Here is a 144,179-nt window from a genome sequence, read left to right on the forward strand (position 1 = left end):
ATTGTTGGGGTGCCTGTCCATGGGCAGCTCCCTCACGTTGACATGTCTCCATTTAATGCATGTATAGGTCCTGTTTGTGCATGTGTGTGTATTTCCGGCCTGTGTATATGACAACAGAGTGAACAAAAATTAAATTTCCTCTCAGAGATTATCTTCTTCAACTTCTATAACGTTCTGGTTTCCAAGGTAAATTATTTGGTTTTGTCCAATCAACAGTCCAAAATCTTTGGTTATTCATCATGCATGACAAAAAATAACAGCAAATCCTCATATTTTAACAACTAAAACCAGTAAATGTTGCACATTTTTGTTTAACGACTGAAACAATATCATAATAGTTGCCGATTAAGTTTCTGTTGATCTAATCCTTTCAGCTTTACTCAAAAGCACAATCATCACGTTACATGCATGTGATCAACAGGATGAAAAAGATATTTTAATGCTGGATTTTCAACTTCATGTCGGTCAGAACACCAGAGAAGTTTCATGGTTAAATTATAGATTTAGTTAATGTGCCTAATTTTCGTAGAAGTTAAGTTTCTGATTCCATACAAGAATAGAGTTGTTCTTTTACATATAACTCTATGACTTCCAGTTCCTCTATATCAGTGGCTCCCAACTGGTGGGTCGTGGATCCACTCTGAATGGACCACACGTGACGTGAGAATGTGTCAAATTTTGTAAAAAACACACTTTACTTTTAAGAACAGTGAATTCCTGGCACAGAGCTTATCTTTCTTTACGTTTCGTGCTGTTAAGTGAGTGAATAATGGACAGCTACTTAACAGAAATAGCAAACTAACTCAATGGCATGGCCAAACACAAGTATGACGCTGAATGTATTAAACTGTGTGGACCTTGAACTAATGACTAAAGAGAAATCTGGACCCCGTGGCTGAACCAGGTGGGAACTACCGCTCTATACGATGTCAAGATCTCTACATTTAGGAGTTGCCAAAATGTGCAATGATCAATATCATTAACATGTTTTATTCTGCTTTTATTGAATCAACACATCTTGCATCTGACCCACCACGAACCTCTCAGCAGACACAACAATGCCTCAGACAGACATAACAACCCAGTGAAGCCAACACACATTAGCCCTGTTAAACTGAATTAACCTGAGCTGATTTAAGGGAGCGTATGCTTAATTTTTCCTTCTCTGTCTGTGGAAGAGAAACGCAGCTAAAAAGGTCGACAACCCTCTTGACCCTCAGCTGCTGTGTGGTCTGGCTCCCTCCGCCACTGCACTAGCAGCTATGGATTAGCTTTCTGGTTCAAATGTAATTTCATCCTTTGGGAAAACAAACTGACCAAAGGAACTCATGTTTGGGGGTTCTGACCCTTTGTCTCCATGGCAAGTGAGAGGGATTCTGAGGTTAGCTTGCCTCGGTCTCAGTTTCTCCTCAAACAAACTCTCTGAAGGGCGGAGGATTTTGATGTGCAAATTTCAAATCTACATACAAAAGCTTAAAGGCAACAAATACGATGGTTGCTTTTATTATGGTTCTGTGGAGTCATGTTCTGCCTCATCAGAACAACATGACCGAATGTCGTGAATTTAAAATGTTATTATCTGTCTTTCAACATTTACAATCTAATTTCCAGATTTCTGCCTTCCCAGAATTTCCCCTCAGCCACTATGAGAGCATGTGGGGTTTAATAATATAAGAAACAATCTGCATGAGATGAACTCACTTTTAAAGTCCTGTGAACACAAATTCCTCACAGTCTGGTGTAATCAATGGGAGTTGAGCACTCACAAACCTTAGGCTGAGTTGATACAAATAGTTAACCTGTTCCTTCTGGAGCACAGAGAGGAAACGCAGGCAAAAAAAAAAGACGTCAAAGCTGATAAGAAGCAGGTTAGGAGTCCTTGAGGAGTACAATGGGATTTGCATCATCTGGAAACGTGAGGTGCACGCAGGCCGTTAAAAGTCCCGAAAGATTAGCGTGAGGAGGAGCAGTATAGGAAAGGGGGGGGGCGCCTTTATCTGCCAAAGCAGTCGAGACAGATCACAAGAAGAGGAAAATACTGGAAATGTCTTATCAGCACGCGAATGGCCATCTTTTTTTCCATCATGCGTTTCAGCTTATTTACTTCATGACTGCCCCTCATGGCTTTGCAAGAAACTGTGCTGCTAGAGTGTGTTAACAGTGTTTCAAGACTTATTTTTGTTACTTCAGTATCAGAGATGCCTCCAGAAATTCTTTCCTTCGTGTTTGCTTAGTTTTGGGTATCATGTTGATATAATAGACAATAAACAAAAGGAGGTGTGCAAGAACGTTGACTGAAAAAATGTCTAAAATTGGCTTTCAAAAAAAAACGTAAAAAAAAAAAAAAAATCATGTTTCTGTTATTGTCAACAAATCTCATGAAAAGACCAGAATGAAAAGTCTTTACTACTTTCTGGCTTTACCACCCTGTCTGACTTATTTGTTCTCACTGAAGATCTTTGTAGAAACACTTCACACATATGAACCTTGACTGCTTAAAAAAGACTTAATTGTTTCCTTATTCAAACACAAGTAAAAGTGCATTTGTCTGGGACTATTTTCAGCTGTGGAATGATACACATTTTGTGGTCTTGTGAGTATTTGCAGCAGCAGGATGTATGTATGGGATTTTCTCAAAATTAACACAGTGCCAGTGTTTATTGTAATGAAGGAACCTGCCATATCAACCCAGTTTCACTCCTAACTCGTCAAATATCAGCATTTGGTGAGTGGCCCTTGGCGTCACAAACAGATGCACAGAGGCAACATTAAGCGGCAGTATGAGACACACCAGGTAGCAGCATTTTTTGACGCTCCAGACAACTACAAACAGTCCGGACTTCGTTTGACCCATCTTCCCTCCCGCCCACTCCATGCATGTGTCAAACATAGTCCAGACTGCTAACCTGCTAACTGCTGTTCGTTACCTGTGTTAAATGGAGCTGTTTTATTAGCAATAAAGTGTGCTAGTGTGTTTAGCATACTATGCTACTGACGTATGTGATGTTACATCGCATTAGTAACAAACGTAATCATTTTAGGCCAAACCATGATGCTTTTTTTTCTAAACCTAACAATGTACTTTTGTTGCCTGAACCTCAGGAAGTAAACGTAAAAATGAAGTTTTTATTTTTACCTACATTCTAAGTGCGTGCATTTAACGAGCAGAAACTATACATTCCCTTGGAGAATGAAGGTTTATTTTGAAAAGACACGATGCATGTAACGAGCATAAATTATTACACTGTTTGTGAACGTCCAGAGCTGATGCTGGAAGAGTACCCATCTTGACATATTTTGACCAGTAGAGCCACTGATCAAGCATTTTTATTTGACGAGTTGGGAGTGAGATTTTAATAGTCTCTGGGAAACAATGAAGGTCTTTGGCTGAAAGAAGGCTGTATCAGGACTTGGCTACACAAAAAATACTTGTTACTTCGTTAGTATTTCACAGGATTTGTTGACAATAAGAAAAAAATTGAATACAACCCAACTTTTCCTTAAAATAAACAAGATTATGAATCTGCCAAGAGATTCGACATTCTCGCTTATCTAAACTCGCTTTGTTTAAAAAATGCTGTTGAGGTTCAATACCTAAACAACAAACAAAATACCTATGCTGGTGCTGTCTAGACCACAAAGTTTGACAAGTCAAATGTAGGTCTTTGACCTCCTGAAGAAATACACCCACAAGCTGTGTTGTACATGCTCGCACACTTCCAAGAATGCTGAAAGCTGTTGTGCTGATTGCCTGAGCAGCGAGCGAGCCGACCCGTCTCTCACAGGAAAGGGGAGTTTCCTGAAAGGTCACGGTTGCTCTGGCAGACCAAACACTGGCTAATTGCTTTGTTGTTTATCGGCGTCGGTGCCTGCTTTTTGTGTTGCACTTTTCCTTTGTTTAGCATTCCCAAGTATATTACCTGAGCCTGTGGCCAAAAGATGTGGAATGATGGAGAGGGAAGTTTGAAGAGTGGGAGACAAAGGAGGGGGAGCGTTGAGAATATGAAGGCTGCGGTTGGTTGCACGGTGGATGCCGTGATTAGGCCGTGAAGGAGCCCCCCTCTTCTCTTAAGCTAAAAATAGAAGGAGCAGGAAGGTGCTTATGGGACCGGGGGGAGGACTGGAGGGGACAGGACGAGCAGGGACCGCAGTAATTGGCGAGAGGCAAACAGCTGGGGGAGTGTGCATGTGTTTGAGCGTGTGTTTGTGTATGTGAGGGGGCTCTGCTCCATGCAGCTGTACTCTGTCTTTCAGGCTCTATATCCCTCTCAAATTGTTACATTGCTTCTTTCTCTCTCTCTCACACACACACAGCAGGAAGGAGAGTAATGGGTCCCTGACAGCCAGAGCCCTGAAGAATGAAAGAATGTGCAACATGAGGCAAGGCAACAGCTGTATAGAGGGGGGGAAACAGGACGGTGGGAGGCGGTTGATTCACAGAAGAGGGGCGAGGTACAGCCGCAAAAGGGATGATGAAAAAAAAGGGGGGAAAAACTTACTTGAGAGTTACAGTATGTGAAAAGGGTGGACGTTTCTGGAAGTGGAATCAACAAATTTATCGGTTTATGTCAAACGTTAGTCTAAATCAACCCCAGAACGTCCTGGCTGGGACTGAGGGCCCAGCAGATGTTTTGCTCAGCTGTTGCAGAGACGCTCCGCTGTTGGGTGGATGTGCCTCCGATTAAGTGGGCTCTCTGTAATGAAACAGCCTTGGGAACTTGAGGCTGAATGAACAAGACCAATGCAGGGACGACAAACTGCATGTGTGAGAGTGTGTGTGTGTGTGTGTGTGTGTGTGGGAGGTGGTGGAAATAACATGAAGTCACCCAGGCTAAGAGGGTACCGGCCATTTGGTTTTGAATCTGTGCTACATTCTCATATGTTAGCACTGGATGACGGAAAAAACGAGTTGATGCTGGTGTGTTAATTTGTTACACATGAATTTGCACCTCAGCAATTTTACGAGCTGTTAACCACCTATTTGAGGGCAGACCTGGCCAAGATAAACATCTGTACGTTACGTCTCTGTGTCTTTGTCCCTGTCTGTATTTTTATGCTAGAAAGCATCTGCATGTGGTTTGTTGTGCCACTCCCATTTTTCAGAAGACGAGCTACATTTTTGTTCGGCGTACGCACAGCGAGGGGAGAGAAAATAGCATGAAGAAGAAGAAAAAAAAAAACAGCATGGCAAAACCACAAACGATCGTGAGATACAGCCAGAAGACCGCACTGCCACACATGTAATGTAGATACAAACATGCACAATCATGCATGCACACAGGGACACATGCAGACACACAGCACAGATGTGCAGAAGCACTCTGCTCAGATTTAGACATTACTCAATATTTATTTCCTCCCTTTATGTCGTCCCAGAAGTGTTCGACACGCGCTATCATCGACACACACCTGGATCACACTTTGTTTAGAGAGCTTTTACCTCTGAGGCTTCACTTCTTGTGAAATTCCCTCCTCCTCGTATCTCTACTGAAAATACCACCGTCGCCGTGGTTGTAGATGACACTTATCTCAGCATCTGAATTGTGTGTGTCGGTGTGTGTGTATGAGATCAAGGTTGTGCAGGGGCTACGTTTTACGATGCACCTGTGTGCTGGCGGAAATGCAACCCCCCCCCTCCTATCACCACAATACAAACACACACACACACACACACACACACTAACATGCGCACACATTGGCCACCTGTACTGTCTCTTGCCTTGTAACCCTAATACTGGAGTTGTTGAACACGTTCTCACTGCGATTGTGTCATTTGTCACAACCGCATGTTGGCTTTCTTTTTTTTCTTTCGTCTTTATGTGAAAGTCAGTAAAACTAAATATTAGGCCTAGACTTTTAAAACTTTTAACAGGCACTTTAAAGGTGGTTTTATTTAAGAGTGGATTCAGACACAGATCTTTTTAAATGGCTGTTTTTGCAAAGAAAATCAGATGTGTGTCAGTTTGTTTCATAAATCTAACCTTTAATCGTGCATGATTTTAAGTGTAACAGGATATCTGAGAGTATTTCAGTTGGCGTTTACAACTGTGAACATTTGTACAAAAGGCATGAGTAGTTATTGTTCTTTTAAGATATACTATGCAGGGTTTACCTCAAAAACAATGTACAGACTCACACAGGAAAAATCCCCCTCAAACACCACTTATGACCCACTTAAAGTGTGTGGCGGTGTATTTTCTAAGTTCTCTCATGGTGATGAAGCCACAGAGAAACATCACCTCTTTAGTGTCTTTTAAAGGTCCAGTGTGTAGGATTTAGGCCTGATCATACAGAAAGCATTTTAGCAGCTGGAGACGCCTTTTGGTTATTGCTTTTAATGAGAATGAAGCGTTTTGCTCACGTTTTTTGGGTTGTGACGTGCCTCCCATTTCTGCGCTCTAGGCGCCCTGTGTTTTTGCTGGAGCACTCTGAACTCCTCACATTGAAAAAACTTCAACTCAGAGTGGAAAAGTGCCCCATATCATCTCTTTTTGTCATCTTTTTTCCCATTGTCTAATTGGATGATTTAAGAGGCAGGCCTTCTGTGGTGGTCACGACAAGAAGTTTATAGCTGGTAAACAATGGAGGAGACACTGGTGGTAGTGGTTGCTGGATACCCAGAGCTTTATGTCCTGACGATAGACAGCAGGTTGTCAAACTGCCCGAGTCATCCTAAAATATGCCTGGAAATGGCCATCATGGAGGTGAAGCTCCTGGACCAACTGGTGGTGCGCCCCATGATCCCCCCTCCTTTTTAGGGTCTGATGTACCCACACAGATCTCCGTTTCCCTGTGCTCAACAATCTATTTGCTGACAGCTTCTCATCCTCAACCAGAGCTACAGCAAGTACCCTCTGCCTGAACGTTTAAGGGACTAGATACTAACTGCTGGGGGAAAAATGGTAGATTGTTTACACGGTTAGTGTAAATACGTGATTGGATGGTTGTCTTGCATTTTGCAACCTGCAAAACACTTTCTGTGTGATCAGGGCCATAGTAGCATCTAGTGATGAGGTAGCAGATAGGAGAACTGGCCGATACAAAACATGAATGATCCCATCTAGAGCCAGAGTTTGATTTGTCCGTTCTGGGCTACTGTAGAACCAACATGGCAGACTCTGTGGAAAAGGACCCACTCCATATATAAACAGCTCATTCTAAGGTAGCTAATGAAAACACAACACTTCTCATTTTTAGTTGATTATACACTAATGAAAACATGGTTATGAATATTATATTTCGCTTATTCCAATATATCCCCTTAAATCCTACACTGGACCTTTAACAGATAGTTTTGTTTTTCTGGCTCGCACCTTCAGTGTTTTGGTTCACTCCCATGGCTCTCACCAGCGTAATTTTTGGAGTTAGTGGAGACTAAAGGAAAGTGAATATTGGACCTACACTCATTATGTGCTCTAAATGGTTGATCATGATGCTCTGCATGTTTTGGATGTTGCCAACAGGTTTACCATATCAAGTTAATGGTGACAAAATGTCAATGTGTTTATAGCTTATATATCGTTTATTGCAGGTTTAAGAATTTAAAAGAAATGATGATAAGAAGTAGTTTGCGCTCTGTGTTGTTGTGCCAGCTCAGCTTTAGGTACAAAAATGAATTGTCAAGCCTGAAGACCTACTTTACAACGCAGCTCCTCTCCCCTAAATGACTTTTATAAAAAAGAAAAATGACCCAGTCAGATTTTATCAATAATACTGACTTTAAAAGCCAGTATATTCTCCCCCCTCTCTGTCTGCATCACTCTGTAAGCTGTGTTTTCTGTCAGTCTCTGTCGTATGTAGGACAGGGTGACCACAGGGCTGATGAGGAGGTCGACAGGTGTCCCCCTGCCTCCAGCTGTGATCAGAAACACTTTCTGTGGTTTTTACTGAGAAAATGCCTCGCTGCAGAGGTGCGAATGCACAGCCTCAAAAGCTGCTCACACACACACACACACACACCTGACACAACATGATCACAGCACATAATACACAATGTAATGTTGTGGTATACATTTGTCAGCATCACATTATACACTCAGACGACACACATCCAACCCACAGATGCATTAGCACTGTCAGTGTGACCTGGTTTGGTCAGACACTGTCCCACTGCAGAAAAACCCAGAAGCACAAACACACCCAGTAGCACACTTTAATATGAAACCTATACATTGGTTTATCCACAGAACGTTTTTTCTGACATGTGGCTCATCTTACGGCAATGTTGTCTGTGCGCTACACGTCTCTGTTCAGTGCCTCAGTCAAGCCTGAGATGTTGAATGTTCAGGAAACCACAGATACACTCGACTCGAGCACCACACAGTGACATTTAACACACACACACACACACACACACACACACACACACATTCTAGTCAGGTTGCTACCTTTCTCCCCAGCATTTAAGCTTTTATATTAGTCTACTGTACTCATAGTGAGACAATGTGATGCATGGTGAAAATTTTCGGTGTTTGTTTTTTAACACCAGACGGGTTCATTTCAACTGTTGCGTGACCAGTGTTTTCTCACACCATATGTTCTTGTCTATTTTATGCAAATTATTTACTGTAATATAAAGGCTGCTAACAGTGCTAACTCAATAAACATGCTAACAACGGCAACAGTGCTGACAAAACTAACATTGTTACCTTGGGAGAAACCAGAGGGTGGGTGCTAGGCGTCTGCACACCCATACCAGCAGTAATCACCGTAGAAGAACAGTTCTGAGCGGCAGTGATTAGCTAGGGACTCATGTCCGCACAGCGAGACTGTCCAGCACAACAACAAACAAAGAAGCCTGGATTACAACACACACAACAAGAGTGTGGCACCATTCTCTTCATGCCATTACTCAACGATTTCTTTACATAGCAAATAGTAGTTTGCTGCTATATTAATGCTCACATAGGTGCAGATGTCACCTTCTGTGTGGAGTTTGCATGTTCTCTTTGTGTCAGCGTGGGTTTTCTGTGGGTACTCCAGCTTCCTCCCACAGTCCAAAGACGTGCAGGTTAACTGGTGACTCTAAATTGTCCGTAGGTGTGAATGTGAGTGTGAATGGTTGTCTGTCTCTATGTGTCAGCCCTGTGATAGTCTGGCGACCTGTCCAGGGTGTACCCCACCTCTCGCCCAGTGTCAGCTGGGGTAGGCTCCAGCCCCTCCGCGACCCTCAAGAGGATAAGCAGTTACGAAAATTGATGGATGGATAGATGGATGCTATATTAATGCTTCGAATGTCACATAGGACGGCACGGTGGTTCAGTGGTTAGCATTGTCCCCTCACAACAAGAGGGTTCTTGGTTTGCAGAGTTTGCATGTTTTCTCTGTGTCAGCATGGGTTTTCTCCAGGTACTCCGGCTTCCTCCCAAGACATGCAGGTTAACTGGTGACTTTAAATAAGCTGTAGGTGTGAATGTGAGTGTGAATGGGAGTGGGACGGGAATATCAGTAGATTTGCTGGGATTTGGACAAACTTTTTGACTTGATTATGGCACTAGATGATTGGTCAGGAGATCAAAGTTAATACAATGCAACCTGAAGGGAGCATGAATGTCTGTACAAAACTTTGTGCCAATGCGTTGACTATATTTTGAAATATTTGTCCTGCTGGCCACTGGTGGTTCACCAAAGCCAGTGGGATTTATCCCCTAATTTCAAGGCAGTCTATCCAATAACGATATTTCAGGCTCGACCAAAGTGGTGGACCGACTGACATGTCACCCAATCATGTTTCTAAAACACAGTGTATAATCAATGTAAACAGTGATCAAGTAAAGACAAATTCATTATATTTATATAGCTGAAAATCACAAACTTGCCTCAAAGCACCATCCATCATTAGACTTGCGGTTCAGATAAGAAAAAGTCCCAGACAATGCAACAGATGTATGATCAGCCCAGGCCGAAACAACAGGAGTAAATTCTTGTTGTACATTTAAGGACAAAGTCTGTACAGTTTGGTTATGGGGAAAGACAGGTAATTATTGTAAGACAACTGTCCACACACTTACTGTATGTTGAGATCTGGGTTAAATATAATGTGGTAAATCAGCGGTGGAAACTGTTTGACTCATGAAGCTGGTTAACTTTGTTTACAGACTCTTGTTCTCAGTTTCATAAGTCAACACTGAAAACTTTCACTTCTTTCCTGAACATTAAATAGGTGCAAGACTTGCTCTGGTTCTCAGACTATGTGTCAACTCATTTTGGTACTACAGGGATTTTCAACCTTGGGGTACAATTAAAAGATAAGATTGTCAAAATAAGGCAGTTCTGTCCCTCCATTTCCATAATTCTGCTCAAGAAAAATCAACCGAAACTTCTCAGTGCGTCACTACAAGCTGTTCTCACCTAAACTCAGAGATGTAAATCAGGCTGCTGATTCTCTTCTGATTACTGTAGATCCTTTTTCTTACCATTATTATCCACACATTTAAATCTGGTTCAGTATGAGGTCACACTGGTGTCAGACTTCCCCAGTTCTTCTGTAGAATGAAACCAGTGACCTTTCATTTGTATGCAAATGTACAGTTTTAGGACTTGAGCTGGAAAATGCAATAAAATGGCTTTGAAGTCCAACTTGACAAAAATCAGCTGTTAGTTGAATAAATCTAATGAGAGGAACCACATTTGTATAAACAAAGAGATTTAGAACAATTAAGAAGGAAAGTAAAGAGACTCTTCTTTAGCGTTTCGCCTCGATATATTGGCTTTTCACAGTCTCTCTTCCAGCTATATCTCCGATATCCTAGTACTGTACACACCAGGACATACTGTGAGGTCCTCGGGCAGAGGTCTTTTGTATGTTCCAGAGGTTCGGCACAGGGCTGCCCCTGACCAAATTGGGGCCCTAAGCGAAATTTTATTTGGAGGCCCCCATCCCAAATGTATCATAGGTACAAAATGACCGTACAACAACTTGCCATTTAACTTGACAACCTTTACTGGCAATAACAAATGTACTGTAGATACAGTAGTTTGGCTGTATGAGTCAAATAAAATAAAAAATTCAACCTGAAATAAAGAAATAAATATTAAATAAAAATAACTTCAAACTGAAATAAATAAATAAACAAATCTGAGTCACAAATAGTCATCAATTACTCATCAAAAGAAGATAACTTCCACCCACCTCATTCCCCCACCCTTGATTAAACACTGAAAATAAAATAAAAGAAGGAGACAAGTTTTTCCTATTTAATCTTATTTTGTTATATTTCTCCCTCTCCCCTCTCTGGAGGCGTCCGATCTCCCTCAGCCCTCCGCCTCTCCCACCTTAATTAAACACTGAAAACAGAAATAAAATACAGAGACATTCTTTTCTATTTTCATCTTATTTAGCTAAATTTCTCCCTCTCCCTCTCTGGGAGCATCTGACCTCCCGGCCCCGCACATACCCCGGAGGCTCGGATCTCCCCCTCCGTGGAGCCCGCCCGCCGTCCCTTGCGGGCACATACTTCTGAGGCTCTTTTGGACAACATGTCGACAACTCTTCACCTGCTGCAGCTCTGCAAGTGCCTGCCAGCGCACCCCTCTTATTGTTCAGATGTCGAGTGCTGTCAATCATTGCAGCGAGGCATGGGCGGTCAGGTTTGGCTGAAAACTAAAGGGGAAAGAATATGTGCTGTCAGGGCCCCGAGGCTCTGGAACAATCTGCCCGAGGAAATCATGTCGGCCAAGTCGGTGATCTCTTTTAAATCCCTTCTTTTATCGGAGAGCCTTTCCTGATCTTACTTGAGTTTTTAGTTCATTTAAACTGTCTTTTATTTCCTCAATGTTTATATACTAAAGTGCTTTTATCAGTGCTTTTAAAAGTTGTTGTTTTCCTGTCTTGTCTGTCTTATTTTTTGACATGTAAAGCACTTTGTAACTCTGTTTTGTGCTTTATAATTAAAGATTATTTTATTATCATCATTTTTTAGCACTGTGTCTCTTGGATGCTTGCTGCCTATGGTCTGGCACCGGGTTGCTACCTTTTAATTAAGTCCCAACCTCAGCTAAGCGCTGTGAGGGTACACGCTCACAAACATCCCGAACACAGAAAATAAGACAACACAGGCAGAGGGCAGAGTCTCTGAAGAAAAATACACTGCCACACACTTCTAGTCGCTATGTGTCAGCAACTAGAAGTGTCATCTGACTTCTAGATTACTTTTGTGAGTCACTGCATTGTCCTTTCAGAAAATCCTGCATGGTATATCTTTAACTTATAAATATGTAAATGAAGGGAAACTGCAGTTTAAGTTAAATCTTTGTTTACTGAGCACACCTCAGAAATAAATCAGCAGCTCGTCCAACTTTCCGTCTAAACTCCATGTATAATGAAATCAGGGCCGTTATAGAAACCACATGACTGAAGTGGTTACGAAGTGAATAAACACAGTGGCATGCTGTGTGTGTGTGTGTGTGTGTGTGTGTGTGTGTGTGTGTGTGTGTGTGTGTGTGTGTGAGCGCTGAACTTAGAGTATAAATATAGGGCACGGGAAAACACGGAGGAAATGTTTGGCTGTTAATGTGACTCTGCAGCCATTATTTTCCAAGGAGCACACTTCCTTACACACACACACACACACACACACACACACACACACACACACACACACACACACACACACACACACACTGCCCTCTTCCTTTTCCCTGGAAAGTAAGAATGGCACAAGAACAACATAAATGGAAAAAAAGTTTTCCTCTCCACTTTAGAACAATTACATAAAGTGTAATTTACATTTTTCTCCTTTAAAAATGTATAAAATGTGATGTTCCTCCTGCTCCACATAAATCACCCAGCTTCGTAATAACAAACAAAAAGACTGTTCACACTGTGGCTCCTGCACCGAGTGGATCCTTGCATGCGATGCTACTGTTAACAGTGAAGCGGTGACTTATGGCTCCTGACTGCTACGTCTCAGAGTCTCTCATAAAACGCAGGTTTATTGATGTTCTGTATATATGTATTTTCTCTCCGTCTCCACCTTCAGCTCTGTGAGAGCAGAGAATGTTATTTCGCCCCATGGAGGGCCTGAGAGTAGAGAAACATCCACGAGCCATGCATGCGTTCCTCACATTCTGAACCGAAACCACATGGTGGGTTTAACCCTAATGATATTTGGATGACTTGCATAAAGGGCATCCAACATCCAATCTAGATAAGTGGGCACAGAATCAATAGAAGAGAAGGGGAAAAGGGTCCTCTCTCTTTTGCCCTGTAGGCTCACACACACACACACAGACAGTCAATGCATAGCATGAGCTTCGCATTACTGATCTGACTACTTTTTTTTTCTTTGTCTTCTCATCGTGACTGTTTAGTATGAAATAAAACTCTCTCTCTGTCTGTGTCTCACACACAGACGTACCAGAGATATGCACACAGAAAACAACACGCCCTTGTTATTACTGGAAAGTCACAACTGACATCCCCCTGCAGGCGGCCATGTGCCAACTCAACGGCCATACCCCAAGCTGGGGCGCAAAAATAAAACACTCCTTATTATGCCAGGGGCATTCTTAGTAAAACATACAGTTAGATTTCATACAGACGCAGCGGTCTATCAGTGCGCACATGTGTTGCTCAGAGCTGCAGTATCAGCCTCTGATAATACCAGGGCACCACCCGTTTGTATTTATACCCTCATCGTCAGAAATAAATGCTTTTGAGGACCACCCTCTTGTGCCTGCACACTGGGGACACTCTGTGTGTGTGTGTGTGTGTGTGTGTGTGTGTGTGTGGACGTCTTTATCTGATATTCATGACCAGACTCTGCCTCACCCAAAAACCGAACAAAGTCACAGAGTGTCATTCCAAGAAACTGTCCTGGTGTGACCCTGGTCACAAACACACAGCCAGAGATGAAATTATATTTTCAATCACACTTTTTGTCACCTTATTTAGACTGTAGTTGTATTTCAGAGAACAAACTAACACCCTTGACACATATAATTCTACAATCTGGAATCTTTGAGTGAAGTATTTATTTAGCGAGAACTTTAATATCCCCGACACACCAAGCTGACGGTCGGTGAGCAACCTAGTTTTTGCAGTGTGTCCCGCATTGTTGGCACTCCTCGGCTGTTTTCTAGCGAATTCAGCATGTTGATTCGACGTCAGAGGCTGCAGAGCCTGTTGGTGAATGAAATCACTCTGATTGGCAGTGCACGAGAAGAGAAACAGAAGTAAGGATAACCAACAAATAGTTAAAGTCAAGAGGGCGTGATATTGAAACAAGCTTCTTATATAAGGCAAGATTATGTATTTTAGCCATTGAGCTCTTTGGCAGAAATACTTCAGAAGTGTTTGTGTAACTGTTCACTAGCATGCGGTAAATATCATTTGGGTTGTGTTGTTCATGTGCTAACTGGCTAACTAGCATCTTGAATCCGTCCTGTCCGTCTTTAGGTTTCCCTTTTTGAAAAATGGATACAGACTACCGCTGATATGGGGAGTTATTTCGTCTCATGCAGGCGCAGAATGTACGTGCTGGTTGGTTGTTGGCTGTAGTCTTTGCAGTGTGTTCATGTGCAACTTTGTGGCCGAGACACAGGTGACGTAAGGTGAAGTGTCGCTGCTAGTTCTTGCATCTTCTTCAAGTTGCACTTGGAAGTGGCCAAACACACTGTGAACCAAACACAGACATATTAGGTTTCAAGTTTTTAAAGACTTTTTTGGCATTTCTGCTGTATTGATAGAGGGAGAGAAGGGATGACATGTAGTGAAGGACCCAGGCCAGACTCAAGCTCGGCCCGCTGCGGTAAGGACTCAGCCTTTACAGTACACGCTATACCTAGTGAGATACCACGGCACCCCAGTTTCAAGGTTTTTATTTGTCGCATACTCAGCATGCATACAGTAAAAATACATATACAACAAAGAAAAGGCCATTGTTCATATGGCTCGAACCCTTCATGATTCTGCCAGCCCACACCTGGTGTAAATGTCCTGTAGGCTGGGCAGTGCACCCCCCATGGTACGTTCAGCCTTAGCTGCCTTACGAGACAGTGATGTTCCCTGACAACATGCTCCCCACAGTACCCTTGGAGAAAGTTTTGAGTGTTTGTAGTGACATATTCAGTTTATAAAGTTGCTGTGGCAAACGTGTTAACCAACAGTTGCTGTTGTTTACACATCTGGCAGACACGGAGCGACATTAGCATTCATTTGGAGTCATATTTGTGTCCACCTGGAGAACAGAATGTCCAATATACAAACTTGGATGATAATTACCAGCTGTGCCGACGATGCAACGTCTGGTATTGTTTTCACCATGCGAGTCTGTGCGTGTCATCCAGAGGTATTATAGTTTTGTCTTGTTATCTTGTTTGTAAAATTTTTTAAGGCAGAACGGTGGTGCAGTGGTTAGCAGTGTCGCCTCACAGGTTTGAACCCTGGGGAGAGGGAGCCCTTCTGTGTGGAGTTTGCATGTTCTCTTTGTTTTCTCCAGGTACTCCAGCTTCCTCCCACAGTCCAAAGACATGCAGGTTAACTGGTGACTCTAAATTGTCCGTAGGTGTGAATGTGAGTGTGAAGGGTTGTCTGTCTCCATGTGTCAGCCCTGTGATAGTCTGGTGACCTGTCCAGGGTGTATCCCACCTCTCGCCCAATGTCAGCTGGGGTAGGCTCCAGCCCCCCTTAGTTTGAGTTAAATATAATCATCTCGAAGTCATTTTGTCGAATTGTGGTCTATGTGACACAGATTGTAGCGGGAACTACCACAGAAGCAGTTTTTTTAGTATTTTGCCAGGTGTTTATTTGTCTTTCTGTCTGTGGACGGGCTTTGTCAACGTGATAACATTGCAATTGTGCAATATGCAGTTACGAAACTTACAGATGTGTTGTTATTAATGCTTATTATCTGTAGAAGGTAATGTACAGCTAGAGGTACTGTACGTCCCCTGTGGAAAAGTACACGGTGTTCAGTTTCTCGTTGCTCTGTATTTGAGATAAAATACAGAGAGCCCTCACCTAAGGGATGTTGCTGCAACCAGAGCCTCTCTTTTCCTTCATCTAACCTCGTGCACAGACACAACGGCTCAACAGACCGCACAAGCGCAACCTTATCAGCAGGCAAAAGAAGTGCCTCTGCTTCGTACCAGGGCTGACAATTAACTGTCGTGCAATGACTGGATTTCTCTGATAACCTTTTATTTGTTCCTCCTGCACCATCACCACTCACGCAATCTCGCTCCATACGTGACCAGCCGCAGAGATGTGAGCTGAGGTGAGCTCAAATCTCTTCCAACATATTGTACATACTGTTCTGTGTGTCAGATATATCTTCACACAGGCCTGCTATGTGTGGTCACCAGCACTGTTACAGTTCTCTCTATACACACACAGACACAAACACACACACACACACACACACACACACACACACACACACCCACCCCACCAGCACTTTGTGTTGAGGTTGTCCAGTATGACCTTAATGATCCTGTTTCTGGCTGTCAGTGCTGAATCAGAAAGGTCATTGGGTCGGGAGGGGTGTACAGGCACATGTAATGAGAGACAGTGCCCTCTGGTGGCCAAATCAGAACATGAAACTATGTAAAGTATGTAAAAAGAAATAGACCAACATCCAAATAAATAAAACTTTACAAGTGGAAAATTTTAGGGACAAGAGAATTGTATTTGTGCATAAAAGAGAGACAGAGAGTTTACTAAGCATATGTCCAAAAACAGAATGTGGAATAAATATCTAAAGAACTGTGCTTGGGTGTCCTGCAGGGGGTTACGGCACTAACTAAGAACTGCAATATGTTCATGTCTGTGCAGGGGACCTTTGTCGTATGTCATTACCCATCCCTTTACTTTTAGTGATCAAATAAAGGCATGAAATTCCATGAAAATATTAAGAAAATTATAAGAAAAAGAGGCCATAGAGCATGTATATATACAGTATTCATACTCAGACTTCTTATCTCTCCACAAATTTGCATTCTGTTTTTATTTACTCCAATACCAAGGTTTTTTTTTAGTGAAAACGCATGTGTTTGGGAAGTACTGAGCACACAACTGGATAAATGAGACTTGGATTATACTGCAAGAGTTGTATGACTTTGTAAACAGATGTTTTCATGTAGTTTTGCTGTTATTATATGTGGTCTCCAATCAATAAATGTGTTCACTGTTTTCTTTTTCTTCATGAATTCAAGGCAACAATGCATGACTTTGATTTACAAATGGTCATTTTTTAAATAAAGTATTCCTCATGAAGAGGTCAGGGTGAGACTCAGTACCTCCAAATCTGAGGCCATGGTTCTCTGCCGGAAACCAGTCGATAGCCCCCTCTGGGTTGAGAGTTACTGCCCCAAGTAAGGCAGTTGAAGTATCTCAGGGTCTTATTCAAGAGGGGGTTTGGTGCGGTTTCTGCAGTGATGCAGGCGCTGTGCCGGACCGTTGTGGTGAAGAGGGAGCTGAGCCAGAAGGCAAAGCTTTTGATTTACTGATCCATCTATGTCCCAACCCTTACCTATGGTCATGAGCTCTGGGTAGTGACTGAAAGAATGAGGTCACGGATACAAGCGGCTGAAATGAGTTTCCTCCATGGGGTGGCTGGGCTCAGCCTTAGAGATAGGGTGAGAAGCTCGGACCAGTGGAGAAAGCTCAGAATAGAGCTGCTGCTTGTTCGCATCTAAAGGGGTCAATTGAGGTGGTTCGGGCATCTGATCAGGATGCCTCCTGGGCGCCTCCTGCTGGAGGTGTTCTGGGCACGTCCCACTGGTAGGAGGCCCAGAGGTAGACCCAGAACACGCTGGAGGGATTACATATTTCATCAGGCCTGGGAATGCCTTGGGGTCCCCCAGGAGGAGCTGGAAAGTGTTGCTGAGGAGAGGGATGTCTGGGATGCTTTGCTTGGCCTGCTGCCCCCACGATCCGGCCCCGAATAAGCGGATGAAAATTGATTGATGGATGGATGGATGGATGGATATTCCTTTATGGGTGTGGTACCCTCTCATTTTTATTTTTATTTTTGTTTTGTTTTTTCTACTTACTGTTGCTACACCACCTAGTGCAACAGTTTTAAACCAGGGGTCCTTGAGGGAGGTCTAAAAATGGAGGTAGAAATATGGGAGTGGTTCATTTTCACGGTTTAATTCACAAGTGAGCCCACTGTGAGTAAGAGTTTTATGAGTGTTTATTCTGATCTCAGGTTTCACTTCCTCCATGATTATCTGCCCAACTGTAGTTGAAAGCTCTAGATTTCTGGTCTGAATCATTTTTAACATTTGAAGTCTTTGATGAAGATGAAGCTCCCTGAAGCAAATCTTACCAAATGGGGGTCCATGACGTGATGTTTATCAATTTAGAGGTCCATGACACAAAATGTTGAGAACCAGTGGTCTAGTGGGAGTCAAACCCTTTGTCCAATTTCATCACAAAAAGTTGAGACGCCTTCAGAAAGTGTTAACATGGCTCTGCCCAGGGAGGAATCGACATGCTACAGCACACTTTATCATAAATCCCCTGTAACTGGTACCATGGGTGCACTTGGAAATGTTCTTGTGTGAAGTTGGTGCATCATTTCTTTGAACAATATATACTTGTTTCTAAATAACTGTTAAAAGACAATAAGCTCTGTTCATAGTGCATTAAAGTGATAGAGTGGTGATGTATAGGAATCACACAGAAGCCCACTGCTATGTACAACTGTTTATTTTTGATTTGCAAAACATCTGACAAAAATAACATTACATAAACACCAATTTATAATAGAAAAAAGATCTTTGAAAAAAAAAAGAGACAAAAGATGAATTGCAATTACATTAAAATTTAGGTGACCTAACTTTATTTTGCTAATTGGAGCCATATCATGCTGACCTACACAGGCAGTTTATGGCTAATAGATTCATCAGTATGCATGTGTTACAAACATTACATTAAGTGCTTTTTGTTGGTTCGGGCAATTTTTTAATTCAATGTGGCATGATTTGGGTTGCACAATGCAGGGTGACAATTCAATGCCAAATTCAAATTTACTCCTCATAGAAGATCAATACACATGGCTGAATAAGTACTAAGTAGGAGGCCAATCTCACACTCAGGCAACCTTCTGGTTGGAATTAAGCTGGGGAACATCTGAAGCCAGCTTCATTAACACCCTCCCCTGCATTAAAAGGGACACGTTATGGCACACAGCTCAGGGTAGATGTGACCATGGCGACATTGTTCCTCAGTATTCACTGATCAATAAAAACTCTCTTATTTCATTCAGTGTTTACCTGAAGCAGTTTGACATGAATACAAAATAAACTTGGTTTAAATTCACCAAAGTGAGTAGTTGCTCTGTTAATATGATACTACGATCTGAAAGGATTTTTATTTTTTTTCCCAATGAGCACCACTAAGTTGTGTGCGTTTCAAGACACAATCCAACGAGGCGCCGCTGGGGGTGGGGGTGGCATTTTGGATGTTGCCTGCATTGTGTGGTGTCAGAAGCGCACAACTTGGTGATGCTCGAGATAAAAGCAGCATTGCATGGATACTGAGGATTTCACTTCTCCTAATTCCCTTGTTAGACCAAACATCGGCAGGGAATGATGAAGGTGCGGGAGTAGACTTTAGGACAGAAGGAGAGGTGAAGACACGGGGAGGGTATGAAGGGGATGGCGGGGCAAATAAGAGGGACAAGGTAAGGATGGCGTACTACAGAGCAAAGACCATGCTAACAGTACCAAGTGGAGCGCAAACACACCTCCCGCTTCTCCTACTGCCACAAAGTCTTTCAGGTTGTTCCTTCTTTACAGCTGGATAAACTCCACAAAGTTCTCCTCAGTTTGTCCTGAGGAAATATTAAGATAAGGTAGATATCAGCCACATGGCAACCGGATTAATTGCATCAGTGGCTGAAAATCACCCACACATCCAAAGGGACAAAGATGTGGATAAGAATGTGGAGTAAATGCAGCCTCACCCTAGCCAGTCTGAGCCTTGTTGGTCAGAGTGCAGGCACTATATTAAAAACACTCCTGGTATTTTGTGCGTTAAAAAAAAGGCAATGCTGAGTCTGAGAAGAAAAAAAAACTGTACAAGAAAAAAAAAAATAATATATGAATGACTTCATTAGCTGGACTCTCCCAAATCTGTGAGATATCTCTGAGGTAATCATTGAAGTATGACTCATTAGACAGCAATAAATACCAACATGAATACAAATATTACAAAAGTAAAAACAGAGGCAAATGCTTAATGCTAAAGCAAAATCTGAGCTAAAAGAGGTAGGTTTTTTAGGTAGATTATGGTGTACATCCATTGTGGACACTCCTTTTTGTAAGAACTAAATTAAGTTGATTCCATTACAATCCCTGTCCTAATGGGAGGAACAAAAAAAATATAAAAAAAATAAAATAAAATAAAAGACTTGAAAGCCTTTGTGTGGGAGATGGCTGACTGTTTTCTATGAATGGTATCATACATGTTTTTACAGACAGGATTTGTAATGGCAACAGTTATACAAAAAACTTCACTACTAACATGATAAACTGTAAAGCTTGCTGGTGATAGTGTACCATGAGTTGTATATTGCAGGCATTGTTACTATGTTATGTTGCCAATCTCGAGGAAATCTCACCAAAGATGGAGCCATCTAATTCGAGGCGGATTTCCATTGACGCATGGTTTTTTTTTTTCCAAGTTCCAGTATTTTCAACAACCGCAATGCAGAGTTAAAAACTTACGGATTCTGAGCAGCCTACTGTGGTAAAACCAAACCGGAGACTCTGGGGATGCACCATATTTACATTTAAGTGTATTTGCATATTATGTACAGTATGTTGGGTGGGGAATTAAATGGGGAAAAAGGTCCCATAAACAGCATTTAATCACATATTTAGTCATAAAATGGAAAAAGGGGGTTTCCCTGCTTATGATAAGTAAGAATTCCCCTGATGCTATGCAGTACTGACTGAAATCTACTTGTTCAAATAACAGCGATATGATACATCCACAAGACTCTTCCTGTTTGGTTTGTCAAATCCCCAAGAGCAACTCCTCTTTTACCCTGTTCTTGTGTGGAGGGAACTCTCCCCGTGGCACTTACTTGTTCACCAAACCTCCCGCTGTATTGAACATACACAAATCAACACTGCATCTCTATCTCAAAAACAATATAGAACTAAATCAAAACCCATATCTACATACGGAAGTATGTATTCAGAGAAAATCAATGTGGAGACTTTTCAAAAACTTCAAAAGTCAGTGTTCAGTAACCAAGCACATCATACCCCTCATCAAACTGACATACTATACATATGAGTGGTACTGCCTAAAGACACTCGAGCCTCAACTCCTTAAAGTTCAGTCACGGTAGTGAGATTTGTGGGTCACATGGAATTTTATATATATATATATATATATATATATATATATATATATATATATATATATATATATATATATACACACTGTATATACACACACTACATAATCCCAATGATTTTCATGAAGAAAACCCAACTTATCATGATTACATCAATATGCAAACATCCAAAAACGATTTCACTATCTCTGCTACGCAGATCATCTCCACATCCAGCCCCAACTGCCAGCTTGCAGAGTGTCACAGTGACTGATGAAGAGTCGGAATAAAGCCACAGTGACGGAGAATGGACTTAAAGGAGCAGTGTGTAGGATTTAGTGGCATCTAGTGGTGAGGACTGCAGATTGCAACCTGCTGAAACTTCTCCAATGTTCCGAGAATGAACTCCCAGGTGGGGATTTTTATCAGCGTTCATTGTTCAGAAGGTTATTACCGTGAGCAAAATTATCCTACAGAAGTCTTCTCTCCCTATCCCCCAAGAAAAAAAACAGACCAGGTGATTTAAACTGGTAAAAACACTGAAAAAAGCAGTTTCACGTTAAAAATCAGGGTTTTTTTTACGGTGCTGTTCAGCTCATTACGAAGGGGCGGCAAACTACTGTGGCCAATGTAAAAAAGTGAATGGACCTATCTAAAGCCGATGTTTGGTTTGTCCATTCTGGGCTACTGTAGACACATGGCGGTGCAACATTTCATGGAAGAGGACCCACTCCCTATGTAGATATAAAGGACTCATTACAGGATACCAAAAAGACACAACGATTCTTATTTTCAGTTGACTTAAGACAAAAAAAGAAAAGGTTATCATATAATACTCAGTTTCTGCCGATATATCCCCCTAAATCCTACACACTGGACCTTTAAAATTCTACGGTAGGTTTAAAAACCATGTGGGTGGAACAAATTAAAGCAACAACAACTTCTCACAGCGCAATTGTGAGAACACATCCAGCTCGACGACAAACACATGCTCTCTCTCTCACCATTTTCCTCAAAGATCACAGAGTAACTCCAGCCTGCTCTCGGTCTGACACAGGAGGCCCGTATGGCCAGTCACAGGAACCATTTAAACTAATGTCTTCTGTCACACAGCAAATCGAAGACAAGAAAAGTACGAGACTTGTGTCATCTCTGCAAATGACTTCTTTTATGCTTTAAGTGAACTCAGCTGCAAAAATTTGATTTTACACTTCTTTGGGGAATTGTCTTGATATTAAAAAAACAAAAAAAACCCACATCATCTCATGTAATTTTACCATAATCCAACATGCAGCAAGCCATACATTACTGGCCTCTAAACCTAAGCGTTGAAATTCTCTTGGCAGTTTGGTTTATAAGCCATTAGATGCTGTCTGATGAAGCATAAGCCAAAGATGACTGACAGCAGAGAGAAGGCATATGAGTTCCTATCATATACAAGCTTATCTTCCAAGAGCCGTGGATACATAGCATATGAGTTTAGACGATTATATAATGAGGATATCCAAGGCTCTGGAGTCATCCTTTTGATGCACTGTAATGTATCAGGTGTATAACTAGCTTAGTGATCTATATGGCTTATATTAGAGAGCAGCACAGTATGTTTAGCTCGTCCTCTGTCTGAAAATGAACCTTGGAAATTAGGCAAATACATCAACCCACCACTAAACAAATAATAATTTGACTGAGTCAAATACACAAGCAATCCCTGTTTAAGCCATTTTCTAACTCATTCTTACCAATAAAAACATGATCAAAGTCAAAACAAAAGAGCATAGTGTCTCAGAACGTAGTGATAATGAATCAAAAACAAAACAAAAAAAGGGTCAATATTGTATTTGCATATATATTTCTGGAAAAATTAGCCTTGAGAAATATCTATGTAGCCCTATGTACAGCGGCGGACATATTATATATTTATATTTATATATATATGTGTATATATATATATATATATATATATATATATACACATATATACCTGGTATTTACACGATGCAGCCACTAGAGGGCTGCGCAGCATACATCATCAAACAGGAGGGCCTGGGTGTAGAGGTGCACACCGCCGCCACAGCCAGGCCCTCAGACATTCTAGAAAATCCACTTCCCTGTCAGAAACGAAAGGGGTGTGATATCTGTGGAGGTCTGAAGCAGCTTCCCAAGCTCTCCGCCCACCGAGCTCACTGTATACTGAGGAGGAACAATTCATGGAATTGTTTTTAGAGGTGAAATGACGTATAAAACAAAACAAACATCCATTGCAATTACATCAGTATATATGCCAATTCCAAGTATGGTTTGCAGCTATATATTAACAAGACAGGCCCCTTGCTTTGGCCTCGATTTACTATTCCAGTTAGATTTGGCATCTTAGCCCTTTAAAATCTGTGATAACATATACTGTATATCAATACATAGGCTTGAGTAAAAGGTGGTGGTATAACAGTGCTTAGGATACATGTGGTAGTAATTAACTATTTACAGGGAAACAATTAAACAAAAGCCAAGAAGAAGGAAAAACAATTTCAAAAGAGAGCAACAAGCCATAATGCAGGCTCGTTCTGATTGACAAGTTAGCAGTGTAAAAGTAGCTAACACATTTAGTGGCTAATTCTCACCTCAAAACCAGGCACCCCAAAGTCCTATCAAAACCTCACTAAATTACAGACTATGCTCTGTACTCTGCAGTATAAACCTAAATAACGAAAGTTTTCTTCTTTCATAGGCTGTGAGGCTAGTCAGACAACTTGCTAGCATGTTGAAAGGCTGCACACGTGAAACGAGCTGTGGAGCAGCGCGGTTATTTTTAGGTACTGGAAGCTTTTTGAGAAAGTAGTTGACCATACCTTTGGTGAAAGGCGAAAGGCATGTGTTTGAATTGTATACACAGTCATATACATACGCTGCCTTGGAGAGAAGCAGATGAACAACAAAATAAAAAAAAGTTCTGGAACACCAAAAACTCAAAAGGTAATGTGCAGGCACTGCGTTTGCACCGATGAACTGAAATGTCCTCCGTACTGTATCTAAATTGTTCTGTGTAAAAGTTACTGTTTCACGTAGGTGATGTAAAACAACCCCAGTAAAACAAAGAGGTAGCTCAACTGAATGGCTAAATGAATAACTGAGTGTGTTTGTTGTGTGGGTGTGTGTACGTCACGTACACACACAAAATGTCCAGGCATTTGAAGCAGCGGTTTGTTGATTTAAATACAGACAAAAACACTGTATATAGGCAGAAGTTGTATGTGTAGCTCAATTTGTATTAAATGACGTTTCCTTGTTTACTGCGTCTCCTAACATCTGCTTTCTCTCCATACAACCTTGGTCTGTATGCCAAGATAGACTTCTTTAGACGAGACAACACACTTATACACACACACACACACACGCACATTCGCACACACTTAAAACACAAACTTTTTCTCTTCCACTTGCTTCATACCCAACATCTCCATTTAGTCCATCCAGCACATCCTCAGCTCCCTCCCTCCATTTTTACCCCCAGGTGGGGGTCTCGTCTCCAGCTTCCTCTCCGCCACCGAGGCTCAGAGGTTCTAGGACACTTCGCTGCCGAACACCTCCAACACCAGCGGGGTGAGCTGCATGCTGTGCTCCGGCTGGAAGGACAGCGAGCGGTACTGTTTGGAGTGCTCCTCGTTGAGGCTGCGGAGGTCGGCTAGCTTCTGGATCATCTTGGCGTAGAGCAGCCGTCCTCCTGGGTGGTGGAGCTGGATGTAGGCCTGCAGGGTCTCTGACAGCCGGTCCTGGAGGGCTTCGATCCGTGCGTGATCCTGCACACCTGGGCGGTCTGCAGGAGGGGAGGGAAGAGTCTTAAGATATTTATAGCTGTTACACAGCTAAAAGGCAACCAAGATTAGCTGTTACATCTGAAATGTTTTGGAAAAGTAAGGATTACAGTGCGAGTGTTTACTACAGGGTAACACTTGTCTCACAGAACAATCAGTCCGGTTGTAAATTACCATCAACGTGCACGATCTTTGTGTTTACTTCTACTGTTCTGGTCAGGTGACTTGCTAATTTTAGATCAGGGGAGCACATCCAATGAATAATGAGGTGCCTTGTATACACACAGGAATGCAAATATCCACTCAGTTACACACGCCTGCTTGCATAACTATACATGTATAATACATGCACTGCATCTACAGTGAATGCATACCGTACGCGAGTGTGCATTCAAATAAAGGCTAATGCTCGTGAGAGACACGAAACTCTTCAAGTGATCTGCACGTCAATGTGATTTATGTTGACTGACAGATGCAAACAATGCTTCGGATAATCTCCAAAATATACATATCAATAAAATATTTAAGTTGATCTTGTGCCAAAACTAAAGCTGTAATGAATACATTCTCTACTGGAATAAAAAAAAAGCAAAGAAGATCACTCATAAACAATTCATCATGACCCTCTATACGTTCCCTCCTCCGCACAGTCAGACCCACGGTACCTGGAGAAAGCAAGCAGATGGCCATCAGCAGCACATGTTCCTCCTCCCGCAGGTTGAGCTTCTTCAAGCCCACCTGGAACTTCACCAGTGGCTCCAGCAGCTCCAGAGTGTGGCCCGCTAAAGAGGATGCAGCACATCATTACTGTCTGTGCAGCACATAGAATCAGCTCCACACTATATCACAGAAGAGAGGCCCCCCAGGGAACGTTACCATCCCGCTAACTTATTAATATTTCATTTTGCCTGTTGGAATCATCTCTGGTGAGGAGTTTTTTTCTTGAATGCTGTGCGTTCCCACGTTTATTTTAACGGAGAACTGCCGGCTGAGAATTTCTTTTAATTAGAAAATTTGAATTGGATCGGTGTATATGCCATCTCTGGGTGTGTGTGTGTGTGTGTGTGTGTGTGTGTTTATGGAGATGCATAAATGAGAAGCCATACAAAATACTGATCAAAAGGTTTCACTGATTAATATGACTACACCTCCATTTCCTATTTCTGTGGCAGGGGCTGTGTACTGAGCCTGAATGCTTTCTGAGTGCAGACTAAATTGTGCCTCTAGCATTAAATATGTTAGCATCAAATTATTTTTTAGATTAGGGATGCAATGATTAATTAGCCAAACATCAGTATTGGCCGATATTCAACTTGTTGACTGGCATTGACCTAGGTTTTTCTGTTGTGTCGCAACAATTTTGTGCAGACGGACAGATCATGACGTCCCAGAGACATCCGAAATCTGTTTGAGACAGACAGGGATCTTCCCTGGGACGCCGTCAGGACAAAAGGACGCAGGAAAGTCACTATCAACACATCAGGGAACGTATCTTATTGTTTCCCTGATAATGCTAACAAATCCGTGTAAAACTCGGCAGGAGGGGAGATATTTATCGTTAGCTGTTAGCGGTCGGGGGCGAGACTCACATCTAAAGAAGATAAATTATGTTACCATGATGTGTTCAAATGCAATCTTGCAAAGTTTAGTTTAGGGTGAGAGAACTGAATAAATACAGCTGTTTAAAGGAGAGATTTACAGATGTTTTCACGACAATATAAAAAAGATATTAAGAGAGGGAATTAGGGTTTATTATATATATATTAAAAGGGCTTTTCATGCGGTTTTTAAAAGACGGTTTTCATGTGAAAGAAGGTTATATTAAAGGCTGTTTCATAAATGTGTCTGATTGAATTTGTGGTCATTTAAAGTCTGCATCATTGAAAAACAGTTAAGTTATTCTTCATAATGAAGATTTCTTAGTTTCCCTGGCACAAAAGAGCCAAAAAAACAAAACAAAAACACAAATAATATCTGCCCAGAATTTCAGTGCATCCCTATTTCAGATAAATTAATCCTTGTAATTAATAAATCAATTGAAGTTGGATAATTACTTACTTTATACTGTGTCTCACTAAGAAACGGTCTTGGACATCTGTTTGTGTTAACACAATATTAATAACTGGTGGATTGTAAAGTTGAGTTTAACAACTTTTTTCTGGAAAAAGTATTAAAAAATGTCACTTCGATTGAATAGAAACTCAGGTATCGGACATTTTCATGATGTACAGCAGTAACTATAACTTCAATGTTGCATTCAAAATCTTACTAACGAGCTGCCACTATGAAACAAGAGGCAGAATTAATTTGAACTTTGTTTTGACATATTTGTATACTACCGATTACTGTATGAGAAAACATCTGCATTCCATTTATGTTCATGTCAACTCCTCAGGGATATTTTAAGAAGAGCACAACAGAGCAGCTTCTCCTCATCCAGACAGTGGTTGTTTTGTGTGGTGAGCAGGTCAGGAGTGACATTCTTTGGTTGATCCCTGAGAGAGGAGTCTTGTTTGAAAGGTAAATGAAAGCCTTGCCCACAGGGGCCTCTGCGGATATGTTAGACTGGTTTAGCAGAAAAACGTGTATTAGCGTCCTTTTCCTATGGGCGTGCACACAGGCGACTGCCAGTAACCTTTCTGTACTCCCACACTAATGATCCGGTCACTTCCTTAACTCCAGGCTGCTTCTGTTGCGCTCTGAATAGAAAGAGCTGATGTGTAACAAGTGCTTCTTTTCTTCAGCTATCAGCTGAACAAAATGAGTTGACGAGCGTGCATATGCATAGTCCTGAGCATTAGCTTGTCTTCACTGCAGACTGTACACGTGGCAGAGTTTACACTGACCTTTGGTGACATCGCTGATCTGGTATTTAAAGTCAGGCCCACCGCAGCTCCAGGACATGTCTTCCAGGTTGAAGCTCTGATTTGAGCGCAGCATGATCACCTCGATGGCGCTGGACTTGAGCAAAGCAATCTGGTCCTCTGCAGTCAGCTCCCTGCAGGGAGAGGAGATGTCACCTGCTAAGTTAGTGAACCACAAATAGCAAATTATTAAACTAATAGTCCTCAGAAAACCTTAATCGTGCTGTGCTGGTCATGTTTAATTTTACAGCAAAGTGATCCAGCAAAAGGTTAACAACATATCTGCAATATGTCAGCTGTATGGTATATCTCAGAGGATTTTGCTTATCAGTGGTTTACTGACAACAGGTTTAAGGTCAGTCAAAGTCTTCCAAGTTTATCAGATAGATGCTCTGCAGGACGACAAAACATCTAAAATATTTCTCTCTGTTTGCTTCCTCCTGCCGTAGTCGGTCTCACTGTACAGAAAATTCATTTGATAAAATCAAAGTCATGCTGTCATGCTAAAATCCTGCATCTAGTAATGTTATGAAGTTTTTTAAATGTTTATAGAATGACACTACTGAACTAGCAGGAGACATAAGCCGATCCCTGCATTTCTCCAGGGGAGGTCTGGAGTATTTTTCAGGGCTTTAGGGAGCAGATCATAAGTGGACAAACATTCCAAAGGTAATCCGAGCACGTCCATCACTCGCTGCAAACGGGAACGACAACTTTCAGGAAATACAGGCCCCGACTTGTTTTAGCCTCAACTTTGGGGTGACCCCCCCCGAGACAGTGAGTGTTCTGTCCCTGTCAACACACTGAGAGACAAACACACTGAAAGGCAGCAGTAGCCATGTGAGGAAGGCACAATGAAAAGGCCTCGGCCAGCCATTGTGATTTTGCCTTTACAGTCACAAATAATGTGCTGGCTTGTGTTTTCCACACGTATGCATATTCCATTTACTCAGCTCTATTTTCAAGGTTAAGATATTGCATTCTCCCTCGTATCTCTTAAGAATCGACCTTGGGCCATTCAACCTCTAACACAAAAGGACAGCTTCCTGCGATCGGTCAATCACATGTTCTTCAAAAATGTGTGATCATCAGATAGACAATCTCAGGGTGTGCATGCGAGACAGACAGGCCGTTGCCATCAGAATGTCTTCCTCTAAAGTTTAGACAATCACCTACTAACACACTGTGTTAGTAGGTGATTGTCACACAAAGGGCTGAACTTCACACTCACAACATAACTGTGGCAAATGTATAACCTCATGCAGTGAAGGAACAACCCAACATAAGATTTTCCACAATGTGTCAGCTATCTGTTATATACAGTATCAGTAATCTGTGGCCTTTAGACCATAGCCATCACTGTGGCACAATATCGACTAATGGGGCAGAAAAACAAGTAGGTGTACAAAGTCTTCGATGCACAATTGGGTAAAGAGTCACTCCACGACATGTAAACACCTCTATGTAACAGTGATATCCAAAACAGCACAGCCTGAGACTGAAATAGCAGCATGATATTATCAGAGACCTGTTTCTGTTAACGAACAAATTTTCTTGCCATCTTGTATTGTAACTGTGAATTTGATAAGACAGTAAGTGTGTTTAGACATGAATAACTGGTTTATAACTGTGTTTTAAAAGTATCCTATTAATGTGTTTGAGCATGCAAACACCACATCCTGTTTTCAGAAACCCAGATACACATTATCTTCTTTATTAAAAACCACAGTATGCTGCTTGGAGTACTACAAAGAAAACCCCACCAGAATAGTGACGTGTATTACACCTTGCCCCAGTTATTGAGAACTGCCGACTGCCTCTGCAGGCGCAACTTTGGCCAAATGACGTAACAGAAATACAAACAATGGTGGCAGCAAAAGCATCTTACTTCTGGGGTGATCAGAAAACACAGTTTTTGTCTTCTGGTAATGAAAGCTGCTGCATATTTTAATTCACCGCTCGCCTGTCCCACATGGCGGTTGTGACAGTGACAGGCTGGAATCAGCGTAGCTGCTATCAGGAATAACATTAGCTCAGCACGTAGTGTGTGTGTGTGTGTGTGTGTGTGTGTGTGCTTTGAGACAGAGAGAAGGAAGAGATGGTGGTCGGTGTTCAGAGCAGACAGCTATTGGCGATCAGAGCGGAGAGGAAATTGACAGCAAAGTTGTCAAGCAGTAGTAAATGCACAGTAGGTTGGGTTGTTTTTATAAACATCACACGCGCCTGCCCATATAGAGTGCAGTAATCAGTATTTTACGTGTATACCGGGAATATGAATAACCCCATTTTTCTATTCTCATGTAAACACCATATCCAGAATCTGACTACATCCAGGAATAAGCCTCATAAATGGGTTATTCATGTCCATGTAAACACAATCAATCTTCTTCATCAGCTTTGGAGTCAAATACTGTCAGTAAGGCATGTTTTTTTCTGGCTACACGCACACAGAGCAGACAGACACAGACACACACCTGAACCCAGGGATCATCTTGGCAAAGCCAATAACTTTCTGGATACTATAGGAGACCAGGTCAGCCAGGTGGGGCAGCATGGAGAAGCTGGAGACCTCCTCCTCGCTGGAGTCAGGGCTGCTGCCCTGCTCGTGGTACATCATCAGCAGGTTGTTGAAGTTCATTTTGGTGTCTACTGACTCTGCAATGAGCAGGATGAAGACAGCAGAACAGAGAGGAGGCAAGAAGAGAAAAAAGGGGGGGAAGAAAGGAGACCGTATTAAAGAGGGGAGAGAAAAGCATTCTTACACAAAGCATCACAATGTCACACTATTCCTCCGTGAATAGACACGCTCTGTGCTGAGAGGACAGAGAGAAATCATGGAACAGAGGGGGCTTGTTGATGGAAAGGATCATCTGAAAATACACGAGTGTCAGGTCAGTAGGAGTGAGATGAAAGCTTGGATGACAGCTACGACAACATGTGAAGCATGCAGAGCTGGCCGGGGTTGTTTTGAGTCATTTGTCTCCGCTGAGTGTTGGCGGTAAGCCACGTGACCGTGTCCCTCGCTGTGTTCACTCCATTAGTGACGGATGCGTTAATGAACTGATGTTTACTAGTAGGAGTCAGGTGTCTGGGGGGAGAAGCAGGTTATTCACAGAATTTCCGCTGGATTCTCAGAAAGCAGCATAACAGATGCGCCAGCAGCAAACAGCTGAACTGGAAAACACGGCTGTCTTAAAGGGATGGTTTGGACTTCCTGAAGTGGGGTTGTATGAGGTAGTTATTAATCGTTAGTGGAATAAGTAGTTTTACTGCACAGAACATGGGAGTTGCTGGTCTACCGCTGCCTCAATCAGTTAGATTGTGAATCCAAACTAACCTTTAAAAACAGTGAAGTAAAAAAAAAAAGTATCCCCTTAAGGTAGGCATTAACTTTCATGACAATATTCTCTCAAAACCTGGTGTGTGAGATAGCATTACTTTCTAGTGAAGGTTAAGTTGATTTCCTTTCAGTCAGTTATAATTCCAGCGAGGTGATACTTATCCTTCCTTCTTTAAGTAAAATTTGTTTCTAGATGATTCCTATGACAGGAATGTGCAGGTTTTTTCTGTAACCTTGAACAGTCACTCTTTTCACCTCATTTTGAGGAAAGTCTCCACCGTGTCTCTTACCTGGAGAGTGACTGAAGGAGTCAGAGGACGCATCAGACAGAGAGTGGAGAGAGGCAGCTCTACTGGCGCTACGCGTCACTGGGCCCTCGCGCACAGGAGGCTGGGCAGGAGAAAAGGACACACATAAAGACACTGGAGGATTTTCAAGTAAGTCCAGTCACCAAAAATAAAAACCATTTCATGTAATCTTGGAATATTTTACATTTATGCATTAAAATAAAAGCGTTTCACAATCTCACACACAGCTGGTCAATTTGTGTTCAGAATTCTGAAAAATACAGAATGTACAGGTTTGTTAAATATCTGCTGAAACAATGGGATGGAGTTACTCAACTTGAGCATGGCTGAGATGGAAATCTGATATAGAATAGTCAGCACCACTACAGGTTAGATGACTGAAAAGATAGAGGTGTTTTGGATGATCACACATAGTTTCGGAGGAAAAATGGGCCACTGGCTTTTGTACGTAAACATTACAAAACATAACTGTTGTTGATGAGCAGTGGGACAAAACTGAAGCAGGGGGAAATTCCGATGTGTGTAAACAACACTGATGTGGTGTGAGTGTGCTGATAAGGTAATTACCTCTGTGAAAGTGACAAACTGCCAGTCTAAGACCCAATCCCATTTTTAAGTTATTAACCCTACCCCATGTTTTCGAGTTCCATCTTGCCTTTCAGAACAAGATTACAAGGGGTAGTGGGTCAAATCTCCCCCTAAGAAATAGAACAACCCTTCAAGACCCTGAAACATCATCAGTAGTTGACAATTCAGGCATTCATGTAAACAGACGGGACGATCCTTTTGTGGTTGTCAGGATGCTAACAATTAGTTCACACTATCAGTTGCTCATCATCATATAAAAAAGCACAATGCTTCATTACTAGGCCAGCAGTGGTGATCTGTAGGCTAATGCTAGCAACCCGTGCTCCTACCGTGCCAGTCTGCACTGATATTAGAGGAGCGGTAAAAAGCATAGCAACTTAGCTGCTGGACTTGAGTTAAATTTCGGTTGTCAAACGCCATCAAGGGGGAGAGATGCCACATAGAAATATTACAAAATGTGGGACCATTGTGCACAAATGTGCAATAACAATATAGTGTTAGCTAGCTGGCTAGTTAGCTACTGAAACATCCGCATAATGGCAACTACCGTTGTTATAAATAAAAGGACCATTAAACACTGAAACAACATTAAACTGAGATAATACAATGCTTATCGTCATTTTAAAATCTTTATTAATTTTGTTGGTGTCTTTTGTTGCCATCTTTCCATCGATTTCTCACAACACTGATGTGTGCCTCTGAGGTAACTGTATTAGAGGGCCATGTAGCCCTGACACATCAACCAAACCCCTCTATCCCAGCAAGGATCCAGACACCCTACCCCTATAAGTGTACGCACAAAACCGAGGGGTGAGGCTAAGTTGCAGGGGCAAGGAGTATATTGGGATTGGCTGTAAGCAGTATAATTGCTAATATTACTCTAACAGAGCTGAAACTGCATCACAACAATATCAGCTGTACTTCTATTTTGTTATTAAGTCCCATGAAATTTATGAATAGAAATAAATCTGGATAACTATATAAAGACACAAACCCTGAAGCGGCAGAAGTCAGAGTAGGAGTCGTCATATGTTTTGTGGTGCGCCTCCACCAGCGTGGCGATGACCTGACTCTGTTCCTCACTGAGCCGGGGCCGCCGCGCCTCCTTCTCTGCTTCACGCTGCGCTTCCTCGTCCTTCCTCCGTTGAATCAGGTCCTTCTTCCTCTGCACTTCCTCATCTGTCAGAATGACTGAGGGTGCGATTATAATGAGACAAAGAGGGAACGAGAGTGTTAGAACTGTAAACACACATGGGAAAATACAACTTTAAAAAAAAAACATGCTTGGAGAACACAGTTTTCACATAAGCAAAAAAACAGGTGGTGTACTTGTGTTGTACATTGTGATGACAGCTATGTCAATGTGGTGTTGGGTGGTGGTGGGGGGGTTGTTATTCTCTGGAGGAAGAGAATGGGAGGGGACGGACCATATGGAGACCCCTGCTGCAATGAACAAGTGAACGCATTGTCTTTGTTCTGTTCGCTCCTTGTTGTTCTAACCACTGAATTAGCTCACAGACAGAGAGAGGGAGCGAGAGCCGGTGAGAGAGAGAGTGAGCCAGTGAGAGAGAGAGAGAGAGAGAGAGCTGGTGAGAGAGAGCCGGAGAGAGAGAGAGAGCCGGAGAGAGAGAGAGAGAGAGAGAGAGAGAGAGAGAGAGAGAGAGAGAGAGAGAGAGAGAGAGAGAGAGAGCTGGGTCTCAACAACATGCTGCTGTTTTTGCAACAGCAACGCCACTGGCTCCTCTCCGCGTACAGTAAATCGCAGTGTCGGTGCCACCGCTCTTGTGGTGTTCCCAGAAACACTGAGGGGAAAGAACATTCAGCTGGAAGTGAGAGAGGCCTTTGCTTAAAAGAGGCCTGGGGACAATATCCGGATATATCAGGAGAAAACAAGAAAAAAAAGAATGTACCTGCTATTTGCAGACCGTGAAAATAAACAAGACTGTGAGGAAAGAAGAGGCCTCACTAGATTGTACATAACAGCAGGTGTTTAAACTTCAGATGGAGTATACTTACTCCATACAATGTGAGGAGGCTCCACTCGTTCAAACAGAACATGTCAACATGCTAATGGGGGCAAAGACCCAGAGATACTTGACCTCAGTCCAAATATTACATAATATATACAAGAGGGACAGTAGGCCCCCAAATCTACAAACAGCAGTTGTGTAAATCTTACTATCCATCCAAAAAAAGAAACAAGAACTGTGGACTAAATGTAATTTATACGCAGTATATCACTGTCTAATTTGTGTAAGTGGGAGGGTGGTGTTGGATGAGTCCAGGACATAGTTTTGATCCACGTTCAACAGTGCTGGGCAACCACAAACACAGAAACTTACATAACATAATGCTTTGTACAATCTAACATGATCATTTATTGCAAGCACAACGCATCTAACCCAAAAGAGTTACTCCACATTTAGCTACATGCCCTAAATCACTAGGTGTAGCGTTAAGAGTGTTGCTCTGAAGACATATGGGTCACCTGTCATACTTACACTCTTTCATCATGCCAATGTCCACACAGCGTTTGAGCCTGCATGCCTGGCAGTGGCGCCTGTTGTCCTTGGTGATGGTGCAACTGCCGTTAAAGGGACACGTGAAGGTGGCCTTGCGCTTCATACTGCGCCTAAATAAATTGTATACATTTTACAGTCTGTTAAAATACACACACGTGTAGCAGCTTATAAACACACCAAAGTATAATTCAAAAATAAATCACTGAAGTTATTAAGAAAAGAGTGTGTGTGTATGTGTGTGTCTGAACATGTTTGTCACTACGTTGATATGTGAGCTCTGGGCATACAATCTGAATGATTTTTATAAAAAAAAAAAAAAAAAAAAAAAAAAAGGGCACTGTCAGTGCCGTGCACAAATAATAATCATGGTGGAACTGGATAAATATTTTTGTGCTTCAAGCCCGGGACTGTGAGTGAACAGCATAAATATGGATGTGTGCCAAGGAATCCAGGGGTAAAAGATGAGTCTTGCCAAACAGTGACGCAAAGCATAGTGATTTAGTCAATGAGGGACAGTATGTCTGATCATTTATACACAGATGTGAGCAAAAACACACAGTGAAGCATGCATGGGGAGAGTTCAAACACGGGCCAGCTGAGAGACGAGGAAGAAGATTATTAAACATCCGTCTTTTTCATCCTCTCCCTTTAAACACCAACGCTGCCTAAAGGAACAGACGTAAATGGGCGGATACATCAAACACAAACAAGCTCGCACAATCATGACTCGCTCTAGTTTTGTCTTTGGTCAAATTGGAAACTCGTGTGTATCAACAGCCGTCTTTACACAGCCTGTTCAAGGTGGGAATGTTGTGCTGTTATTCCACTGCCTATGGCTGCAACTAACTCTTATTTACATTGTCGATTAAATGGTGATCAGAGTTTTCCACAGCCCAAGATGATGTCCTCAAATGTCTTTTTTTTGTCCTCAACCCAAAGACACTCAGTTCACTGTCACAGACGAGTAATGAAACCAGAAAATATTCATATTTAAGAGGCTGGAAATAGACATATTTGTTTTGTTTTTCACCTAAAAAATATTACTCAAACTGCTTTATCATTCATTCATTCATTCATTCATCTTCAAACCGCTTCATCCTCTTGAGGGTCGCGGGGGGGCTGGAGCCTATCCCAGCTGACATCGGGCTAGCCAGACTATCGCAGGGCTGACACATAGAGACAGACAACCATTCACACTCACATTCACACCTACGGACAATTTAGAGTTATCAATTAACCTAGTCCCCAAACTGCATGTCTTTGGACTGTGGGAAGAAGCCGGAGTGCCCAGAGAGAACCCACGCTGACACGGGGAGAACATGCAAACTCCACACAGAAGGGCTCCCACACCCGGGATCGAACCGGAAACCCTCTTGCTGTGAGGCGACAGTGCTAACCACCACACCACCATGCCCCCACTGCTTTATCAATCATCAAATTATTATATATATATTCATTGATTATTTTAACAGTTTAACTAGTTGATTGATCATTGCAGGTCTGCTACAAACACATAATTTTGGGGGGGGGGAGGGGGGGGGTCTGTGTGTGACTGCCAACACACTAGACTACAACGCTGCTGTATTACTCAACACGCCTCATAATGCTGGCGCTCTTTGGTTCAGTGCAAAAAGCAAAGCCGGCGAGATGGCAGATCGTCTGTACAGCATTACTGCAGAATTTCTGTTTAAAAAGACCTAAAGATCCGGCAGCAGCCGAGGCATTAACTACAGGTCCGAGCTCATTTGTATTCTCTAGTTGCTGCTGGGCATTAGTGCAAATTCGGATGTTGTCAGTGGTTTTGTGTGTGTTCTTATGTAACTGTGGGTGGTAATTACATTTAATGTCCGTGTGTGTGTGTGCATGTGTGGGTGGCCATTATATATGCAAGTTCAGACCTGTGTTTGTATGCTAATGTGTACATGTGTCAATAACTTTGCAGTCAATATGCATGGCTTTGTTTTTCAGCAGGGTGATATGAGCAACCGTGCTGCTATACGAGGCCTGCTCAGTCTGGTTGTGTGTGCATGCACTGAATATGTCAATCTGTGTCGACTTAACGGCAGAGCCGTTACATTACATATGCATTTGTGTACCTGAAAAAACCCTTGCAGCCCTCACAGGTCATGGCGTTGAAGTGGAAGCCGGTGGCTTTGTCGCCACACACACCGCAGATCCGCGGCACGTTCCTATCAAACTCATCAGGGGCCAGAGTGGACGTACTCACGACTGTGGACTCCATCACTACACAGAGAGGGGGTTAAATGGAGAATGACAAATTACAGAGAGGAAAAAGAGAAATGAAATCAGCTCCTGGTTGTACAAACCGTTCACTTGCTCAATAACTTTGCCACCAATCAGGATGAAACGAGAAAAAAAAGAGAGAAAAAACATGAATTGGGCTGCCAACTTCTAACATCTGAAATAAATTTAAGGATATTATATGAAATTATAATCTGTTCAGTGTTGCACCTCACAAGATATATGAGAAGAGAATAATAAAAGTCATTTAAAAAGAACTACCACAATATTGTTAATTAGGTGATACTACTTCAACCATCATCTGTTTTTTTTTTCTTACAAAGTTGCTGTAAAAACTAGACACCAAATGAGACACATCTCTTTTCACCTTGTCTCCAAGTCAACCAAACAGTGTCCCTTTCCTTCAGGACATATTCACGTCCCCAGTCTCCCTATTGGAAGTGAGCTCCAGTGTTTTTGTCCAGGGGTGAGGAACTGGAGCCATATGAATCAAATGGAAAAACTCTTGTTCCACTCCAAAATGCTGGATCTGGGTTACATTTGATTACATAGTGCTGCGAGTATCTATTTCACTTAACAGCCTCGTGAGAGGGAGGGAAAAAAAAAAAAAAAAAGGCATGTCACCGCAAGGCTAGCATCCTCATAAACAAACAATCACTGTCCTTTTCACAAAGCTCCTTTCTTACTCTCTTCTTTGCTTCCACTGCAGAGTGAAAGCGAAGCAAATGATGGAAGGAGATGGAGGGCTGAGGGAGGGGAGGGTAACTAAACCGATACAAACCTCAACAAACTCACAAATCAACAGCCAATGAGGTAAGGGCCCAGCTGAATAATTTAAAATGTTGTGACACATCACTCCATCACTCATATCTAATTAAAAACCATGGGCCCTGCGAAAAGTCTTATATACTCCTGTAAATGCAACAACTGTATTCTCATGCAAGTTGTTTTGCCTGTTGAGCCCAACCGTGAATATGAACAGTATGCCTTTAAAACAATTTATGTCCCCGGCCAACAGGACATGTAGTCCCTGTTAAAACAAAAGGTCACAACAAGAAAGGAAACAGAGGATCTTTTCAATTCCTCACTGCTGCGGGCATCATAGACAGCAGTGACTCAAGCCTCTACAGTATGTTGACGTCTTGTATCTCAGCACCACATGCTTCAACTGGGAACATCTGACACGATGACTGCTGCGGTTAACAGCGAAACAGTAAATATGCACACGACTGGAAGGAGCAATAACTGACAGCAAATATTTGTGGAAGGAAGTCTGCAAACAGGTTAAACTGAACTCCGATAAACAACAGACCACAGAGGTTGATGGGAAATCACATCAGATTATTAGTGACATCACTGGGCTCCTTAAACACTGAGCTCTAACCAGCTGATGTGACGAACCTCACACTGTACGGACGAAAAAGAGAACAGATGTAGTGGGTTAAATCTACACTGCCTGGCAAATATAGCATTTTATTTACTCTCGGTGCAACATTTACTGTCACAACACTTTTGTTTTGTTATGATAACTAACTGATCTCCAGTGACAGAATAGGATAGGCTGTGTCCTAAACTTCTCCACTTGTCTCAGTGCACAACACGTGCTTCTTTCTGCCACCCACCGACTCACACTGTGCAGAGTTAAGGTACACATGTTCAGTCAAAGGTCCTTCAGAACATACACAACAATGAAAGCTGCTGTAATCAATAATCATATTACACAAATTTGTTGTCTTAACAAAACAATATGGTTGATCACATCAGCACTGCCACCACACTTCATCCAGGTAATGTAATATAAATGGGCACAGGTTTTACATTTCAAGCATTCACACTCCATGTAGCCTACACAACCAGAGGTGTAAATCACAAGTTTCATTATGATATGGTATTATATAAATTTTCTAGACAACGATACAAAATGTGTTGTTTTAAAAAAGTCTGCCATGATATGATTTCGATTCAATTATTGCATTACTCAATTATAATTCAGGGGCCTGCAATCGATATGAGACGATATCAGTAAATATCTGCTAAAAATAGTAAAAGTTAATAACTAATTGATAAAATAAATGTATTTTAAAACGTGCTCTTCTGCTCTGATGCAGCAGTCTCTCTGCCTGAAGTCACAGGCACACGCTGTGTAACAATGTCCTGCCCACAGCTCCCATTGATATTATTTTGCGCGACGGACACTTCATATAATAAAGCAACAATATACTATTTATGGTGTTCTGGTATCGTGTCATTTCTGTCTCTACATGGTCACGCGTTAACAATTCTCCTCTGCTTTCTGTATCGCGCACGGCGGAGTTCCGCCACACACACAGGTGATCACGCTAGAGTGGCTTGGGCCGCATTTTCCTGACCAAACCTGACCCTGAGCCCGGTGCAGTTTGTCAGCTGACAAAGTTATTGAAATGGACAGTGTGTAAATAACCAACAGACTGCTGTTACGCACAGACAAACAGGCTGCTCGCACAGCAGCTCAGCACGGCACTCATGCTGAACTTGTGTTGCGTTCAGGTGTTGTCACGTAAATAACAACTTCCAACACTTAAATAGGTCATAGCACAAAACAGCAGCATGTCAAGTGACTTTTTACTTTATTATATTCAATAAAATTGTATGTTCCTAAATCTTGAGACACCTCATATGTAAGCTAGACAGACATTTCACCTGCTCATTACTGTGCACAAATGTACTGTATGTACTTAGTCCTAAAGAGCCCTTATGGTGCCAGTAGATACATAGAAACATCCCAGCAGGCCGTGCTTTGCAAGCATACAAAAAAGTTTCACGCATGTGAAAATTATTTTTCATGCGTGTACTTCACCTCCGCTGCTACAACTCCATCCTAGGAGAAACACTGCTGTGTGCGTTTTGTGCAACAGGTGGATGTGGTAGTCTACTGGTAGAGTAGAGAGAGAGCTAAGTAGTAGGGATAGACCGATATGGATTTTTTTAGGGCCGATGCCGATACCGATTTTTTTCCATCACCCTTAGTTGATGACCGATTATGGACTGCCGATTTTCTTTAGCCGATATTTGGGGCTGATACTGCTGATGCTCCCTCAATTTACATCAAAAAAATGACACAATGATAACAAATATGACAGGTCTCAAGTTTAAAATAAGAAACAGTTATTGAACAGTAAAACATACTATAACAAGATGGAAAGTTGAGGTAGAACAGGTAGAATATTATTATTATTATTATTATACATTCAAATAAAAAAAGAGTTCAGTGTTCTTAAATCTTCCAGTAATGTCTTTATAAAATAAACAAATATTTAAGCTGAAGCATAAATAAAACAGCAACTACTGTACACAGTAGGATTCAACAGCTTTGTTCAACTTAACCACATACTTTCAAACGAAAAAAAGTGCCAGGGAAAAATAAATCCGCGAACCCACGCGCGTATCGGCCGATGCCGATACAAGTAAAAAAACTCAAATATCGGCCCGATATGTTGGCCGGCCAATGTATCGGTCTATCCTTACTAAGTAGCGTTGAAGTAGAGTAGAGCAGGGCAGAGAGATGGAAGCAAAATATATTAAACCCGGTGTTAATACAGTAGAACTGGAGAGGGGGGTGAAAAATAAATAGAGGTGGGCATGGCTCAAGTAGGGCGCAAAATTATACACGGAGAACGATTAACAAATTTTTAACTTTAAGCCCTGACACTGTCATTTTTGTGTAGGAATTAAGCTACAATACATAACATATGTTGTTTTAATTAATAAATACAGTGTGAATAAAGATTACATAACATAAAAATAATTGCAGTCTTTGTTATTTGATAGCCGCTTAAATTAAACAATTTTTATAGGGCAAGTAAAAACTGACTTCGGGCAAATAGATCTCTCTCTCTCCCGACCGGGCAAGTGAAAAAAAACCTTAGCGTTGAACCCTGTGACTATATGTATCGATGTTGCTGCTTTGCATTGATGATATTGGTTCACTGATCACTGAGTCAATACATCAATCCAGACAACTCCAGACTTGTACTGTTACACCCCATGGCCGAGACCTTGAGGCTCTTTACAGTTTGTAAGAAAGCACTGAAAATTAAAAAGCTTGAACAGAATATTTCAAAATAGTCATAGAAAATTACTTTTTTCTGCTTTTTGGTTTTGATCAAACCTTCTGGGCAGGGGTGTCAAGGTTCTTTAATGAAAATTAAATGCGGAAAAACAACTTCTCTGTAAGGCCAGTCACTCACTTAATGACTGCCAATATGTCTGTAAAGAAATTAGTTTTCAGAATCAGCCAGGACATTGGAGGCTGGCAATCACGCATCCGTCTTTGGTTTTTGAATATGTAATTATGCAATTTTTAATCACCTTATATTTAAGTAATTAAGATACTATGCATGTTAAATGTAAGCTTAATAATGAAAAGTGACGTGAAGAATGTTTAAAAGCTTTACAGTAAAAATTACAAAATCCTTTGTAGTTTGTGCAACTAAATTTGCCTGGCATTGTATTTTAAACACATGTCTGTGCACATGCAAGTAAACACACCAGAACACGTGCAGCGTTGCACAATATGTAGCACTAACCTGCGCAACAATATGCATTGTCATTACTTTGACAGACATTACCACTGCAGTATTATTTGCAATTTTAGTGGGGATGGTAATTTTTTTTTTTTTTATGAAAATGCACAAAGTGATGAAGATGGAATTTTTGATGGGGTCTGTGACAAACAAACTTCAATCATGGAAAATGATCAGTATAGTCTCTGTAGCACTGCATTGCGTCATTTATTATGATATATTGTGACACGTTTAACCTTTTCTGAAAATAGCACTTCGCCATATTGCGATTTTTGTAATATTTTGATTACATGTGCAGCCCTTGTTCTGGTTCTGACTGAAAAAGCAGTATTCAAATATCACAAATGCAACAAATATTAAAAAAATCTAGTTACTTTGGAGTGAATGTTTTGCTGATTGCTGTCCCTGTTATTCATGTTAAAAAGTAGTAGCTACTGATTGCAATCAAAGGCCAAGAATTGGTTGCCAACTTCTCAAAACGGTTGCCAATGGCAACTTGGCAGCCATTTCTGTCAAAGCCCACATTAAGTCTTGCAGCCCCCTTGAGTTGTTGCAATCTGTGCTCCCAACCTCATCTGGGATGTCTGTTAAAACATGATTACTTTGGTGGCGTTGTAGCATGAGTAGTTGTACAAGCTGGCCCATAAAGACAGAAATCACAGTCAGGTAATGTGAGAGGTCCTCACGACAAGAAGAAGTCTGGTAGTCTTTTGGAGACGTTTGGAGAGGTGACATCTTATCAACATACAGAGTACATCTATGACCCGACAGATGAAATGCAGCATCTACAGCTGGTGTAAATATAATAAGTCCTTCGGCATAGCAGCAAAATCATTATTGCTATCATGTAATGTAATGTTACACAATACTGACCAGTATAAATGGCACAGTCCTCTGCAAGGCATAAAGTCTGTTCTACAGCATGTAGGCAATCTAATCCCAGCAGGCATTCACACTCATCACTCACAGCAAACCAACAGGGAAAACACCCATTTACCTTACCATATCATCAACTGATCAGTGAAGTCAGTCCTCTGTGATTGCATTCAGTCCTGACAGGCCATTACGCTAAATGCGCAGTAGTATTGAGAGAGTGCTAAATAATGCACGAGGTTATTAGACCAGATCTGTACTCATTCCAGTGTCGGGCACGCAAAGCCAGGGAACAGGTTTTGAGCTTGAGGCTTCTACTGAACGCCTCACTCTTGAATGATACTACACTGCATATTGTGTGTACGTTGTCGTTCGGCAGCATCAATCATATCTGCCATTGCGGTAATAATGCGAGATATTACTCATGTCTCATGTGTTACACTGGCATAAAGCCATAAAGATAAAACAGTAACTGTGATATCTGATTAGCTCACAGGGTTGAGTCCTGCTCCTTGACGGGCAAACAAGTATGGATTCCTTAACGTCAGGTATAATTAAAGTGCTTGGAGATTGTAACTGGACTTTTTACCAATTAGAGAATCAGTGCCGTGTTGTTTTCAACAGTGCTTTGCAGCATGAGGGACACTAATACAGACTGACTGTATTAGTTTAATAACTTGGAGTTCAACAACTTTTGGAGCAACTGCTGAACTCCATTGTTGGAAGTAAGAACGGCTCAGGTGGTAAACAGATTTGTTGCTCCCCACAAACAGCAGCAGCATATTTTTGCCAGAAATATGATGTTAAGAACACACTGAGCATACAGAGACACAGTGAGACAGAAGAGGCAGAAGTGGCAGAAGAGGTTTGGGAATAGGGATGGGAATTCATAAGATTTTATTTATTCCAATGCCATTATCGATTCTGCTTATTCGATTTTTACTGATTCCTGATTAATTTGTGTGTGTGAAAAAAATCGGCCTACACAGGTTTTCAGCATCAGCGCAGTGTTTCTACAGTGTAGAAACAGAGTGGAGGAAAAGGCATGGACGGTATTATCTAAAACGGATGAAATGAGAAAATATGTTTGTACTGCATTCCTTTTCATGTAGGTTTTCTTAGGCGAAGAAAACATCTGCTAAGTCGGCCTGCATGACATTAATGTTATTGAACCATAAGAAATTTATCCTTGGTAACGGATGTGCTGCTCGGTTGGGAAGCAGTGGCACGTGCACACAGTGTCATATACATGGCATTCCTGGAATTTAAACCAATGTTGACAGAGTAGATATTTCACCATATGACTTTAAATGATCATTTTATGGACATTAGAAGCAGCAGTGTTGTCGTCTTTCTTCCTGAAATGAAGCCATGCTTTGGACCATTTTTCCGGCACATACGTACGAGTTTGACATCACACTTTTGCGTGACTGTCCGAAAAAAATATGCCATCATCTATAAACGGAACTGATACCCTCCGAGGCACTCATTGGACAATTTGGAACTGGTTTTCGATTCCCATCCCTATTTAAAAAATTTCTATAGATGTTTGCTATCTCTCTCTCTGTCTTCTCTCCAGCACACCCCTGTTAACCCAACTTGCCAAACCAAGAAACATCCACCAGTTTTGGTAAGTTAATTAAAAGAGGAAGGTAACCTGTTATATCGACAATTACAGCAATCAAATTACTGCTTAAAAATACCTACTCTGAAATATGGTAACAAACAACAACAGAAGAGTACTCCACAACTCAATGAAAGCATGAGAAAACCTAAGTGCTGGAAATAAAATAGAGCTGCATTCTAAAAAGGTCCTGTTTAATGGCTTTAGGGTGTCATTTTTTAGCTGTTTACCATGAAACATAACGCTGGCTGAGACTGAACACTGGAAAAAAATGAACCTGATTAATAATAAACCCACTAAAACTAGGGGAAACAAGGCAAAAGTCATTTTTGGTATCATATGACCTTCGAACTATGCATGAGTTTGCAACTGTTTATGTCGACATTTGCTTTAACAATAATTAATAAATTGATTTGAACTTGTCTCTATTTGCTAGATATTTCAACATGGTTATGCACTAAAAACAAACAAAAATAACCCTAAAACACAAAGTAGCTGTGGCTGTTTTTGCTGCTTTGGAGATGGGCATCTAGCCATTCTTTTTAAGTCTCTTTCTGCACAGACATGTTTCTGTTCCAACATCTAATCAACCACAAAATGGCTGCACAACAGTTATTTACAAAGAAATAACTGATGACTCTGTTGTTGTCTCAGCATCTCAAACAAAGCAGTAATCTTTTTAATCTTTCATCTGTCTAATGAGGTTACACTTTAGAATCAAGGAATATTAAAAATAGGCCTATGACTGAAGTTTCTGGACTTAGTTTTTGCATTTTTTGATTGAATTTTTAGATTACTTCTAACATTGGATTTTTGGTTGTCATTCAATTATTACTTTTTCCTTTTCTACTCATTTGTGTTTTACTTCCATTAGAAAACATTTTAAGCAATATTTATTGTTTTATAATATATATCATGACTAATCTTGGGACATCAAATTAATTTTTAAGAAATAGTTTCATCAACTTGTTTCTTTTAGATATTTTGATTGATGATAAACTCTTGATTGATGAAAACAGGTTGGTTGAGTCTGCCAAAAAGTCACTAAATCTCCTTGGATTGTGAGGGGAAAAAGGACATTTTGTACATATTAAGTGTTTCTTTCCTTTTTATTATAGCTTAATTTACACTTAATTTGTCTGACTGTATTATTGTATGGGCAAATACAGTACAGTGCCCAATTTATTTGGGCAAAATATTGCTGCTGCAAAGAGTCGATCAGATTACTAACTTTTTGCAAAGTCGTTGTACCAAGCATTACACTTAAATTGTAGCTGTTATTATCAACTATTTTTGACATCCGCATTCCTCAAACCTGGAAATTTGTCTTTACAGTGAAATACAAGATACATATGTACGCTATAATTTTAGACATTATTTTGATAATAATATACACTTTTATAACTACCCAACTATGCAGGCTAAGAATGCTCATCTTCCCTATGGTCAGTTTTCTATCACATTTCACTGAGTTACCTTTTGAAAAATTGCTGTCTATGTACAAAAAGAGACTCAGAAATGTCCTGCAGTCTAACACATTAATTAAAAGAAAATTATCACCTTGTTTGTTGTTGTAAATATGGCAATTATTCTTGTTTTGACACATTTTCTTCTCATTTTTAACTATACTTCTACACTTATGTAAAACTTTTTGAACACTGTTATATAAAACATACTGGTGATTTTGTAAGGTACCTTTTGTGTGTCCTTTAGTTGTGTCTGTTTTTAATATAAGCCATTACAGGTTTATAGCTGTTGTTATTGATTGTGACATTTATCTGTGTCAAAGTGTATAAATGGACAAGGAGGATAAAACATGAACAATCATAGTCTGTGAATAATGTGATGTGACAGTTGCACGTATTTCATGTGAAGTGGAGAGCCACTCGGGGTAATTAAGGTAGCTCATCTCTGCCACATGACTAGTGCGAGTAGGAATGAGCTTACACCAGCTGAAGGAGACAAATCTCTTGAACAAGAACTTCTACCTAAGCGTTATGGCAGCTGCACCGGTTTATGTAAAATACTCAGAGTCTCAGCGTCTGGAGTGTTTATGAATGTGTGGTAACATTTAGCAGTGGCAACAGTGAACATGAGCGATTTTACAGCTTTGTGTTAAACCACTGCATGCTGGTTAATCATGGTACCATTGAATTCTGTTCGCACTCAAATGTTTTTGCAGCAGCACAATGTCCTCTGAAATCTTCTTACAATGTTACTGAGCACGTCACATGATAGGCATGTTTTTACCCTGCTTATGCATCCGTTACACCCCACCACACGTTAGGCATGGGACGTCATGAGAATTTCACATCATGATTATCCTGGTCATAACAATTGCTAATCACATAAATATGCCGATAATCATAAAAGCATGCTTCAACTGTTAAAATGGCACTAAAACATACTGGAATCACTTTATTTTAAGAACAACTACTTTATTGCATCACAGATGGGACACACACCTTTTTTTGAAATACAGTCTTAAAAAGCCAGGCTCTTCAGCTATTTGAAATGGCATCTTATCTTTCAATATAAATTATGCCAATGCTTGATAAAGAGCTTTTGCATCTTTTGAGCATAAGCAGTCTGTTTTTGCAAAGTTTCTTTAAATATCAGTTGCTCAAGAGTCCCTTCCGAACTTGAAATTAAGCTGTTTTAGCTGAGACAGTCGCTCTGACACAGCCTCTGATTGGTCAACAGACTCATCATTAGTGGCTAGCCGGCGGGCTAACAACGACAGCTGTTATTATAATGGAAAATGGATACTCTTTAAGTGTAGGATTTATCATTATAGATTTATTTTACAGTATTTTAAAGTCCCCAAAAAGACACAGCAGTTCATGGCTGGATTACAAAACTTCTGAAAGGGATACACTCACACCAGAGCCCTTGTTGGAACAGCACCATGACTAACGTTAGCTTCTAAATCAAACAAAGCAAGTCTCTCACATGCAGAGCTCCAGAGATATTTAAAATTAGTAATGTTATGTCGTTTATGACATCAAGACCCAAGAGTTAACTTCGAGTGTCCAGTGTGTCAGATTTCTCTCATCATTTACATTCAATGCTTGGTGGTGAGACAAACTCGTGCAGACAGCTTAGCTGGAAAAGCTCCGCTTCAGCGGTACAGTGCACGGTTTATTTTCTGATAACGTTACATTAGACGTCACATTTATTTTCACCTGCATGATTGAACAACTGCATGAGGGATTCAACTTGCCAAAACACAGAGTTTACTTGGTCCAGGCAAAATTAATGTTGAACCCTGACTCTTTGTGTGCTGCAGGACACAATATTCACGATTATCCCGATAATGGAAATCCACCAACATCAACTTATTGTGAGTGGGTTTTTTTTAATCACAATCTGCCATAAACTCATATCATCCCATCCCAATAACACACATAGTTCCTATGACCACTCATCTATTGCCCTCTGCATGGCCGCTTGCAGTCAGAGGGGGAGGAAGTGCCAGCCTGCAGCAGAGAGCAGCGACAGTACTGTAGGAGGTGAGAGGGATGCCGGGAGAAGCAGGCCAGAGAAGGGTGGGGCGGAGGGCACGCTGGAGAGATGGGAGTAAAAAACAGATAGAGATATATACATAGATACAGCGAGTAGGGGAGGGGTGACCTCTTTGTCACAGTGACTTTGTGTGTCACAAGGCATACCCTGCTGGCTGTTGTGGATGCGGGAGACAAATAGTACGAGGAGCAGCGGCCCACAGAGAAGCAATCAACACACAAACAGCTTGATTCTGTTATCTAGAAAGACGTCTAAAAATAAGCAGTCATAAGCCACTTCAATTACTGGCTAAATATAAATAAACGTCTCATCTCTGACAGCGTCTCATCTTGAGAAGTATCAGGAGAAAAGGCTATTTGCTATTCATGAATCACGTTTTTAGTATGATTTATCTCTGTTGGTTGTTACTTTACTCCCGTTTTTAAAACCTAGGAGCAGATTTTTTTTGTGCGTGGGTGAATACTTGTCCATGTGACCATGAAAAAACTGTTGGCTGGCCGACTGAATTGCATGTATGACAAAGACTGGTGTTTAATTTTAATGCAAGTCTCTTTTATCCTTTGAGACTTCTAGGTTCAAGAATACGGATGGATTAGATGATACCACATGTGACAACCACCACACCCCCCTGCTCAACCAATGGGTAACTGAGTGCTGCAGGAGTGAGTCATAAAGCACGGAAATGAGTTAGCATTTTTGCATTTCCAGTTCCCTCATCTCAGAGTCAATGTTTTCTTTTTAATGGGTTTTTGGTTAGATGTCTGGATGTAAGTCTGTAGTTACAACAAGATGAAGAGACTTTCACGTTTTGACCTTTGTCTATGACAAAAAATATGTCTGGTAATACCTCACTTGTGAATTGTGAAGCTTCTGTGCACCTTTAAAAAGGCGGTGCTTTCAGGCGGCTAAATGAAATGACAGAAGTTGTCAGGGACATTAAGTGTCATCACACCAAACATGGCAACTTATCTACTCGCTACTCCACCTTTACAGTATTGTTGTATACTCACACTCTAACTCAGACTTTACAGCTTGTATATTTATTGATTTATGGTATTTTCCAATTGTAGTTAAGCTTAGTGGTGCTGACACTGAAGTCATGCAGCTGTGGTGTGGTGGTGACACTTCAAAAATCATATGTCTGATTTGTTAAAGGCACAGTCCGTGCATTGGATGAGCCTACCTATACCTATCAAATCTGCTTTGACATTGTTTGACATGCATGGAGGTGTGTTAAATTTGTTCTTTTGCTGTTATTATGCTACTGATTTTGTTTTTGTTATGTTTGTAGTGTCTTGTGAGCCCATGCAGGCTGGGCACCTCTTGGTGCATGACACTCTCCCTATTGACCTTACTGTGAAAGTGGTGTTCATTTGTGAAGATTATTTAGATGAACAAAACGTGTAAGTGTCAGAAACGTTTGTTGGCCACAGTGTATATTTTCAGTGATAATCCATGCAAAAATCCTACCGAGCCTACCGAGACAAAACAAAAACATGTCATCCCTGCAGCAATCTATGACAATTATAACCACGGCAATTATTTGGTTTTGGGTTCTTTTAATGGATGTTAGACTAATCTGATGATTACTTTCTCATTTGGACCTCAAAATGTCAGGAAATTAGGAAAAATTACCATTTCCTTAAGCCTAAATGTCTTGTTTTGTCTGACCAACAGTCTAAACCCCAAAAACATTGAATTATAATCATACAAAACTTTAAAAAAAATATATAAAAAGTAAAAGTATATATTTGAGCATATTTGACTTAGACCAATCAATACTCAACATAATTTAGTTTTTGTCTATGAACTACTCAATTAACTGATTGTCATTTCAGCTCTAGTAAACGCATTGAGAATATGACTGATTCTTCACAGATAAACTTTGTGAGAAGAATTGATCACATGGTGTAAAATAAGCACCTTCTGCTCCACAACGGAATAACCCATACATGTAACTGACTTCTGGACTCTATCACTTAAATCAAGAAATAAAAGGAAAGGAAAGGAAAGGAAAAGTGAGTGTACTGTAAGCCTGGGGTTTGGGAGTCTGAGTGACACAGTGGCAGTGGTCGATGAGCAAGAGATGAGGCCTGCTGTAATTATGCGCGGCACCGAAAACTGACTCTAGCTTGTCATTTTAACTGGGTGGTGAAAGCTACAAAATGAAGACATTACCCTAATTTTGGTGGTGTAGTTGGAGGAGAGGACAGGGAGTTTCCTTTTCTTTTTACCCGACAAACTAGCTGAGGGAGAACAAGTGCTACTTAGCATGCAGTGGAGCAGTGAGTCATCTTTTCCTCCTTTGATTTATTCACATCATGGCTGAAATGACACGCATGTGTCTCATAATCCAGGGGACTGACGTTAGACCTGGTCCCAGGTTGGATTTAAAGACAGGACACTGTCTGCAGAAGCCTTAATGGTAAACATTCGATAGGTCATCAATTCTGAAGATTAATGGTCGCATTCTCTTTGTGGTCTGGGTTTAATTAAGATCAACATGTTTGAAAAACCACTCATCATAACAGAATATCTTTAATAACCAGAGCCTAACCTACTCTAAATAAAATGTTGAGTGATTAAATATTTATTACTCAACACCTGGCCAATTTTTAACTTTGGCGGAGTTAAAGGAAACAAAGTTTGCATAAAACCACACTACCTGTGTCTCATTTATCAGTGGAAATTGTTTGCACCACCTGCACCCCAGTGTCCCGAATGCATACGTCTATCTTGCACCTTCTAATTAATTGACATTAGATGCCAATCGGTGCAAAATTAAGTCTTGACTACAGATGGTGTGAACCTGAGGGACAGAGAGTAGAGACGTTAAGTGCTAATATGAGAAATAGTAACACTTCATGCCGATGATGTTGCACAATGAGCATGGTTCTTAAAATATGGTAATTTGCAAATCTGTAATATTACTGCTGCAGCTTGAGCTGCTGTGAGATAATCATACAGGGATAAGTGCCAAGGTGGACCATGGCAGGAGTCCAATGCCACTCATAAGGTAGCTTATTTCTTTCTGTTCTACTCGCCATTTCATTTCAGGCTGCACCATTGTCCAAGTATGTGATTACCAAACAGGAAAGTGGCCATTGGTTTTTCTTTGTCAGGTGCCCTGCTACTTACAGAGAAGACATAAGCGAGACCTCAACTGTAAAAAGAGATTTGGACGGCAGCCCAGATGTTAGATTAACTTTCATCAAAGTCAATATTAAGTGATTATAAAACCCACCCTCCACCAACGCCCACCATCTAACAAAACTAATTAAGTGGTGCCATTAGTGCCTGGGCGTTGAAATGAAATGTGATTGAGGACGGGGGCAAGATATAACAAAGTGGGTAAAGAGGAGGATCCAGACATGCATTTCAAGGAGAGATCATTTTTAACTGCACACAGACGTGCAGAAGAGAAAAGGGGAAAGCGGGAAATAAAAAACCTCTGGCATCACGTCCCAAGAATGTCAGCAATGAGCTTACAGACCACATCCCAACACATAAGAGTCAGAGTCGGAATCACATCCAGACCTATAACAGCACTGGAGGAAAGAGAGGGATTGCTGTGGAACGCCTGAGTGGGAGAAGGAGGCCCTGTCTGACAGTCCAATGAGCATCCTCCGTCTACATCACATGACGCAATCCCACAAATGGTTCTGAAATTGTTCCATGCTGCCAAAAGTTTCTCTTAAAGGGGGAAAAAAAAAAGAGAGCAAGAGAGTGGGAGAAAGATTTAAAGGAGGAAAGAGAGAGAGGGATAAGACAGGGAGAACTTGTGGAGAAGGTTGGAGGGAGAAGGGAGAAAGCATAAGGCGATGTGTTTTACTGCATACCTCGGGCTGGGTCACTACGAGTACAGAAGAGACATAAAACAAATCAGATCTGGAATGACCCGGGCTGCACAGAGAGCTGGGCTACAATGGAAATACATGGGCTTGTGTTTCACACACAGAAGTACATCTAAGCCCACCATAATGGCAGAGAAGAGGGTGAAAATGGAAATTTAAAAGAGGAAGGAGGTGGAGATAAGGAAAACAAGCGCCATTAAAGAAAACACGATCTGGAATTTGTAAAAGGAAAGTTTAATTTGATTCAGCTTGGTGTTTAGACACTGCCTAAGAAAAAAAACAACAATATGTGGAGAGAACAGATAGGGGAGAGAGAACAATGGACAAAAAGAGACAATGTGGAGCTAACAGCAACAAAGTAGACAAACCGAGTCTGTAATGCAGCTAAACAACTGGCTGAGCAGACTAGTCAAGTCCTGTCCCTTTGCTTCCCTCTCTCTTTCTCGTTCTCCCTCCCGCAGCCTCCACAGGTCTATCTCATGCTCTTTTCCTACGATCACAGGCAGCATGTTACAGCAGCAGTAATAGCACATGACAAGGTGACCTGTGCCCCACACAGGATGGGCTAAACTGGGGTGGAAGGGGTGGGGGGTCACATGTCCTGTGTCCAACCCTATGGTCTATGCACCACTCCCCCCCTGCCCAGGCCCCAGCGCTGGCCTGCAAGGGGAGAGAGAGGCAGTGACGGCAGCCTGCCCCCTTATGCTGGGCCCCTTGCTGGACTCTGGAGAGGGGAAAGAGACGAGGCAGGGAGAGGCCCACTCAAACACACACCGAAAAAGTCCTGTTTATGTCTATGCCGAATTTGACAGAGAATGCACATTCTCAAGCACACAGAGTTGTGCGCGCAGAGAGCCAACTGGACAGAACTGGACAGGCAACAGACATGTGGGTGAGGTGGGTGCAAATGCACTTAGCCCACAAGTTATATAACCTCCATAAAATGCTGTCTCTCTTACAGGAAATACTTGTCTTTAAAAAAATATTTTTAAAAAAGCAACACTGTCATTAGTATTTCTGATTAAAAGTCAACTTCTAAAAGGTGAAAAAATCTTAAAATTTAATCTGTAATCCAGTAATACACTGAAATTTAATAAAAAAGGAACCTAGATATATTACATCCACTGCCATAGATATCAAACAGTGGCGCAAAGATATTTTTCTACATGACTAATGCTCCATATACAACAAATATACCCTGCGTGATGTGTTTGGCCTAGAAACCATTAACCACAGAAGGTAATTGAGGACGTAAAGACATTAGGGAGAACTTAACACTTCGTTAGTCTTGGAGGCAACTGAACATATGTGGCAAACAGCATGTATGTACAGAGGTATGTACATACAAGTGGGTCTTCACAGTTAAGTACAGGAGCCTCTTTCTTTCTATAGGGTTACATGTGAGAGGAAGCGACCAATTACTGTAGTCACGAAAGGGGGGTGGGGGCGGGGTATTTCACTGTACAGGAGACCTAATGGACTGTACCATCATCACAGCATGCAGCTCCATGAACAACCTGCTACAGTTAAAGTCAATAAAGACACAAACCGAGCCCATACCGTAGCTTCTCATCACATGACACATGAACAGAAAAGGAATTTAGAAGCTGAGGCATACATGGTCCTCGTGTGTGTTGAGTCTCCCGCTCTGTCCCAAATAACACAGGCTATCTCGTAAATTTCCACATCATATAAATTCAGAACATGTGTGACCGTTGATCTCAAGTGCACCGTGTGGTTGAGAAAGAGACGCCACATTCATTCTTCTAAAAGCAGGCGATGAGGCAGCTGACATAAAAACAACACCCTACCTGCTACTTTTCAAGTGTCAAACTGTTTCATAAACAGAAAAGGATAGGTGTGAGAATTATAGTACTAGGCCCGCTTTGAAAAAATAGGTAGGAAAATATATGTGTACCCCTTGCTGTTCGCTGTATTCAGCCCCCTTCAGATTTACTTTGAAGTGATGAGCAGCGGAGAGAGAGAAGAGCTGGAGGCTGTTTAAATTTCAGATACAAGAAAGACAAGACGCTTGTAGTAATTAATGATGTCATTACCAGCCAGTAGCTCAGTTACCCATGACTATGAAGTGAGTGGTTAAAGTGTAAAAATATAAAAATACATAAATAAATAATTCTAACAAGCAACTGAGTGTGTTGGTGAAAGTGACAGAGTACGCCTTCCCTGCTCAGATAAATTTCTGTACGTGGACGTACTGTATGTTAAATGACAAGAGGGCTGAAATCTGCACTGATTATTTAAGATAGCTGCAGCTTATCACTTTTTATCATGTGGTATCAACACAATAAAAATGCGAGCTGATATTACACTGTTATTCAAAGGCAACTAACTAGTTGGTTGTTAATATTAATAATACATGGGGGAGAATTTCCACTTTGCAGCTGTATGATATATAAAGTCCTCATGTGGACAGAAAAACACCCTGTACTTAAATGGACTGTATTGACTTTTCAGTTGTGCAGATTTCATTACACAGCCCTTTAAGTAAGGCCTTTGATTTTAGGAGGGTCACTGATTTAGGTCACAAATGGGCAGATCACATTGAATTAAGCTCAGTCTTAAAAGTACTGACATTTTAAATTCATTCTTCAACACATTGCTTTTACAGTCTTATTAATGAATATGTTGGCTATGGTTCATATATTACTTACTACCTGTTTCATAAGAGAGTTAATGTGTATGATGAGTGTAGATGTATTTCACAGCAAAATGTGTAAATTAAAAGCAACACAAGTTAAGGGTTAAGTACATGTTAATAGACGTGTATCTTTTCATAGGACTGCTTTATAAACACCAGGTAAAAGTGAAAGGAAAATGTCTTACCTGAGGTATTAGCATGCCCTTATACAATAGGTAAGACTTGAAACGTTTCTTCTGTTTATCCCAAGTTGTTAATCCTGTTCAATACAAAAGCAAAATGGCATGTCGCAAGTCAGAGTGGGCCCATAACGTTACCCTCGTACCTGACCTGCAGTTGCTCTGTTTATGTAACACTGAATTACTTTCAACAGAAACGTACACACTCATTTGTGCCCATGAAAACAGCAATCAGGCAGGGACATAAGTTAGGCGCACACAGACACACACACACACACACACACACACACACACACACACACACACACACAGACCAACTAAAGACTTAAATTGTGCTAAACCTGTTTCTCGTGTGGTCTTGGGCAACAGAGATTACAACAACCCAAGTCTCGACTTTAGCATTCCTCCTGTGCATGCGAGTTTCATACCTCAGCTCAACTTTTCCCCCGTCAACACCGAGTTGCTTTTAATCCTCTTTAGTCGCCGTTCGCCGTCGTGCTCATGCTCTTGCAAAGTGTGTCCCCTCCATGTTGACTGGGTAGGGTTAGCTTTGAGGAGAGAGAGAGGACCGCGTTGTGCTAACTAAACTAAAAAAAAAAATGTCAGGAGACTTGAGGAGAAAACGTCAAACTCGTCCGCCCTTCCAGACGTTGGCTCTCTCTCACACATACACACACACACACACACACACACACACACACACCAGCAGCAGCGCTGGTAGTAGCTAACGTTAGCGTGGCTAGCTGGCTGCTTTAACCCTAAAACGCGGCGCCAAGTTCAGCCAGCTTAGTAACCGTTGTGCGGCGGCGGCCGACAGACATCCAACGACAAAACGCTCGAGACGCAACTGGGTTCAACTGACAGGCTAACGTACGCACTTACATGAAGAAAACTCAATCACATCTACGGTAGTCCGACGAGAAATACCCCTCCTTCTTCAGGACCCAAATAGATAGCCATTACTTTTTGTTATGCACCGCCCCCTCTTCAGGACCTCTACGGGAAAAGAGGGATTTCCCCCCCAGCCCCTCCGCTAGCCAATCAAAGGTGGGCTCGGCGTCTCTCCCGTGCTGTGATTGGTGACATTTCGGCCCAGCTCGGCTGTGATTGGTTGACGCCGGTGCCCATAGCAGAAGAGCCGTCCCTTCAAACAGGGGTGTGTCGTGACGTCAGAGGTAACGGAGAGGTAAACAACTTTGACCGCGTGAGGTTTAAAGCAACATCGTTATGCTTCTGATCTCTGAATCAATGGACACCCGGTGCGGGGGATTACCGCGCTAACATTAGATACGACGTGGAGTCTCAATAGGCGGAAATCATCCCGTGGATGCTGTGTTTATCTCTCGCACCGAGTGGCTTTGTTTTGCGGCTACATGCTCAGAGTCCCACATTTGAAATTTTAACAAGCCACAACAGCATCACCATCGATATCACGCTTGTGAAATAACAACACGAGCCATGCCTGGTGCTGAATCTTCCGTTTTACGCATTTTCCTCCATTATTTCTTTGACACTTTGCAAATGTGTGCAGTGAGGCGTGTGTGTTGGAGGGGTGTGTCTACTCTGCAGTACAGTGGTAGGCTGGAAAGCTGCATGGCGATCTTGCCATACATTTGCAATGCATGAGGGATGGCCGAGGATGCCTAAAAATAGACGATTAAACAACTCCACTAAACAGGAGCACACTGGGCAAACACTGCTGATATTTCGTGCTCTCCACCAATGTGAAAGCTGTTTCTTTTGCATCCACTTATTTATTTCGGTGACATTTGTGCATTCACGGTTGTGTGCTCATAGCTCTGGTATGTGAAACGGTGTGTGTGTGTGTGTGTGTGTGTGTGCGTGTGTGTGTGGGGCCAGCGAAGGGGGCCTGGGTGAAGGTCAGGGGTGTGTCTATAATGTAAACACAGTAAAGGCGACAGATACGAAAGGGAGAGGGGAAAGAGAGAGGAGGGCCCCATCCGGTTCCATATATCCTCTTCTAGCTAATCGTTCTTTTCTCCTGCTGCAGCGTGGAAACAAAAAAATAGATCTGTGCAGATTGCAAAGGGAAAACAGCGTTGCATATTACTGGAAATCCCTGAAGACGTAACACAAGCTGCTTTTCCAGCAGCAGGCATTCAGTTCTGACTTTATCCATGTGTATTTTACAAATACATCTTTGCATTTTGAAATACAAAGAGTTTTACCAGGACTATTTCTACCCTATCATCTCTGTTAACCCGTCTGTGCTATTTTGCAATTATCTCTTCTTTTAGTCTTTAATCTTGAAAAAATAATTAAATACTGTACACAGCAATGCAGCCAAGTGGTTAGACAGATACGCCTGATGAGTCAGTGTCAAAAAAGAGATTATAGCAATAACCGAAAAGGTGCAGGCTTAAACTATAGCTTATCACACCTACCTCTCTCACAAATTATACAGTGTATGAACAAGCTGCTAAATCGCCTCTGTTGTGTTCATCAAATGTGTATCAGGTTTTTTGCACTTGCACAAGCCCTCCATTTATCCCCTGCATTGATTTAACAGTCAGCACCGTGCTGGAGCTTCTGTGTGTCGCACACTTCTTTTCTGCTTTCTAAATCCCCTGCCAGAGCTGCCTTGCCTCCAAAACGACAAAGAAAAATTCAGGACATTGCCTAAATTTTCCGCTTCACAGTATATATTTTGTACCTGCTGTGTGGCCAAAAAGTACAGACCACTCAACAATTACATCCAGTCCATAAAACCCAAGCATGCATGTGCAAAGTTCAATGTCAACTACATGTGCTCAGTTTTGTATTCTGTCTTAACCCCCAAAATTAGCATGATCCAGAGCCCTCTGGCACCTTCGACATGTGTCATAAGCTTGTTGACTGTTGATTCATGTACAGTCACTGGTAGTAAAGTGTGTGGGTGTTAGGTTCATGCTCATGGAGAGTTGATCCTTGTCCTGCGGCTTGGGTGGACTCCAAGTCTGGCACCAGCACTGGATCAAGCCGTTCTGCTAACGGGGATTTATTTGGCTCCACAACACCCATGTCAGACATGTCCTGGCCCAGCCATTTTGTGTCCTCACATGCTCCGGCCCTTCAGAGTAAGCTGGCATGCTGCTTGGAAATCAGGAGGGTGGAAATCATAAATCAGAAACACTTGACCCACTAAAACTATGGAAATTAGTATTCGTGGCACTGGTGCAGAGACATAAATAACTTGCATAGTGGCAGAGTATATGCGGGCACATGCCTTAAGAACAGTCAGAGTTGATTTTAGGTTATTCTATGGTGCAAAGGGACAGTACAGGACAAGCAAACATCAGTGCAACACACGTATTTGTATAGTGTGCACATCCAGGCAGAAATTTGGCTGCAGATTTTGAGGAGATGCATTAATTTTAAAGTGGAGCATAACTCCATTTTGGTGCATTATGACATTATATCAACACATAAAAGGATGAACTAAAACATTAAAAATAAGCACAATAACTATTTGCAGAGGCAGAGTGTACAGAGTGAAGTTACACAGGACTGCAGGTGTGAGTACTGTGCAAATGTAAAACTAAACAGTGGGGTCTTAACAGTGTCAGGGTAACAGGCATGAAACAAATCATATGAGCGAGAATAATTTGTCAGGGAACAAAACTATCAGGTTGCACAAAAGCAACGTAGTACAGCTAATAATCAGATTTCACCAGACTTGAATAAGAGAAAAACTAAAATACACATGCACACACATACACACACACACACACACATATAAAGGCTCATGAGACAAGTTGAGAAATACAACAGCAAGCTTTTCTATCTCAAGTAAATACTTAAAAACACAATGGTTCCCCTGGAACAAATGCTGCCCACTCTATTTGCCCTCGCTGGCAAAACTAATAGAGTGCTCCATGGATGACGTTTTCTGTAGGCCGACATGAAAATTAGTGTCGCCCTGGTTCCCTCATCAAAACACCTATGGAATATTTCTATTGGATTTTTGATTTTTGTAGGTAATAAGCTCTCTAGCAGACAAAAGTGTATAATACTGACACATCTTGTTCAACAAGCTCATCCTCACAAATAAACACCACCTGAATGAAATCGCCAGAAGTAAAAACCTAACATTAGGCTACAAACAAACTACATCACGGACTTCAACTTCAATGCCATCACCACAGCGAGGCTGTAAAATCGTGTTTTGTATGATGACATTCTGTTGGCTCAATTAACCACTTAGCAACACAGGCACAGACACAGAAGACACAGAAAAAGCAAAAAAAAATCTGAGTGGGTTATTTACCGACATATTTTTTGTGGTAGAACAAAATGTGAAAATCTCTTAAGCTTGTGTGACTGTATTTCAAGCATCTAACCAAAAACTCTATTTTCAAGAAACCCATTTACTAAAAACACCAGGAAACTGCAAATGATAAAATGCTAACCCATTTCTGTGTTTTAGGACCCATTATTGGGGCACTCCATTGGAAACCAACTCTACTGTCTTAAGGCACTCATATTTTTTAAGCTGGTGCAAAGCTTGCCCTGTGCATAAGCAGTCTCTAGGGCATCCATTGGTAACAACTATGTGATCCTATGGGGCAGAGGGATAAATAATGCTCCAAATTTGGGCTTAATTCTGGCAAGGGCAAAACTGGCATGACCATTTTCAAAGGGGTTCCTTGAACTCTCACTCTGAGATGTCTGAATGAAAATTAGTTATTTGGGTACCCAGAACCCCCCTATAACTTTTGAGGGCTTGTTTCCAGTAAATGTTTTGATCCTTACGATCCTTCAAATCAAAGCTATGTATTTGTCTTTTTTAAAGAAAAGGACCACCAGCCTACTTGAAGAACAATGAATCACCTAACACATGCATAGATATAACATTTTAAAACAGGACTGTTGTGGAACTCAAGGTGTTAACTGTATCACTAAAAGTCCTTACACATCAGATAATCAGTGATGTTATCTGTAAAATAAGAAACCAAAGTATATCAGTATACGATTCCTTAACCCTCCATATCGACGTAATTTTCAGCTAGCCTATATAGACTGCTAATACAATTTAACCTCATACAATGGTTTGTATGATATCCTACAAATTCGCACCCCATGAAATAAGTTATGCGCTTAATGTAAAGTTACGGAGGTTTGGTTTTAGGCAACTAAAGTACTAACTAAATTTCGGAGAAGGAACATGGTAAAAACATATCTTAAAATGACTCATAGTTCACATGGTTCCGAACACCGGTCTCATGGGGAAAGTCCTGTGTTTTGTGACCATCCACCATCCCAGCCTGCCATCTAAGTGGGCTGCTCAGGACCACTTCCTTCTTCACTTTAGTCAGTGCATTAGTGGCATGATTGCAGCCTTCCAAAATACGTGGGTTATGCAAAAATGACTGGCTCATCATTATGTGGTATATCTATGAATATTGGTGCATTACTTTACATAGGAAAACGTACCAACAGTGCATGAGAACAGCCTGACTAAAACAGCATAACAGAATTCCTGAAATTTAGGTACGGCTTTTGCTTTTTGGTGTGCCACCCCAAAATGTTCAGTGGCCCCATCTGGCCGCCATTATAAATAATTTCTGGGGGCACCACTGATCAAACATCATGTGTCAAAAATCTTTCTTTTCCTTGTCAGTCCTCAGTTAACCACAAAGGGCAGCCCAGCTGTGTGTCATATGTATCTGCCTCCCTCCCGAACAAGCTGAACATATCCTTAACACGTTTGGAGAATTATAGTATGGACAACAATGTACGTCTAAGAGCACTCACTGTGAGCAGAGCCTCAGGTGCACCAACTCCCCTAAAGCACCTGAGAGAATCTCTGGCCAGATTCTGAAACATGTGCTGATCAGCTGGCTGATGTTCTAGTGGATACACTCAGTCTTTGCCCTTTGCTCCAGTTTGTAATGTGTCAGTGTGATACATGTTGTCCCTACAGAACCAAGGATATCCTGCCTCAGGGACTAATACCCTGTTGCACTTTCGTCTGTCATCATGGGATGCCAGGGGCTGCTGCTCAAAACCCACACAGACTCACTTCCCCCTGGGCAATGTGCAGTTATAGCACAGAGCACCCAAAAGCTGCTCTGTCACATTTGGACATAAAAAGTGCTTCAAGAATACTGTTGATTACAGCCTTCAATATGATTCTCTTCATCCTCAGGGACCACATCTGAGCACCATCATGTGCAACCGAATCTTGGACTTTCTGAAATGCAGAGCACTGCTGGTGGAGATTGGCACTTCCTCCACTCATTCTCAGCACTGCGGACACCCTGGGCTGCGTGTTAAGCTCGCGCCATTACTCCCTAATCACACATAACTGTGAGGCACAGCACAGCCGCACTTTCATCAGTTTGAGAATGACACCACAGCTATCGGTATAGTCGCTTAGTGTTTTCATGAAAGAAGATAGCCTGACAATAGCTGGATTTCTGAAACATGGTCTGCTAAACAGCTGGATGTTTGTGATTTGTATTTTAGACATGTGCAAAGTAAGGAATAGCTACTAATATGGTAAGGGTAATCTGCTGTCATCCTAGCCACTGGTAAGAGGTTTAAGAGTAGTCAGATGAATGAAGGGTATGTAAACCAATTATTTTATATCTTGTGATGTCTCCCAATAACCTGGTTTGTGTGTGCATTAAACATAGCATCTGACACTGACTGCTTACAAGGCAGAGGTGAGACTCTTAAATATGGTGCCAGGACAACAAGGTGAAGGAGATAATTGTAAACTCGTTCTCATCAATATGCCCTAAGTGGAGACAGTCAGCAGTTTCAAGTTCCTTTGGATCAGCAATACTGCGCGATGTTGACGTGTAAATTCAGCTTGGCTCCGTAGATCCTCACTACCTTCTACATGTGCTACATTTAGAGTATCTGTAGCAGCTGCATCACCGTGTGGTGTCCACGCTGCACCGCCCTGGACTGTAAAGCTGTACAGCAGGTGATGTAAACAGCATAGTTTCTCACAGGCAATAAACGACCATCCCTCCAGGACATTTACCACAGGAGACGCTTAAAGGAGGCCCATTCGAGACCACACTCATCCTTAGCCTCAAACTATGCAGTCCTGTTCTTCTGGAAAACATTACCAGGGGATTGTTTCCAGAGCCAACAGGTTCCGGACAGCGTTGTCCTTAATGCCATCAAACCGTTAGTTTCATAACCAAATATCAGCCTCCATGGCACTGTTTACTATTGTATATTTCTCTCTTTTTTTTCTTCACCCTTTATGTAAGACTTGATGATAAACAATCAATATGTTCTTCTTCTCTCAGCATTAATAATAAACCAATAGAAATTAGAGGGAAGTGGGTTTGTGAGTAGCTATACAATTCTATCAGTGATAAAAGTGAATGAAACACACTTACAGAAGTTGTTTTAATGTGTTACTTAAGGTTTCGTATTACTATTGTGTGAGTGCATGTGTTTTCTCCTCAAACAAACTAATATATCTCTCTTGTCGTCCGCGTTTTGTGTTGCAGCAAACATTGAGCATTGTTGGAATTCCTTTTTTTCCTCTTCAAATATTGGCCTATGGGACCAAAGGTTATTTTCCTTTCTATTAATTCCTCAGAAGAAAGCTGAGAGGGGGTGGAGGCTGTTCCTGGACTCCTACAGTTCTTAGACTTCATAAAGCACAGGAATAACAATACTTATTGAATACAGGTATTACAGTTGACACATGATCCAGCTCTCACATTTAGCAATGCGGCGAGACTGGCTGTGATCTTTCATTCACAGAGAGAAAAATCTGAAACCTCATACCCTGGTACTACTGTTTTCCTCCAGAAGCTCGCCGGGAGCTGCAATATGGAGATCTGACTACACAAGAGGATTATCACAGCCTATTGAAGTCCCTCTAGTTCCCTCTTGTGGGAGGATGAGGGACAGCATGGCCACCATTACTATACTGTACTATCCCATGTGAGTCCCTGGGCTATAACAACACTACAGTGCTAAATCTTACAGTGTTACATTTTTGAAATAGCACCCAGGAAGTCAGCCAGGAATCCCTGGGTGCCTGCCAATGTGCTGCTATGCAACCGGTTGAGCTAGTTCCAGGCAATCACACCAAAGTGGAGCCTTTATTGTTCCTCAGCAATACAGGACAAAATAAGCATCAAGACGTTATATTATAGTTTATTACATAAGTGACTACCCCTGTCTCCCAACCCAGTCAACTGGATCGAGTGTTGAGAATGGAACCTGCACAACAGATGGGTCTGAAAACCTATCTGGTTCATTATTAGGTGCTTCTGAACACCTAATAATAGTTACTGTGTTCTGGTAATGTAAAATGCACAAACCAACCCCATTCGTGCCAGCACAAACAATCTTTTACCCTTAGTCACGGAGCAGCTGGAGTTAGAGACTGTTCTTTACTTATCAGAGGTATCAGAATAGGGGGTGGCTGGGGTGTGACTTTTTAAAATATATTTATTTATCTTGACTCTCCCTGTAGCTAGAAATATTTTTCATTTAGCCTCCTCGTAGTGGATGTTTTAATGTACCAAAGTTCCTAGGCCACTAAGTTTGTGAGGTTTACTGAGAATCTAAAAAAAGAAACAAAACGGCATGCCAAGTCTATATATTCTCATCGTATTCCCGTTATTACACATTAACACTGCATAACAGGGTCAAAAACTTATTCTGATCCAAATCGACAAAACTTCACGTTGTCCTTTGCCCATGACGTTGTCCACACTCTCCTCCTGTCATGCGCACTAAACTGCTTTACGGCACCATACCTGGCATAAATAACTTGTGCCTGCATTCTAACACATAAATAAAGTAAATATAAACGTAACTTCAGTATAGTCCACCATACACTATTCAAAATATACAGAAACTGTTGCGTAAACTTAAATGTCATCAGAACCTATATGATATGTCATATCAACACAGAAATTCTTATCAAATGTTAATATGTGCTAAAGTGGCTCTTACACTCCTTGGGTGACTGACAGAGTTATTAGATTTTTAAAACTTACCCTTTAAAGTTTGAAAGGTAAAAGTTGAAGACAAATTCCTGGTGTTGAGAAAAGCCACGGGTTTTCACTCTTATTGTGCAGACTGGTTAGCTTGTGTCCAAATTTATGTCCAAATTTTAAATATGACATGAAGAATGGAGTAATTTTGATGAAATGCCACTATTTTGAGCTTGGTTTTGGTTATTTTTTTTCTGATGGAAGTGTTTGTTGCACATTTTGTGTCCAAGGACAGTTGGAAGTTTAAAAATGCAATAAGAATTTCTGATTTTGCAGTTAGTGGCCATTATAAATGATGTATTTTGGTAATATTTGAAAGAAAACATGATCTCTTAAAAAAACTGCGATAAAATAAATACAAAATATACAACCATTTAAATTTGTATGTCCTTCCCCTAAGCCAAAAATAAAAAACAGAGCTTAATTTTTTTTTTTTGACATGCCTCCCCTTTTTTGCACCACCTCCTGCTCATCAGGTACCAGTTGTTGATGCCTTTATCCCTCCACTATTCCTACATTTCCTGAGGCTTTTTTTTTAAGGTAAATAACATTTTCTCTTCTACTGTTTATGCAGTCAGGTATGCTTGCATGAAAGCTGTTGTTAAAATTCAACTGCATAAGTCGTTACTGTACAAACTCATAAAAAATAACTGGTTTGACACATTTTAGCAGTTATATAATCTAATCTTTTATTTTGAAAACACAGCTTTTATTTTGACGAGCCGAAATCGGATAAGGAGCAGCTAGCTAGCAGAAATTAAAGAAAGTAATTGACGTGACCCTCAAACCTTCAGTGATGTATTTAATAACACATATCGACAGGCTCGGTGAGACAAACGTGGTGGACTGTCTGCACCTGTAGGTGGATGCGTAGGTTCATAACAAGCTACATCTTATTTTACACTGCGCTGCTTGCTGCTGTTTCTCACCACACACAGCGAGTTCTGCTAGCTGAGTTAGCTAGGTTAACTTAGCCTCCGTTAGCTAACTAGCAATGGCGAAACACGGGGTAGTTGGCACTCTGATAAAGACTTTAACCGTATGCAGAGACATATGTCAAAAGAAGAATACATGAACAGGAGATATAGGACACATTATGGCTTCAAGTAGAGATCTGTGGCCTCATTTAGCGGAGTTGGTCCCATGGTGTAATGGTTAGCACTCTGGACTTTGAATCCAGCGATCCGAGTTCAAATCTCGGTGGGACCTCATCCTTTTGAACTCCCATTGTCCAAGCAGTATGAAAGCTTGTGTGACCAATCGTGCTCTTTCAAGGTAATAGGTAAGTGCAGACATTGAGCATAAGGAAATAATTTCATACTGAAGTCGTATATATCACACCGACATGTACTAACCAGTTAACCAAAAAGGGCAAATGCAAATAAACCATAGCGTCTGCAAATTAGTAAAATATCTTAAACTATGTTTTACATGAAGCCTTGAAATAATGAAGCATACACTTGAATTCAATTCCATTTTATTACTCAAATTTCCTGTCAAATATGACATACACCATTCTTCTCAGAGACCTAAAATATATTACTTCTTTTACATAAAAATCCATTATGAAAAACAATAATTGTGCTGAAGTCATCTAACTACCGTATCCGTTTATAGAAAACACATACCAAACAAAAACAAAAAGTATTGATAAAAACAACTTTTTACACAATAATGAAGTCTTTGGCTTAAAGTGAAACATAAGTCACTTATCGTGTTGCCGTGGATATCGGTTAGTCAAATAGGAACATAAGCAGGGCCGAGACTAATATGTGATATGGAGACATTTCTGGTACTGGCTCTTTTTATAATGACAAAACCAACATTGCAGACATTGTAGGGTTTCCCCACGTGAGACATCACTTAGTAAGGCTATTTATTAGTCATAGCTGTAGAAATGTCTTAAAACATTTTTAGGGCTGTCCCCCCTTTTACCTGCTTATGTTAGTAGCCACATAACATTTTAAATTATCCGTTTTAAATTGTAGGCAAGTCAAGCATAATATGCCTCTAAATCTGTGCTTAAAAACCTTTTAACAGTATACTTGCATCAAGAACAAATATAGTCAGTTACAAAATATGTACGTAACCACTGAGTTAAAATGTAGCCTTTGTCCTCAGATAATCAAAATACATAATATCTGATCTGCAATCACGTCCTTTACTGTTTCTCACATTGCATAAGGACCAAAATTGCATTTAGGCCACTTTACACCTTAAAACACAACTCTTGCATTTTACTACTTGTTTGACACTTAACCATTTTTCCTTGAGCTTTAAATGTTGATGTTGAGAAACTTTAATACAAATAACAGTGTGGTACATGGATTGTCATGTGTCATGTGATTGTTGTACATGATGTGAACAGGAATACAACTAAAATAACTTTATTAACAGCAAATAAAACAAAAAACCCAAACTCTCATCTCAATCTCATTTGGCAGACAAAGTTAGGTCAGTCTTTGGCTTATCAAACTATTCCTCTCTAATGGTTTGCTCTGTAAACTGACATATAAGCAATACTTTGCCCTGCAGAGCAGTGATCTGAATAGAAACAGTCATACAGCCGAGCACAGTGGTGCCATCTGTACAAATGCAAGCACAAATGTAGTCACGCACGCTTTGTTAAAATCCATATTAACATCTCTCCCAGATCCCCACTAGTCCAGACTTTTCAGATTCCCCAGTTGTCTCATCTGCGTAGCTGTGGTCCCAGCATGACTTTGTTGATAAAGTTGACAATGGCCACGGCTGGCTGCTCGGGGTCCATCTCTGCAAACAGGTGACACACGTTCTCTGTAGCGCTGCCTGTCCGCCTCGCCACAAAGCCAAACATCCTGCAGCAAAAAGGAGACGTGAGAGGTGAGAAGACGGGAGAGCTGATAACATTTGGCACTGAAAGAAACCAGATTCGGTCTCAATAAGTCAGAGTAATAAATCTGATTGTGATTAACTGCCATGCAAAGTCACTCGCCAAGGAAAAAACCCCACAGAGAAGCAAGCACTTACTTGCTTGACGTGCTATCAGAGTTAGTCCACCTGAAGCACGGGCACACGAATAGAGACAGAGACAAAACGTAGGAAACATGAATAACAAAGACATGGAGACTGTTATATGAAGACTAGGCAGTCACTACGAATCTACATTCACCTCCCAGAGTATTGAAGCAGACAGAAAACTTATATTTACAAAATATAAGTAAATACATTGAGTATTTGTGCAGCAGCAGAAAGCATACATGTTGCTGCTGTTACTGAAGACAATCAGCAGTAACACATATAAGCACATATACCTCCTATTAAATCATACCGTCAGTGTTTGATACGTGTCAGGGACTCACCTCTGGTCTTGGGGGTTGAGACTGCTGAAAGTCACACTGTTGATTGGGTAGTGCCTCCTGAAAAATAGCCTGTGGACACACAAACAGTTTTATGAGTCAGTTGTCTTTGGCATTCACTTTAAAGGCACAGTTTACAGTTTAACGCCAGTCCTTACGTGTAATGCTACTTATCTGTCTAGATTGTTTCCGTTTCACTGTGCAGAAGGAAGTGTATGTCAACTCAAGATGAGAGGCTCGTTCTTGTGACAGCACCAGATGTAAACATTAATGGCGTTTTCCTCAGCCGAGCTGTAATGTTAGCAAGCTCTGTGGTGCTAGGTGAGGAGCAGTAGATGCACGCTTGATTCTTTCTTTGATGTGATAGGGTTTGCGGGTGTAGTTTGGTAGAAAGAAAGTAGTTCCTACATGAAACTACTCACAACAAGGTCTATGGATTAGTGTGAGTAACTGGGTCATGAACTTTGAAAAGAGACATTGCTGTTGAGTTTTTCAAATGTATTAAAGCAGAAAACTTTACGGTCTCTAGCTCCAAAACTCAGCAACTAACACCGAAACAATCTAGATTAATGAATAGCACTACAGGTGAGAGGAAGAATACTGTTTTTGATTTTGGGGTGAACCGTCGCTCTAAGTATCCTAGTTTTCTATCAAACTGGTGTACATGTGTCAGACAGCTTTTTTTTTAAATGAAATTACCAGTCACATCCACTGAATTAAAACTCTCATAATGTTACTAAGAAGAAAGACCGATGTGTCTAAGATGTACCTTCTTTTGCTGTCGGTTAGAGTGATGCCCTGAGCGGACACTTTGAAGTGGACCACTGTCGCCACTGGGCGTGGATTCAGGGCCAAAGTACACTTGGTTGCCTTTGAGATCGCCTCAGGGCCCGTCAATGATTCAGTTTCCACAGAGTTCAGGTAGAGCACGTTGCAAGCTAGTATATGAGAGAGAGATGAGAAAATACAGATTAATGTAAACAGTGTGTACTTATAGCCCATGGTCCTATGGATATATATGAGGTTTGATCAGTCTCTGCTGGTCAAAACAAAGAACTACAACTACTGCGCTGCATGTGATCCACTGTAACAGTTCATGTAACAACAGAATCACCAAACACTAAACAGGCCAGTGCATGTACTACCTGCTCCTTGTTTGAGGAGGTCAGCCGCTGTGCTGGTGTTTGTGGCACTTTGCATCTCCTGAAGCTCCCCAACCAGATCTGAAACATCATAGTCTACAGTTACATAACAGTACTGTCTAATTTATGAGGATCCAGACTGTTGTAATAACCTGCTACTCACTGAAGTGTTAATTGTTCTCTTGTAATAAGTATATCTTATTTAAAAAGGGAGATATTTAATTTTGGAATAAAGGTCACAACATCTAAATACTATGGATTTTACCTTTTTCTGGGATGCGAAGGGCACACGGCAGTGAGATAGGAGTAATTGAATGCTGGTACACCAGCGCAGATAAACTTCCTGAGACAAAGACAGAGAAAGAGAAAATAGGTTACACAGATTGTGATTATGACAGATTAAAAGGCATTAAAAGGAGGATAACGGGACTGTGAAGGACGTAAATAAATACTTCCTTTAGCTTTACAAGTTAAAAATGATCAGTCTCAGTATCTTGTACGTAACTAAATATACGAATCGTATCGTGACAGTTGTGTCCCTCAAATAACTGACCGAAGTAGGACTCGTTCTGACAGCCCTTGATCTTCACTCCCCGTGGCCCAGTCTCGATGAGGAAGTGTCGCACCAGCTGTTCCAGAGGGTCCCCTGGGAGGGAGGAGAGGAGGGGAAGAGGAGGGGGAGTGAGGATGAAAAATAAGGCAGACTGTGTTGCTGCAGAACATATTCTATAAGGATGCAGGGGAAAAAACTAAAAAAAAAAAAAGAATATAATATGGACTCTGTCATGTTGTTCTTGCAGCAAAAATGGAGATACATACACATGGATGCGTAACAATAAGAATGAACCCTTAGTAGATGAATGAAACTACTACTACAATTATCAACCACTAAAGCACATAACACTGGCATCAAATTTCTTTAAGTGTTGAACAGGAGAATGATGTGACTCGACCGGTGCCAAGAAAAACACCTAAAGGCCTTTTTCACATTAGACATTTGACTTGTCATAGTAGAGAAAGCACTGGTGTTACATGGTGACATGGACGAAATGCAGCAGTACCACCAGAGATCGTGGAGGCAGTGTAGTGTAGTTCAAGCAAGATACAACCTTAGTGCCATTCATGGCCGTATCTTGGCTATCATAAACTACGGAAGTATGAGGACAGTGACGTTTACAGTGTTTGAAATGGACATATCTATTTTGGAATGTAAAGGGAATATAAGTGAGCCTTAAGCCATGATTGTGGCCCTTTTTACAACTGGTATTAACATGCGTCTCGAGTGACCACTTGTGATTGGATCTCACTTCCTCACTCTATAGACTGTCTCAGACTTGACAACATAAACATTGTAAATGGGTCCAAGAATATTTCCTGTTGAATTTTTGTTAATGCAGTTGTTGACAGGAAGTAAACAGAGACCAGAGCTGTCGTCCTAGCAACAGAATAGCAATGAAATGGTCTATTATGCAAATAGACATGTACATTATTAACATCTGCAAATACCAAATGGGTTGTTGTTTTTTAACCAGCAGGACGGAGCACTGCACTTCAATGCTGGAAATTAAAAGAAGAAGAAGTGCGCTTCCTGTGAAGGAGAAATTTGCAAAGGCCTTGGTGTGCAGGAAAAACACAAAATACTACAGTACTATTTCTTGGCATTTAGGCAAACCAAATCAGCCAAGATCTTTGACATCCTGGTGTTGTTTCACATTTTAAAACAATGCCATTACCCGCAGATGAGTATGAACTTTTGCCTTTGCAGAGGATGTCAGTGGAGCAGGTGGTCCTTGTGGCCCAGGACACACTAGCGTACATACTGCTTAAAGAATTATGGCCGTATCACTATCAAATAATGGAGTAATTGGATCTCAAGACACATTAAGGACACATTGGGTTCATTTACACCTGTACTTAGAGCTGTCCAAATGGGATATTATCACCCTAGAGGCATGGTAATACTAGGTGTAATCAGGGCCAGTGTGTCAGTGAGCCAGCATGCACAATAGCAGGACCCATCGAAATGGAATTCAGCCATTGTTCATTTTATTATGTGCTTTTCCCACTGTGTCATGTCAAAAAAGGGCCACTGGAAGCCAGTTCATTGATATCAACAAAAAAATTAATAATGGATACCTTTGCTGCCAGAGATGTTGGCATTAGGAGGAGGGGTGGCCACCTTGAGGGCCAGGCCGTAGGCCCCCTGGAAGGAGTTACTGTCTCTGATGAGGAACGTTCCTGGTTCCTTGTCCTTCAGAACAGCTATGGCTGTGGTAGAGAAGACACATGAGAGTATTAATGTTGTAGTGTAAAATAAGAGATGCACCAATGACAATATATCATCATCCTCCACCGTAACCCTCACCTTGGTCTCTGGAGATGCCTGGTTTGTACCAGTACTTGGAGCTGTCCTGGACAAACTTAGCATTGACCCTGATGTCTGCCTCGTCCCTACAGCTGTGTTGTGAAGAACCCCGTCTCTGCTCTCCGACAGAGGGGGAGAAAGTAACATGGTGTGTCGGGGAAGGAGCTGAGGAGACCCGGAGTAGAGAGTTGTGTCCGTTCAGGGATCCTGGTGTGGATGAAAGACGTTTCTTCTCGGGTAGTGGTGGCTGGATGGCTGGGATGGTGACTGCAGTGTACCCAGTGTATGGTACGTGAGGGACATTTAGTAATGGGTAGTAATAGGATGCTAAGGGGAAGGTTGGTGTATGATATCCATCAGGCACGGGTGATGGTGGTTTTGTGTCAGCCGAGTTATCTCTGTCTGGAGTCAGTCTCTGTCCAGCTGTGTCTACTGCTGATGTAGAACGCGTGGGAGAAGACTGGAGGTCTGGGGAGCCAATGGGAGAATTTGGGGAAGTGGTGGAAGGGCTAGAGCTGAGACTGGCAGAGGGGTTCATGGACAAAGCTCTGTTGCTATCAGATGGGGTATCACAAGGAAGGGCAGAGCCATTCAGTTGCACTTGGACTGGGGTGATGATGACAGTGGCATAGTTTGAAGTCTTAGACCCCTGTGGACTTGCTGGGATCTTGGCTGCTCCAAGCCTTCCATCAGAGCTCAAACTCTGCTCACCTGATGGTTGTGTGGAACTTATGGATATGCTGGAACTTTGGGTTTGCATTTCTCTTGGTATTGGTGCAACAGCTTTGCTGCTATTTGTGCTGCACTCCTGATGTGTAGAGGTTTCTTGGCTTTGAGAAGGGCTGTCAGCAGTTACACTAAGGAAATGGCAAAGTATGGAAAAAAAGAGTTATCTACAAATCTGGGTTAATGTATTTTTATTTTCAGCATTCATAAATGTCACAAAGGAAAAGTTTCAACCACCTGTCCTCTGTGTGTGTGGGGCTGCTGCTTCCAATGATTGTGTAGTCATGGTCAGAGTCCAATCCAGGGGTGCCTGACTGGCCATTAGAGTCCGATTTACCCTCTGAACCCTGGGATATGTCATCCTCTGCATCAGCCTTGGTCTGTTCCACTTAAAGACGTAAGATTAGACAAGGTTATCTGATGGTACAACAAAGAAATGAGGAAAATAAAAAGTAAGAAACATGTTATTTCAATGAAAAAAAAACATTCACCTTTGTGATGCTCAATGTGCTGCTGGTCTCTCGATCCAGAGGGAGTCTCAGGCAGCCTGCCTCTCCCTGGAGAGGGGCAATTGGCAGGCAGAGGCGAGGCTGATCCAGAGTGATACCCGGAGGCATAACCCCTGCTCTCATGGCTCTCTGCTGGAGATGACTGATAAGGAGAGCAGGGACAGGAGTAACGTGGCTGTGGAGGAGTGTGGTACCCACTGCTGGCTCCATCCCGCACATCCATCAGAGAGTGGGGGCTGGGGTAACCCTGATGAGGTCCCATGGCATATCTAGGCTCCGGGTTTGGACTCTGATCCAAACTGGAGTGGCAGACACGAAATGCTGGCATGGCTGATTTGCACTGCCAGAACTCTGCCTCTCTCGCCACCTCCCATGGATTTTCACTTTCCCACAGTGGAGGCGCCTCTCTTGTCCGCTGGATCCCTGCTCCTGGGGACCAGTGTGGGCTTTCTGATTGGTCGGGGTGCAATGGGTGGAATGCTCTAACCGAGGCTGATTGGTGCTCTCGCCTGCTGGCACAGTCCCGACAGGGGCAACCAGGGGATGGTGTTGGAGAGCCAAAGAACATTTCCCTGTAAGGACTTGAGGGCAGTGACTGATGGGAGAGATGAGAGGCTGGATTGTGGCTGGAATAATGGAGGAGGTGACACTCCTCCCCAGTGCAGAGTCTGTTTAAGGCTGGGAGGGTGTGGCTGTGCGGGTGGGTGTGTTCAGGGCTGGAGTAAGGGTAGCAAGGCCTGAGGAGACAGGGCGGGGGTGGGGGTGGACGTTCCCATGGCAGTTCTGGTAAAGGATGGGCACTATGTCGATGGCAGAGTTCCATATGAGCTGAATGAGGAGGTGGGGATATGGATTTGGATGGCAAGGCCGGCAGAGTTTGGCTTTTTGGATTCTTTTTAACGCTGTTGCATCGGCCGAGGCAGTGAACATCAGAAAGACAAGGCTCCCGTTCCCGTTCCCATCCACCGTCGCCACACTTTGCTCGACCGCAACACGAATGCTCTCGCCTCAAACCCTGAGGACTTGACGGGTCTCCATCATCTAAAATTGCTGTCTCTCTATCCTTTTCTTTCCCTCGTCTTTTATCCTTTGCTCCATCTTCCCCGTCTCCTCTCTTTGAAGGAGAGTCAGTGTTTTCTCTTTCTGGGCGGTTTATAGATGGAGAGGTGTCTTCCGGTTGATCAGCGAGGACCGAGGAGCGGCTTGAATCAGAGGTATAGGTGAGAGGCTGGGGCTGGCTGGGAGTTTGAGGCTTGACTGTTGGACTGCTAGTGAGGCAGCCGTTGGGTGACGCCCCCGAAGCAGTCGAGCCCGGCCCTCGACGCTTCCTCACCTGGGCGTACAAACTGCCGTCCAGAGGGCCCCTCGTATGAGAGATATCTGGTAGAAACAAGAAGAGGGTATGATGTTATGATGACTCTCTCTGGTGTAAATTTACTCTTTACAGCTGTGTGATTGCGAGTGCTTCTTACTTTCAATGCTGTCTTGATGGTGCAGGTTAAAGTTCTCATAAGAATCCCATCTGACCACAGGGTCTGAGGTGTTGTAGTCTACTTTGATGGAGGCATCATTCTTGCGGTATTCTCGACCTTGGAAAGCCGACATTTTGATATGAAGCAAATGAAGACGTAAAAAGAAAGAAACGCAGTGACAGACAGACAGTTGATAATATTCACCTTTCATTTTTTCTGGCCCACTGGAGAAGATAAACTCGACTGTAGCATCTGGGGGGAACCTGTCATCTACAGAAAGACAATCATAAAGGCAGTGACTAAAAATATCCAGGCCGTAACTACACAGACTGATAAAAACATTCACAAGAAAGTGCAATCTGTGAAGTGGAAACACCAAAGATACTTTTCACTCTTCATAATGGAAACAGAGCATAACACTTCAAAGTATTGTATCTGAAATGAGTTTTCTTTTTACTTTCATGCATGAGTGTGGATAATATTATTTATACATTGTATGCATGCGTCAGCATGTAGCACTTAGAGCAACTGTCATGAGACTGCTGCTTACCGAGCCATGTACAAGCTTTTCTGTTTCATCTAAACTGACACTGTCATTTGATATTTGTCTCAAAATACACACATACCACAATGGACTGAGCAATAAGTAGGTCTTGAATTATACAGCCGTGTAAACCATTTCAAGACAGCAACAGAAATATACTGAGAGTGGTTTTAAATTGTATACTCAGATGCTGCAATATACTCAAATGTTAGTGCATTAAAGCACTGTTCATTCATTCATTTTCCGTAACCGCTTATGCTGCTGGGGGTTGCGGGGGGGCTGGAGCCTATCCCAGCTGACATCAGACAGCTCACCAGACTATCGTAGGGCTATCACATAGAGACAATCAACCATTCACACTCATGGGCAATTTAGAGTCACTAATCTGATGTGCATGTCTTTGGATTGTGGGAAGAAGTCAGAGTACTCAGAGAAAACCCATGCTGACACAGGGAGAACATGCAATTTTCCTCAAAGAAGGACTCCCCCACCCTGGGTTTGAACCAGGAACCCTCTTGCTGGGGGGCAATAGTGCTAACCACTGCACCACCATGCACTAGTGTAGGCCAAACCAGTGGTTCTCAACCTTTTTCATGTCAAGGACCCCTAAATTGATAAATATTAGGTTATAGACCCCTATCTGCTTCAGGGACCTCCATCTGAAAAAAATTCGGATGTTAGATATGACGAAGACCAGAACTCTTTAGTTGTCATTTACAGTGGAGGAGATAAGTGTTGAGGAAGTGAAACCTAAGGTGAGATCAGAATGGTCACTCTTATGACTCACAGTGAAAATAAACTTATCCCCATTTTTCTGGGGACCCCTGCAACTTCCTCAAGGATCCCTGGTTGAGAACCACTGGTTTAAACAACCTTCCAGTAGTGATGTATTGCTAATCTTTTCCTTATGCATATATGTAGCATAATCTCCCTCCTTCACAATACTCTCTTCTGTAATTTCTTCATGACCTAAACTGAAAATTCTACCTTTTATTTAATGCATTTCCTACAAAACTGTTTTTCATACCTGTGCAGGCCAGATCCAGTTCAGTCTTGCCAAACCACAGCTGGGCTCCGTGGACGGTACAGGTATGGAACTGGACTCTGAACACCACCTCCCTCTCTGCTGTTCTACTTCGCCGGTGGAAGCACTTCACCTGCAGAGGAGGATGACAGAGGTGTTCAAATACTAAAGCTCATTTCACACGGACTGTTTCAAAATGTTAACATATTAGCACAAAATGGTAAATCAAGTTTTAATGCGATCTCTTTTAGTAGTCTTTTTAGTTGGATCATGCATGTTTGGTGCGTGTTGCTGCCGTGGCAACTGATTACCCTCCAGGACAAATAAACTACTTGCATGTCTATCTAGGTCTTTAATGGCTCTGAATATCACTCAAAGAGGCATGCAAGACAGCGTAAGAAAATAATCAGGTATGCATGTTCATAGTCTACAGAGAATTTGTAGCGTAAGTGGTTTAATCTAAGTCAGAGGAGAATTTTATTCATGTGTTTTTAAAAGCAGCTTAGTAAACAATTGAGGTTTTGCAGTAATTGCAGTGATGCGCTGTAGTTGTGGATATGGATAGGATTAAAATTAAAGCAAGGTTTCCAATTAGTAACATATGATTCAACTGTTTCTCACCATGATGTCCCCCTTTAATAAGAGTGCTGGCTCCATAGTCACACACAGCTTCCTCGCCCTGGAGCTCTGGGGATCACTGGGCACACACACACACACAGACACACACACACACACACACACACACAGAATTTAAAATATGGCCACACCAGTTTAAAACCCACATAAAACCAGTCAAAACATGTCTCAGTTGGGTAAAATAGTGGTAAACAATGTTCACTTTAAAATAAGCACAGAGCAGCCTACACCTAAACAAAGACTGTGGCCTGTATAGACAACATCTGTCAGTGGGACAGGGGAAGGAAAAGCGTCTGCCCGCAGGAGGTGAGCTGAATACGCAGTCACTGGACTACTGGCCATGTACTTACTAGACGCCTGAGGTGTAGACAAGCTGTAGAGACTGGTAGATTTTCAGGAATGGATAGAAACCTGAAGAGACAGGGGAGGGGGAGAGTTTGCAGACAAAGGCTTTATTGTTTTTTTTCCCTTCAGCATTGTAAAACTCTTTTTGTTCACTATCCAGAGCTAAGACTTCCCATCACTGCCCTGCAAGCTATTATACAACATTAGTTTGTGTAAAACTGACCTCCTCCTGCCTGGAAGTTTGGTAGTGATGGAATGAGGATCTGGTGGAGGAACAGAGGACTGCTGTTCATTTTGATGGTGCCTGACAGCAACCCACCGAAGTAGTAGATGTACCTGAAGAAGAGAGGTGAGGAAATACAGTGATGATGACAGCATGGAGCGATGACAGTGGCAACACAAGCAGTGTTAGGTAGCAGAAGAAGAAGATGTATGGGTGTGCCCCACCTGTTCTGAGAGGGCTGTAGGGAAGAGGAGACTTTGTCTTCACAGAACTTTCTCATTGCGAGAGTGGTGAGAGCCTGATCCGCTCTGTGGACACAACCAGAGGTGTGTTAATAAATGCTTTAGCACAGATCTGTGCAAGCAGAAATTAGGAAGTATTATTAAGTGTTTTGAGGTGTGCGCCTTGAGTAAAGCATTACTGTTATTGGTGACTTTGGCTACAAATTTAATCTATAGGCTCTTTGGACCATCACATTTTCTCTATTTAGAGCTTGCCAATAATACCAGAATGTGAAAGCAAAGCTGAAATGATAGTTGACTATCAAATTATTTGTCAAAAATTTGATTAAATGTTAAAGTTCAACTACATTGGTTTCAGCCTCTCAAATTGAACTTTTGCAAGTTTGCTTAGACTAAACAGAATATCTTTAGGTACTGCAATTTAAATATGTCAACTGGGGTCTGTGAAATTGGGGCATTTTGTAACTACTTTTGAACATTATATAGACCCAGTGCTTATTGATGCTGATTATCCAATAATAAAAAGTATCATTAATTCCAGCCCTACAGTGATCACATTGGCCAAGCTATCACTGACAGTAATCAAAGATGGCCTTTGCGTTGATGAAAACAAATTATGGAAGCTGAGAGCAGCTGTGCTTGCAATTATTTTTTTAATGCTGTTATCTGGAAATCACAAGTTAATTATTTTGTTTAATAGAGATAACAGAGCTTGTTTTCTTGTGATATTGTGCTTATTTTTGTCGACTCTTGAGAACGCAAAAGGTTACTCAATGATTACTGGTTACGATTATTTCGATTACTCAAGATAACAACATAATTTATGAGAAATGACTGACTGTTGTTTTCTCCAGACCCCGGGATTCAAGACTCAAGATGCTTTATTGTCAATTCTACAGTCATATAACATATACAGAGAATCTAAACAACGTTTCACTCTGAATTGATCCACGGTGCAGACAGTCCAAAAGGATAAGTATAAATAAGGAAGTCAAAGAGAATACAAGAGGTAATACAGATATCAAAAATAAATGATTATAGAGCTTAAAGTTGAAAATGAGTGTCTGTTTAATTTGGTCACACTTGATTTCAGCCTCCAAGATCACTGTCACAGAGGATTCATAACTGACGGACTGATCTGAATGTTATCTCTAACTGAAAGACACAATGCAATTTCTTTCCCTTAATTAGACCTTGTTTGAAAAACAGTATGATGCTAGATAAATAATGAGTACTCCTTGATCATACATTTTTTAGCTTAAATCAGTTGCTACAGTTGTCAAGAAGCCATCTACATATGCTGGCATAGCACTCTGATCTCTGATAAACATTTTAAGTAATGAAAGGAAATAGCATTTTGTTTCCTTGTGATAACGGATTAATTCATTTGTTATCATGAGATAAAGCTTATTTTATCGAGAGAATGAATGAGATGATGAAAACAAAATTATCTTGAGATAACAGCATTTAAAAAAATATTGCAAGCACGGCCATTCTCAGCTTCTGTGCACAGTTGTTGTAAGGTTGATAGGGATCCAGTTTTTCTTGACTGAAATGTAGCTTTGATGGCAGGGTTACATTTAAATGGATAACGTATCTGAACACATGCTGGTATAAGGAGTGCAGATTACCCAGCTGATATCTTGCTGTAGTGCATGTAGGCTGCCACAATGACCCCCGTCTTCCCTTTGTTTCCCTGTCAGAACACACATCAAAGTGACAATGAAAAAACTCTCCCCACGGGTTCAGATTTTCTCACAGCAAAGCAAGCACACGTGGATTCAGGCTGCACTGACCTTGCAGTGGAGGACCACCACATTCTGGGGGTCAGAGGTCAGCCAGGTCTCCATGGCTTTACATACAGCACAAATCCTGTCCAGAGGTGGGGCGTGAACATCAGGCCAGCCGTAGTCCTGCACCTGAACCGCAGAGGAGGAAAGACGTTTCAAAATCTGGTTTTCGAATAAGTCACACCTGTCCATTAACCTTGAGGTGATCTGTCATCTTTAAGCATGTGAATACTTCATACCTTTGGGTTAAGTCTGGTGATATCGTGTCTCTTCTCTGATAAATTAAGTAGCTGGAAAAGGCAGACACATAAGATGATATCACAAATCTGTTATACATACTGTTTTCACAAACTCTGCAAAAAATACAGATTTAAAGGACACAGTGTAATGAAGGATGTGGTAGTTTATAGACCTTATCAAGGCCTTAAAGCAGCGACCTTTCAGGATAGTTACACAAATATGCAAATAAAACCCATTTCATTTGTTTAATAAAACTTTTAATAGCAGCTATGACCTCATTATTTGATCCTTTTAAGAGACCTTTTACAACAGTAAGTTTATATTGTTTGCAGTTTTATGACTAACCAAGAACTTGTCTTGGTGCTTGGATTTCAGCATGGAGGCCACTTCTTGTAGGTTTCTGCGATACCGCTGCTCCTCCAGGTCCGGCAGGAAGAAGACAGAGATGATCCTCTCTGTGATGTAGGTCAGGTCAAAGTCGTAGTGGCGCTCCATCACGTGCTCCATCACTTGTTCCACACTTTTACTCCTGGACATTGTGAGAGTCCATTGTTCAATTGTTTGTTCATTAAGACGAATCACAGTTTAAGCTCCTTAATGTTTATTTTACTGTGCATCTTATAACTGTGACTATTAAATAATATAATATGACTTTCTTTTGTTTGATGTGTAATTCAGGCTTCTTGGTACCTTGGTATGGAGCCTCTCTTCTTCTGTTGTGTAGATTTAATGGAGCCGTGCTGAGAAACAGTCACAAAAGAGTGAGTGTGCTGCAGTAATTAATTGCATTACATCCACACAGTCTATGATTACATCATACTAAACTACATGCACACACTTACCAGGTCTGGTGCTGAGGAACAGGTGGGAGTCACCTGAAAGGAAATGAGCACATAATTGGTTTTTGCAGCAGTCACATAACCATATGCGCGCACACACACTCAAACACACTGGGAATGTACTAACACATGCCAAGTCATGTGTTTGGTTTAACGCTCTTGGTCGTGCTCCAGCAGCACAGATGAAGGGATGGAGGGATGAGGAAGAACTGATAGAGAGGACGGTAAGATTCATTCTCACTTTCTTTATGTCATCCACTGCAGCTGGTTTGAAGGAGAGGCTGTCAGCACAGATCTGGCTGTTCCACATGACGGGTTAGTGACGCATGATGTCAGACACGCACACACAGACTGGTGCACACCAACAGAGAAGGTCAAACAAGCGCCTGCACACATATTTGCAGAAATGTAAGAAACTTGAAGATGTTGTACTGTCTTTTTTTTTTTTTTTTTTTTTTTTTTTTGGAATGCGTCTTTCGCACTGACTGGTGTTTATTGTGCTGTCCAGGCAGCGCTCACTATAACAAGAGATGCTCAATAAAAGTGATTGATTGTGTTTTCTGCCTCGTAAAGAAGAAGAAGGAGAGGAGTGAGAGGGATAAAGTTTACTGGAGGAAGTCTCTACATGTGGTGAGCAGTCCTTGTACCCTGCCGGTGAGCCAACAGTAAATTGTCGAAACCACAAACACACACGCACACACACACATACACAGTAAGAAAAAGAGAGGGAAGCTGAGGTCATTCAAACTGGCTACAGCCACTACTGGACTGTTTATTATGAAGACGACAGTTGACCCTGAAGTGACAAGCTCGAAGAAACTGGAATGTCGGTGCATGTTTTAGGTTTCTGACTCATTGGATGGTCTCATGAGATGAAACACTTCACGATGCAAATCAAATTTGATTTAAAACAAGAAATGCATTGATAACACAGCCTAGCAAACGGAAAATGAAAGAAAGGAGTCCGACGTTGAGTACTGCAGCACAACTACAGGCTCCAACTGTAAACCTAGACAGGTGACACCCTGTCAACTTTTGACCTTTGACCCTTTTCATGAGATTGTTTGACAGCAGAGCTGCCCTCTGAGGCTGAGTGCTGACAGGTGCCAGACAACAGGTTAACAAGTCAAATGCCTGCAATCACAATGATCTACAACTGAGGAAAACAACAGCGACTGAGCAGAAATACACTCGCTACAAGCTGAGGTATGATCAGAGTTGTAAGACATTTTCACTCCCATGTTTTAGGTTGATGTCATAACTTCCAGGTAGATGTTGGCTCTCAGGGCTAATTTGTAAAACATCCTTGCTCTAACTTTGACAAAAATAAAGGCACCTAATGCTCACTACGGCTGATTGTCAAACAAGCTTTGATCTGAGCTCCAGATAAATTTAATTGTGAGGGTGTTTGATTTCAGTCGCTGACAGTCGAGGTTGATTTGTTTTTGTCTTTGCTCAGTAGGTGCTGAAGAGCCGCGTGTCTCGTAGGTATGTCATGTCCTTGTGTCGGCGTCACAGACATGACATTGTTTAAATGACATCAAAACTCTGTGGTAAATTTTACCACAGTGAGGGGCTGCTGCTGATCTTGCATCATGGTGCTCATGCAGCTTGTCAGAGAGAGACATTAATAGATGCACGATACTGATGTGAGCTGTAGTAAACGTTGGCAGCTGATTTGATTTGGCTGGTCAAGGCAGTCGGGGGGAGTCTGGGCCCACCCAGGAATACTGTGCTGTCGACCAGTGTCTGCCTGGAAGGCTCAGAATGAATACTAATAACTTATTTGATTGGTGGCTAATTGGTTAATTCTTGCACAACAACCATTATGGTCATTATGTGCTGATAGTGAGATTAGTGTCAACAAGTATCTTCATTTCACTTTGTGTTAGTGCAACACATTTCTATGACATCAGCAATGGCAACCTGGAACATTTGGATAAGCAGTTGAAAATGGGTGGATGGATGTACTCAGGCTATGTGTCTGATTTGCTTCAATAGTCCATTATTACAGAAAACCTAAGCCTTGTCACAGGGGCAGCAGGCTGAACAAAGTATTCCAGACATCCCTTTCCCCAGCAACGCTTTCCAGCTCCTCCTGGGAGACCCTGGGGCGCTCCTAGGCCAGACGAGATATGTAATCCCTTCAGCGTCTTCTGAGTCTACCCTTGGGCCTCCTACCAGTTAGACATGCCTGGAACACCTCTAACAAGAGGCGCCCAGGAGGCATCCTGATCAGATGCCCGAACCACCTCAACTGATCCCTTTCGACGCAAAGGAGCAGCAGCTCTACTCCGAGCTCCCTTGGGATGTCTGAGCTCTTTACATTATCTCTAAGGCAGTAACTTCTGAGGGAACTCATTTTGGCCGCTTGTATCTGTGATCTCATTCTTTCGGTCATTAAAGCTCATCATGACCATAGGTGAGGGTTGGGATGTAGATGAACCAGTAAATCTAAAGCTTTGCCTTGCTTTGCTGAAATTTAAATACTACTACTGACTTCACAGCATTGAATTATTTGACTCTGAAAACCATTCATCTGCATGTATTTGCTCTGGGGGCTCTGGTAAATCATCTAGTTGAGCTGCCTGTGGATATTCTCATTTATCCAGGTCATAGTCATCTCAAGGCAATTGAATCGAACGCAACTGGACTTAGTTTTGTCTTAGAAGACGTTTTCCACACCAGTTTCTCAGACTAGTTTCAGCCTAGTCAGACAAGCATGAACTGATGAAGCCTATTGGATAAGAGGTGAAACGTCTTCTAAGACAAAATTAAGTCCAGTTGCGTTCAATTCAGTTTCCTTGAGATATCCAGTTGAGCTGTTTATGTGCAACTGATTGGACATAAACATTCAGTCTTGATTGCCTGTCATGTCCTGGGTAGCCCAGATGTTGCTTTTGAAAGTTTTTGGCTGTTAAAATTCAAATTCTTATGTCTCCTACTTGCTTTCATAATCGTCCAAAATGACACGAGTACAAAAAGATGCTTTTAATATTACATGGAGTAAACCCAAGCAACAGCTTTCCTATTTCACACCACACACACAGGAAATGGCAAATGACATTTCAAAGGGGAGAATGGAGAAAGTTTGGGACAATGTGAAGAGGGAAAAAAAGAGCGGAAACATAAACAGACATGTGATCCATGGCGGAATGAGTAAAAGGAGGCGTGAAGGGGAAAACGGCATGCTGTAATTGGTTACTGCGTGGAAGAGAACATTCAAGAAAATGTGCAACTGCTGAACCGACAAGATGATGTCATGACGTGATTATTGTCATGCAGGTCTGATACAGACTGACAGCTGATATTCTAACACTCTGTAATTTGTAATTTATGTTTTTTAAATGATCTCTTTGGTCTTTAGTCATTTCTTCTCACATTCCACCACAGCAGAAGAATAATCTGTACTCTCCAGTGTGTTAATGTACAACGACAGATCACAGACATGTTCAAAAACCTTCTGTAGGAAATAAAAGAGCTTCAGCCATAGGGTAGAGCTCCTCTCTTAATAGGCTTAATAATGGTAGTTAAGTGGATAAAGTGGTCGGCTCCAGGAAGGAACAGTAGGAGACAGATACAACATGCACATGTGTACCCATGTGTAAACACAAACACACACACATGTATGCAGAAGAAGACCAGGGTCGTACCAATATGCAGCAAAGAAGCAGAGGAGGAAGACACCAGAGTCAACAGGAAGCAATTTGCAACAGGATGTCAGCGGTGGTCAACCTAGGTTCATGCATGCACACGCACATACAAACACCGACACACACACACATGCAGAGTGTGTACACGTGTCTTTGGTGGCTCTGCCAGCCTCAGGGTCTTCATTAATGCATGTGGACTGTTCACTGGAGCCACTGGGAGTGGAGCCATCTGGTTCAGTTTGTCCTGTTCATCAGCTAGCATTTACTGAGGTGCCAATGACAGCAGTCAGGGACTGACTGACTGTTTAGTGGACTGGACGCCTGGTCTGTGAAGTGGTTAAATATGCTTTGTTCATCAAGTAACACTTTTCATTAATGTATTAAAGTAAAATGCCAAACATTCCCGAGTTTCAGCTCCTGAAATATGACTGTACTGCTTCCTTCCAGCACTGCTAAAAACTCATTCATCAGCACATTATACTGTAGCATTTAAAGACACTATTTGGACAGAGCCAGGCTGCCAATTTCACCCTGTTTTCAGATTTCATGTTAAGCTAAGCTAAGCTAAGCTAACCAGCTGCTCACTCCAGCTTCATACTGAACCAAGAAATATGAGAGTGATACTGATTTTCTCAACTCTGGAAACAAAAGAAAATACATGTATTTCCCAGAATGTCTACCTTTTGTTTAAGGGACAGTAGAGCTATTTATCAATCTAGATTGTTTTGGTGTGAGTTGCTGAGTGTTGGCGATATTGTTCGTAGAGATGTCTGCCTTCTCTTAAATATAATGGAAGTAGATGGTGCTCAGCTTGTGGCGCTCAGAGCACCGAACAAAACAAAACAAAACAAAAAATAAATTTGAAAAACTGAACAGCAATGTCTCTTTCCAGAAAACATGACCCAGTTACACAAGATAATCTACTGACCTTGTTGTGAGCAGTTTCATGAAGGAAGTATTGTCTTTCTACCGAACTACACCCACCATCCGTATCACAATGCAAATGGAAGCGTCATGATTTCATGAGTTTTTCACACACACACACACACACACACACACACACACACACACACACACACACATATATATATACATCTCATTTCATTATATTCGAGAGCATCAAATTCTCACTCCCACATTGTCACATATTGATGTTTGGTCATGGACTTTCCACGTCCACATATGATGTGCAAGGTACCCTGGGTACATTGGCTGTTGACAGTCTGGGATGCCGTGTCAAGTTCTGCCTGTTACATACGTTGGAACAACACCCCAAATTGATGTTTTTTTTCCTTCAACAACAAACACACATGGCTGGGTTTAGGCAACAAAAGTACGTGGTTAGGTTCAGGGAAAAAAAAGAACAGGGTCTGGCCTTAGAATCTTACAGGATGCGAACACCGCTCTCTTGGGTGAAAGTCGCTGTTTGTTGGACCCGTCTACCACCCCTCCCACCTGCCCCACTCGGACAACCTAACTCTCGTCCTTGTCCCGCTGCATTTCCCCCTCATGCTGCCGGGTGCCGTTTATCTATCTATGGCATCTCTATGGTCAGTATTTCCACCACTTGGCAACTATTTTCCTTCTACTGAACTATATCCACCAACTGCATCATTGGGCAGAAGGAAGAGTGCATCTACTCATTGATGGGAGGCTTGTGACAGCACAAGATGTAAACATTAATGGCGTCCTCCCTGATTGAGCTGTAACATTAGCTAGCTTAGTGATGCTAGGTGAGATAGCAGTAGGTGCACGCTTCCTTCTGTGCGGTGATACAGTTGCCGGATGTAGTTTGGTAACAAGAAAATAGTTCCTATATGAAACTGGTCACAACAAGGTCTGTGGATTATTTGGGGTAACCTTGTCATGATTTCTGGAAAGAGACATTGCTGTTGAGTTTTTCAAATGTGTTTTTTTGAGCGTCACAAATAAAGCGCCTTGTAGTGGGCGATAATTCCAACACTAGGTAACTCACACCAAAACAATCTGGGCTGTTAAACAGTACTACAGGTAGTAGAAGGTATTTTTGATTTTGGTGTGAACTGTGCCTTTAAGACATAATCTTGGGCTCTGGGAAATTGTGATAGGGATTTTTCACTGCTTCTGACATTTACAGCCTATTTGATCAGCAACATATTGATTGATTAGATTAATCAGAATTAATCTACATTAAATCTTCATTGAGTAAAAGTGAATCTTGATTAAGAGTTTCCTGGCTGCTCCACAACAGAGTGACTGTGGCGCAAATCCTAAAAGTTGTCGCTGCCACATCTTAAATCATCACTCCTATTCCAGGGAGAGAAAATCCAGCACCGAGATCTGCTGGAGCAGCTGAGTCAGTTATGGGGAAGCGGGAGATAAATGTGAGTGTTTGAGACACGGGCTTCGGTATGCCATCCAGCAGGAGCGAGTTTCATTCTGACAGTCTACTCAGAGCTGACATCACACTCTGAAGAGGGAGAAGTGAGTAAGCCTTTCCCGTTTGAAAGTGGAAAAGCAAAATAACCATGGCTTATTCCAAGTTCCATACCCTCACAAAAAGACGCTAAAGGCCAAAGTCCACTGAAAGCTAAAAAAAAAACAAACTCTGAGGCTTTTTGGAGGGTTTTTTTGGAGCACAGACTGTTAACATTTCACCCAGGGTACCAGAGGGCAAATTTAGGAGTGGCTGTGATTTAGGAGGCTTCACATGAAAGTATGGCATCCCCTCTCTTTCTTCTCATTATCGCTCTGCCTTTCTTCCGTTTTCTCTCATCTTTGATCCCTCATTTCTGCATTTCCTAACCCCTGCAGTCCATCACTCCCCCTCTGCTTCCCCTTTACTGCTACCTCACACTCTGCCCCTCTCTCTGCCTTTAGTGCCTGGAGACAGGATAACTACAATCATCTCTGCCGTGAGACACAAGTATGTGCTCCCATTGAATAAACAACATCAGATGACAAAGGACACCTCGATAAGCATCGTGCCTAGCAGGGGCAAGTCGCTATGTAACCGGCCCCAGAGAAGAAGGGAGCGAGAGGAAGCACGAATGGAGGCTCAAAGCAAAAACAAACTATCCAGAGAGTGGAGATAGAGATGGAGCTGAGAGGGAGGAAAAAAACATCAGGAAGAGGGAGAGGAGGAAAGAGAAACGCAGGCAGAAAGCGAGAGCGAGCGTTGCTCGGAAGAGAAATGTCAACAGCTGAACACACTGACCACTGACATACAGCAGAGAGATTTCACAGAGCTATTTTGATAGAGCCCCTTATTTTAGATCATACGTCCCTCTGAACACTTAAAGCCTCATTTTGTCTATTAGTCCATCAGTCATCTCACAAATCCACGTGCCTCTCTGGCAGCAGCGGTGACATTTTCAAGCAATCTGGCAATGGATTTGTGCTACAACTCTGCGTCTGACTGCAGCATGGCAACATACATTTGTATTTTGGCCTTGGCGTTTTGCCTAGCAACATTTAACATCCAGAAAATGAAAAATAACCCTAGTCAACATCCATCTAAAAATGACAAACAACACTCAGATGAGCTCAAATTGTTTTAAAGACCCTGCCAAAATAAGAGTTGTGTAATTCCTGGAATATTAAACAAGGCTTGCTGTGCACCCATCACTTGGCTCAAGCTCTCAGGAAATGAAAAGCAAAGAGTAAATACAAACACTGTGCACGCATCTGTGTGTGCGCGCGCGCGCGTGTGTGTGTGTGTGTGTGCGTGTGTGTGCGCACTGTCTCTGTAATACTACATTATTGATAAGACGAGTAGAGCAGTAAAATTTAATTAACCATGATGATTATTTGTACACAGCAACGCATCATGCCGGTGATGGCTATAAATAGCAACAACAGTGTGACATCAATAAATTACTACCTTTGATCAAGTCACACAGACGTTCATCTGGCAAGACTATCTATCCAAGCACCATCCTACTGAGTTCTCCATCTCTATCGACTTAATGCTGTTTCTGCCTCCCCACTGATGTGCCATGGCACGTAGAGCCACCACAGGAGAGCATGTCCACCCGGTCTCCCGTAGTGAGCCACAGACAACAGAACAGGTGGAAAAACATGACACTTGTTGCTCAAGAAACTGACAACACTGGGACAAGAGCTAGAGAGGTAAATCAGCCGTTATTAGCACGCTGCAGATATATCAGTATCAGTGTATACGAAGGGGGAATAAGTAAAAACCAAACTTTGGGGTGTTTTAGAAACTCTCCCAGCTCCACTGGCAGTAACAAGGAGCAACATTGAACATTGTTGAAACTTGCTCATTACATCAGCCCACAGTCCATACAGCATCATAATTGCTATATCAATTCATAAATCAGCATGAAACATTAGCACAACAGCTGCTGTGTGTGTGAGCAGCCATCTGTATTTCACTACGCAACATTAGGATCCATCAGATGATGTTAGGACAGCTGAGTGTGTCTCAGATAAAGCCATTTGTCTCTGTCAGGTGCCCTTTGGTCATAGATGCCTGTCCGTACACAATTCACAACACAAACATAGCGCTGACGTAGGTAGATACAGTGGGAAAATGCATTCACACAGCAGAGTTGTGCAGAGTAATTAAAAAGTAAAAGTAAGAAAAGTTGTGCATGCAGATAGATGGACGCTGGTGTGTGCAGACACTTGCAAGTGCACACACAAACAGACAGACACATGCCCACAACACATCTAATCCATCCCAGAAATAGTCTAGCACATCTTGGCTGTAAATTTGACATAATTTGACATTTACAGGTATGCATAGTAGCATATAGACTAGGTAGAGTTTCCACAGTCTGCCAAGCTGCACATAATAGTGAACTATCTCATTAAAAAGTAAATCTTTCACTCTCTGCTATTAAAAATTAAAATCTGTGTATTTTTTTGTAGGTCACAGCAGGAGTCTCCTCTTCATTTTCTGCACTTGCCTTAATCACAGTAAATGAAATCCTCTTTCTGGGCACAGCCAGCGCTCTCTGGCTACAGCTTTAATGGAATAATATGCAGAATCACATGCCGCATTATCAGAGAAAACACTGTGCGTGAAGAGGCTTTCAGGTTGTTAGATTGCCACTGAATAGGAAAGCAAAATACACAAAGTACATGAAAAGTTAATAACTGAGGAGCTGAGTATATATGAGTAAACTAAAGCCAGAGCTTCACTGAGTAAATACAGAGCGTGTTTTTACCTCTCAACAAGCAGCTTCAGTCTTTCCCTCTGCCTCTGAGCAGTCCTGTCTGTAGAGTGGGATACACTACCTCCCTCTCTCTGTCTCGTACAAGCTCTCTGCTCTCACTCACCCGTTCCCTTTGCCTCCCTCCCTCTCTCACGATAACACACACACTCCCACTGTGCCAGCAGCACATGCAACATAACGTTCCCCTCTTGCTCTGCCTGTGTCATATGCCCAGAGACAGTAAAGCACGTCGACTGCGCGAGTGCTTTCCCTTGCACGTGCACACACACACACACACACACACACACACACACACACACACACACATCAATACACCACATGCAGACACTGGGCAGTCCCACAGAGTGCTGATGTCCACTCCAGTGACCTCTGCGCTGGCCTGAGGCTGAGAGAGAGATGACAAGTGGCAGCAGGACAAAGAGGCAGAATTATATGGCCTGCATAAATGATGCAAAAAAAAAAAAGTGAAACTGAAACTAGTGCTTGTGGAGATGGTAAAAAGGTGGCATAACATGCTGATGAAAGCACTTAAGACTTGAAAAGACAAAACAACACCACGGAGAAGGTGGGAAAAGCTTTAACTGTGTCTATAAAACATCAGGAAAAAGGAGAAATCTAACAGAGATGAAAGATAAAAAAAGATGATGACAGTGAGACGCAAGAGATGAAAGGAGTAAAAAAAGAAAGGAAGCAATATGTTGACATATGAGCAGCACATAGAAACATACAGCGAGAGCATAGCGTGACATGTAGCAGACATCAATCTGCAGCCTTGACCCTATGTTCCCCTTTATTTATGAATACCCCCAAATGGGACTGATTAGACACACACACACACACACACACACATATACACGGTCTGCCTCCCCAGCTGCCCCTTACTTATTTGCGTCACCCTCCCACCGATCACTCACTGGCAGGCATCTATGGCACTCTTGTTATTTTCTATATTTACCCGCTCAGACTTCTCCTATCCAGATTGATCATCGTCCCGTGTGACGATGTCCACTCTCGTCCACGGCGCCTGCCTCTATTGCAGCCACCAAGGGTTGTTTTTGGCTATCGCCGTGGTGACCAGGGGGACGAGTATGACAAAAATAATAATCCTCTTTTAATACATGCTGCTAAGGCACAACAGCTGGTAGTGCCCAGTTGTACACCATTACAGTGTGTGTGTGGAGGAGGAGGAGGAGGAGGGGGAGGCAGGAAGGCAAAGTTCCCCCCTCTTGTCATAAATCCTGCAGGATTTGAGCTGACCTGAGAAATGAAGGCAGTGTGTCCAAGTGCAAATGTGTTGTTTTTGTGTGTGTGTGTGTGTGTGTGTGTGTGTGTGTGTGTGTGTGTGTGTGTTTGTTCTGTTGGAGAGCGAGGCACAACAACACAGTTACAGCAAGGTCATGAGCCCATTCAGTGGTGTGTGACACTGAGCTGCTGTGAGCGGGGTCACAGGAGAGCAGAGGCAGCTTCTGCCAACGCTTTGACATAAGCTGCGGACAGGGAGAGTGCCTCTCTCTTACACAACGCAATCATGTCCTCTTGTGATGAAAGAATCCACTCAAAAGCAACAAAGATTAGGCAAATTACTCAAAACGCAATCTGTTGCGTCGCAATCTCATCTATTAAGGTCACTGCCTGTCGACCAAACTGTTTCCCTGCTGCCTCTACAATGAATTCTGTTCTTTTATGGCAGCGCAAAAATGGTGACAAGAATTTCTGTTTGATTCTAAGGGAATGACAACAATACCACACATTTACCACATGAAAACATCTGCAGTTGAGCTCCACTGTAGCAGCAAAGTGTTTCCAGGTATTTTTTTCTCTTTCATATCTTTAATCTCACGTTACATATACTTTTTAGGCAGTTAGCTAATGCTTACATTGTTGCTCATGCATTGTAATATACAATGCATGAGCAACATATAATCTAAGTTTTTTTTAACACACCTCATATTAGATGTGAATAGTAGTGTCAAAGGTTAATTGTCTGTGTCTGTAAACATGTGTCACAGCTCATGTTTCTTAGGTTATGTTTATTTCATTCATTCACATTATTTCCTGTTTTATTTTGAAACTCACATCTCCTCACGTTTCAGATCACCTCACTTCCTGCCCCTGTGTGTATTCCCTCCCTTTTGATGACTTCACCTGTGTGAAGTCATCAAAAGGGTTCCACACTAATTAGCCTCACCTGTGTCTTGTTACGCTTCCCCTCACCAGAGTATTTAGTGTGTCTTGTTTTCTCTCACAGGCAGAGGGCAGAGTCTTTGCAGGAAAAATACACCTCAAAAACAGAAGAAAGGACGCGCACATCCCCAAAAGCCCGTTTGGGTTGGGTGCTGGATCTAAAAAATCAACAATGAACAGAAAAATGATGAATCCGCACACCAAAATGAGCTCCCGTGCATTTTAATAGCGTGACGTTTCGAGCTCTACGCTCTTCCTCAGACTGGAAGCTCTACGCTCTTCCTCAGACTGGAAGTCTGAGGAAGAGCGTAGAGCTCGAAACGTCACGCTATTAAAATGCACGGGAGCTCATTTTGGTGTGCGGATTCATCATTTTTCTGTTCATTGTTGATTTTTTAGATCCAGCACCCAACCCAAACGGGCTTTTGGGGATGTGCGCGTCCTTTCTTCTGTTTTTGAGGTGTATTTTTCCTGCAAAGACTCTGCCCTCTGCCTGTATTGTCTTACTTTCTTCATCTGGGATGTTTATGGGCGTGTAGCACCACAGCCCTCAGGTGGGGTCGGGACTTTGTAAAAAGGTAGCGACCATGTGCCAGACTGTAGGCAGCAGGCATCTAAGAGACACAGCGCAGAAATAATGCAAATATAGCAAGGTGAAATGCCAAACAAGAGTGAATCTGGGGTTTCGAGCTCTACGCTACGAGCGTAGAGCTCGAAACGTCACGCTATTAAAATGCACGGGAGCTCATTTTGGTGTGCGGATTCATCATTTTTCTGTTCATGGAAAAATACACCACCACACATTTCTGGTGGGCCATAAGTGTTGATTGAGAGGGATTACATTTGTATGAGTCTATTGTTTTTTCCTCATAGTGTACCTTTAAAATGCCAGTTACAGATACAGTTCGACCCTATTCCCAACAGACCATTGGAGGATTGTCCGTTGTGCGAGCGTATTTCTTGCAAACAAGTAGCCTCCAGTTGTCTCCAGCCAGTTCAGAAGCCCCTCTTTTTTGTGCATGTCTTCCTTATTAATAAAAGCACACATCTACTGATCTGTTACAACCTGACAGATAGCACACAGACAGTTTTCCTCTGGTGGTGTCATCTCTCCGAGCTGCTGCATCTTGTATTTTCCTCCTCTTCTTACGCTTATCGTGACAGCTCACAGCTCACTACTGCCCCCCTCTGATCAGCCTAACAACACCTCTCACAGACAGTGCTAATGGGTACAATCAGAGTACTGTGTGAAATATTATTCTTTAATATGCACAAATGCTTCATATCAGTCTGTATTAGAGAGACAACAGAGACGTCCTGGTTGTTTGAGGACTCTGAGGAGCTCCTGCTATGCCATGTTAACACATGAATGAATTACTCATAGCAACCTGGCTGGTTGCAGTTCAGGGTGGGGGGGGTGGCCTTTCCTTAACCAGACATCTAGGTCAGTGCACATGGCTAACTCCACTTAAGACTCACACCGTATTAACATCTGAACCTCTGACACAGGAGCAATTTTCTTAGGACAGGAGAAAGGTAAAGTGATGCATTCAGGGAGGAAACGTTCAGCTTACCTTGGCTTCACACGTCTTGTGGACTGCAACCTTGCACTCTGCGCACAGAAAGGAGAGTACATGTTTTATTCTGAGAGTCAGCTTTGAGGGAGACAGGGAGAGGACAGTCAGGGTGAGCTCATCTGTGTCAAGACGAGGTGTGTATCTATGCTAGTCAGTTGTGTGTCTCTGACCTGACTGAGACACGGACTCACCCTTGCAGAAAGCCCCGGGGTTGTCGATGTTCAGCTTGCAGACATCACACACCCGTTTCCTCTTGAAGCTTTTCTCCATGAAGGTGTGGCTCCCTGCTTTGGCGAGCTGCAGACACAAAGGGCTGTCAAGTCTGAGCATTCTCACAACAAATAGAATAAGTCAGAGTAGAGGTGAAAACAGAGTCATTCATTTTATCATTGAAAAGACTGAAACCACATGAATATAAATGTGGTTGTGACATGTTCAGCTTCAGCAGTTTTCCCATTTGTCTTAAGACATTTTATCTCAGCTCTGGACAGTAATTGTCCCCAGTGCAGCTGCTGTCCTGTCAGTACAGATGTGCACTGCTTCAGTGACACCCAGCATGAGCACTGAAGCCCTACCTGCTGTAAATTCTGCTTCCTCCACTAAAAACTCCTGTCATATCACGCTGTGTTTTAAGGAGTCCTGTTGTCTCGTCTTTTAACTTGTCCTCATTCTGTCTCAGTCTGTGGGGTGGCTAAGATGATGAAAAACAAGCAGCTCTGTGCTGCCAGCCCCCTCCTCTAATATGCTGCACGGTCACAGGTGAGCTAAACTGAATACACAGAGGTGGTGTTCATTGTTTTAGTGGTGACCTTTGTGATGCTGTTGGCTTTCTTCAAGTCCCTGGGGGTGTCTGTCTAGACCATAGACCCTAGAATAGCAAGCAGCAACCTCCTAAGCTTAAAAATAAAGCCAACACGGAAGTGCCGTGAAACTGCAGTTCCTCTAATGGCCACTTGAGACTGGCTTCAGAAGTCAGTCAAACCCCATAGACCCCCCCATGTTAAAATGTCCATCTTTACAGCAGAAATAAACATGTTTACAGCCTGGTACAAAAAAAAAGGCTTTGGTCACTATAGCTAATTTCAACAAAGAGTGCCCCAGAGACTTTTCTTTAGGCTGAAGTTAGCATCGCACTGGTACCCTCGTCAAAACGCCCATGGGATTTTTTTTATTGGCTTTTGCATCATTACTGAAAATAAGCTCTGTGGTAAACTAATGTTTATGGTACACATTTTGTTCACCAAGATAATCTTCACAATTTAACTCTACGTTCATGATTATTGAAGCCTGAATTTAATCTCCAGAAGTAAAAAGCTAATGTAAGGCTATAAACAAACTACTCTACTGTTGCATGATCTAACGTCACCACCGTAACAAGACTGTAAAGCCATGTTAGGTGTGATGATGTTCTGTAGTATCATTTAGACGCTTGTTAGCAACTGCATTTTTAAAGACACAAAGAGGCTACAAAGTTCACGAGTGGGGTATTTACTTATTTATTTTATGCTGTAAGCAAGATGTGAAAGTCTCTTAAACTTGTGTTAACCACAGTCCGTATTTCAGGCATCTAACAAAAAAATCAATTCAAAAAACCCATTGACTTCAACACAAGGGAAGCAGCAGTGTAAAAATGCTAACTCATTAATGGGTTTTAGGACTCATTCCTGGGGCACTCTACTCATGACAACTGTATGGGATGTGAATTTTTATATAACTCACCCATTTACATTTTATTGAGACTTAAAGTTATGCATAATTAAGGGCGGGCCACTTTGAGTGACAGACTGTCTGCAGATAGTGCCCTCAGCTTCTCAGTCAGATTCACCCCTTGCTCCTCCGTGGCATCAGCCTCTCGCCCAAATATGATCATTTCTGGCTCCAAAAAAAACGAAATGGCGACTTCTGAAATGCCAAACATGAGGCTTCAAAACAGAATCCACAAACCAATGGTGACATCGTTGTAGCCATGTCCATCATTTTGATGCAACTTAACATCCTCTATAGGCTACTTTGGTGTATGTCCAGATTCTTTCAAAACTGATGCCATTCCTTGTGTTTAATGCTAATTAGTAATTAGCATGCTAACACGCTAGACCAAGATGAACATTACACATCAGCGTGTTAGCATCGTCACTGTTAGCATTTTGCCGTGCTAAAGTTAGCATTTACCTCAAAGCATAGCTGTGCCTGACTGAAGTCTACAACTAACACAGCATCTTGTTAAATTGTGCTTCCTGTTTTATTTTTTGTCAACCTATCCATGGCAACCAATCAAAAGGCCCTTTGCCTCTCTCTCCTCAAGCCAATACAATGCATATAAAAAATATTCAACTCATTAAAATACGCCTCAACAATATGGCAATAATAAATTGGCCAACAGTTTACCTTAGAGAACAGTCTCTTACCACAAACCCACAGGGAAACTGAACAGTACATTACATAACCGAAACTATTACTACTAATATGTAACAAATTTTAGTTCTCTTTTGGCTGAAGTAGCTGGGGTCTCTACTCTTTGATTACAGTCTTACTATAAATTTACTTTCAACACTGCAAGGTGGTACCACACTGGATCATGATGGCAGCTGTGTAAACATGAGACATGAGCTTCTGTGGGCAAAGCAAAGAGACAAGGATAAATCTGAAACAAACAGACACACTGTAACTGTTCGCTGCCTTTTTCAAAATGATGAAGTCAAATTTGTGTGTGTGTGTGTGTGTGTTATTAGCTGAAACATCTTATATTCTAAGAATACCCCACATGAACTGAATGATAACAGCATAAATTTAGATAATAGAGAAGATATGTAAATAAAGCTTTAACCTTGGAGAAAAACCCATAATACGCAAGTTTTTACAGACACACAAGGCACACACACATATAAATGTAACACCCTGAGTCATAATCCGTGTCTTTTTCTTTTTATAAAGCAATACTCAACTGTCCCAGTGAAAAGAGGGACAATGTTTATATAAAGCTGTGGTAATGTTCTCCCAGAGCATTGCCTCCTGACAGCATGTGAAGCACATTAAACCATTAAATCTTTCCTTGAGCAGGAGGTGCCTGGAAACATCAGGAAGGAGATGGTGTTTTTACTCTGTGTTTGTGTATGTGTGTGTGTGTGGCTGAGGCAATGTGAGAGGCGGAGGGCCACAAACAGTGTACCTGCACACACTGCTGTTCCTTTTCCTGTTAAATGACTCGATACATTTCTCTAGTCCTTAAAAAAAAACATTTCTCAGCTCATGCCTTTTTTTTTTTTTTTTTTTTTTAACTTTTTCCGATGCCTGGGTTTTTCCAAACAGGAGGGGCATTGAATTTAACTTTGAAAGGTGAAGGTGTCTGCACTCAGGGTCTGGACTAACACTCTCACAAACAACATTTTTATCCGACACCAGAGTCTCACTTCGCCCACCATCTTGGATTGTGAGTGAGTGGAAGGAAACTCAGTCTATTAACCGCAGTGTATTATAAAACAGCCATGTCTCTCAGGAGGAGAGTAAGCATGTCTAAATCCTTTATGACTAGAAATGTAAAATTAATGTTTTATGTAGCCCTACCCTGAGCTTTGTGGGGTTACATAATGTGAATGTAAATGCAGCTGATTCGCTCAGACTATGCTTCACAACGCTCAACAAAACAAATACACAGAATTTGTGACTTGCTTCATTAAAAACTGTAAATCTCTGTTAAATTCAGGTGTTTTTAATCCACTTGCAGGTGGATCAGAAAGGTTTAGGAAGCAGCAACATTTAAATAAACAAGAAAAGCACCTCAGTAGTCATACAGGTTAACCACATCTTCATTAACTGCACAGTAAACAAGTCTGTTTCCTCTTGTTTCCAGTCTTGAAGCTAAACTAAAATGTGTGTTCCACTGTTCTTCTGGGCTGTGGGTAACAAGCGGGCTACAACATTTCTTCTTTGTTTAATTTTTACCAACATGGCAAGACAGTACTATCACATCCCAACTTAGGGGTATGGCAACTTCTCTTCACTATTAAGCATGAGGCACTCACTCTCTCTTGTGTACCACTCATACCTGTCCCCAAAACAGGTAGGAACCAGTTAGCTCATAACCAAGGGAACACAATGACTCCACTTCAACACCACACATGAAAATACAAATGAGACAATATACAAAGCACTATAAATGACGACAAAATAATAATTTACTAGAAACTCAATAATGCTGAATCTATTACTGCTTAAATATAAATAATGTACCCATTGATAAATAACACAGTAACTCAAATAATACAAAATAACCCAGAAATATAATCTGTGCAGTAATTATGGTTACAGTTGTAGGCCTTAAGTGATTCTTATGTTCCTCAATCGTAAAAATGCCCAGCCTATATACCGATTAAAAAAAATATGTTAAAATTTCATGAACTAAAATGTGTATCACACGTCTGGCCTGGTGCCTTTTCCTCTAAAAGCATCACTAGCGATGGCTACAGTAGTCTTGAGTCTCCCTAGCTGGGCTAGCTTTGGATTCCAAATCCAAATGGGGAAATGTATCAGGAAAAAATGGAGAACTTAATAGTGCATGGACAATTTCATTTGCTTTCATTGGCAATGCTGCAAAGTATAAGTCCCAAAGATTCACAAATAGCCCACTGCAGAGTAGCCACCATGTGCTAAAACATATAGATAATTCAGATCATTTAGGTCTCTCGGTAATGTTGCTGGGCTGAATTTGACTTACAAGGCTGTGTTACCTTTACTATGAGGCTAAAATATGTTTTGTGGCTACAGACATATTTTTTGTTTGTTCTTCTTTTGATAGTAAAGGTTGCCGACCCCTGGCATAGACAGAAGAGCGGTACTGATCTCATCTAACTCTGAGCAAGAAAGCAAATGATAGTATTTCCCAAAATGTTGACCTAGTCCTTTAACTAAACAGTCGACAAATCGGGGCTTTCCACAGCAATGGTGACTAAACAAAGAAGTAATCTGCATCCTGTTTGATGTGTGAGCCAAAGCTGAAAGCATTGACAATAGATGGTTATAACAATACCTCCAGAACAATACCATGAGCCATAATAACTCCAGGGGTCACACAGGGTGATTAAAATTGTTGTTAGGTGTGCTTTCACCAACAGAAAAAGCATCAGCTATAAAATAAACTTGTGAGTGCATTCATTTTTTAATATAATGAAATTGTTGTTCTTGTCATATGTGACAACAAAAACCCTCTCACGTGGAAAAACACTGTTTATTTTGATCAGTGACCGGAACGGATCAGATGCTCACAGGCATGGATGGGACACATTACCATTATACTGTATGTATTGATCTTATAATCACAGCAGCTGAGTAACATCGGACTATCGACTTATGCCCTCTGCTTTTATGATGAATGGAAGCTGCCATAAACCCCGGCATCCACTGAATGTGTTGAATCTGTGTGAACCTGACAAAAAGAGGGCATGTGAGGGGAGAAGAGGATCATCATCCCCTCAAGCTATTTACATTTTAAATGTTATTACATAACTCCTGAATTTTGGAGCTTGAATCGATTAGACTTATGTAATGGCCCACTGAGCTGCTGAACATAGAACCGTGTCCTCAATACACCTGACCTGAGATCACCTGTGGGTCTAAAAGTGGAGTCTTCAGTAATGGCACTGAGGAGTTTGCTTGGTCGGACTCACAGAAAGGCCAATAACTGGTATCAGAGGAGCTCTCTTTGCACATGAAGACAAATTAATCTATATGAAATGCCATAATATGCAGAATACACAAACACTGAATCCACTGCTACAAGAGAAATTTCTTAAAATCTCTATATATTATAATCTGAATATATCATCTTTTTATAAGTATTATATGAGTAACACTAAGTTGCAAATACTAACGTAACATAACTAGACATTTAATTGATTTTTTCTTTGCCATTTGCTTTTGGTCAACTCAATTACAAATATTTTTCCATGTTTACACATGTAATTGGGTTTTGTGGCTGCACATCTGAGCCAAGATGCCCAAAAAATCACCAAAACAACACAGCTTTTATAGAGACGTGATGTCCAAGCCAGTTTCTAATATTCAAATGTTACCCAAGACAACAGTAAATTGACGTAAGTGCATTGGTGTATTGCAAAATGATCCCCTGAAGCTGACACTGGCCAGTTATGACTCTGAGTGCTGTTTCTTCTCCTCCTTAAAGGTCCCTGAATTCTTTCAAGAGACAAACATCTCAGATGACGACATTTCGTCAGTTCCATGTTGAAATCTCAAAGCAATTACTCATCTTTTGATGCCAGGGTGTCAGTTTGAGGTTCAAACTAAAGAAACGCAGGACGAGTAAAGGGCACCGCCTGGTGGACAAATAGTTGTATAACTTTCTCTGACCAGTAAAGGCTGACCTAATGGTGATAACTGTGTCTCAACTTTGGTCACAAGATCACAAGATGACAAATGTCCCTTAAAATAAGTTAATCACACCCACACATTTAAATACCTTTATGTCATATCTCTTCCTTTATGAGTTTAGGGGGCAGGCTGCCTCAATTACACACCTCAGACTGAGCTGTTAAACCTCTGACAAATGTGACAAACTAATGACATCAAGGATTTCCATTAATTATTTCATGTCAAAGATGCTCATTTAATGGACATTTTCCCTTAAAGGTTCAGTGTGTAGGATTAAGGGGAGATGTATTGGCAGAGATGGGATATAATCAATCCAATCCAACTTTATTTGTAAAGCACTTTCAAACAACCACAGAGTACCAAAGTGCTGATATAGTACGTATATAATATAATAAGTACATTTTCTTAAGTGTATAATTACTTGAAAATAAGATTGCTGTGATTTTGTTGCCTTAGAATGAGCTGTTTATATCCACAAAGGCAGCAGGCCCTCGCCTACAGATCACCATGTTGTACCACCATGTTTTTACAGTAGCCCAGAAAGAACAAACTAAACATTGGCTCTAGTTAGAGCCATTTGTGTTTTTGTGTTGAGCACCATAGTAAGAAGCCCCTCTACGACAAGCAATGTTGGGAAAACACCAGATTTTTTAACTTAAAACTGCTTTATTTGGTGTTTTTAATGGCTTAAATCACCTGCTTTCTTGTTTTGGAGTGGAAGAGACCTCTGCAGATAATCTGGCTCCTGGTAAAAAATCTCCTGAACAATGAACACTGAAGGAATTCTAACCAGGAGAACACAAAATCTTTCTAAATCTTACACACTCCTCCATTAAGTTAAATATCAAAGACTGTAAAATGATAAGTATGATTCTCTTTGCTGGTGCTACCAAGCATGATGAAAAGTTGGCAATCATCCTTCTCTGTTCAGCAATAAACAAAGCTCTAAAACACAGCGTGTTACCAGAGTTGTTAGCAGTCGGTTGGTTGATTTAACACTTAAGCTGAAACAATTTGCATGGCATTAATCATCTGCAAAAAAATGACAAATGGGACCAAAGTGCAGGCATTCAATTTAAAACTAACAAATGAAATGACTCATGAATCTCACAGCGTGGCGGTGTCTGTTCACATAATGCCGCACTTTTCTCCCAGCTGTTCTTTCCCTCCGTTTCCCCTGATCAGCATTTCAGAGAACAGTAAATGGAGAAAGCAGTAAGGGTGTACATAACACTACGAGCATATGCTACATATGACAATCCAGTCACAATGATAGTAGGCTATAAGTTTAATGCACTATAATTTTGAGCGTTTTAAACCCTTAAAAGGTTGAGTTTTTAAAGGTATTTTTATATTTGGACTAAACATGGACTGCCCTGGGCTGTATACAGGTGTTGTACATTTGATCCCAGTAGAAAAGAACTTAAGTGGAGAGGACATTCGGTCTCCAGAGGCTCCCATGACTATCAGCAGTGTTGCAGTATTGCATTGCAGTATTAAAGAACCCCACCCCGTTTGGATTTTTGCAGCCAAAGCGTGTGTCATTCTGCAAGCATCTCTGACCACTGCAGAGAGCCCGGAGCACTTCCACTTCTAACATGGAGATGAGGAGAGGGTCAGGCACAAACAGAAGCATAATGGATTTCTTTATGACTGAGGCTGCATGAGCTTTTCATTACTGTGAGGATGGCAGCAGCAGCAGCAGCAGCAGCAGCATTTTAAGGTTGTTATTCAAAAACTCAGGAAAGTTATCTAAAGCTGAGTGTGTTTCATATGCATTAAAACATATTTTATGAAATGTACACATTGTGATGATTCATTCGAATGGTAAAAATATAAAGCTGTGGCACACACATGCAACCCTGTAATTCTATACTTATGAGGACCTTCATTGACATCATGCACTCTCTAGCCTCCCACCCTCAGCTTAAAGGGACAGTTCACCCCAAAATCAAAAATACACATTTTTCCTCTTACCTGTAGTGCTGTTTATCAGCCTAAATTGTTCTGGTGTGAGCTTCTGAGTGTTGAAGATAGTGCCTACTACATGGCACTTGATATTTTGTGCTCAAAAAAAATACATTTGAAAAACTCAGCAGCAATGTCTCTTTCCAGAAATCATGACCCAGTTACTCAAGATAATCCACAGACCTTGGTGTGGGCAGTTTTATGTAGGGACTATTTTCTTCCTACCAAACTAAACCCACCAATGGTATCACCGCACAGAAAGAAGTGTGCACCTACTGCTAGCTCACCTAGCATCACTAAGCTAGCTAACGTTAAAGCTCAACCAGGGAGGACAGCAGTAATGTTTACATCTCGTGATGCCACAAGCCTCACGTCAATGAGTAGATGCACACTTCCTTCTGCGCAAAATACGGTTGGTGGGTGTAGTTTAGTAGAAGGAAAACAGTCCCTACATGAAACTGCTCACAACAAAGTTTGTGGATTATCTTGAGTAACCAGGTCATGATTTCTGGAAAGAGACGTTGCTGTTGAGTTTTTCAAATGTATTTTTTGGGCGCTTTGAGCACCACAGTCTGAGTGCCATTGAGTTCCTTTATATTTAAGAGAAGACAGCAGATATCTTCAACACACTGTAACTCACACCAAAACAATTTAGACTGATAGTAGGGGTGGGAATCATCAGAGGATCAATGATACAATATTTTCACGACACTTAAGTCGCAATACAATACTACTGCAATCTGAAATATGCTGTGATATGTTGAGTATTGCGATAAAATATATTGTGATATATTGCAATTTATTACCTGTTTTCAACTGTAAATCATGTCTGCAGAGCAAAACTTTGTCAACATCTGTTTTATGTAATAAGATAAAGTTTCCAGTCTGTTCATCTCACTTCAGCCATTTTTTTTGCAGCAGCAAACTGTATGCAGTGGACTGAAAAAATTGTATTTGTAATATTAATAATTTATATAGTAAAAAATTGATACTTGGCACTGTGGAATGACGATGATGATATTGCCACACAAAAATATCGCAATGCTTTGCTGTATTGATTTTTCCCCCATCCCTAATAAATAGCACAACAGGTAAGAGGAAAAATATGTGTATGTATAGATATAACCCGAAACACCTACACCTTTATTTCAGCCAAAGTCTATCCTGAACCTTACAACTAAATCTGAACCCTCAAACAGGCCTTTGATGGTCTATCCTAAGGTGAGAAGCAGCCAAAATGTCCTCACTCTCATGGGCAAAAACCCAAATTGGTTCTCACAAAGATAGATGTAAAAGTACACACACACACACACACACACACACTGTAATTGAATACAGAGTACAGTGACACACCCCCAGACTAAATGCCTTGGTCTGCGTGAGTGTTTTTTTCAGGGACACCTTAGTGGTGATGACATGCCGGAGAGCAGGAGCCACAACCTCTAGCTTTGAGTAACACACACGCGCGCGCACACACACACACACACACACGACGCACGATCCACGCAGGAAGGGACGGGAGCAGGTGGCAAGCCAGGGGTATGCTCTGGTTCTGGCAGGGTATTTTTAACCTGCATGAGTAGGGGCTGTCACCTCTAAACAGCTATGAAAATGCTGAAAATAGGTGCGGGAATGAGTGTCTGAGTGTGTGTGTGTGTGTGTGTGTGTGAGAGAGAGAGAGAGAGAGAGAGAGAGAGAGAGAGAGAGAGTGAGTGAGAGAGAGAGAGAGAGAGAGAGAGAGAGAGAGAGAGACACACACACACACACACACACACACACAGAAGAAAACACACTACAAACAACATTAAGAACTCCTGGACTGTTTGCATGTATGACATATTTCATTCCTCTCCACTGCAGAGTCCACCCATTCAGTTGGGACTATGTTATCATAATTTGGCATGGTCAGACACACACACACACACACACACACACACACACACACACACACACTAAGAAATTCAGACAGACACACACAATCAGGGCTTTAGGGGATTTGAAGCCACATGTGATCTGAGTAATGTTTTTGTTCCAGCAAGATCCAGGAGTTTACTTGCAGAGCTGTGTGAAAACAAAGTGACATTACTTCAAATAAATGTTCCTATCTTTGTCCTTTCACTCTGACGTATAACATGCCGGAGTATGATTTACCCTGACATGTGAGAACACACACATTCTGGTGCGTAGCCTCGGTGCTACACCAACAGACACTTTTTAGTCTCTATAAAAACCCTCCAGAGGCTTTACGTGTCTTCCTCCTAAATCCATACATGCTCCTAAATAGAGCCGGCAGCCAGGCAGACGACGGGTGAGAAACGGACAGTAACTTATACCACTTCCTCTTGACCCCAGAGATACATGATTAAGAGGGATCAAGTGGGTCGTTCACCACTGTCTGTGTCTATTTTTTCCACGTTTATTGCCACTGATCCCATTGTATGCAGCGGGGATGACAAATTTACAAGGACATTAAAATCGAACTTTTAAAAAATCTCATTAACATAACTAGTGCGTGCAACTCACGCTTCTGATGCGGGTCTAAATTGGACCTGCAAAACACATGTTTATCTTTTGGTATGCGAGCATGTGCGGCATGAGATGCTTCTGTTCTATTTAACACTGGCAAAAACACAGAGGAGGAATATTTCGTAAGAGAGAAAGGCTTTGGAGTCATCCAATTTGGAAATGTAGTGGTAATTCTTTGGATTCCTTTGGTTGATAGTGTGCAGTGAATAAAGTGTAGAACAATTAAACAAAGTCCAGCTTCTCCTGCTGAAACAAAGACAAACCCTGAGCTGTGTTCATGGCTATTTGAAACAACTGCATTAGTGTAATAACATCCACCAGGACCATCATGTGTTGGTTCTATCAATCATGTGCTTTGTTTATACTCAAACTGCAAACAGCTCTGTCCTTACAGCGAGACCTTTCTGCCATGTTCAACCAGATTTACGGTGACCCAAAGAGTAGTCATTCACTTACCTCAGCAAGTTGAAGGATCTCCGGATGCACCTCAGGGTCCGCCTTTATGGGGATTCCTCCTGTGTCAGTATCAGGTCCATGTATCTTCATCCTGCCGGCGCTCGTGCTGTGAATGCACCCCATACCTCCAGCAGACACCTCTTTTGCCCTGTATCTTAAGTTTCCTCAACCCTTATCCGCTCTTTCAACATGCAAGTGCTTTGCTCCAGAAGGTCCTCCTCTTCTTCTCCTCCTTTCAGCGCTTCATGTTTTGATGGGCCTCCTTACTTTTCTGCGACAGCTAACGTCTTCCCCAGCATGTTCCTTCTTTCTCCCAGTGACTCCTCACACCTCTGCCCGTCTCTCTGACAGCTTGTCCTGCCTTGGAATCCACCCCAGATGACTTTTTCCCCCCTCCTGTCCCCTCCTCTCTTCTTACAACCTCTCTTTCACCCCTCCAGAAAGTGTCACCAAGCACAGACCCTCTCCTCTTACACTCTTCCCTGTCCCTTGCTCCCTGGCTATCCTCACTCTCAAAGCATGCAAGCGCACACTCACCACCTCTCTCTTCCCTGCCCCCTTTCAACTTGCCAATACCTTCGCCTCTTCCCCTCGCCTCTACAGACCCTCAAATGCCTCGTACGCTGCTCTCTCCCACTGCACACTTACAGACCCTCCACTCTTCCCCTCCCTCTCTTGCTCCATCAGGCTCCTCTTGCTGTCTCTCCATGGGGGAGAAGGGGGCAGCTGTTTTGGCTTGTTGATGTCAGGCCCTTCCCCTTTCCTTTGGCTTCACTTCAGCCCCTCTCACTCTTCTCTTCCTCATGGGGGAGTGATTAGATAGAGCTTCTTTCACACACGTCATCCCTCTAGACTCTGTAACTTTGCACATGAGAACATACTGTTGTAGGCTTGATCCCACTTCTTCCTCCTGTCGGCTTGTGAGGATGTGTTTCACTGCTTGGGTTTTTAGTAAACAGGATCTCTGCATCTCCCTCAGATGGGAAAATGCAAAATGTAATGACCTCTGAGACCCAGTTTGATCAGACACATGACAACATTAATGTCCTCTCTTTTAATCCCTCACTTGCTTTCCACTGAAATGAAAACAATGATAGGCTCTGTGCTTAAATCTCAGATCTGCTTCTCCCCTCGTTGAATTCCTTCAGCTCTCCCTCTGTAACACACACACACACATAACTGTGTTTCCCCAAACCGGGTTCTCCAGACAAAATACTGCTTGAAGCTGGAGGTTTTAGGGTTGTGAGGGGAAAAATCTCCAACAATAAGCTCTTTCTAAAACCATGTTTCTGGCCTCCGGGTACAGCGTACAAAGCCGTCCTTGGTTTAAAGTGAGACAAATCTGTGGCTGCGAGCTAAATTAGGCGACAAAACCATCAGCATGCATTAATAAGAGCACAAATAAAATCCTCAGCAACCTCACAGTTGCCTCTGTCTTACAGCTCCAGTGACGACATCAGCTGACACTGTGTAGTTGATCATGACAGATTATATGTATTTAAAATGACTGCATGATGATTGCAAATTTCACTTGATACATCACTGAGGGACCTGGATGACGCAAACCCGAGTCATGTTGTGGCTTAAGTGGAAGGAAGGACCCTCCTGTGTGGACCAGCTGCTGACTCACATGGCAACAGGGGTGGGGGCGAGTGGTGGTGGGTGGGTGCACAAACACACACACTCAGCCCTCTTTATACTGACACAGAGCTAGACGACGTAATCAGAGCTTCACTTAGGTAAAAGTAGTACAATGTAAAAACAGCATGCATTCATTTGTAAGACTGAGAGTACTTCAGCAGCTTAGAGCAAAAGAGACAAAAATAATAATGAGCATAATTAAAAATGATAAGCAGCATTGTCATGAGGTAGCTGGTAGAGGTGAAGCTATTAACCACTTGCCGAAACATCTCAGAAACTCTCTTTCTAAAGACATAGTTTCTCTTGATGGCATTGCCCTGGCCTCCAGCACCACCGTAAGCAACCTCAGAGTAATATTTGAATATTTAATCTCAAGGACTGTGTTCTTCCACCTGCATAATATTGCAAAAAATAGGTACATCCTGTCTCAAATAGATGCAGAAAAATTGGCCCACACATCTGTTACTTCCAGGCTTGATTACTGCAATTCCTCATTATCGGGTTGCTCTAACAAGTCTCTAAAGACCCTTCAGCTGATCCAGAATGCAGCGGCACATGTACTCACAGGAACTAAAGAAAGAGATCGTATTTCTCCTGTTTTAGCTTCTCTGCACTGGCTCCCTTTAAAATCCAGAATTGGATGTAAAATCCTTCTCGTCACTAAATGGTCAGGCTCTGTCATATCTTAGAGAGCTCATAATACCCTATTATCCCACCAGATCACTGCACTCCCAGATGAAAGTTACATGCGGTTCCTTAAATCTCCAAAAGTAGAAAGGGAGCCAGAGCCCTCAGCTATCAGGCTCCTCATCTGTGGAGTCTTCCTGTTTCGGTCCAGGAGGCAGGCACCATCCCTACATCTAAGAGCAGACTTAACCCTTAGATGCATAAGTGGGGTCAAAAATGACCCCAGGGGTTGTTTTTTCAATATCTATATTCAAAAATGCAGTAATGTTAGCTAGCTAACATTACTGCATTTGTTGTGTAGAGCTAAGCAGCCTTACTATGATATTTATAGCTTCCTTGTAATACAATCTTACCATTATTGTGTGTGTGTGTGTGTGTGTGTGTGTGTGTGTGTGTACGTGTGCGTGTGCGTGTGCGTGTGCACATGTTAGGTAGCCTATTATGCTGTTATTGATTATTCAGTGATGTCATTAGTAAGTGTGTGTGTGTGTGTGTGTGTGTGTGTGTGTGTGTGTGTGTGCGTGCGTGCGTGCGTGCGTGTAGTTCATTACTGCATTTGTTGTGTAGAGATAAGCAGACTTACTATGATATTTATAGCTTCCTTGTAATAAAATCTAACCCGTTAGGTAGCCTATTATACTATTACTGATTATTCAGTGATGTCATTAGTTGTCAAAATGTTAATAAAAAGTGATAAATGAACATGTCAAACATGAAATCATTCTTTTGTTGACCAAAATATAATACAAATCATCATCTTTAACCAAAATGAAAGAAATTGCTTAAGTTTATCACATAAAACGCATTGATTCTAATTGGGGTCATTTTTGACCCCACTTATGGAAGAGTGTAGGTATTGGTAGGTCATGCATCTAAGGATTAAGACTTTTCTCTTTGATAAAGCTTATAGTTAGGGCTGGCTCAGGCTTGCCTTGGACCAGCCCCTAGTTAGGCTGATATACACCGATCAGCCAAAACATTAAAACCACTGGTGGTTGAAGTGAATAACATTGATCATCTTGTTACAGTGCAATGTTCTGCTGGGAAACCTTTGGTCCTGGCATTCATGTGGATGCTACTTGACCCGTTCCACCCACCTGAACACCATTGCAGACCAAGTAAACCCCCTCATGGCAATGGCACTTGTCAATGGCAGTGCCCCCCCAGCAGGACAATGCACCATGCCACACCACAGAAACTGCTCAGGAATGATCCAAGAAATGGGACAAAGAGCTCAAGGTGTCGACTTTGCTTCAAAACACCCCAGATCCTGATCTGATTAAACATCTGAGGGACGTGCTGGTAGAGGTACCCCCAATCCACGGTGGGTGCTCCTTGGACCAGACATGGCTCTGACCTGTTAAGGCATGGACGACGTTGGCTTCAGATCTTTTGAGTCCTGAACGATGTGGAGTGGGGTACCAGAACACCCCAAGGATGTTTGATCAGATTGGGATCTGGGAAATTTGGAGGCCAGGTTGTCACCTTGAGCTCTTTGTCACTTTCCTTGGGCCATTCCTGAGCAGTTTTTGTGGTGTGGCATGATGCACTGTCCTGCTAGGGGGGCACTACTACTTGGGAGTGTGTCACTGCCATAAGGAGGGGTATGTGCTCTGCACTGGTGTTCAGATGGGTGGAGCATGTCAGGTGGCATCCACATGAATGTCAGAACTTCACTGCATTGTTACAAGACGACGATCGGTGTAGACCTAGTCTGCCGGGGGACCTCCTATGATACACTGAGCCACTTCTCTCCTTCTCTTTCTTCATTTGGTAGCAACTCATAACTAATTGCTAAGGCCACTGTCTCGCAGGTTCCCTCAGATCACAGTTGCGCCTAGATTGAGGATCGTGGCTGCGCTGCTGCCATAGTCCTCACTGATGCTCACTACTACTGCTATCATTATTAGTCATACTTCTACATCATTATACACATCAATACCAGTACAACTTAATGCAGCACTGTTATGTCACATTACTTAGTCACTTTCCTTACCTTGTGCAACACAGTATATCCACACTGTGAATTGCATGCAATATTTACTCTGTGCAATATTTATCTGTAACCCAATGTGAACCTCACGGCAAAATGTCTGTTACTAATATTCTTTGCAGTATGCCTCTCTGTGGAATCTGCCTTTGCAAGGCGACACTGTTTTAATTGATCTTACAGTGTTTTTAATTTCAACACTACACACCGTGTGTATTACATCCAATGTGCAATCATCCTGTACAGCTGTAAATATATACTCATACATATATTCATATATACATATTTAAGTGCATAAGTGAAAGGTGTATATAGTGTAAATAGTATTGAGTGTATAGTTGTGTCTAAACTTAGTAACTTAGTATTTTTCTAATTCTGATATCATTTTGTATTCTATCGCCATTCAGCTTGCTTTTCTATCTGGGCTATTTGAGCTGTTGTAATGTGAATTTCCCCGATGTGGGATCAATAAAGTTTTATCTTATCTTTTTTTTAACATATGATTATTATTGTCACATACATATACCATCATATATTAATAATATACTATCAAAAACTACTATTATTATTCATATTTCTTCATTGTTGTTGCTGTGCACCTCTGTCTCTCTCTTGCTTTCTATATATCATTTTGTCAGATGGATTACTGTTATTGTGTTGTGTCTGTACACATGGCATCTATTGCACGTCTGTCCGTGCTGGAAGAGGGATCCCTCCTCAGTTGCTCTTCCTGAGGTTTCTACTGTTTCTTTTTTCCCTGTTAAAGGATTTTTTGTGGAGTTTTTCTTTATTCACTGTGAGGGTCCTAAGGACAGAGGGATGTCATAATGCTGTAAGGCTCTGAGGCAAATTGTGATTTGGGATAATGGGCTTATTAAATGAAACTGAATTGAAAACTGAATTCATGAACTCTTGCGTAGTTTACTTTATAACAAAATCTCATAAACATAACTAGTGCAAACAACTCATGCAGGTCTAAATTGGACCTGCACAACATGTTTATCCTTCAGTGTGCAAGCATGTGCGGCATGAGATTCTTCTGTTCAGTTTAACACTGGTCAAAACACAGAGGAGGAATATTTCGTAAGAGACAGAACAGCTTTGAGTCATCCAGTTTGGAAACATCGTGGTAATCCTTTGGATTCCTTTGGTTGATAGAGTGCAGTGAATGAAGTGTAGAACAATTAAACAAAGTCCAGCTTCTCCTGCTGAAACAAAGACAAACCTTAATCAGTGTTTATAGCGATTTAAAACAACTGCATTACTCTAATAACATCCAGGATCATCATGTCTTAGCTCTGTCAATTTTTGCTCTGTTAATACTCAAACTCAAAATGCTCTCTCCCTTCAGCAAATAATGGACTCAGCACACTGCCACGTTCAACCAGAATGTTTACAGTTCCCTAACTCTTTGATGCCAGCTGATGAAAAAAAAGTGGTTGTAATTTTTTTCTTGTGAACTGTTGTCATAAAATAGATCCTGTACCCAGGGCTGTACGCAGGATTTTTGAAATACTGGGGTCATTTAGTCGCGGTGCATGTGGGGGGGTCAGAAATTTTTGTTAATTATATATCAAAAGCCTTCAATCTGGTGCACTTTGACAGCCAAATTAAGAGGCTACATCTATAAAGAACTACACACATCATATTAGATTAATCCCATCTTATCATGTTTCTCTTCCCACTCTCACGCTTCCCACACCAAACTTTGTTTGTGGGTATTTATAATTATGTTTGAACCACTTATTCTTTAGCAAGAACTACTCCTCTTCATCTGTCAGTTGTCAGTTATATTAATTTTTATATCAATGAAAATAACAAATCTGTGTGCCTAAATTCTTACATTTTTACATGTATCTCACCATAGCAAGTTGGAAAAAGACATATTCTACCATATATGAAGAGGGGAGACTCTCTGGAATCTATATATATATATCTATATATTGGGGGGACATTTTGGGCATTGGGGACATGTCCCCCTCAATGTATATGGTGACTACGGCCCTGTCATGCATGCATAATTAGGCTGCAGTTGTTTGGGTGCGCAAAGGTGAAGTGGCTGGTCTTGTCATACAAAGTTTGATGGAGTGTCAGCTGGACAATATGGAGATATTTGTATCTTGAAAGCCAGACTACACATGTGGATAGACAGGGAGAAACACACGCAAGCCTAAGACGTGGTAAGATACGATATTCCTCACTATATGAAGTGACTGATAACAAGATCTGTATAATGGATTGTAAAGAAATTCGTCAGGTTTTTATTTTGTAGACAATTGATCTGTATTTATAGCGCAATGGGATGACAGCACAATGATGTGTGTGGCATCCTCGGAAAGCTCTGCTCCTGCACTTTCATGTGATATGTGTGGCATTTCTGTGCGATGCTGCATTCGTGAGTAATCTATCTAAGAATAATGTGTGTGCAAAGCTGTATGAAAGCTGCGTCGATCAAACAAGAGTACCAGAATTTTCTTTTTTTAAATAATTGTTATTATAGAGAAGAGAGAGTCACTCAATTACCTTCCATCGGTCCTCCCACATACTTTCACCGCACAAATGAAATGGTTTATTTTTATTTTCATTTTATTCATTCATTTAGGTCGGGAAAAAATACCGAGGTCATGACCTCAATGGTAGTTACGGCCTTGTCTGTACCAGACACCGTACCACATTGGAGCAGCCCATAGGAATGAATGTGTTAAAGAGTGTAAGCATATTTCAACAAACTTTACACAGACAATTTATCAAACTAACTATGATAACCATCTTCAAAGCAAGATAGAAAGATATATTTCAATGTCTGATTATTTGTTTGACATTTAAATTCCAGTTTTCAGTCTCCTTTCATGTTTCTTTCTTGATATACTGCATGTTGCCACATTGTGTTGTCTTGCTGCTGGGTTGTTTGCGGCTTGTTGTCTTCCTAATCTCTAAATTCTGATTCATCCTCACTAACATCAACTGGGAGTGCTAATTTTATCCTCCTCTTCTTTGAAGAGTCACAGAATAATATTGCATTCATCCTGTAAATGGCCGAAAAAGAGTGTAAAATGTAAGCATGCAGTATGATCTGTAGAGAGGACTGACAAGCCTGGATTACAGTCTGAACTTTATTGAAACTAACATTATTAGACTTATCTAGATTAATTTGTTGGGATAAAAAGAAATCATGACACCTGTTGTGCATTTGGACAGTATATAAAACTAAATACACAATCATTTTAACAATTTTCTATTACTTAATTACTTCACTCATATATTATTGTGAATCTTTTTTTGCCAGATTGTTAAATGATGTTGTCAGACCATTTTTGTGGTGAGAGTTACTGGAGCTGAACCATCCTAGAAAGGTCCAAAAAAGGAACTCAACATGGGCTCCAGAAAGTCATGATATAATATCAACAGTGCTATTGGTTTCCTTAGGGCCCTGGCTCTCTCACTCTTCAATTAAGTACTGCAACATAATTGAAGATGTATTGTGTGAGTGTAAACATCCAAAACTGGATATGTTACCTCGAGGCACCACGGTGCCATAGAGGGCATAAGTGCAGTTATTGGTTTTAATTTATAACCATGATATTTTATTTTATGAGCACGTTGCATTTTGTAAACAGTAACTAAAGATGTCACCTAAATGTAGAGCAGTAAAAAGTACAATATTTCCTACTGAAATGTAGCTTAAAAAAAAACAACTTTAAAATGGCATGAAATGAAAATATATGTACAAAGTACTTTAAAAGTGTGCTTGATTACAGTACATGAGTAATGTATTTAAGTTATTTCACCGCAGGAGAAACACACTCTGCAACCTCTCTATGGAGAGGAACTTGGACTTTGCTATCAAAGCAAAATGGCAGGAGTGATTTCCTTTTTCTTTTTTTTTTTCTTAACCCTGATGTTTTTTCCTCCTTGAACTTACGTGAATTGAGGCTTTATGTCTTACGGATGTCCCCTCTCAGTGCCTCCATTAATGGAGACATAGATAAAAATAAGCAAAAGCCTTTAGTAGCTTTCAGATAACTGTCCCAGCAGTGAGTCAGCATCTTTCTGTGTCACTCCTACAAACATAATGTTCCCTGAATGGCCACTTCGATATTAACAATCTACTCTAAAATGAATGGAAGCGTAGTGAATTTACTTGAGAATAGAAAAATGTTGTTTTCCTGAATTATATCAGAATTGAAACGTTGTCTTGGGAAAAAAAAACTGCTGTTTTTCTGAATTTAATGAGACAATAATCTCATAAACTCAGTTGTCTTGTGAATTCAGAAAAATGAGTAGAATTTTTTCCAAAAAATCTTTTCTTGTAACTTGAGAGAATGGCCGTGTTAATTCAAAAAACAGAGATCTTTTTTCTCAAGTGAATGCATGACACTTCTGTAAAAATTAATGTATACTCTCAACAAACACAGGACTGATTTGTTTCTGTAAGAAAAGCAGACAGCTCTGACAATACACACACTCCTTCATTATGAGTCTAATTATTTCCCATGAAATATTAAACGCATATAAATCTATATCAGCAGATATTTTTGATACTACACTGACACATGCTTGTTAACAGTCACCAGTCCTGCTGTCAGTCTCTAGTGTGCTAATGTCCATGTAAAAGTTTGTCCTGCTGCTGAGGGTCTAGACAAGTCCTGTCTTACAGCAGAGTGGGTGCCCTTCTGTGTGTTTGTGTGTGTGGGATGTGAAACTCAGCAGGATCCTAACCAGCTGTCACCAGGAGCCTGGCCCTCAGCGGGAGGTTGAGACTGAAGAAATACTGTGGAGATGTTGTGTCTCACAGACCACACCAGAAGAACAGAGGAAAATACCTTGTTGTTGTTGTTGCACATAAAAGTGATGTGTTTGATGATGCAACTTGCCAGGCGACTGAAACAGCTTCATGGTCAATTTTCAAAAAATGAAACATTGTCACAAAATTGTTTCAAGCCTTGTCATGTTATTACAGACAACAATTTAAAGTGTTTGAGGCACAAAATCTGTTTCAAAAGGGACAGTTAACCCCAAAATCTATAACACATACGTCTCCTCTTACCTGTAGTGCTATTTATCATCCAGACTGTTACGGTGCGAGTCCCAGTGATGGAGATATCAGCTGTAGAGATGTCTGCCTTCTCTTAAATATAACAACACTGGGTGGCACTGGGCTTGTGGTGCTCAAAGCAATGTATCTTTCAAGAAATAATAACGTGGTGACTCAATGATCAATAATCCACAGACCTTGCTGTGAGGAAGGAAGGAACTATTTTATTATGACAAAACGACACCCACAAACCGAATCATTGTGCAGGGAAGTGTGCATCTACTGCTAGCTGACTTAGCACCGCTGAGCTAACTAATGTTACAGCTCAGCTGAGGTGGACACCATTAATGTTTACATCTTGTGCTTTCATGAGCCTCTTGACCATAAACAGATGCATGCTACCTTCTACGCAGTCAGACGGTTGGCAGGTGCAGTTTGGAAGAGAGAAAACACTGAACAAAAATTTAAATGCAACACATGGATTTTTGCTCCCATTTTTCACAGGTTTAAGTTAAAGAAGGTTTTTTTATGTACTCAATCGGTGTATTTCTCACAAAATTTTGATCTCAAATTCGTGTTAGTGAGCACTTCTACGATAATCCATCCACCTGAGAGGTGTGGCATATCAAGATGCTGATTATACAGTGTCACTATAACACAGGTGTACCTTGGGATAGTCACAATAAACGGCAGCTCTAAATTGTGCAGTTGGATCACACAACACGATGCTACAAATGTCTCGGGTTGTCCACCAGAGCTGTTACTGGGGAACTGAATTTTCATTTCATGACTATAAGCTGTCTCCAGTGTCATTTTCTGTTGATTAACATGGATTTGATCAAATTTGTGAACCAAATTTGAGGGTAAAAAATCCCACAAAAATATATACGTATATCTAATGCTTGAAAATAACACTTAGATTTTTAAATTAAACCTGTGCTGCATTTATATTTTTGTTTAGTGTAGTTCCTGTGATTTCTGGAAAGAGAAATAACTGTTGTTTTTGTTGTGCTTTGAGCACCTCAGAGTGCCATCTAGTTCCATTATACTCAAGAGAAGGCAGACATCTCTACAGCCGGACACTGCAACTCACACCAAAACAATCTAGACTGATAAACAGCTCTTTTGGATTTTGAGGTGAACTGTCCCTTTATATGTAGGTTTTTTTTCCCCCCCTTGGCCTGAATCCATTCAGTAATGCATACATAATCAATGACCACATACTATTTGAATGCACATAATGACCCCAATTTATTGCAAATTGGAAGACATGTTGATGTAACCTCATGGAAAGCTTCACATCCTGCTATAGGCAACTCCAGACTTTCCCAAAATATTTGTATTCCTCACTTCAGGGGAACTGAATGATTGACAGCTGTGGAGAATCTTTAAGACGGCTGGAAACGACCATTTAATTGATTTGATTATTTTGTCAGAAGGTGTGGAGATTGAGAAACATTGGTACAATGATTGGGGATAATAGTAATGGCACTTGATTGACTCTGAGAGAGAATCGTGCAGCGGCTGTTTTTCTTTTAAAATACAAGTCACTCCTTACACAGTCCTCTCCTTTGTTGAATGGTGGCACACGTGATGACAAATGTTTATAAATGAATAACCAGTCTCAACATTCATGACTGTTAGTATCGGAAGACAGGACATTCTTGACCAAATTTTTCATGAATGAATTTAAGAGACTGATTTAAAATAACTATAATTCCAAATTATTCACTAATGAATAGTTACGCATTTAATCTGGGAATTCTGCAAGTCAATAAGTCAAAAGTTGCTAAAAATTAAAAAACAAGTTCCACTTAGTAAACTACATCTTCTGTCATATCATCCAACCTCGCCACACCTGTGATACACAAATATACAAATTCATTTTTTCCCCACTTTTTCCATTTATTTATTACAATTAATTCAATGTTATCCATCACTTTTCCATGTGTCAGCTACTCCTTTTTTCCATTTTAAAACAAGTCCAGTATGTGACTATTCTTAAGAAGCTGAATAGTCCTGAAGGTGGGGCGGGGGGGAGGGAGGATGGGTTGGGTGGTTTGAAAGTAAAGGACAGGTTTGTAGGAGGAAAGGAAGGAGGGAGTGATGTCCTCCCAGGAGCCTCATCCATGTGAGGAGTTTTTTTTCATAAGCTATGTGAGATTATTTTTTTTTTCTGCGGTCGTCGCTTTCTCCTCCTCTTGCGCTTTTCGGGCCTCGTCTCGTTATTTGCTCTCTATTCTACGTCCTCTGCGTCGTCTCCTTGGTCTCCGTCCATTAGCAAAGCGGCGTACTTACTGGCTGAGCTGAACTTCTGAAAGCAAAACAAAACAGGGCCTGGATCAGCACAGTTATCTTTGGACGCCCTACAAATACAGGGCATACATGAGAAAGGAACTTTCTCATGGAGAATCATTAAGGACAATTAATTTATGACTGATGATGGGTTGTTTATTCACTGTGAATAAAGGAGGATGTTTTTGAAACCTACAATGTGGGGGAGCACTGCTAAAACAACTTCAAGCTTTCAGGAAACCCTCTGATGAAGAATAATTTAGGAGACGTCAAAGTCTGACTGATCCTTGGCAGTAAAGGACTTACGGGGGTTGGGGTTTCTTCGAATTTCTTTGGCTCTGGGGGTGGTCTGGAGTCTCGGTCTCTTCTGTTATCCCTTCTACAATCAGAGCGAACACTGAGGTTAAAATTTATTGGCAGACCTCAGTGCTGAAGACTTGACCCTTTGCTGTGAATCCTCAAACACACACAGCTAGAAAGACAAACTAAAGGAGCACAAATTATGCTCAGTTTACATCATCTAAAAATGTACATCTACAAGCTGCTTGGCACCCAGTTCACACTGCGCTCAGTTCTCAGAAGCCTCAAATTAAATTCAGAATGTCCCAAATTTCAGGTCCAATTTAAGTTGTACTGTTGATGTTTGGCAATCAAACTGATTCTGTTACCAGTGTCCACACCGTTACAAACAATGAATGCATCATCGGTTGTGTAACTGAGCATAGGCCATTCTTTACAGATGCCCAGTAAATGTCCTCCCTGTCTCATTTGAGAACTTTGGAGTGACCAGCTTTAGATGGCTGACCTGTCTGCCTCCTTTCTTCGGTCTCTGTTGGGCCCCTCTCCTCGACCCCGCCCTGCTCCAGGCCCTGCAGGCCCCCCTCGTGCACGTGGGGGCCCCCGGTCCCGACGCACACCATCAGCCTTGTTCTCATCTTAAAGGAGAAGCCAGACAGTTGAGTGAAGGGAGGTTGTTGGATGTCCTACAGTAGACTACACTCACAACACACTGCAGCATTAAAAGCCACTGGGGTTGGATTCAAAAAGTGTTAGTCACTGATGTAGGGCCAAATGAGAGGTGCACAACTGCCTGAATGCAAGCTGAACTCAATTCAATTTGATATTGGCTTGAAGATTGTTCCAAATGTTTCCAAAACAATAAAAAAGAAGTCCTGTTCTGATGCACCGCATATCATGTAGGTGGTTTTCACATTTGGCCAGATTGCTTCTGAAGCTGTTATTTTAACTGTGGTGCGTGTAGATATTATTCTGCACCATGTAAGTCACTCTGATTATTTGTACAACAATGCAGATTAAAAATGTGAGACATATTTCAGTGCTCCCCTTGTAATGAATACACTCTGAATTTATGACCTGCTTCGGCCAGACGTTCTCACTTTGCCAAATACGTCCATTATGATAGAGTTATGAAGTAGTGTGGTATGTAAGGATACAGCTGTTCTTGCACCTCATCATGTAAATGAGCCAGTCTTAATGAAAAACACTGGAGCTCTCTGATGTAAATTAAAAAACACTGTTGTGCAACAAAGAATTGACTCCCTGTCTGTATAGTCAAGTTTGACCTTTTATGGACTTGAATGAACTGAAAACCTCAGATCTCAGTTTTTAATGAAATTAATGTTGTAATGTTGCCTTTCTGGACCACACAAGAGTTTGAAACCATTTTCATTTCTGCCAGTTAAGCCACATTTAACCGAAGCTGTCAAGCTAGCCCATGATCAGCAAAGACACTGTTACATTTTATGGGATGACTGTCGATGTTTAGATATTACCCTTTTACGTTTTAGCCAGGCCAGCATGGACGCTCGAGAGATGGCAGTGCCAGTTAGTCTGTAAGTCAAACAACTGTGGTCTAGAGTTAAAAATCTCAAAAACTATTGGATGGACTGCCAAATAAGAGGTCAAAACTTTGGTACGTCTCTACAACAAACGACTGAGTTCCAATCAGTTTCAAGGTCAGTGCTAGCGTTACAATGGCACCATACATGACACCATGTTTAGCTTAAAGCACAGATGAGCCAAAAAGCAGCCTAGGTTGTAGAAAGCTGAGCCAAGAGCAGAGCTTGATAAGAGTCTGAGATGTCCCAAATTGGTCACCATACAGACAAACCATTTGATTAAGAAAACAACATGGCCTTTTTACTGGTCCCAAACTTAGCATTTTTGCCCCCATTAGAACAGCAAAGCTCTCTCATTTAAGTCCATTCACCATTTTTTGTTTTGTGTGTAGTGACCCTTATAGTCTCACAGGTCGGCTAATGAGCCTGTCACATTGTCAACATCCAAAGTCTAAATAATTATTTTTTTTGCAGATGTATGCAAGTGTTTATGTTTGAATACACTGATGTCTTTTCTTTGTTTTTGATTGAGTCCTTCTATAGTTGCTAAAGTTTGTTCAATTTTATTCATAGTCTACTCTGAGGTTTGGTTTGGAAAAAATCCCCACTCATCAGCAGGCCTTACCTTTATCAGATCCTCTTTCATCTGCAGAACTTGGGGAGCCAAAGAGAAAGAAAGAACAGTCAGGGAAGAGTTTACAAAAAACACACATGAAAGTTTTGCTTTCCTACAAGTTTGTTTTGATAGCTAATTTACAGTGTGAAATGTTTTTAAAATGGTGTTTCTGTGTTCCTGAAGGGACTTGCTCACATGCAGTATGCCTCACTTGAGTTCTCACCTGAGCTTGGGAGGAGCTGAACCACTCGGGGAGACAGGAGAGACCGGAGGTCGTCCATCACCATCGCTAGAGCCTGTGCTGGCCGCACTTCTCTTGGCCCAGGCGTTCTCCTTTGGAGGAGGTGCAGGCATCACCTTCAGTGGCTCCTTGGTGGAGCTGCTGGATGGGGGCTGGGGGGAGGATCCAGGGGAGGAGGGCTCGCCTTCTCTCCCACTGAAAACCTCATTCTCTCCAGAGCGCTCGCTGTCTCGACACCGGGAGCCTGGTGGATGAAAAGAGCAACATGTTCATGCTTACGGTTTTACATCACTGAAGATAATCTTTCAAATGCTTTTACAACTTGATAAGATGTCCACTACTTTTTGTTTGTCTTAGTTGTTTTCTTTATGCATGCCAGTGTCCAAAATTAACCTTCTGACTCACTGACCACGGGGACTGGTAGATGAAAAGTCCACCCACCAAGCATATATTTTTTTTTAACCGCGTGCAGAGTTAAAAGTCCCAGTGCTGTTATACTGTACGTCAGCACTCATGGGATGCTTCCAGTCCAATCAAATTGCTTGGTCGGTTGCTTGGTAAGATCGGAGGAGTGAAGCTGTAATGTGCTGCCGCTGACAATGTGGGAGGCAATAAAGACTTTGCCATCTTGCTTCAGGCTAGGGAGTGTCCATCTTATTATTTTCCACAAGTATGGATGCTGCCAACGGTAGCTCACAGCAGACCGGCAGCAAGTGATAGTTTGGTGAACAAGCTGGTTTACCACACAGTAAACTAGGAGTGCTCAAGAAGGTCAGTTTTGCTGCATCATTCAGACGTGCATAAAAACACAACTGTAGTGTGCGTGAGACCCTGAGAGCAGAGGAGCAGCAGAGCAGTGCGCCTCAACATGACACAAAAACAGAGTAGAGACTCGAAGCATAGTTTTTATTACATGACTATTTTGGTACAAACTTTTACCTTCCAGTGTGGTGGATAGTCTTTAGAGATTAACCAAACAGAAATTCTACCCGCGATTGGCTTATAGCAGGCGTAAATTTTGGACCCTGACGTATGCTGAAAATGTTGTAACTTACTCCCAGTACAGATGAAGGCAGCATTTTTCAAGACACAATAAACGTCTTTAAGGTACTCAAAATTAAAGCCTTTGATTTCTGTTTCATAAAGACTACAGACAGAATTGTGATGTGACTGAAAAAACAAGTTACACAACCTCAGATTTGTAAGGAAAAACCAGATTTCTGAAGGCAAGCTGTAAAGAATTTAGTGCAAAGGTATCTCACCTCTTCCAGAAGTACTTCCTGGCTGTGAAGACTCACTTCCTGTGCGAGATCGCTCAGTATGAGATTCTTCGCTGCGCCAGCTTGGGTCCCTGAGAACGACAGAACAAGCTATAACAGGCATGTAAAGTCTTCCACTAGGGATGGGCAAACGATCAAAATTCATTATTCGATCATCAAAAAAATTAACGATTAATTGATAAGCGAGTATTTCAAAAGAGAGAAAACAAAAGAGTGCAGTGCAGACTGTCACCACAAGAGAGTGCAGGTGCCCCAGTTTTGAGCCTCAACCCCCCAGGCCAAAGAGGAAGAATGGCGCGCATGTTCAGTTCACCCCTGGGTGTTTACAACCGTTGCCAGCCAGAGTTACAGGCTTCAGTTTTCAGCAAAACCTCCGTCTTTCAATGGCGTAGTGTTTTCAGAGGCCTCAAGGGAAGCCGCCAAGGCTTTGGAGAGCGATGAGAGCCTCCGTCTGTTAATAATTTTTTGCCTGGCATAGGTCCGGCGGGGGTCTCGTAGGCCTGTCGGGCCGCCGTGCTCGCTGGGCGGAAGGGTCTCGTTGGCATGGCGACTCGCCGGGCGGGGGGTCTCGTTGGCACGGTGGCTCGCCGGACCTATGCCAGGCATTGTAGGGGAAACACTGCGACTATCGATCAAAAGCCTTAACAATCAATCATCGATAATCGAAAATTGATGAACATTGTAAATTGAAATTGAAATGAATTTGTATACAAAATGTACAGAAAGGTAAAATCATCAAGTTTTGAAAAAGTATTGCAATTTCATTTTGTCTTTAATGTTATTATCTTATATTATCTTTGTAATATGATTATCTTATATAATGTTATTACTATCCTAAAACATCCTCCAGGTCCTCTGTAACTCTGCAGGACTTATTTCCACCCTGCCCAGCAGCAGTACCGTGGCGAACGGTCCCTAACCGTGGGGAGAACGGAGCAGGCTTCCCCAGAGGTCCGCCGCTTTTCCCTGTCCCTCTTCTCCACACTTTGGGCTCTAGTTTCGCCAACTGGGTGTGGCCAGGCGGATTTTGCAAGTTTGGCACACCGTGCGTGCTGGTGCAGCTACTCGTCTGTCCCACCTCCATCCCTCCTACTTGCGCAAGTCGGAAAGAGGGAGGAGAGAAGGCGTGGAGTGGGTTTTACACACATCACACCAATCAAATGAGCCCCTCTCCTCGCCCTTAAATGTGCCGCACGAAGGTGTAATGAGAGTTTACTCAATTCGCCATGGCAGAAGAGAGCAGCAGCGTCAGATGGCCAAACTTCTCCCAGGAGGAAACTGATGTTTTGGTCCGGGAGGTCCAAGCTCGCAGCGTCCGAATATACGGAACTGCGAGCAGACCTCCACGGGCTGATGATGCAAAGGTAGCCTGGGAGGAGGTCACCACAATTGTAAATCAATGTTGCGTTTCTCTCGTGCGCGCGCGCACGCTCTCTCTCTCTCTCGCAGTCTCACTCTGTTTCTTTTCTTTTGACTTTTCTAAGATGACAGATGCTGAATATATACTCCCTATCTGATGCTGTGGCTGTCTGTGGTTGGCTGAGAGGGATGTGAACTCATTAGTTTGCAGCTGTGTTAATCAAATCAGGTTGGGTTTCCATTACACGCCAATCCCCTTTGATCTGACATCAGATGTGACGGGACAGTCGATATAGAGATACATTTATGTGCTGATTGCAGATAGTTGCACTGAATAGTGGTTTTGTGGGTATTTATTGCATCGTTAATGTGCCTGACATTCTGGAAACCTGCCTGTGAGGTTTTGGTGACATGTGCGCACTGTCCACTGGTCAGTCAAACTTTGGCTTACACCGGCTGCGCTCCGCCTGTGCTGACAGTAGACCTGGTTTCAGCTGGCGAGCTTTTAGCGCACCTTCGGCGAAGCCTTTTGGCACGAAACTGTCACTGTGCCCAGCTGGATCTGTCGACACCTCCCCCTGCTGCGCCGCCACACCCGAAACTAGCTCTTCACAGGGTTCGCCACCCTGCACCGCGCCGGGAAACTAGAGCCCTTTGACTTATTTCCACCCAGCCGACAGTGGGACTTATATTCATTGTGCTGACTGTGTGTGTCACACGGGGAAGAGGGAAGGCGGCTGGAGTTCCTCCAACATTTGCGGTTAGATTATCATATATTTTTATTGACAAAAATATAGGCTGCTTCGGCTGATTTTTTTTTATGCACACATGTGCCCCTAAATATTTTTTACAGTTCGCACACACGCATTTTTAGTCGAGTGAAACACTCGCACTGTCGAGCGCTGGAACTGACAGCCTGAGCACATCAGCACAAAATGCTACGGCGTTCGAGATATTATTTATATCATGAGAAGTCAATACTTTCGGCAGCCTAAATCTTTTATTTAGAAACTATGGCGGGTCAAATTAAACTATGGCGGGCCGCCATAGTTTCGTTAATTAATGGGAAACACTGAAACAATATATTTCGTTAAACAGATTGAGCTGTCACCATCTCATCAAAGGTTACATAGTGACCCTACTTGTCATCCCCTGACCTGTCCCGCATCTTTCGGTCATGGCCCCGTCCTTTGTCCTCCTCCAGCTGCCTCTGCAGCCTCTCTTCCTGTTTCTTCAGCCTCTCCTCCACCTCTCTCTCCTTGGCTGCTGTGTCAACCGGCTTGGCTGCACCAAAGATGGAGGAGGCCCTGCTTCCTGAGCTCGGAGCTGCCGCTGCTGGGGAAGTACCACCGGCGTTGCCGCTGCTACCATCCTCCTCCTTGGGCACACTACGGGGCTTAAGGTTCAACTTGGGTCTCTGCTGCGGAGCTGGTGTGAGGGGAAAAAAATAAATATTAATATGGAGATGTTGTAAACACAGTCAAAATGTACTCTTAAAAAAACAAGCATAATTACACTTAATTAAATGACTTCACCCTCAAATGTAAACATCAACACTCATACACCCCTTTTTATTATGACTGGTTTATAAATAAAGCTGTATTTGTATACTGAACTCTCACCTCTCTCCTCGCGCCTTTCATCCCGTCTCTCGTACCGGTCCTCACGGTCGCCGTAACGATCCCGATCCCCGTAACGATCACCGCTACCCCGACTGTCATCATAGTCACGGCGGAAGCCACTACCAAAGGCACGACGACCACCTCCACCACCACGAGAGTCAAAACCTAGAGGGAAGGCAGGAGAGACAACTGGTTAGAGGTGAACATGGAAGCTTATAAACAAGTGTATACAAGATTAATCAAGGCTGCAGCAGAGCAATTAGGGAGTCATGGAGGACTGTATCTCAGAACTATGTTGGTCAAATCAGATTTGGCTGTTCAAAATGAATATTTAATTATTCTTTTGTTTTCATAAATATTTATAAAGATCAAATGGGGCTCAGCAGGACGTTCAGTGTGACAACAAAATTCATGTAATATAGTTACCAAGCCAACTGCGCTAACAACAGATCAGACATGTGCCACAATCGCCGACTCTAGATATCAAAGAAAAAGTCAGAAACTGTATCTTGTTTAGTTGCTGCGAGAGAGAAATTCACCACTTCTAAGCAGAGGAGAGAAGATAATGTTATCTCAGAGCCTTTCTGTGCTGCTGTTTCATGTCTACAGCTGCCTGCAGCAAAGAGCAGCGTAATAACTGAAGTGCACTCATTCTTGCAGCAAAATCTGGGGACCAAAATGTCGCCAGAAGTACACTGCACAGTACACTGACTAGCAACGAAAAAATAAATAAATAAATAAATAAATAAAACACCGACTGAATGACTTGAAGCTGTCTCAGTTGACAGAGGCGTCTATGACTGATAATTTGAATCTCCCACTTTCAGGGGGCAGCCCTAAAGTCATGACAGCCGATGACTTGATTAGGATGATCAGCTTCTGATCAGGAAGCAAAGAGCTGCTGATACAGCCACATGGATCTTAATACCAACACAGGGTCCAAACAAGCACAACAACACACCTCTATCGTAGTCTCTGCGGTCCCGGTCATCATAGCGATCCCTGTAGCGGTCTCTTCCCCCATCATAGCGGTCATTGTCCCGCCGTGGGCCATCTCTGTAGCGATCCGACTCGTAGCGATCTCGTGATCCTGCAAGAATTGTAACAGAGTAATGACATGGTTTTACCTGGAATTCCTCCAAAATGAACTGTTTGTGTGACTGAGTTCTGAAAATCAACAAGAACCTTCAAGTCAAAATTTTGGATAATTACTTTAGTGTGTTTTACAGCTGGGTCGGCCTGCGTGTCGATAAAGCCATACATTTTCAAACATGCACTTATGAGGCATTTGTGGATGAGCAAACAGACCGGCACATATAGGTACAGTACAGGCCAAAAGTTTGGACACACCTTCTCATTCAATGCGTTTTCTTTATTTTCATGACTATTTACATTGTAGATTCTCACTGAAGGCATCAAAACTATGAATGAACACATGTGGAGTTATGTACTTAACAAAAAAAGGTGAAATAACTGAAAACATGTTTTATATTCTAGTTTCTTCAAAATAGCCACCCTTTGCTCTGATTACTGCTTTGCACACTCTTGGCATTCTCTCCATGAGCTTCAAGAGGTAGTCACCTGAAATGGTTTCCACTTCACAGGTGTGCCTTATCAGGGTTAATTAGTGGAATTTCTTGCTTTATCAATGGGGTTGGGACCATCAGTTGTGTTGTGCAGAAGTCAGGTTAATACACAGCCGACAGCCCTATTGGACGACTGTTAAAATTCATATTATGGCAAGAACCAATCAGCTAACTAAAGAAAAACGAGTGGCCATCATTCCTTTAAGAAATGAAGGTCAGTCAGTCCGGAAAATTGCAAAAACTTTAAATGTGTCCCCAAGTGGAGTCGCAAAAACCATCAAGCGCTACAACGAAACTGGCACACATGAGGACCGACCCAGGAAAGGAAGACCAGGAGTCACCTCTGCTTCTGAGGATAAGTTCATCCGCGTCACCCGCGTCAGACATCACACGTTAACAGCAGCTCAGATCAGAGACAGATGAATGCCACACAGAGTTCTAGCAGCAGACCCATCTCTAGAACAACTGTTAAGAGGAGACTGCCGAATCAGGCCTTCATGGTCAAATAGCTGCTAGGAAACCACTGCTAAGGAGGCAGCAAGCAGAAGAGATTTGTTTGGGCCAAGAAACACAAGGAATGGACATTAGACCAGTGGAAATCTGTGCTTTGGTCTGATGAGTCCAAATTTGAGATCTTTGGTTCCAACCGCCGTGTCTTTGTGAGACGCAGAAAAGGTGAACGGATGGATTCCACATGCCTGGTTTCCACTGTGAAGCATGGAGGAGGAGGTGTGATGGTGTGGGGGTGATTTGCTGGTGACACTGTTGGGGATTTATTCAAAATTGAAGGCACACTGAACCAGCATGGCTACCACAGCATCCTGCAGCGACATGCCATCCCATCCGGTTTGCGTTTAGTTGGACGATCATTTATTTTTCAACAGGACAATGACCCCAAACACACCTCCAGGCTGTGTAAGGGCTATTTGACCAAGAAGGAGAGTGATGGAGTGTTGCGGCAGATGACCTGGCCTCCACAGTCACCGGACCTGAACCCAATCGAGATGGTCTGGGGTGAGCTGGACCGCAGAGTGAAGGCAAAGGGGCCAACAAGTGCTAAACACCTCTGGGAACTCCTTCAAGACTGTTGGGAAACCATTTCAGGTGACTACCTCTTGAAGCTCATGGAGAGAATGCCAAGAGTGTGCAAAGCAGTAATCAGAGCAAAGGGTGGCTATTTTGAAGAAACTAGAATATAAAACATGTTTCCAGTTATTTCACCTTTTTTTGTTAAGTACATAACTCCACATGTGTTCATTCATAGTTTTGATGCCTTCAGTGAGAATCTACAATGTAAATAGTCATGAAAATAAAGAAAATGCATTGAATGAGAAGGTGTGTCCAAACTTTTGGCCTGTACTGTACTTCAGAAAACGGCAAGACTGTTCCACTTTTCGAGGAATAGAAAATCTAAGATCCTTGAGATAGATTTCAAAGCAATTGGATGTGTGTTTGGGTTTTAATTTTGACATGTTTGTCTGCATTTATTTCTTGATGAACAAACATCTGTGTTATGGACATTTCTAATAACTGTTTTGCGACCTTGCTTTTAGCTGAGCATTTGCAATACCTTGATAATTAAGGCTGGTCACCATCATGTCCCTTCAGGCTTTCTCCCTCAAAATGGTTCAATGACCCAACACACTGGCTGGATACTATAGATGTCTGGATCATGATACCTTCTGGTTCAATCAAATATGTATATTTGGTTTTGTCACCACATATTGCTCAGCTAAGTATAAAAATCAACCCGTTAACAGCCAGCTTTTTAATCTACAGGCTGAGATTTAGTTGGATACGATGGTCTGATGCTGCTATACAGAATGCTCCCTCTCAGCTAATGTTAGCTATCCATCAGGACGAACTGTCACCAGCACAATTTAGAGATTTTCATACTGACAGTGAATATTCATGTATCTTATGGGTCTCAAATCTCAGAATTAAGGCTTGGTTAACCTGCTACTTGGCAGCTTTTCAGCATTTTCCTGTTTGTCTCCTGATGTGACAGCGCTTTCCCTTTTCTCTCTTTGCCTTGGCAATCATGCAATACCAGTCTGGTCTATGTCTGTGGGGAAACCTGAAAGCTGTTATCACAACCCTGAAACAAAATTGGGGAAAACATTCTGCGAAGGGAATTGTTTCAGCCAATATTCTCCTCGGTCATGAATGCAGTATCAATTTTTTCAAGTTCAACTAGGACTGACACCAGTGATACTTAGAAATAGGTTTCTTCTGTCCAAAACTGCACACACAATTATCCTCGGATCAAGTGTGAATAAGTATGGATGTCGAAGAACAAACAAAGCCAATTCTGACTCACTCTCTCCAAAGGCATCATCTCTCTTGGGAGGTCCATCGTCGTTATCTGCACTGGGCCGAGCCCTCCAGTCACTGTCTGTCTTGTCAGGACCCATGTCTGACATCCGTCCTCCCCTGTCTCGGCCTCCCATAGGTCCATTATCTCTCTCTGAGGAGTGAGGAAAAAGTAGGGGAGATATTAGTTTAACTATAGAATATAGAGATTGAGGGACATCTTTCCATTTGCTAAATGCCTATAAAAAAATGTAGTCATAGTGGCCAGAATAAATCACAGCCAAAAAAAGCTAGCAGCGTACCTTTATCATTAGACTGGTCTGCAATATCGACACGGATCCTTCGGTTTCCCAGGTTCTGTAGGCATGAACAATTGGACAAGACATGTAGTCATTCTCTCATATACATTTTTATGAGAGAAAGAAACTGACTAAAGAAACTGACTAAATCTTAAGCCAAGATTTTATTGTGCAATACAACTATGGGGTAAGTCGTACACTCAAGCTAGTTCAGATCCAGGGGTTAAAATAAAAATGTATAAACACAAAACCAAGTTCTTGTTGCATCCTCTCACCTCCTCATTGAGACTCAGGGCCCTCAGGAGAGAGTCCACGTCATCAAATTCAGCATAGCCAAAGCCCTTGAGCCTCTCTGGGTTACTAGGCTCTCGAGGGAGACGCACTGCACTGATCTGGTGATACGAAGAGTGACAGAATAACATTAAAAACAGAAAATGCATTGATCTGGGCCCAGCAGTGTACAGTTCACCCACACAAACTCATCAGTGGTTTAAAAGACAACAAAGAGGTGAGCGTTTGTGTGTGTTAGCTAAAAGTCTGCACCTTTGTCTCACCAATAATTCTCATTTTCCCCAAATCAAATTGTTTAATTATATCATGGGCTTGGCAGTATCAGCCTTGTTTATATTATCTTAGTATAAAGACAGTTTTCAGCAGAGCTATTACATCAGTGCACGGCTGAAGAGAAAGGAAAACGGATCATGGTGAAAAGCTGGTTCACTAATTTTAGTCATGTTAAGTTTTGCCAGGGTATTTAGAGTGGAGTGACATAAAAATAAACTAAGATGTCAGGCGGGACATCAAGGCAAGGAAGAAAGGAGAGCACTTTGTTTAAAAAGGGACCATTTTCAAGGTATTCTAGTACTTTGTTTTTTCCGATCAAAATTCCAGCACTTAAAAGCACCTCGTGTAAACCCTGAGATCTGCTATCCAACATTAGAATACATGGAAATATTGTCATCACCAGTGTCAATCTAAATTGTATTGTCTCAAATTGTCTAACCCTAAATAAACATGAACACATCAGGACTAGCCCACTAAATTATTTCACTAACATAAACTGACCTCCAAGGTTGTGACCATTTTAAGAAACAGGTCACACTCTGCTATGACTGAAAACATCAGAGGCAGACATGAGAGGACTTCATAACCAACAATGTATGCAGGTGTTTTCAGATGCACCACTGTGCTGGCTAAGTAGTCCAAAGGGTTTCAGCAGAGCTTTACGACTCTGAAACGGTTTTGCTGTTACTGAAACAGGACTAACTGGCTTGACTTTGGAATCTGTGTTATCTGTGAAACATTGTTTTTTTTTCCCAACATGCCTAGCTAGATAAGGAAACTAACATAAAACCAGTAGTATTCCTTTGATGCCCCCCTCTCCAGTGTGACAAACCTCTTTCTATGGATACTTGGGGGGAGAAGAAGAAATAAGGTTGACCTGAATGTCCTGTTGTTTTATTACTAAACAAATCCACTGGTCCTGCAGTGTGTCAACAACAGCAGTCCCAAGGGCAATGTGTCAGTGTGGACTAAAATACTTACGAAATAAATATTTAAGTTACAGATGTAAGTGAAACTAGGTGTTTACAGCTCCCGTGAGGAGCAACAAAGACTGCAACTGAAACTGTCTATCAGTTTCACCATTTGTGTTTCCTTACAAAACAAAGAGTTGCTGTAGCTGTAACTCCCAGGTGCTATGTGTTAGAGCCCTACACTGCATGTGTGCTTGTTACACCTACTGCCAAGCCGCGGAAGAAGTCTTTGATCGAGTCTTCAGTGACATCATAGGGCAGGTTGCCCAGGAAAGCCGTGTAAGGTGGGCTGCGGGGCAGGCGGGACCGGTCAATATTGGGTTCACGAGCTGAGCGAGGTGCTGTGGGCAGGATGGACCGATCAATGGGCGGTGCCCGGTACGAATCCTCTTCCGTGTGCCACGAGGTCGAGACTGGAGGGATGACATAAGAGAAATTTTCAAATAAATACTAACTTAAAACTGCCTTTCAATTTACTGAACAAGAGATTATTTTCCATTTGATACCTGGTAATTCATATTCTACCACACAGAACAGCATATGGCAACAAAGACTTCACAGCAACGAATACTGATGGAAATTTGTCACATTTCAACATCGAATTACATACGAGAAGCTAGGGCTGACAGAAAATGACAAAACAGCATTCCAGCATTCTGCATATTTTTGCGAGATGGGCGGAGGATCGACAACATCATCATCATCTACCACAGTGTTTCACTCATCATATACCAACTCAGTTGTTATCGCCCAAACCTACGAGAGACACTACAGCAAATGGCAAACTTCCATTAAAAAATGACCAAGTGTGACAATTAGTTACTTCTTAATGTCAACCCTTTTCATGCTGCATGCCCTTTTAGCTTGTGTATTTTGGTTATTGTTCTGTGAGGAAGATATCGACAAAATCCAGTATCAGTATGCTAGCCAAAAACCCTGGACCAGATATATTACATCAAATAAATACACTTAAGTATCATGACTAAAACTACCCACAAATGCCACATAAGTGCACAAATGGCACCATTTTGGATGATCTTCTGTTAGAAAAACTAGCAACAACATGCGGTCACATGATGTGTAGCTTGATATGTTGCTCTTACATGGACAAAACAATACAAATGCGCATTATGAGCATTTGTAGAGAAAGAATCTAGATTGTGAGGTTCAGCATCACAAATCTGACAAAATCACACATGCAAAGAAATATGACAAAGTTGTACAATCTGAAAAGACAGCAAGAATACATGAGACTCCATCCAGAAAGCAGTAGTTAATAGCTAATAGAATAATCAATGAATTTATTTGACCAACTCTATTGCATGTTTGATGTGGAGTTTTTATAATGCATATGACATTCAAAGCTTCAATGCACACTGTCCAGCCACAATTCAATATTCAAAACGACCATCCCCAATCTGCACAAGCAAGTAAGTGGACTCCTTTCAAAACAGTAGTTAATGTTTCCAGTGTCACTGTAAAGATTCAGGTTCATGTGGTCATATAAAAGTATTATTCATTCAACAACGCATCACGGTTATAGACAGCTATCTTAAATAACATGCATTTAAAGAGCCGTGGCTATCTCCCTCGTATCAGCAGACTTTCAGTGTATTTGAATAGAAAAACCAAACTGTCTCTACATGGCTCACTAATTTGCCTGAGCTTTTCTTACTCCTGCACACCTTCAGAAAAAAAAGACTGAAAATGCTTTGCCACAACATATTTACACATAAAACAAGAACACAGTTGCTCGTTTTACATTCAATGACTGCATTCTTCATTCTTATTCTCATTTCTCCCCATTTAACTAAGAGACAACAAGAGCGATAGAGCGATGATATTGATCTTACTACCGTTAGATGGAAAAATGCAAGGCAGATGCAAGGTAGGCAAGATAAAGCCTTTGTGTGTATTTCAATGTGTGCTCACCATCTCCGTCCAGGTCATCAGTCTCATCGGCCCAGCTAGTGGACTTGGCTGGGTAGCTGGGGGGTGCATTGCTGCCTCCGCTGTCCTCTGCCAGGAAGTCAGTCAAGGTGAGGGTCTTCCCCTTCTTATTCTTCTTCTTAGCTAGATGGAAGATGAACACAGAGTACGCAGTCAGCCGTGGAAGAAAGATGCTAGGACATGGGTTTGTTGTCTACGGGGGTATCTGTCAAGGACGCCTTTAAAGCATTTATCCACACCCAAATGATGTCTCCATTTAACCTGTCTGTTTGGAAAATCACAGATGGCTAAAAAAACAAAAAAAACCAAAAAACAGACACTGAGTTTGGGGATAGTGGCAGATGTTACAGATGGTGTGTAAATTTCTGATAATCACAGTGTCAAAACATTAAGTTTGCCCCACTAGCTTTCATTAGAATTTAACTACTATTTTGAGCTACTGTGAAATATTACAGCAGTGAAATGCTGCACTTCTGATACATTCATTGTGGCACCAACACAACAACAGTCTGGGTTAGAGCGTGTCTCTCCACTCATTTGGACAGCTGCATCTCTGCACAGACAAACATGTATTTGTAGTGGGAGAGGGCTGCACTGTGTAAGTGATAACAAACACACAAGGAGTGGTCTACCTGTCCAACAGGTCAGAAAAGCCTCCCCTCTATTTGTTCAGCCCCAAGAAGACACTGCAGGGTGCAATAAGTGTGACATGTTCAAACCACCAAACTGCATGTTTGCTGCATTTTCAAGGAAGCACTTGGGGAGTCTGAATCAATGAGCCATGTATCCATTGCAGAACATTCCTCATAGTGTCTAACTGAATGACAAACAGTTGCCAGTTGTCCACGGGGGCTTCACACAGCTCTACTCATAGAGCAGGTCTGGTTTGTTTTGGTCTGAAGCAGAAAAGGGGGAGCCACAAAGCTGGCTGTGAGCTTTATTGTGAAAATCCCAGCTGTCAGGACATTCTTTACACACATCGTTACAAACCCTGCACACATACAGAGAGCAACACAGACGCTTAACAACTCTTTCCCACTGCATAATGCTAAGTCATTGTTTACTATCGACAGGCTTCGACTGCTTGTGCTCTCTAAAACCAAAGAAATGGTTGATTAGCTGATTTATAGCTTTCTTAGCGCTCCGCAGTGAAGTGACATTAGCAATCTAGGAGCTGCGTAACGTCAACTTTTGGCACCACTGACTTCTGCTAAAGCTACAACAGCGAAACAGCTACAAGGGCCGACAGTGTTAGCATAAACACGCAGCTTGTTTGGCATCTACGCAGATCGCTTTTGTCTTATGCGGGCTTAGTCAGCAAAGGAGTGCTGACGGGGGAAGTATCCCTGCTTAGCTAGCTCGGTTTTAGGGCCTAGTGGCAGTGCACGTCGCAGCGCCAGGATCCAAGTGCGCCATCATCGGAGCAAGACTTGGTCGGCCGGATGGGACGGCACAAAGTTGTGAAGCTGCCAGAGAAGTGTTTAGGATGCGTCCCAACAGGCCCAGCTGCCCCGTTTCATCAAACACCGACACCAGGGAGTCGGGCTGCACACGTGGGGAGACTCCTCGGGCAGCCCGGACTTCTCGGCCCAACCCCTCCTCCCCGAAACGCGCTTGCGCCCGATGCTTATCTGCTCTGAGCGCCACGGCGAGCTCCGCCACGGGCATACAATGTGCCAGCTCTGCACGCAGTTAGCAACCGTTCTCAACATGTCACACAATGTCCAACACAAACAATACCATGTAAACCCAAAAGCGGACAACCAAAACATCACAATAACGAATACTACAAGAAAACACCGCGTTAAATCTACGTTTAAATTTTCAGTTTATGCAAGTCGTTGCTTCGTTCATTCGCCTTCCTACAGCAGTTACGTCTTTACCGGGCCAAAACAACACACGAAGCGATTTTTACACGCGCGACACCGACGCCAATCAACACACCGAGGCATTAACAATCCCAAAACTTGATATGTCAAACTGTATCATGGTATAATCCGCTGAAATTCCCCCCAGCCGACCCAGATCGTTCACCCTCATAAACCTCACCTGACGCCGCCATGTTGGAGAACGAGTTCGTAGTAGTTCCCGGATGGAGGCGTCATAGGTTTATTATCGGGAGCGCGCATCGGCGTTCACGGGCCTGTCTCCTCCCTAGTTGTTAGCCTCCACATCTGCTCAGCTGAAACTGACACGTCCTTTTCTTTTTCTGCCATGTTTGTTAATGAACTAATGCTGACTGTAACTCCTGAGGTTGTTCATTTACTTCACTTGTATAGCAGGCTATAAAAAATCTTAATTCAGCCTTAAATGTTAATAAAAAAAAAGTGGTGAAATTGTGAATTGTATGATATAAAACATTACCAGGACAAGCCCAGACCTTGGTATGTGCAGATGCATATTCATACATGAGTCATTTGACACCCTTTTACACTGTTATATCATCATTGGACCAATGAGCAGCATTTTATTGTTACAGCAGCTAAACTTGATGCTAATTCTACAATTTTATATACTGTTGCATAGTTAATCTACAACAATGCATCACATTTTACAAGTTTATCATATGATTTTTATGTAAAATCTCACTCTGGAAACTAGTGACTGCAGCTGTCACATGAATGCAGTGGAGTAAAAATGTTTGAGCAGCATTACTTTATATTCAACTAAAGTACAATCTGAAAAATGTAGCAGTATTACTTACTTTCCACTGTGGAGAATGTGTGTTTTGTTTTTCTTTTTTAAATAACTGGATAGGGTTAAAATGAATACATTAAAACATAAAAATGGGTCTACACGTAATGTTAAATAACATTCTTCATATTATAAACCAGTCTATTAAAGCTGCTAACAAGAGGAGTTGATTGAGACCAAAGCAGAGCTAAAAGGTCAGATGATAATGTACATTTTTCACTTGACCGGGAACATGATTCAAATGGAAAGACATTACCATATGTTTGCTGAATGTGTTTGGTAATTAACAACATACCACACAAATATTTCTGGCTTGTTCTGCTCTTCTGCCCTCCAGTGGTCAAACATCAACTAAGGCAGCTTTAAACATCCTGAATGTGTGCATGGCAGACTCAACAAACATTGATAGCCGACATCCTTTTTTTTTTTTCATAATTAAGCCAGCAATCCAATTATATAATTTAACAGACATTCATGTTTTGGGCTGTGGTTATTTTGTCAACAAAAATTATATAAAGATTTGTTGATTAAAAACATGTAATTCCTTTATGATTTTCAGTCAGTGAGGGCTATTGCAATGCAATTAAAGTGACAACAGCTTATCACAAAACATAACATGCAAATTCTTACACTGCGTAATGATAACAAATGCACAAGAGTCACGAATGTGGGTCAACAAGTGGTTTTATTTTGCTTTCAGGTCAGGCAGTGGTTTCTTTTCAAATGGCCCTGCCTGTGTTACTGCGGTGTGGCCGAATGCCTTTATTCAATACTGCTTAAATCATTTATGGTTTACACAGTATGTGATCTTGGTTCAATTTGGCTTTAGTTAATTGGCCCGGCATGGATTTTTTTTCCATAATGGATAGTTGTGGGTTTTTCTGTTTTCATTGTTGGGCTGGTCCCAGATTCTTTGTTCCAAATTAGCTTGTGGCCGCCAGCTCATCCAGTGCGTCCTGGAGCCTGTACAAAACACAAATGAAACAACTTGACTTTCAAGATATTCATGCTGAACTGGTCATGTCAACTGATTGTGCCCCACTTCATGATGTAGATGTACGTGACCATGCAAACCATGATAACAAGTGACTGAAGTATTCACCTCCACCACCATCAACACCTTGCTTCGATCTGTTTTTTTTCTCCTCCACCTAAATCTTACTTGAAGTCTCCACCATCCAGCAGGCTCTTGTAAGTGGCGATCTCAGCCTCCAGTTTCATCTTCATGTTGAGCAGCACCTCATACTCGTGGGTCTGCTGCTGGATGTTTGCGCGCAAGTTGGTCAGCTCCTCCTCCAGACGGATAATAATGTTGTTGTACTTGTCCATCTCCATGTTGTTTCGTTGCTCTGTGTTGCGTAGTGTGTCCTCTAAGGAGGCTTTCTGATAAGGGATAAGAAAAGGAGGAGTCAAGAGTGTGCCCAAGATGTTTTTTTTTTCTAATTTAGGAAAACATGGGAAAGTTCCAACCTTTGTGAAAAAGATTACTTGGGAAATATTTGCTGCTTTATAAAATGGTATGACAAAAATTTGGAGTGGGCGTTATGTTAAGATCATGGTATTTCAAAGAATGCAGAATATTGCAACACGAGTTTAGAGGCTAATAATGTTAATATTTAAAAAGAGAATATGAAACACATGTTTGTAAAATGCATGCTTACTAAGCTTTGTTGGGATGCAAGTTCAATTTCCAGAGTCTGTATCTGTCTGGATAAGTCACCCCTCTCCATCTGGGCTCCCTGGAGAGCTTCTGTGTTCTGTGATACCTCCACCTGCACATCTGCAATCTGACATGGACAAGTGGAAAGGTTGTTAGTTAGTCAGCAAATGGGATAATTGCTGTACGTGTATATATAAATGACCCTTTTTCACACTGCATCACCTGGTTTTCATGCCACCGTTTGAGTTCCTCTGCATTCTTCATGGCAATCTTCTCATAGTTACCCCTCATGTCCTCCATGATCTGGGCCAGGTCCTGACCTTTGGGGGCGTCGACGTCCACTTGCACGCCTGATTGGGAGATCTGATTCCTTAGCTCCATCACCTCCTATTGGACCGTCAGAAAGAGAGTCATGAGCAAACACATTCACGATGTGGAGTCATTCACGACTGGATGCACTGCAAACTCACATTCTCATGGTTCCTCTTTAGGAAGGCGAGTTCCTCCTTCACAGCTTCGATCTCACTCTCGATGTTCATCCTGGTCATGTTGGTGTCGTCTATGACTTTCTTCAGCCCAGCAATGTCGGCCTCCACAGACTGACGGATTGCCAACTCGTTGTCAAACCTGTAGGAGTGCGCAGACAGAAACTCTATTACAGACACAATTGGCTTGTATTTACACAGTGCTGTGTAGTGTAAAGTTACAATACGGCATCATGGGCGGATCATGAGACAATGGGCCCCTTGGGCGCAGATATGCAAAAGGCCCCACCACCTCTCCTACTCAGGAGCAAGACACGCAGACTTTGGGTTGTTTTTGCCAGATTTTTGTAGTCAATATGTGTCTTTTTGTGGTTTGGTTTCATCTTGCGGTTGTTTTGTATGTCTCTTTGTTGTCAATTTGTTTCACTACGTTGCTCTTTTGCTATTGTCATTTTGTATCTCCATTCCTTTGCATCTCTTTGTGGTCATTTTGAGTGTCTTCCTGGGTAGTACATGCTTATTTGAGGGACATTTTGCAGGTGAAGGATTGGGGTGCGGGGCTGGCGTGGCCTAGCCTGACCTTGACTTGCAAATGTCTCTTTGGGCCCCTGGGCCTGTGTTTAGCGAACCATCCCTGTCCTGGCATGACTGAGGTTTCAAACAAGTGTTTCAGATTTAAACCTGCTGTTGCTGAAATCCTATTTTATCAAATTTTCTAGATTTTAGACCACACACTGTACAAACTCTGCACAAGTCTATGACTTTTGATGCCAAAACATGTCTGCCTTTGAACAGGATGTTTGAGCTTAATATATAAAACAACACAAATGACTCTGGGATTCACTTTAGAACATACTTCACTTTGAAGTCATCGGCAGCAAGACGGGCATTGTCGATCTGGAGCACAAAACGAGCGTTGTCCACAATCTTGTCGAAGATCTGCACAAAAAGTTTTTAAGTGTTTTTGCTTGTTAGAAAGAACACAGTTGTTTAACCATAAGCCTCTTCTACAGTGTTCCAATTATTATGGGCTATGAGATAGTAATATTTCACACAGCTACAGATTTACACACATGATTTGAATCACATTTTCCCTTATGTAACAATAGAAACCCCCAGAGTCAAGTTACACACCAGAGCCACAACATGATTGAATCCATAGTAACATTTAGTAAAAAAAGAGGAACCACAAACTGAAGGACAGGAAAAGAGGATGTGCCCATGCCAAAACAGAATCTGGTTTGTTTTAGCATTGTTGGAAAAATTGACTTCCTGTCTGAATAACTCATACACAGAGATTTTTTTTCTCTCCAATTTTCACCCAGCTGCACTGTCTCCGTCTATAATTGTCTATATCACTGTATGTGCTTATGTGTGCAGAGGCTGCAAAAATTCCTTGTGTGTGAGTGTGTTAGTGTGTTTATACTCTCTTGTGTGTAAACGGCCTCAGAGGAAAAGGGGAAATACTTGTGCCTTTATGTGTCGAGAGAGACAAAGTGCCACCATCAATGTGTCATTCTGTGACACTGAAGATCTGGGGTCTGTAGAAGAATGTGACATTTGACTCTGTAGACTGGAGCTGATTGTTATCCAACCAGTGTGCTCACACGCATCTGTGTGTGCACACACACTCACGCTGGCAGTCCGAAATCCTTTGTGTGTGTGTGTGTGTGTGTCATTACCACACATCTGTTTCACATTGAGGCCCTCCTACACCAGAGACTGCCTGTAGAATCATTTGCAAGCAGGACCATTTGGAAATGCTTGTCTGAGAGCTTTTCAGTCTGTCTCTCATGATGATGCCCGCGTGCTTGTGATTCATCAGAGGAAGTTCCCACCAGTTTGTGGCACAAACTAGTTTTATGGGGGAGGGTTAGAGCTTAGCAACCACACCCTTCATTCTGTTGAGTGAAATTTGATCAGCTACAAAAGAAATGTGGCTCAACTCAGCAAAAGCACTCTTAATTTTAATTTGCAATGTTGGGTAGTGTCAGGCATTAGATTACATCTACATCTAACACATTGTGTGTGATGATGAGTGCCATCACATGCACTCATTGATTCTTACAGTAGAGGCCCCATCAAGCACTTCTGGACCATTTTACATTACCTCACTTCTCTCATTGTGTCTCACTTCACAGTATCAAACAACCAGCAACCTCAGCTTCCCAAATTTCAATGTTTCATACTCAACTTCTCCCTTTTCATTTTAATGATCATTATTAATTGTCACGCTTACCTGTCTGCGCAGATCTTCTATGATGGGCTCATACTTGCTGTAGTCTCTCATGTCGGGCCCTCCCCTCTCCAGAGCCTCCTTGATCTTCATCTCCAGGTCCTTGTTGGCCCGCTCCAGATTTCTCACCGTCTCCAGGTAGTTGGCCAGGCGGTCGTTCAGGTTCTGCATGGCTCCCCTCTCATTGCCCATGATCCCAGCACCGGCACCAGCACCAGCACCAGCACCAGCACCAGTTGCCATGGATGCACCACCAAAACCTGAGCTCATGCCACTACCCACTCCACTGCTCACCCTGAAAGCAGAGGAGGAAGAGATCGGGGCACTGGACCGCAGGAAAGATGTGGAGACAGAGGAAATGCGGCTGCGGTCTACTGCACCAGGACCACCATGAACGCTGAAAGAACGGTACTGGGGTGTGGAGCGGGTCATCGAGACATGGGATGGCCTGTAGCTCATCTTGGAGAAGTTTAGGCACGACAGAGAATGAGGTGAAAAATGAGACGTGGAGACTCACTGCTGGCTGGCTTGGAAAGTGACGCTGGCAAGGGGAAGTTGAGAACTTATACTCCCGCTGCTCTCCCTCAATCACAGCTGGTCTCTCAGACCCTGCCCACTTTAACATCGCCCCAGTCCTCCTTTCCTGCTCCCCCTCCCTGCTCTCTTGTGCTCTCATTCACCCACATGTTCCCTTTTTTTTAAACAATGTATTTTCTGTCTCCAAGGAAATGTACGAGGTATTTTTCTGTTGAGAAAACACACAAGAGCATTCACATTTGAACAGACAGCAAATCAGTTTATTTCACTGAACTAGAGATCACATAAACCATAGTTTACAACAAATGAAAGAAAGCAGCAACAGACATGCTGTCCAGGGTAAAGCACATGCTCCAACAATGAAAGCTGGAGTATAACTTAAACTTAAAGTTAAGGGGTAAAATACTCTTTTCCAATGAGGTTTATTCTGTAAAGCATGGAACCAAATTCCTTTGGTTTGCCCATAAAAGGCATAATGGTACCATTTGCTGCATAGTTTCTAAGTTTGTGGTCAGCCATGTTCCAAAATAAACTGATTTTGACTACCTTCCTATCTAGACTAAACCGACAGTGAGATACTGTGTTGCAGCTGCAGCACTGATTCATTCAGCTGCAGTTGAAACAGAGGGGGAGGGGAGGCCATATTCATTTACTGGTTTATACTCTTCAAGTGCAAAATGAAAAAGTGGCATTGAAATGTGTCTTCAAGCAGCTGCAATCAGAGATAGTAAAAAACTGAACAGATACACTGATGTCCAAGCACAATCACAATCACATTTCAACACAGACAAAAGGGTGAAAAGCATGAGCAATGAATATGCCACACTGTAAAAGGAAACCTAAGGACACCCAAGCTTTAATATACCCAGAGGACTCGAGAACAGAGGAGATGCATAAAGAAAGAAAGTAAACCAATAGCACATTGTTCAGAACACAATCAAAGGAAAGAAAGGCTGCCCTCATTCACCAATCATACTGTAGGCGATTATCTTTCTCAAATCAGCTCTGTTGATGAGAACAGTTATCTTTTAGGCCTTATCTGGCGTGTCATGGGAGCTACCTGTGATATCTCAGTATGCAGTGCTCTTTTTAAGTTGATTCTTTGTGAACCACACAGGGGAAAAATGCAATCACAAAACAATGTAGTGGTCAATGTATAATCATAACAAATGTAGCTTTTACCTCAAAATTACGTGTTTTGTCAGCAGCCAAGTCAAAGCATATAGTTTGCAACCGCCAATTACCTCCTACTGGAAGAAGTTGAATTACAGCAAAGCTACTCGAGGAAGAAATCTAGTTTGGTTCACTAAAGCTACCTAGGAAAAGTAGTTCAAGCTACTTTGGAAAAAATAATCAAATTGACTGATGAATCAATCTATCACTTAATCAATCAGACTTTATTTGTATAGCACTTTTCATACAAACAAAACCGTAACACATGGTGCTTCCTACATACGGCCTCACTCCGAAGTCATTGAAATCTGGCACTTGGGCAGAGACTTGCAGCGTCAGAAACCAAAAAGGCGTCCTTTAACGTCAGCATGATTCGAGGCCAGCTGCTGTCAGGTGGAAACATGGCAAGAAGAAGACAAAAGTTAAGGTGGCAAATGTTCGAGTGGGTTGGGCGGGAGAGATGGTGGATGAGTCCAACAACACCGACCCTCACCCAAGAGAACAGTGTTTGTGTCCTGTAAGATTATAAAGTCAAACCCTGTTCTTTTCTCCTAACCACGTGCTTTTGTTGCCTGAACTCAACCATGTGTCTTTGTTGTTGAAGGAAAAAATAACGTCAGTTCCTGGTGTTATACCAACTTAGTGCGTTTATGTATGTATGTAGACTGTATGTAAACATTAAATTTCCTCTGAAAACACAAGTGTATCTTAAAAGTAGAGAACTTGACACAGTGTCCCAGAACGTCAACGTATCCAGGGTACCTTGCACGTCGTATGTGGACATGGAAAGTCCATGACCAAAACGTCAATATGTGATGAGGTCGGACAGAGAATGTGTCCCTCATATGAGGACATCACATTTTGGGTTTATTCTACTAAAAATTCAAACCTGTTGTCCTCATTCGTGGACACTTTTTTGCCACCTAGTGGTAATAAGGGCGCAATACACTAATCCAGACACTAAACAAGATGGCAGCCATCTCTGCCAAGTCAGTCTGCAGCTGATCCCAACACAAAACCTGATTAAGTGGTATGGTTGAAACTTGTTTGTTTTTGTTTAATAATGTTTGTCGTTTGATGCGTCAACAAGCTCTACCAATGTTAGCAACTGTAACAAGCGAAGACACTGTTAACTAGGAAGCACTAGTTTGAAGACATTGGGACTTCATTGTTGTCTCGTTTGAGGACACTGGGACTTAATTATCGTTGACAATGTTTTGTTTTTTTGTTTTTTTCAAATACTTATCAGGTCCTGCTGATCCCAAATAGCTAGGAGAAATTAAGAATGCATACCAAACAAAAGTTCAGGTCTCAGGAGGATATGATACAACATTTTGACAAAATATAATACAAAAGCCACATGCCAGCATAAAATACCACTCAACTGAGTTTATTGCAAAAAATGCCAACTTGTTCACAGGTTATACATGAACCAAAAAACAAAATCATGGGAAAGTGAAGGAATATCAGCTTTGGTTTTGTATACATTGTCCATCAGTCAGACACTTGTGTTCCCAAACTAGAGTCCAGGTGGTATTGCACCAAGCAGGATCACTCTGTTAGCCAGGTAACTTCTAAAGTAACAGATGCAACACCTTCTCTGAACATTTGTTAATAAATAGCAATGATCAATACTGCTGACTGGGTGTGATCGAAGGGCGATCAGTTAAAGAAGAAAATCAATGGTGAAATAAAAATCAATAGATAATTCCTTTCCTCTTGTGGACCAGAACTGTTTAGTTTCAGTAGTTAACTACACAAAAAATGTTAAAAAATATTTAAACTTGAATCACTATGCAAATGAATGTAGCTGAGCTTCAGCAAACTACTGTAAAATGTAGTAGTTCACGACTCCTGAACCCTGCCTTTAGGAAATATAATATAACTGGCAGAAAACTGCAAAACACTGTCATAAAACAAGAAAGAAACTGCATCATTTTCCCTAAAAACCAAGTTGCAAATGCATTGTACTGGCAGGACCTTGGAAAAGCACATTTAAGTTTAATAGAAGCTGAAGTTGTGGTCAGGGCGGATTTTCACACTGGGCCCCAGAGAACTGGATAACAAAAACTTGAACTGCCCCAGGGGACACTGGCAAAGGCTCAAACAGCCTCCTGAGCTTCACACAACCCAGTTCTTTTCATTCCTGATCATACCTCACCTTCATGGTTGATCAAGTTTCAGTGTTTCTCACACTTCACACCAGCCCCTTGCTGTTCATTTCTTGACTAATCTCTTTGAGCAGGAGAAGGAAAAACAGCATATAGAGAGCAAAGAGCAGAGGAAGCACTGATTAATCTGAACTGTGACGAGGACAGGCATATATAAAGAGGAACGATGAATTAAATCAGCATGACTCATACCTCATGACAGTCTCTTCACTGTCTGTTTGTTTGAATGTGTGTTGGCAACAATTCACCCTGCCCACCAGGAACCACGTAGACACACACACATACACACACGCAAAACAAGAAAACACATCTTGACCAATAGTTTTATATAACATATTTAGTATACTGTGTATTTGTAGCACATACCCCTGCTTTTAAATAAAGAGATCTCTGTTTCATCTTTACACCATACATGTTTCTATATGAGGATTTTTTTTGGTGAGTGATAACTCCCCAGATTTTATTTCATTAACTTTAACACTTCTTTCCCTGATAAGAAAGAAAAAGAGCAGAGGAAAAGAAGAGAAGCCAGAGTCTGTGAGTCATAGTAACACACAACAGGAATCTGGAAACAACTACATGAGTTTATGAGCTTCACAAATCTTGGACAACTCTCAGATTATTACTGCTCTCAGCCTGGCGTGGCCTTGAATGACTCCACTCCACTTCCCTCCCTCTCTCTCATTGGTTTCCTGTTGCCCAGCTGCAGTGCAGAATGGAAGCGCTCCGTGCGCTTATATACAAAGTTAAAGTATGCATTTGCATAGATGCATATGCATGTTTATGCATATGATTGTGTGCACTCTGACAGATGCAGAAGGAATGTGGACATGCATGTGAATGTGATACACACTTACACGCTTACTTTCTTACATCCTCCCTCCCTCTTTTGATCACGCACTTATTGACTCACACAAGATGCTCAAAAGTTACCAAAAGAGGCAGTTTTTAAAATTTGTATCAATATTCTAGTTTTAATGGCCAAGAGTGTCTGCAAAGCGTTGGGGTCACGCATCAGAGGTTAGTGAAATGTGTCGACTAAGAGACATTTTCTCTGCGGGATGTCATGTCCATTTCTAGAGCAAAGACATTTCACAGGAAGACATAAAAGGAGCAGTGAGTAAGAGCTGTTACGGCTGAGTCACCTATACTCCCTTTTCTCACGTGGACACAAATGATTAGTTTCATTAAGGAAGTAAAAATGTTTCTTCCTAACACAATAGGGAAAAATCTGTATGTAGTAAATGTCAGATTTATTTTTTAAAGAATAGTAAAGTCAGCCGACATGAATACATGTCAAATTTGTGAAAAGCTAAGCAACTCATGACACACTGTATCTTCTACAGCTTTGATATGCAACAAAGCACATGTAGTATGAACAGGAGCACAGATCATTTATTTCTGCAAAGTATTGTTTTGAGCTAAATGCTAAAATCAGCATGCTAACATGCTCCCAAAAACAATGCTAACATGCTGATGTTGAGCAGGTTTACCATGTTCACCATCTTAGTTTAGCCTTAGCATGGCAACATTTGCTAATTAGCACTTAATACAAAGTGCAGCTGAGTTTGGAGGGAATGGTCCTGATGCAAAGTTTAGGGAAAACTGAAATTTCCTCGATAAAACCTGACTTCATTGCATTTATTCTCCATTTAAGGAAATGGCCATCCTTTACTACTCCACTTTTATAGCATAATTTCTCACCGTGGTCAGTTAGCCTGCCCTGCAGGAGTGCTGTACATGACAACTTGCACGAGACTCGAGAACTAGCACCACCACTAGCCATCAGCTAGTCTCGCACGAGTTGCCATGTAAACGCAGCACACAGGCTAACTGACCACGGTGAGAAATTATACTATAAAAGTGGAGTAAATTACGTATTTTCTCGTCCGTCGTAATCCAAGTGCTTCAGGGCACTTGGATTACGACGGACGAGCCATTCTGACGTTTTTGAAATGCATTAGCGGAGATTTATTACATTTTCAAACTGTGTGTTCCATGCACTTCAAGTGTAGCTGTTATTCCGGCTAGCTGTTAACCTCCGATACCCCGAACGAGTTTTGTGCAATAAAAAACTACACTGACTTCTTGTTGGCATGAGGGTCAGTAAGTACTGTCTGTATTTTCATTCTAAAGTGGCCATTTCCTTTAAGAAGTCAAGACACTCACTCTGAATCCACGGACTGTATAAAAGTAACATAGCCACCATCTACCATGATGTCACCCATTAGCTTGTGGGCTCCTGTTTTGCATTTTGGCTGTCACCATCTTGGAGTCAGAGGTGAACATATTTGGACAGGAGGGTGGAGCTGGTGAGGAGCCAGGGCTGTATCTGACTGGGAGCCTGAGGACTTTATCTGCAGTATCTGCAGACGCAACACATTCTCTCTCCCAACTCATCAAATACTGATGCTTGGTCAGTGGCTGGACACCTCAAAATATGATGTGCTAGTTAGCCCCCTGCATCAGATTTGGCCTGTCACTCAAAGCTGCCACGCCCTTAATTATGTGTAACTTTAAGCCTTAATAAAATGTACACAGATGAGGTATAGCTTAAAATTCACCCTTCGTACATTTGTCATGAATCTTTAATTTACCTATAGAAGTTAAAGCTGTTTTTTGTACCAGGCTGTAAACATGTTTATATTACTTCTGGCGTTGGGCATTTTCACATGAAGGTCCATGGGAATTGACTGGCTTTTGGAGCCAGCCTCAATTGGCCACTAAAGAACCACAGTTTTCGTCACTTCAGTGTTGACTTCATTTTTCAGCCCGGGAGGTTGCTGCTTGTCTGAATCACAAATGTAGACCTCATTGGGGCCCTAGAGAAAACCTCGGGGGGGGGGGGGCAAAAGTCCAAAATCAAATGGTTATATCCATGTGGACTGTGAATGTTTTCCCTGCAATCCATCTAATAGTCTAAAAATGTTCCATCTGGACCAAAGCAGTGGACGGACTGACTAACATTGCCACCCCTAGAGTCATACCTCTAGTGTGGTTAACAAATCAGCAGCATCCTCTTGTATGGATCAAGTTTCATACAGCAGATAAGCTCATAGTGAGTGAGGAAGAGTGATGATAACACATGACCACATCATGCCACTCCTCCTCAGCAATTCCTAAACTGCAAATTTACACCTCCATCCTTCCAACACTAGGGGGCATAAGTCTCAAAGCCTATAAACCTACTGGAATGAGAAAAGAGTTAGGAAGCTTACAGAACTGCATGTTCTGTACCTTTTCTCCCTGACTTGTTACAGAGAGTTCATGTGTGCTCCCATTGTTTAACTCCATGCACCGTGTCCTGTAGATTTTCTTCATGCCTGTGCTGGAGACTCTCTGTTTGAACAGGAATCACAGGGCGAAGCAGGAAGTGAGTTTTATAACTGATTTAACTGATAGTACTGAGGGCTTGGCAGGGTCCTTCACATCACAGTGAAGTACAGCTTTATGACCGTCGTCCATCACCTCTTATAAAACATTCTTACGGACAGGCTTTTATAGTATTTGTCTTTCCCTTTAACTTGTTTTCTGCATTTTCCTGTTCTGTTTTTATGACTTTTCCCTCAACTGCAGCCTTTAACTTGAGTTTAATGTTGGATTGTTTATATTGTTCAGAAAGCACTGCATGCATAAAGTCCATTATGTTATTATTATCGCCATTACCATTATAAAGATGCATGCAGGAGCGATGTCATCACCTTTGCCATAGCCTGCAGCCCTGCTTAATATTACTGCACACCATAATGATTCCCAGCCCACTCTCACTGAACATCTCAATCTGTCATTCCTTGTGAAATAGGATTGTTTCTTATCTTTGCTAATTGTCTTCTCATGCCCCCCCCACTTGCTCATCTCTTCTCTCTGCCCCACCCCTCTGTCTTGTAGCATGTATGTGTTTCTCTCAGCACATTCCTCACTTGATGTGTCATATAGCAGCTTCGTACAAACCAAGACATCACTGGCCTCTTAAGAGACTCAAGGTCAGAGGGGTAGCTTCTTAAATTACCATCTTTGTCTCATGCACAAAGAATGAGGAATTAGCTTATCAGGAGAAACGAGATTCAATTTAATTCTGTTTGAGTCATGGGGAAATAAATACAGCTTTGTTCATCGGCTGGTGTGTTTGTTGGAGAGGCTGAGTTAATGAAACAACAAAAACTGGTTGACTTGTACATATATGGTCACCTCCAAGTTTAGCACAGCAGCTCCATTGTGAAGAGTCACGTCACTGTTTGAGAGGAGCCAAGCAAAACATGCACTTTTTGATCGGTCCAAAGCCTGGAAGTCCCTCTCAGGTTGTTAA

At 41.9% G+C, this 144,179-nt stretch overlaps 4 protein-coding genes and 1 non-coding gene across 10 annotated transcripts; 1 reads left to right on the forward strand and 4 right to left on the reverse strand.

The window, feature by feature from the left end:
• Nucleotides 1-18,644: 18,644 nt before the first annotated feature.
• On the reverse strand, nucleotides 18,645-55,227 carry LOC125886951 (vitamin D3 receptor B). The gene is made up of 10 exons (XM_049573354.1): nucleotides 54,694-55,227; nucleotides 54,272-54,345; nucleotides 36,824-36,971; nucleotides 34,707-34,837; nucleotides 33,200-33,396; nucleotides 31,600-31,699; nucleotides 30,444-30,624; nucleotides 27,952-28,103; nucleotides 25,771-25,887; nucleotides 18,645-25,107 (listed from the first exon to the last, which is right to left on the reverse strand). Exons 3-10 carry the CDS (start codon nucleotides 36,967-36,969, stop codon nucleotides 24,854-24,856), a joined length of 1,278 nt encoding a protein of 425 aa, XP_049429311.1. The 5' UTR covers nucleotides 36,970-36,971; nucleotides 54,272-54,345; nucleotides 54,694-55,227; the 3' UTR covers nucleotides 18,645-24,853.
• A 9,156-nt stretch (nucleotides 55,228-64,383) lies between these two features.
• trnaq-uug (transfer RNA glutamine (anticodon UUG)) lies at nucleotides 64,384-64,455 on the forward strand. The gene has a single exon. It is a non-coding gene; the product is annotated as a tRNA-Gln (tRNA).
• A 251-nt stretch (nucleotides 64,456-64,706) lies between these two features.
• On the reverse strand, nucleotides 64,707-103,299 carry LOC125888970 (tensin-2-like). 2 transcript variants are annotated; one of them, XM_049576631.1, is made up of 26 exons: nucleotides 102,610-103,298; nucleotides 91,470-91,575; nucleotides 91,276-91,313; nucleotides 78,685-78,717; nucleotides 78,533-78,582; nucleotides 78,188-78,371; nucleotides 77,842-77,892; nucleotides 77,609-77,731; nucleotides 77,444-77,508; nucleotides 75,795-75,878; nucleotides 75,571-75,683; nucleotides 75,353-75,413; nucleotides 74,988-75,063; nucleotides 74,370-74,499; nucleotides 73,003-73,068; nucleotides 72,799-72,915; nucleotides 71,309-72,706; nucleotides 71,055-71,205; nucleotides 70,092-70,948; nucleotides 69,863-69,994; nucleotides 68,280-68,372; nucleotides 67,992-68,069; nucleotides 67,730-67,807; nucleotides 67,354-67,522; nucleotides 66,588-66,656; nucleotides 64,707-66,083 (listed from the first exon to the last, which is right to left on the reverse strand). In XM_049576631.1, exons 1-26 carry the CDS (start codon nucleotides 102,730-102,732, stop codon nucleotides 65,939-65,941), a joined length of 4,590 nt encoding a protein of 1,529 aa, XP_049432588.1. In that variant the 5' UTR covers nucleotides 102,733-103,298; the 3' UTR covers nucleotides 64,707-65,938. The 2 variants fall into 2 exon arrangements, with proteins under 2 accessions (XP_049432588.1, XP_049432597.1); XM_049576640.1 differs by lacking the exon at nucleotides 64,707-66,083 and adding an exon at nucleotides 66,237-66,285 and having other exon boundaries at nucleotides 102,610-103,299.
• A 9,889-nt stretch (nucleotides 103,300-113,188) lies between these two features.
• On the reverse strand, nucleotides 113,189-131,038 carry eif4ba (eukaryotic translation initiation factor 4Ba). Of its 4 annotated transcripts, none has more exons than XM_049572894.1 (15): nucleotides 130,967-131,038; nucleotides 128,900-129,040; nucleotides 127,175-127,380; nucleotides 125,708-125,824; nucleotides 125,436-125,490; nucleotides 125,141-125,287; nucleotides 122,196-122,324; nucleotides 121,235-121,399; nucleotides 120,770-121,040; nucleotides 118,236-118,324; nucleotides 116,956-117,217; nucleotides 116,742-116,770; nucleotides 115,063-115,192; nucleotides 114,564-114,636; nucleotides 113,189-114,276 (listed from the first exon to the last, which is right to left on the reverse strand). In XM_049572894.1, exons 1-15 carry the CDS (start codon nucleotides 130,977-130,979, stop codon nucleotides 114,199-114,201), a joined length of 1,905 nt encoding a protein of 634 aa, XP_049428851.1. In that variant the 5' UTR covers nucleotides 130,980-131,038; the 3' UTR covers nucleotides 113,189-114,198. The 4 variants fall into 4 exon arrangements, with proteins under 4 accessions (XP_049428851.1, XP_049428841.1, XP_049428860.1 ...); XM_049572884.1 differs by having other exon boundaries at nucleotides 120,755-121,040; XM_049572903.1 differs by lacking the exon at nucleotides 115,063-115,192 and having other exon boundaries at nucleotides 120,755-121,040.
• Nucleotides 131,039-132,277: 1,239 nt separating this feature from the next.
• Nucleotides 132,278-136,540, reverse strand: LOC125891943 (keratin, type I cytoskeletal 18-like). 2 transcript variants are annotated; one of them, XR_007449670.1, is made up of 7 exons: nucleotides 135,996-136,540; nucleotides 134,613-134,695; nucleotides 133,742-133,898; nucleotides 133,494-133,658; nucleotides 133,273-133,398; nucleotides 132,714-132,994; nucleotides 132,278-132,574 (listed from the first exon to the last, which is right to left on the reverse strand). XR_007449670.1 is itself a non-coding variant. In XM_049581570.1 (7 exons), exons 1-7 carry the CDS (start codon nucleotides 136,449-136,451, stop codon nucleotides 132,535-132,537), a joined length of 1,248 nt encoding a protein of 415 aa, XP_049437527.1. In that variant the 5' UTR covers nucleotides 136,452-136,540; the 3' UTR covers nucleotides 132,278-132,534. The 2 variants fall into 2 exon arrangements, 1 of the variants encoding a protein (XP_049437527.1); XM_049581570.1 differs by having other exon boundaries at nucleotides 132,774-132,994.
• Nucleotides 136,541-144,179: the final 7,639 nt, after the last annotated feature.

The sequence above is a fragment of the Epinephelus fuscoguttatus genome, linkage group LG1 (genome assembly GCF_011397635.1).
Source record: "Epinephelus fuscoguttatus linkage group LG1, E.fuscoguttatus.final_Chr_v1".
In the NCBI taxonomy this organism is placed as follows: Eukaryota; Metazoa; Chordata; class Actinopteri; order Perciformes; family Serranidae; genus Epinephelus; species Epinephelus fuscoguttatus.

Coding starts and splice junctions, on each gene's coding strand:
- LOC125886951 (XM_049573354.1), bottom strand. CDS start 36,969: ATGGAGTCCACAGTCGTGAGTACGTCCACTCTGGCCCCTGATGAGTTT. Junction 34,838..36,823: donor GGCTGCAAGGGTTTTTTCAG/GTACACAAATGC, acceptor CAATTTATTTAG/GCGCAGTATGAAGCGCAAGG. Junction 33,397..34,706: donor CATTGGCATGATGAAAGAGT/GTAAGTATGACA, acceptor TCGCACCCTCAG/TCATTCTGACAGATGAGGAA.
- LOC125888970 (XM_049576631.1), bottom strand. CDS start 102,732: ATGGGGTGCATTCACAGCACGAGCGCCGGCAGGATGAAGATACATGGA. Junction 75,064..75,352: donor GTCTACACCTCAGGCGTCTA/GTAAGTACATGG, acceptor GTGTGTGCCCAG/TGATCCCCAGAGCTCCAGGG. Junction 66,084..66,587: donor CTCAACCCCCAAGACCAGAG/GTGAGTCCCTGA, acceptor TTTTTGCTGCAG/GATGTTTGGCTTTGTGGCGA.
- eif4ba (XM_049572884.1), bottom strand. Junction 125,825..127,174: donor ACTTCTTCCGCGGCTTGGCA/GTAGGTGTAACA, acceptor TCGTATCACCAG/ATCAGTGCAGTGCGTCTCCC. Junction 125,288..125,435: donor AGACCAGTCTAATGATAAAG/GTACGCTGCTAG, acceptor CTCACTCCTCAG/AGAGAGATAATGGACCTATG.
- LOC125891943 (XM_049581570.1), bottom strand. CDS start 136,451: ATGAGCTACAGGCCATCCCATGTCTCGATGACCCGCTCCACACCCCAG. Junction 133,399..133,493: donor AACGGTGGCATGAAAACCAG/GTGATGCAGTGT, acceptor TGTCCATGTCAG/ATTGCAGATGTGCAGGTGGA. Junction 132,575..132,773: donor CTGGATGGTGGAGACTTCAA/GTAAGATTTAGG, acceptor TGTTTTGTACAG/GCTCCAGGACGCACTGGATG.